A 143,781-nucleotide genomic window follows, 5' to 3' on the forward strand; every position below is an offset into this window, starting at 1 on the left:
GGAGTCAGTAGTACCTTTAGCCTAATTAAGAAACGTTTTTTATCAACATTCCTATGACTAGACATTTTTGGTACTCTGTACTAAAAGATGGCTGTAATAAAACAATCTCGTTTTATAATGATTTTCCAGAGACAAATGGCCGTCATAAATACCGATTTTTGCCGTTTTACACATATTATAGCTCCTCTCAGACTTATCCAACATCCCCTGTTTCACAAAGGAGGTTTTTGAAGAGCATTTAAGGCGGGATTTTGAAAGAAACCTCCTCTCCTCTTAAACTTCTAAAAGCTTTATAATAAATTATGTTGTTCAGATATCTTTGTTAGTTGATTTTCCTTAACCTCTTCTTATGTTTTTTTAAACCAAGATTTAATTTTTTAATTACAGCTTGAGAAATCGTAAAAGTTTCACTCTGTTTGTTTCGCCTATTGGCTTTATTGCATTATTTCTTAACCTTTTAAGTGCCAGACCCTTTTTAAAAGTTGTTTTAGAAAATTGGCCAGTTTAAACTGTTATATCTCCTGATCTAGAAGGAGTTTATAGCGTTGGATAGCTTTTGGGTGCCTTCGGCACCGCCTGCTTTTGAAAAGGGCAGGTGTGGGCGTTCGCATCTGGACATAGTATTGTAAATGTTCAATATTCATAAAAAGAGGAAACTTTTATACAGTAGCTCGAAGAGGAGCAGTTTTGAGTTAAACATGTCTTAGCCTTCTCAACACCTGGCCATAAAGTGAATTCTGTAAAAACAAGAAACTCACAATTTTTGCCTTCACTTTGGTGTTTTTCGGAGAAAATTAATGAAAATTTTAGCTTCAAAAAGAAAGAGACCTGTTATAAACCATTCGAAAGCTCCGAAAAATAAGATAAGAGATGTATTGCGAGTATAGTTGAGAGCAAAAACCAGAGAAGACAGCTGTTCCTGGCTAAAAATCATTCAGAAATCATCTATACATTACCTGTAATATATATCTAATCTCACTGCGTTCCTTCCATTCTGCTCCAACGTCAGTCCATTTTTTCTCGAATGGACCTCCTAAACAGTTACTTAGTAGTATGCATATTATAACATGTCTGTTTTCTAAAGCCAAAATGTTCATTAAATTTTGACGCTATGATTTTTGCCCGAGACCGTCATTTTTCTACGGAAAACACACCAAAGTGTGAACATTGCACAACACAAATCGAACAGATCCCTCCACTAAGATTTTTCTACGTTTCAGATGATACTGGAAATACTCGAAGATCCTCCAGAAAACAAAACAAAACGATTAGCTACAAAGGAAGGGAATCAGAACATGATGGCCTAGAAACGTTTGGCGATCCTGACTTTATCCGTAAGCTACTTTTATTGTGTTTAACATTGATTGAGGAAGTATTATTAAATCATAATCATGGAGATTTATGCCGTCGTAAAAATGCATGCAAGATATAGAACACATAAAAATGAAACAGGAAATAAAATTTAAGAAAAATTAATCGCTTGTTTTAAACGTTTTGGCTATATCTGAAAAGTGATTTTAATTCTCAGGTACCAAATAACCGGGGCTGGGCGGACGGGCTGGTGTTTGCTTTGTACCATGGTACTAGCTTGTAATTTAAAATCAAAATTGGTGGACAACCCTTTAGCATAGGGTACTTTTTTAGAAATTGTGCATAATATTGATTTGGTATTGATAAAGTAAAATTAAAGGAATTTTCTTATAGCATATATTCTTTGTTATCTCTTAAAACAAGATCCTTAACACTCAGGGGATATTTCGTACAAGTATAGAGAATATGTGTATGACATCAAAATGATCCTTTTTGAGGGAAAAGAATTAGTACAGCATATTACAGTTGTTTCTTTTATTGATAGAAAATTGTGCGGTAGTTATATATTTCTATTAGAAATTATGAACGACTAAAGCTGAAAAATCCATTAACCGATATTGGGGGGGGGGTTAAAAGGGAGAAAATGCGCCCCTGAAAACGCAAAATAAGGTTGATAAGGTTTGGATTAGCACCTCCCTTCAGGTTTGACCCTCCTTCTGAAGTTTACTTTTCTCATCAAATTCTATACATTTTTTCTCAGCTTTTGAAGACGAATTACAGGTAGATGCGGCTGTTAACCCAGATGATGCTTTGGAAAGGGCTATTGCTAAAATGAATGTAAGTTCGAACTAAATTTCTGCGTTCTGCTTTAATGTTCCTTAACTTGCTTTAGTTGTTTTGGATTGCTTTGGGATTATGTTTCTACTTTTTGTTTTGTAGCTATTTGTAAAAACCAATTAAGCACAAAATAAAAAATGAAAACATGATAATCCCTGCCTTTTAAGAGAAGGTGGACAAAGTGTTTTTTTATCTCGAATTTTGTGATTAAATTTTCAAAATTTGAAATTATAAGGGGATACTCTATAGGGGAGAACACTTAAAAAAAACTCTTCATGAAGCGCATTTTCAGAGTGACATTATGCCTTTTTTTTCTCAATGTTAATTAGAAAAGTTTCCGGATGGACCATCCAGTTGTTCCTTCAACATGAGGTTACTTATTTACGAGTTAAAGTTGTAACTTAGGAGACATATCAGACATTGCGTTACTCCAAGGGGGATAAATCTGATTATGCTTATTTTAAAATGGACAAGTCTGATATTCAATATTTCAAAGTTTTGAATTTTTAGATTTGTAAATTTTGGAAGAATTAAAATGAACATGTCCATAACCTTAAGGGAGACTTTATTCCTGTGTGTTAATTGTTAGACTAAATTCTTGTGGTGTTATAAATTAAAAAAGACTTCAGCATAATGAAAACGTTGAAAAGGAGAACACGACTAGGGCAATCCGACAAACTAAAAGTCAAATCCCGTAACATTAAAACGGCAAATGTTGTAGCCCTCCTAGCTTAAACTCACAAGCCTTTTACTCGTAGTGTGGCAGAGTGTCTTAGACGTTTTTTCTTTCTTGGGAATTGATGTATTCTTAAACTTTGACGTTTGGTATTTTTAACACGACTATACACAGGAAAAAATGTTAAAAACCCAGGCCTGGGAACAGGGCATTTTAGGGGTGGGTTTTCATCAAAAAAAATTTTGCCTTGGGATTTTCATTTTGCTATAAGTTGAATAAAAATGTGGGTGTCTTTTTAGCTATTTTACAGACCTGAAAAAATTTTCGGATGAAAAACCCACCTGGGATTTGACCATTTCCCAGGCCTGGGTTTTTTAAAATGAGGACCGGATTGGGATTTGGCAATTTCCCAGGCCTGTGTTTTTATGGCTCAAAAAATGAAAATTGTCTAAAAAGCAAACCCAAAACCCACCCTTGTATACAGGTCATTTCAAAGGCATGGGTTTTTTGAAGTCGGGTCCGAAAATGGCCAAATCCCAGGCCTGGGTTTTTCAAAGTGAGGACTCCATTGAGATTTGGCAATTTCCCAGGCCTGCGTTTTTATAGCTCAAAAAATGAAAATTGTTTAAAAAGCAAACCCAAAACCCACCCTTGTATACGGGTCATTTCCAAGGCTTGGGTTTTTTGAAGTCGGGTCCGAAAATGGCCAAATCCCAGGCCTGGGTTTTTCAAAGTGAGGACTCCATTGAGATTTGGCAATTTCCCAGGCCTGCGTTTTTATAGCTCAAAAAATGAAAATTGTCTAAAAAGCAAACCCAAAACCCACCCTTGTATACGGGTCATTTCCAAGGCTTGGGTTTTTTGAAGTCGGGTCCGAAAATGGCCAAATCCCAGGCCTGGGTTTTGGGGCTGTAAAACAGTCGTTTTCGGGTGGTTTTTCCATTGGAAAATTGAGTTAAAAGGAAAACAATCTTAGACTAGTTAACTGGCCAAATCCAAAGCCTGTATTCTTGTAGATGCGTTGAGAAGCTTATACTTAAAAGTGAAAGTAGATAGATTATTTGAAATGTCGGGGTATCTTGGCAGAGACTTTGTTTTTATCCTGAACCAAGATGAACAAAAAATAGAACATTGACGTAGAATATTTGTTTCAAACTAATATCCTATTTTTCTGTCTATTTTTTGAGGAACTTATTTAAATAAGTTTATATATATATAGCTATTAAAATCTTTACAATCCTCTGATAAATATTTATACAAACAAAACTTGATATTGTGACCAAATACGTCCTTTAATATACCTATGCTCAAAAAACCGTTCTGATATCTCAGAAAATCTCTAATTACCAAAAATACAATCCAATAAGAATTTGAACTTGAGGAAAATCGAAAAAATAAAAAAAGGACGCATGCCCATCTCCTTCCACCACCTATTGAGGGTTTTCCACACCGATATTCATACTTTAACCGGATTATATTTCGCGAGCCAAAAAATTCGATTTGGATTTAATTACGCGAGTCAGCGTTTTGAAAATTTTTTGCGTGGATTTGATTTCGCGAATGAGCCTGAAAACAGCTGAAACAGCTGAAGCAGTTTTTTGGCATAAATAGCATGTTAAAAATTTCGCGTGATCGCGAAATTTAATCTCGCAAAAGTTAATCCGATTAAAGTAGTACACTCAAAAGGGCAAAAATAATTAGATTCGTTCGGAAATTGTTAAAGTACCGAGGAAAACAAGCCGAAGGATAATAATATAATAATACACACAATGTTATAATAAGTTATTTTCCCCTTAAATTAGTTGTATTAAATTACGAAAGTACTTGATAATCAAAACTGAAATTAGGTCTCTTCAGATCTACACATAAATATGTTTCTTCGTCTGTTTGATAGAGAATAACAACACGTTTGATAAGACTTGCTTTTTTAACAACCACCTTTCCCGCATCTTTGTAAATAGAAAATTCTTTGAGGAGTGAGTTTGTTTTCTCGAAGGATTCTGCCCTCACGTATTTATGAGGCTCTCCGTTGAGTAATTTTATTAAAATGAATTGAGTCAATTGTCCTATCGAATTGTCTGAAAACAAGACGAATGATCCCTTTTTAAGATGGGTATTTGTTGAGGGTAAATAACAGGAGCGATACTCGGTGTAGAGTTCTGCATTAAGTCCATCTGAACTTGTTACGTCAGCAATGGATTTGTCTAGTTCGTGCGTGTTTCTATCACCACCAGCACCGATAAAAATGATCAAAGTCGATGGATCATCATCAAAGCCGACCATGCATACCCAAGCGTAGATCTTTGCACCTTCCAGACTTGAAACAACCTGGAGAATTAACACAAAAAGAGTTCTTTCAAACATCGGGCTCTTCCAGAAAAAAAAACGTTCATGGAGGGGGGGGGGAACGGAAGATAAGATATCTTGAAAGAAAACCCTGAAAAACTGCCATGTCCATGGGATGAATTTGCGATGTCCAGGGGGTGAAAAAAAGATCACTGAAAAAATAATAAATCCCTATGAACGGATTTTTTCTGGAAGAACCCATTAATAAATGGTTACAATAAGGTACGAGGGTGAAAAAATAAAACCAAAGTCTAATACAATAGACATTCCATGATTCCGTTAAGCTTGCTTAAAATTTTGAAAATGAACCAATCAGCACTCGAAAAAAAAACCACGAAAGGATTGGAAATTTTAGCGTAAGTATGACATTATGTAGGCAAAGGCAGATCAAATTTTGCTTTGGCTGGGAGAGGGGGTTGTATGCAAAATCCGCTGGGGTAAGTACTTTAAGCTTCTACTTTAGTACTTTAAGCGAACAAACTTTCACGAGGTCGAAAATTCGCGAAAATTCGTCGGTGAAATATTTCTATCCTCTACCCCCAACAAAATTGTTTTCTAGAAAGACCCAATGTTACTTACAGCGTTTTTATCGTCTTCCTTATGAGTCCAAGGAGGGGTTTCTTTCCCATGAACCATTCTTGTTTCTCGCGCTATCTCAGCCTTGGCGTATGTATACTCAATATTTTTGAAATTGGTTTGAACAGCTTTGTGTCTAAAAAGAAAGAAAATTCAAAAAGAAAGTTTCGTAGAAAGCATTTCCATATTAGGGGGCAACGCGAAGGTAGACCATGGTTTGAAAATTGGGTGAAATGTAGTGGCTAAAAACGCATTCAAAACCTAAAATCATTCGAATAAAGGCAAATTTTACCATTAGAAAGTCTGTCCATTTCAAAGCATTTTAATATTTTGCTTTATATCATTAATTTGTAATTTGTAGTTAATTGAAAGGCATGTTCACAGGCTCTGCTCCAATCCGAGCCATATCTCGGCGAGGGTATTTATGAAGTTACAGTGAATACTGTCTTGTGCTTGATTGTAGGGGGTGCGGGTGGAAAGAGTAGGGGGGGTACTTCAAGGAAAACAACTTAAAATGGAAGGCGTCATCATAGCGTGATATTGGTGTGATTTTCTCTAGGAAAATGAAAATTTTAGCACTTTCTTAGACTTTTTTTGAGAAAAATCATAAAATGGGGAGTGATTTTTTCCAATAACTGTAAAGCACAAAAGAGTTAAGGCTATAGTGGTTCAAGTGAAATTGGTGTTTGAAATAACACACATACACATACACTCACCGTTTGATTGATCTCTCATTCTTCCAAACCCAATGATTGTCACTGTGAGAAAATCGCAAAATATCTTGTGCAATATGTATGCTGTTGTGACATGTTATCACGCACTGTTTCGGTCCAATCTGCTCTTCTAGGAGAATGAGACGACGCCAGCATATGGAATCCAAATCCTTCACCTCTTGCTCTGTTAAGCCAGACCTGTGATGGAAGAGGAGCTCGACGATTCGAGCAGTCAACCATATCAGATGGTACTCATGGTCCGGTAAATCAATGAGTAACACTTCGGCCATCGGGAATGTAAATTTATGCCACTCTTCAGCCGTCCAAGAGTTACATTTCTCAATGTGTTTTGGGCAGTGACCATCTTGTAAATCTAAATTAAAACAGGCAAGAAAATAATGAATGAAAGTGAATGAGAAACTCTGAAATATGGCATGAGCTTTGTTGACTTTATTGTCTTGATTTTGTCTCGAAATCTAAATAAACAGTTCGAAAAGGGTCACTCACTACCCTCATATCTTATCCTAGAGCAACCCCCTATCATACCTTATACCATGTTTCAAAATTCAATAACCCCTTTTCAAATAAGGGTGTCAGTGAAACTTTTTCCCAACTTTCAACTTTCATCTGGCACTCTAAATAACCTAATAAATTTAAAAGATTTTAAATTCGTTCTTTTTGTAATATTTTTGTTTCCATCAGACCTTTCCTATGTAGAGAAATGAGGCACATGAATTTTCTGACCTTAGATACCCTTTAAACTAGACATCGTCTCAATCCGATTAGTGAAAATCCTAGCGTGAATATAGAATAAGAAAAGATGGTTTAAAAAGGTTCAGCTCACCAGGAGTAAGCGGGAAATTTTGCATTTTTTCATTAAACTCATCTTGAGAAGCTCCCGTGATGTACGTCTCAAATATACGTTTGAGTAGTTTTTTGCAGAGGTTCAAAGCCACCAGATGCATTATATCTCGAGTCGTATCCGTTATGTAGTTGAACTCGTATAATTTATATGGAATATACAGGAGGGACAAACCAGTGTACCCTGTATCCGTTGCAGCTGAAAGCTTTGCTTGAATTGAAGGTTTCATTTCGATCTCGTACATCTTACGATATTCATCTGTCAATTTTCTCTCCTTCCAGCGATTTGCAATCACGTAGTTTTCGCGGTTACGCTTAAAATATTTTGTACTTGAATTGTCAACAGATTCACCTGTAGGATAGAATACAGGAAGGAGACTAGTTTTCTTATTTTCGAAATAACGGTTCTGAGAAATTTGTCCCAAGAAATCACCCCGGGAAAATGGCCCTTATTTTAATAGATTTATCTTTTGTGTTTAATTGTAGGGGTGGGTGGAATAAGCAGGGGGTTGGTACTCTTGGAGAAAATCAACAAAATAAGGGAGGGTCATTATTAAAGTGATTTTGGGGGTTGACACCTTCTGAAAAACCGAAAAAGGGGGATTGGAAATTTTCCTCAAAAGGGGGGTAGCACGAAAGGGGGATCCCTTTGGAAGGGATTGACATGAAGTCTTCCTTTTCTGGTCAGAATTGTGTATTTTTCTGTATTTTTGTACTTTCAATGGGGAAATTTGCTCAATTTACAATGCATTTCCTATTTTTATAAGGCAATTTTAGTGTGGCATTTGAGTGTTACACAGTCAATACCATGCAGTATTTTCCAAACTCGAAAAGCCCGAAAACCTCGGGGGATCGGCATTTTTCAAGGTTGGGGGATGCCAAGAAGGGGGGATCAGACCCCCTTCCGCACTATGGACAATATTATAAGCCACTGCTTGGTGTGCTTACCTTTACATTTATCCAAACGACAACCATGTGTTCCTCCTCTTGAAAACTTGCCGATTTGACAGTGTCCAGGATAGTCTCCAGTCCAGCAAAGTAGCATACATCGGACTGTAAACTTACCCCCATTCAAACCTTCCATGATATCGGATGGGTAATCGACTTCCATTCCTGAGGAAAAATATGAACAATTGATTTCCCGCATTAAGCAGACGTTTGTTAGTGTTGGATTAATCCATTCACTGTAAAGTGGTTTGTTTACAAGGTACTATCGAATCTAAAACTGAGCTGAAAATCAGAGATTCAGACAATCCTGCCTTTGAAACATTAACTCAAATACTTTTAACCATAAAACTGTCAGTACAGAACAAAAAATAGGCGCAGTAGTGTAGTGGCTATCAGCTTTGACAAACCACAACTCCTGCACGAAAGCAGGAGTTCGGGGTTCCCACTCAGTGCTGTGATTCACTTGGCAAGAAAATGTACCTTCGCCCGGGTCAACCCATGCCATGTGAGGGGAATGGGGTACCATCACTCTGATACAAGAGTATGGGGAGATATGCCTGGCACTATGGTGTGGTAGCGGTAACTTGTCAAGTTCGACCATGCGAGTGATGCACTGTCCTCCCGAGTCGTCCGAGTGCCGCTACTATACGCCATTAGCGCTGTGTGTCGCAAGCACAGAGTTAGTAGAGTCAGGCAAGCGCAGTGATTTCCCTATCCTAGGATAGTGATTGGGATAGGGCCTCTTCCGTTCATCGGAAGGACTATCTCTCTCACACAGAAGAAAAATTTCAACTTGCCATGTAAAAATAAATCAATTACCATTGATGAATAATTCTACAAGCTCATCAATTAAAGGATTCAGATAAGGATCCAGAGCTGTTGGTTGCTTGTTTGGTAGGTGATGTTCCGGTACAAATGATGTGACAAAAACATTTTCACTTTTAGAACGTTCTCTCTTTTCCATATTGGCAATGGTTACTTCAATTGAGCCTAAAAATCAGTTTAAAGTATTAACTTTCTTGGTGAAATGACAGATCTGAGGGAGTTGAGTTGGAGCGAATTGCTATTATCCATATCTCAAAGAACATATCAACAATCTCTGTCATACAATTTGATCCACTTTCAAAATGGGTATAGTTACTATCTTTAAAGTATTTATTTGGGAGATTCTAATTTAGAGAAGATGAATGATGAGATTGTTTCTATAGGGCCGAAAATTTTATGACCATTATTAATAAGAATAACAGCAAAAAGTGTAGCTTGAATAAATTACCTGATCCTTTAGAATATCCACGACCAAAACCAGGCTGCCAACCGTCCCAATGACCAATAAGGGCAATATTTCGTGGGTCCCCATTTGCATATTTAAGTCGTACTGACTGTTCACGCTGACATTCATCACATGTGACAGTGAAAACTTTATTCTGACCACTGTTCAATTTTTGCATATTGATAATATTTTCACAAAAATTACATTGATGAGGAAGTGCCCATGATGCAGCTGGGTCCCAAAACCATTGGACCTCTTTAAATCTTGAGCCATCCCAAATCTCATTCAATGGGAACGTAGAACCTGTCTTGTGCAGCCAGCTATCTTTATTTTTCCAATGACCTAACATTGAACAGCACATGGTTTCGGATGAAAACCAACGGATGATCTTCCCTTTAAGAGGTAAGTAATAGCGGTATAAACTTGGAATGGACAAACAATGAGGACATGGTTCGCCCACATCTAACTCATACCAATGAAGAGGATGCTCTTTCTTGTCAAAACATATAGCTTTGGCTTCTGGTGTGGAATATAACTGTCCTGCTTCTGAAATCGATTTTGCCCTTGCGTAGCTGCTAGGCCAATGATCACATATTTCAGTGTTTAAAAGCTGTAGTATTTCTCCTGTGTGTTTCAGTAATTTCTCTGTCATGTGGTGAGAGGCATTCATTTCGGCTGCCAAATCCATGGTCTTCACAACATGAAATGTGACAAATTTCTCGCTAAATAAAAGAAAAAGAATTTAAAATCTTACTCATTCTCACTTCAAATGCCTTAATACTTTTGAAATTCAAAGCTTTCATTATTCAAATAATTGATAAAATGTATGTTAAGTTGGTCCAAACTTTTCATTTGGTTGAGAGTTTTACATTGTTTAGATTGTACCCCCATTTAGACATATTCATAATTAATGTTTTGATAAACTCACAAACCAGGCATTTCATGAAAAATCACTGGAAGCTCTCTTTTTCCCCATCTCCTCTGCCCTACCTGGTCGGCCTTGTGAAAATATTCACAAAAATCCCTGATAACATAAATCAACTCCTGATAATTTCATTGGCGCTCTCAGCTTGTTATGTCAAAATTACGAAATATAAATTTAAATCATGTGAAAAGATTATCGACTTGCATAAATTAAAAAAAAACAAATTTTGGGGTTTTTATATAACCCATCTGAACCGTTTGCCAGTGCCTTTGGAAGCGCTGTCAGAATCATAATAAAGGGAACAAAGGGACTGGGTTCGACTTTGAATTTCAGATACAAGTTGGGAAGTTGTGATATTTAATCAGTTTTTCCTGGTCTTCCAAATTGTGAATGAAAATTTTTTTATCAACAAAAGAAATTTTGACGTCAGCAATTTTAACCAATTTCAGATTTTCTTCAAAAAACTTGAATTATTATGTTTATAAAGCTACTCACCTGTGCTTAATTGTAGGGGTCATTTATCAGGCATATTTCCAGGGATTTACTGCTACCGGATAACGGTAGCAGAAGCTGAATCTTTAATTGAGTTTTGAAACTCAATATTCAAGAAAAATAAATTAGCTATGAAAAAGGTAAATACCTTGGGGGAACTAATTTTGCTAAGGTTCGCAGTTTTGAGATTTTTTTTTGCGGGAACTTAATTTTGCGGATTTCACTTGAAAGAAAATTAGAGCTGTTCTGTGAATTATTAGACCTTTGTTTTTCGCATTTGAAAAATGTTGTGGGAATTTAATTTTGTGGTTTGGACCCAAATCTGCAAAATTTAGTTCCCGCAAAAATTAGTTACCTTAAAGAAGGTAGGTGAAAAATGTCTTCAGGAATTTGATATTATAGCACTTAAAATTGTTTAATTCTGCAAAAGAAGCAAATTTTCTTGCGCTGTCCTGGACCAGCTGGAGGGGTTTACACCCCCCTTAGACCTCCCTGCTACTTTTCTCGAACCTACGGTACATTCTGAAACTCAATCTTTAGAATCGAAATGGTGGCAGCTCAAAATCTTCCAAAGCATTTTCCATTTTTTCAATTTTTTCAACCCCAAAATCACTTTATAATGACCCCCCATTTTATGACTTTTGTCCAAAAAGTGTCAAAAACCTGCATTTTCCTAGGGAAAATCACTAAAATCACTCCAATATCCCTTTATTATGACCCCCTATTTTATAATTTTTCTACCGCAGTGTCGACCCATCCCCCTCCTTATTCGACCCCCCCCCTACAATTAAGCACAGAAGAGTATGGGAACATGGAACAATGTTTTCTTAAGAAAAAGGTCAAAATCATGGTCTGAAAATTTAACTATTTCAAGCTATGAAGTACTTTCGTTTTCAAAATTTAGAAAACGAAAGTGCTTCGCATCTCTTGGTGACGAAATTAATAATTTTGACATTTTTCTTATTAATCAGCATAAAATTTCTGACCGATCGGTATATAATATGCCGGGTTTTTAGTTATCTGATATTCCGATGGCGTATTGGCGGCCGCCCACGCTAAAGCTCTAAAGGAGCGGGCCAATATACCATCGGAGAGAAATAGTAGTCATCCATTGATGTGCCGACATAAGTTTAGCCCTCATTTTCGGGGCCGTGCTGAACGCTCAAAAATTATTTTTTTGAGATCTGGCGCCTCAAAAAGACCGTCAAATCACTGTCGTTAGTTACCACGTCATGAGTATGTCGGCAAAAATTACAAACAACATGGCTGATGTAATTTTCAAAAAATGTGTGCTGTTATGGTTGTTTTTGGTTTCTTTTGATGGATTTTTTGTAGTTTAACTGTACTTATCACTCCCTGAATATTAGTGTTAGTATCCAGTGTAATTTTTGTATGTGCACCAACCCAAAAAATGTGTTTCTACCACAGAAAAGTTGATAATCATAACTTTTGTTTTTGTTTGTTTTGATGGCTGATTTTTTCTGCACTTTCTCAAATTTTATACCATTCAAAGACCAAAGAAACTAAAGCAGGTATGTTTCCTATGGGCTTAGGCTTTTATCAGTAACTTTCATGTTGTTATCTTAGACCGTCCTCCAAATATAACTGTTGTCCACCGGCCGACAACGACAAACGACGACTTCAGTATTCCAGAACTGAAGTTTTTTGGATAAAATCTTTATTAAACTTCACAAAAGTGTTCATTTAGGGTTGGTATTCATTTTCTATAGCTTTAGTTTTTCTTTTAGTGTTATTTATAGATGCTGATTATGACTTTTCTCTTCTTTCAAGCTTTTTTGTGTACAATGTTATTTCTATTTTGTTTTTGCTTCTGTGATCAGTTTAAAGAAGGAAAAATACTTATTTGAGTATTTCTACATGCCCTCCTTGTGAAAAGAATGATAATATTTTGCATGATTCCTTCTCCAAAAAGTTTTGTATTTGAATTTATTTCGTGAAACCTTTTGAAGTTTTTTCTGACCCAAATTTTGTCGGCCATGACACCTTCCCTGTCCAAATTGCACTCGGGCCCATTTTTCTAAAAAATTACGCGGTCAGGCGAAATTCCGTAATGTATTTCTTCCAGATGTTGAAAATTTTCCCGACCTTCAGAGCTTTAGCGTGTCGGAAGAAAATTTCTACATCGGGTGCCAGATAAGGTTTTTAGCTCAAAAAACATTTTTCTTAGCCTAGCAGAGCCTAGGAGCCCATGTGACGAAAGAAAATTTTGAATCCGTCATTATGGATTTCAAGATTAATTTTGAAAAAAAAGTTTTCTTGGATTTTATGATTTAGACAGATTTGACAGTAGGCAAGGCCTTCCGAAAATTTCAAGTAAATCAAGTAAGTCAATCAAATGTTACAGCCACGCGAATTTGGAACCAAAATTAATAATTTCAAAAAAGTCGAAATCGAAAGTGCTTCGTATCTCCAGATAGCGAAATTTTCAGACCATGGTTCTGACCTTTTTCTCAATCAGCATAAAATTTGTGATGGATTGGTATATAATATGTGTAGGTTTGAAGTCAAAAGTTTTTTTTTCTCAAGCAAGAGAGCTAAAAAGGGTTAAAAATCTAAAATCCGCCATTATGGAAAATTGGGCCTGATCCAAATCACGGCACAGACGTTTTCTGACTCTCTAAGGTCTATACTTTCATGATCAAAAGAAAAAATGGCTATACGCGGATATGCATATGACACCTAACTCAGCCCCTAGAGTAAAAGAGAAAAGACACTGTGAAGGACCATCAGACATTTTAGGAATAGTACTTACATTTCAACAGCATCATTCGGATCTTCTTCACCATCAGTGTTTTCCATTCCAGCAAGATTATCACCATTGGTACTACGAGCACTCTGTTGGATGCTTGATCTAATAGAGGTATTGTTCATATTTCCAACAAATTGATAGAGTTCAATTGGTTCAACAGATTCACTGGCATTGTTTTCACTTTCAAATGTTTCGTTGACACTGCTATTCTCATGACTTTCATCAGTATCATCAGGTTCAGAAGATTGAATGGAATCACTTTCACTTTCAAAAGTTTCGTTAAAAGTACTATTCTGATTAATTTCACTATCAATATCATCTGGATTGTAATAATCACTTTCAATGATCATAATATTGTCAAAACTCTTCTGGGTATCATTATCACTGTCATTATCACTAGTGACATTACCATAAATTGATTGTGATAATTTCCAATGATTGTATTCTGTAGATCTTGATACTGCAGAGTTCTCGCAAATCGTGCAAGGACAGTGAATATGTTCACCTGGTAAAGAGTCACAGTAACAAATTTCTATCGAGGTTCTACTCCATTTTAATTTTGGTTTTTCCATTGTGAAATAATCCTTTCTTACATAGGCTTTATTGATTATTTTATTTCCCTTTAAATTAAAGATAATTCTGAGAGTAAAAATTTGCTAAGACTTTGTTTATGGTGCACAAATTTTAGTTAAGTACTATATAAATCTAGATAATTCTTCTAATGGAATAAGATAGGGCAAAGTGAAATATTCTATTAACACTGTCAAACATGCTAACTTAATTGGCTCAACTTCAGTATCTTTCATAGTTTCTAGCACCCGGGGGTGTACTAGGGCAAAAAGGGGTACAGGGATGCTCCGCTGGTCAGGGTACCTTTTTTCACCTCCACCAGTCCCACGCAGGGTTGCAAAAACATCAAAATCGAAAAATCCCTCATAAAAATTTGGAAAATTTAGGAATTTTAGCCATTCAGGGTCACTTTTTGGATTTTTTCTCAGCTTCTATCTTATAGAATTTTAAAATCTACTATGTTCTTCTTACTTTCCATGATACAGTATTACACATAGAAAATTTCATTTCAAATCAAATCACAAATCAAAAACGAACTTTTCATAAGCAAACTCAAGCAAAAACAGGATTCTTATCTCCAAAACTTTTATACACAACGTGGAATTTCCAGGCAAAATTTGAATACAACTTTCCCGTATTTCGAAAAACATATGCGTGTGCATATTTTTTTCTCTGCATCGTTTCTTGGATGGGAGGTAAACAAACCCATTTTTGCTGCCGATTACTTAGGAAAAGGTGGTTTTTTGGACTTTTCTTAACTTCCATTGTATGGAATTTCTTCAAAATTTTGGACTATGTTTCTACTATCCATGATACAATACTACCCTCCAATTTTTTTTTCAAACAAATTTGGGCATCGAAAGATAGAAGATAAAAACTGCTTTCCCCTAAGCAAATGCAGGCAAAATCGAGTTTGTTTACCTCCCGTGAATTTTTATCACAACGGTGGAGAACAAGTTTTTTTCCGGGAAATCTGAATTACGGGAAAGGTGTATTACACAGGAATGGTATTAGATGAAAACTGATGACGAATCACAAACTAAGACAGTCTTATTAACTTCTATAAAATAGCTCCCTCACTCCATGAAGGCAAAAGCCTAACTGAATACTCAGTGATCTAAGGCTCTATTTATACTAAAACCATTAAAAATCAATTATGTCATTAATTATTACCTTGTGGGGGAAAACAATTTTTACATTGTTTAATGTCTTTTGTGTATATAAATTATATCATGAAAAATAAAATTCCCCCACAAGGTAGTTAATGAGATAATTGATTTTTAATGGTTTTAGTATAAATAGAGCCTTAGATCACTGAGTATTCAGTTAGGCTTTTGCCTTCATGGAGTGAGGAGCTATTTTATAGAAGTGTGTCTGACTGTAAGAATAGATTGATGTATAAAAAAAACACACTTTTTGTGTGTACTGTTCGTTAAGAATAGGATTTAGTCAACTTAACCATCGAAAATAATGTCATCAAATTTGTCCTTGTTGTCAAAAAAATTTGTTCCCAGCAGTTCCCCAGAATAAATTTTCCCTGACTTTTGGTTAAAAATCCACCCTTTTTCCCTGACAAAAGTGTTGAAAAAGGGTAGTTTTTCCCTGACTCAAGATGAAAATAGATCTTTTTTCCCTGACTAACAACGGCAAATTTTTCATGTTGTAGTAAAAAAAATTATCGCGCTCTTCAAACAAAAACACCCCTGTCAGTTTTACAATAGTCAAGTGTGCTGATTTTAGTGGTTATCATGATTATTTGGAGGACCCACCATGGTTGGGTCCGACAAGAAAAACTTTGAAAAATGGAGATTCCAAGATTGGCTAAAAACCATTAAATTCAAGGCATTCTGGAAAAAAATTCCCTGGCTTTTGAGAAACAGCCCCTTTTCCAGGTTTTCCCTGACCGCTGGGAACTCTGCATAGAGAATCCCATCCCCGAAGATGAAAATGGGCATTTCATTACCCAGAAAATGCCCTGTTCCCCAGTGTGTGTTCCCCCACAGCCAGATAATCCCTTCTTTCCACCATAGTCAAAAGATACCCTTGTTTCCACACGAGTGTGAATTTCTCTTCTGTTTACATCGTATTCCCCCATTATGGAAAATCAAAAACATTTAGCACTGGCCTCACGTACCTACTTACTGTAACCTTAATCTGATTGATGATTTGCTACCGTCAAAATGACCAAGGACATAAAAATTAATTCAGCGCGCACGCGCATGGCAGACCTCGTGGATGGAAGAAATCCGCCAAATTTTTGAAAAAGTTCTTTCTTTTCTGCGGCTGCGAGCAAGGAACTTGCGGCTAGCTAGTTGACCATCAAATCACTTCTCGAGAAAACAAGAAAATCATGCCTTCTTCTACTGCTCGGTGCATGAGTAAAATGGATGCAGATGAACTATTCGAATTTTTATCACGAAAATATGGTTTGTCGTTGTCAAACAAAGTGAAAGGTTAGTGGAATTCATGTATTTTTAGTTACATTTCTTACTAGCCACACACCTGTGTTTTTTGTTTAGGATTGGGAACTGGTCATTTTCGGCCCCGAAAAAAAACCAGGCCTGGGAAAAGACCTGTGGTTGTTTCCATTTCCAAACCCAAGCCTGGGTTTTCAACATTTTTTCCTGTGAGGGTTCCCAGTGGTCAGTGAAACCTGGAAAAATGCCTATCTTAAAAACTTTCTTTTCATATCAATTCTAGAATTTGAATTAGCTTTTCCTGCACCCAGTATATCCATGAATTTGGGGTTCATCGGGGATGGGATAACAGATGGATTTTGATATTTAGCCTAGAGATACATTCTACAGTTCTGAGAAAAACCTCAGTTGAGATATTTGATTTTGAATTTTCTAAGAATGAGACTAAAAAACCATCTGATTATCCCTTTAAGTGGGAGTCGAGGGCATTGTAACTTTTATGTTTTTTAATTAAGTTTCAAAGTTCAATCTTAAACTTTAATAAAATTAAAAATATTCTGAACTGTCATGAAAAATTGTGTGGGTTTTCAATCAAGGTATAGCATGTCTATTAAAACACTCAACTTTAGAAGTCTTTGAATTCATTTGTAGATCTTGGTTTGGATGGTGAGTTGTTTGATGTTCTCCTTGGTTGTGCCCAGAGGGTGTTTTACTTTGAGAAAATGGAGATTACAATCAAACAAATGCTGATTCTGGAACGTGATTTCAACGCACCTTGTAATAATCAGTTAATGACTGGAGGGCAAATGACTCCTTCGGGGAGAGCACTTGCCTCTCAAAGACACAAATTGAGGTAAGAATTCGGAATCTAATAAATATTACTTAAGTTCTTTGTGCTTGATAAACCCTGTGCAGCCTTCAACAGGTTATCATTAATCTAGCAGGCCTAGTTTGTGGTTTTGAGAGGGGTAAATCACACCAAGAAATAGTGTGAGGGCTCTTCAGTTTTTGAGAGGTTTGAGATTGAGGGTCTACAAGTCTTATTTTATATTTTCAATTTGTTTAAACAGATTGAGAACGATAAGGAAATCGACTGATGCTGTCTGGCCACCCAAGTTGGTAGATCTTCCGACATTTGAAAGCGACAAGTTATCAAACATCATGAAATTGGAAGACATTGTGACGGACCTAAAATCAAAAAGCCTCTTCGGGCAAATGGACTTGGATGACATTAGAACTATGGTCAAGAATAGGATGACCCAGCGACGACGAGAATCAAGGAAAAGAAGCATTGACTTTACTTTACCAAGGTTAGATACTGTTTTCATTTTACAGAATTCACACAGTGTCGTTTTTATTTCCCCTGTGTAACATCTGGTGGCTGTCGGCGGAGCCGGAAGTGAGGGAGTCTATCCCCTTTTCTATTTGCGCTAGACCTGGGTGATCGAATGCTGAGGTGGAGTGCCACACCTACTCTCTTCTCCCAGTTACTTACCGCTTAGATCAGATTACCCAATCTAAGCTACTCATTCGCTGAGTTGCCGGTGACCTGGGATCGAACCCACAACCCTAGGATTGTAAGGCGAATGCCCTAACGACCAAGCTACCCGGCCTCAAATGTATATTGATGTATATTCTAGTGAAATCACTTTACAAAGAGCCTCAATACAGTCATCTATTCTCATTTTTCTTAGGAAAGCTTATCAACATCCAAAATTCATAAAATTACAACACCAAAGAAACCAAAAATGCCAATAAGAAAGGGATCTCCGAAAAATGGACCAATATCTCCTATAAGAACGAAATCTCCAAAAACCAGACCAACATCAGCAAAGAAATCAGAAAAGGTAAATAAATTCATTTATTTGGTAACAGCTTGATCTAAGGGCTGCACTTCTTAAATTAAATAGTTTTTTCTCAAGTTTTAGGGGTATTTTATGCTTTTTCAGGAGATTCAACAATTAACTTTTCTCCTATTGTCAACAGATTTCCTTAAAATCCTTGAAATCTAGCAAAGAACGAATTCAAAACCCTAAAAACCCTTTAAAATTGTGGGTGGGAATCCCTTGTAACCCTTGAAAATTGGTAAAAACTGACCCTTGAAACCCTTGAATTTGTTAAAAAAAGGAAGTGCTGGCCACCATGAATAGGGAAATTTTATATCACCATAATCAATCTGATCAAAATATTTTATTGTATATATTTCAGAGGAAGCATCTCCGTTCCACCCCCCAAATAACTGAAGATTCGCAAGAGGATACTGAGGAGACCCCGTTTCATTTTGGCAGTCCCATCAAAAAGGTAAAGATATGTGACAGCCTTATCTTATTTTTTGGCTTGAAAATTGGTAAAAACTGACCCTTGAAACCCTTGAATTTGTTAAAAAAAGGAAGTGCTGGCCACCATATCACCAAAATCAATCTGATCAAAATATTTTATTGTATATATTTCAGAAGAAGCATCTCCGTTCCATCCCCCAAATAACTGAAGATTCGCAAGAGGATACTGAGGAGACTCCGTTTCATTTTGGCAGTCCCATCAAAAAGTAAAGATATGTGACAGCCTTATCTTATTTTTTGNTGGACCCCTGATTTTCTGATACTCATTGGAGACATAGATGAGGTTATCCAATATGTCAAGTCCTTTGCAGATGACTCACAACCAAGCAATAAGAATGCTGAAGATGTAAAAATATTGCAACAAGACCTTCAGATTTAATCAATGGACAATCGCAACAATATGAAATTGAATGATGCAAAATTTGAATTGCTACGTTATGGCTCAAATACAGAAATCAAAATGAATCTCACTATACCTCACCATCAGGAGATAAAATGAAAGGAAGGAATATGTTAAAGACCTGGGAGTTCTTGTCCATGATTGTTATTAAAAACATCAAATGAATCATAATGAAAAAGCCAAAACATCATTTCTTGGTATTAGTACCTTCACACTTCCCGCTCTACACATACCATGATCACTCTATAAATCACTTGTGATCCTATACTGGAATATTGCTCGCGTTATGGGCCCCAGTACTATTAGTCTTATTCAAAGACTTGAAGAGATCCAGAATCATTCTTGAAACAAATAAAAGAACACAAAACCAAATTAGTGGAGTCTAAAGAAGCTTAGAATTACTACTTCAAAGAAGGAAGAAACGCTACAGGACATACACCTGGAAAATATTGGAAAATCTTGTGCCAAATATCAATGATTGCTTCAAATCTAAAGACCATCCAAGATTAGGACGAATGTGTTTTAGCAAATACGCCGGTCCAAACAATTCAAAATTACGCGACAGTACCCTGACTATACAAGGAGCAAAACTTTTCAATGCAATGCCAAAGAGCATTAGAAACTTGAAAAATTTAACTGTTGACAAATTCAAAAATGCACTTGACAGTGTGGCTTGAATCCTTCAGATCCTTGGTTAGAAAAAGCTATACCTGTTTACTTTTTTCTTCCCAGATTCAACAAGCCATCAACCAACAAAATTACCACTGACATCTGAAAATTCACACGACCTTTCCACTAGACACTTCTAAATTATCTGCCATTATGAAGATGTCCGAAATTAACCAATCGGGTTACAATCGGATTCCTCTGGGAGTTAGCGAGTTGGGAAAATTAAGTTATGTAATAGGTAATACATAATTTTTCGGGGGGTTAAAGTTATAAATAAAATTGAAATGGTTTGTTTTTTCTTCATTTATATTTAAGTTTCATTATCAAAAATTCTAGAAATGCTAGTTTGTAGACCATAATTAGAAATGGTTATAGATTTCGCAAATAAACACTTACAAAGCTATTACTACTATTTTACCCCCGCTTTTTAAACAGCGTCTCTGTGGGCGTGATATCAGCGGAGACAAAACGCCCTCATCGTAAGATTCTCGGGTCGTCTTATTGTTGGTTCCTTTTGTCGAGTCTTCGGTCCTATTGTTCATGCTAAATCCATACACGATGACGTCAATGTTTGGCGGGATACCTGAAAATAAAAACAAAAAGATTATCATAGGATTTTGCATAAATTACGCACCTTATACGTCATTATAAAATTATACAAAACGAAGCAAGGACTAGGCCGCCGCCTAGAGCGGGCCCTAATATTTTTCTCTCACGGTCTTCAGGGGAAAACGAAAGTGATCGATATTCTTCAAAGGAAGAATTTGCCAAACAAACCCCTAGCCAACAAGATGTATTTTGAGGTTGGGAATGGATCCTGCGAAGATGAAAAAAATTTGACTAGGTGTTTTTTTGGCAAAGCCAAAAACTCTAATTTTTTTCTTCCCTCAAGCTAAAAAGGTTACGGGTTTTGAGCAATCGAGGCAAAAATCAGCAAAAAGCTGGTGTTTTCTGTAAATCTGAGAATCGCGATAAGATCCTCACTGCTTGACAAACACTTGCAAAAAATTCCCGATGAACCCCAAACAGTGTAGCTGGAACCTCAATATTCCAGGATTAGAAAAAGCTATACCTGTTATCTTTTTTCTTTAAAGAATCAACAAGCCATCAACATCAATAAATTACACACATTTACTCAGAGAAACTTTTAAAATTATCTGCCATTATGACTTTCTTGAAGCCGTTCTGAAATGAACCAATCGGTTATGAATCGGAATTCCTATGGAGTTCTTTTCCTAAATTTGTAAAATAGCTAGTCGGCAAAAAAAACTTTTTCCCGGGGGTTTGAGGAAAACAGAACTGCTGTCATTGTTTTTATTTAACCAGATATTTAAATTTGGGCTCAAAAATTTAAATGAATAAGTTATAGTATTCATACTATTTGTATCTATCAGAAAATAAAACACTTACAGAACGACATCATTTATCATTTGGAATACCCCCGTATTTGGACCATTCCATGGTGGGCGCAAAATAGGGCGAAACTAAGTAGCACCCTCAGGCAAGATTGCCGCCTTATATTTTATTCGCCCGCGCGAGAATGCGAGCTAATCATTTTTTTCTCGCGCGCTCAAGGGGAAAAAGAAAGTGATCGATATTCTTTGAAGGAAAAACGTCAGAAACAAACCCAAAGACCAAAAGATGTATTTTGTTGTTGACAATCGATCCTGTGAAGATGAAAAAATTTCTGCTTTGCGTTTTTTTCGGAACGCTGAAAAACTCTAATTTCGATCATCCTTTAAGATAAAGAGGTTGCGAGATTTGGGCTAGCGAGGCAAAAATCGCTAAAAAGCTGGTAAAATCGTAATCCTCAAAAATCGATGTTCCAGCCTCACTGCCAAATCCGTGGTTATACAGGGTGCAGGAGAGTTGACTCAAACTCAATTTTAGACATGAAATCTCTCTGCTGATCCATTTCTTCCTTCAGGAATTATGGATTGAATGAAGATTGTGGTGTGGATCAAAAGATTCTTGCCAGAGCGGTACGCTCAAACACATCCAAAAGTATCCAAAAGTAAGTATACTCTCATCCTTGTTGTTGCAAATACATCCTGTAGATGACTGATGTTGTTTTTTCTGAAAGCTTGATTTCCTAGTGTGACGATCTATCTTGATGAAGTGAAGTTATAAAGATCTTTCAGGATCTTTAATGACCCAAACTTTCAGACCCAAACTCCCTGTTTTGAATAACAATGTAACAAATTAAAGCAGATCAATGGTGTAAGCCAAGTATAAGAAAGACATCAAACACATCGAGATATGACAAAACATAAAAATAACATAAAGATATCAAAGTTTTATACCCTTTTTCCTTCCAGTTCCAGTTCTCAGTCGGGTGTTTAAGATAAAAACTGCAACTATTGCTCTTTTCGGAAATTATTGCCGAAAACGGCAATTTTTTTAACGATGAAATGCTGAATCAGCAAAATGTGTTGTCCTTTTAAGGGCAAAGATGTCAGAGGTGTTTGAAAATAGTAAAATTGCATCGAGAAAAAGGTTTTTCGGATTTTTAAAAGTGATTTTTTCAATTTTTCGTTGCTCAATAACATGAAAAGTTCTAAAATAATAAGTTAAAAGATCCTGCAACGATGCCGAAACACAGCCAGAAAGGGATAACAAAACCCCCGTTGTAAATTTGTTTACATATGACTCGATTTTGCTATCTGCATTTCCAACAAAAACCTGTTGAAAACAAAACTAAACGAGGCACAGTGGGCCTACTTATCGCAAGGGTGTCAAATACCACGTGTTCAATAATAAAATCAACTTTTATTTCCAAAAACGGCAATAATTGCCGAAAACGGCAATTTTCATTTATTTACTTTTTTATTTTTCTGCTGATTCAGCATTTCATCGTTAAAAAAATTGCCGTTTTCGGCAATAATTTCCGAAAAGAGCAATAATTGCAGTTTTTATCTTAAACACCCGACTGGTTCTGCAGTCTTGAATTTTTGGTGTGTACATTTAGTCTCGACTGTTTTTAAAAGTTGGGGAAAAACTTGGACACAACTGGTTGGCTAATCGAAGCAAGACTATTTGGCCGTGGCAGAGATTTTTGTCCCAAGTGTCAGGAAACGCGGTCATTGCTCAGAAAAAACTCACCAAAGTTTTTCACACGCGATCACCTGAAGCAATCAAACCTAAATGCAGGCTAGCTACTCTTTATATCCAGCCACTGATCTCTAAATATTTGACTGGATCGGAAATTGATATCTGTGCCGCCGGCCTCTTTCATGGTTGGGTAATAAAGCTGAATAAAGGGGAACCCTTTTTTATGGCGCGCGGAAGCGCCATTAAATACGATCTTTTTAAAACAACACCATCTCGTTTAAAACGATACTATCTTTAGTTTAAAACGATACTATCACATTTAAAACGATACTATCTCGTTTAAAACGATAGCATCTCGTTTAAAACAATAGCATCTCGTTTAAAACAATACTATCTTGTTTAAAACGATACTATCTTTTTAAAACAATACTATCTTCGTTTAAAAACATACTATCTTTTTAAAACAATACTATCTTTTTTTTAAAACATACTATTTTCGTTTAAAAACATACTATCTTTTTAAAACAATACTATCTTTTTTTAAAAACATACTATCTCATTTAAAAAGAAACTATCATATTTGAACCGATACTTACATCCAAAATCGAAATAGAAACTTTTTCTCTTTCTTCAATAGGGCCGAGTTACGGTTGTCGAGTTATAGATCAACTAATTTGACTGATTATAAAAAATTCCGAGTTATAATAATATAAATCTTTCTTGTCTCGTTTATCGAATTTTCAACTGTGCGCATGTGCATTACGATAACATGTGGCCGATCACCACGCTCTCTCAGCCGCCCTTAAGGGTAGCTTTTTTGGATTTCCAAAGTCCCGCTAAGGGTCGGAAAAATCAGAAAATTAAATTTCAGTCCCACTAAGGGTCGGAAAAATTTCAACTTTCTACCCCCTGGAAGATCGAAATTTGGTCAAATTTGTCCTGCTAAGGGTCGTTGAATCCAATCCTTTTTTAAACCAGCAACTTGTTCCTCGTTAATGATTTTGGTTGGCCTTCCCCTCCTCCTTAACGCCATAATGTGTGTGTCACTCTACCCCAAGTTACCCACTCTCCACCGTAGCCCCTATGATTTGGGTAAAAGAGACAAAACCTTACTCGACATTTAAAAAATATATATTTTCACTCGTTAAACTGTTAACTCGGCTTTTCAAACCGTAAGTTTCTTTTTTTTTAAATGAAATTTATAATTTATTTTCGAGTTAGTTAACTCTAAAACAAAATTTAAAAAAAATATTTCGAGTTACAAAACAACAGTAAAAAACTTTTTCGAGTTAAGAAGTTATGACGTCATAATTTGAGACTTATGACGTCACATTCGTCGTAACTCGGGTTTTTGTAACTCGGGTTTTTGTAACTCGAGTTTTTGTAACTCGGGTTTTCCGGGCCTCGTATGTTTTTAAACGAAGATGGTATGTTTTTAAAAAACAAAGTATTCTTTTAAAAGATAGTATGTTTTTAAACGAAGATAGTATTGTTTTAAAAAAATAGTATGTTTTTAAACGAAGATAGTATGTTTTAAAAAGATAGTATTGTTTTAAACAAGATAGTATTTATTGGCGCTTCCGCGCGCCATACTTTTTCCCCTCTCGTTTCTGGCTTCTTTCCTTGTTCCTACAGGTCCCAAGATGTTATTGGCAAGGTTTGTGTTGAAATTGCTATGAATTTATATTTTGAGAAAATCATGTTATCTTTTTCTCTAGCTAATAGTGTGTAAACCATCAATCTAATCATGAGAAGTTGCGTTTTTGATTGGTTTGGTTGATATTCGTTTGATGATATATTCGTTTGATTTTCTCAAATTTCCTTTTTGAAGTTCTGTGGTTACTTTTGGAAATGAATATTCCTTTTTGATTTGTTACAACATTTTAAATAGGACAATTTTATAAGCATGTCTCGCTACATTGTATTACCTCTAGGATACGACCCTCAACATGGCCCGAGAATTCTCGGGCCAAAACTTTTATTGGAATTCGCGTAAAGCAGCTCCAGCTGGCCCGAGAATAGACCTTTTTTTAAAGAGGCAGCCATGTTGAATAATTATGTACTCCAGCATAAAAACAATGATACATTACTGTATCTTGCATATTTTAAAAATTATACATGGCTGTATCATTGTTTTTATGCTGGAGTACATAATTATTCAACATGGCTGCCTCTTTAAAAAAAGGTCTATTCGGGCCGTGTTCGGGCCACACGCGGGGCACGCACGGGCCACACTCAGGCCAATTTTGAAAACTTGATTTAAACAGGACTGAATTTTGTTAACATTTTCTTTGAGAAAAACTTGGTTTCTCTTAATTATATTAAATATATGAATGTTGTAAATTCATATAAATATTAAATGTCTTATTTGGTATGAAAACATAGTTATAAATATACTTAGCAGTTGAGCACACTGTCATATTTCAAACGACAAAAAAATGAGTAATCACATCATTTAGCGCCACGCTAAACAAAAGAAAAAAAAGAAAGATCAAAGGCTTAAAACAAAAAGTACTTAAAACGTTCAATAACACGTCGTGGTGAAAACAAAAATACGATATTCGTTTAGCGGCTCTTATAAGGAGCACATTGATATATATTTCTGCTACCCCACAACTTGCAGTCGAAAAATTGAGCAAAATATTGAAAATATTTCTGCGGTGAAGTTTTTCAAATTTCCTTATAGAAATCTCATGTTTGGCACTCCTACACGGTAGAAAAGTGAAGAGATGAGAAATATGACGTAAACACGATGCAAGTAGTAATTATATTCCCAAGTGATTACGAAAAGTTATTCTTTCAACAATGGTAAGTTTTTTATTACGTCTATTAGGATGACGTCTTTGCAGATTCCTGTGAGAGTTACTTTAAGAAGGTCATTGACATGCGAATGAGTTCAAGGATATTATCTAAGGCCCTCTTTATATCACGATCAATAGGGGATAAAAGCTTGCTTTTTTATGCTTTCTCACAAGCATTAATGTATATTAAGGCAACGTAAAAAGCTCGGTAAAATAGTGGGAAGAAATATCATTTTATCAGATACGTATTATCCATGTATCACGCGAGTGGTATTTTAGCTCTCCCGCCTCTCGCACCTCCCTGTGTCACAACAAAGGAAGTATACCATATTACATCCCTGTCTCATGCAAGTGTGCAAGTGATGTTTTGCTTTCCTATCTCCCTGTCTCACAACGAAGGAAATACACATCATGTCCTTGTCGGAATACACATTACATCTCTGTCTTGTGCGAGTGGGATTTTTTACTTTCTCGTCACTTTTGTCTTAATGACGCGACTTAGAATACCGCTATTATTACCCTAAGTCGATTAATTTTCGCATGTACTTTTTTTTAGAGAATTGAGAATTCTAAAAAATTCGCTGCGAAGCAGCCTCTTTTTCACTAGATTTCACCAAATTTCTTTAGTTTTAACGGATTTTCAATTTATAGCAAGAACTAAGTTTTGCGAAAAGGGCCAAAACTCATGAAAATTACGAATTTACCATTTTCATCGACCTCTAACGTTAGAGGTCGATGCCATTTTCAATTACTCCACGCGAAGTTTAATCCACCTAAAGCGGCAGATACGTAAGGTATTTGAGTACAGAATTTCACCGGTTTGGGGACTGTAAAGATCTTCTAACGCCACATGATGGACATTTAAAAATGTTAGAAAGGTTTTGAAACGCTGTTGTGTGTCAACTGTTTCATATTTGATCGGTATTAAGATGTGGTTTTGCCAGTTGAAGATTAAAATTTGAATATATTGGTGCTTTTCTTTCTAGATATTCCAAATGGACTTGCCGAATAATGGTACAGCTATCAAGTATCCCGGATCGAGAAGTCAACGCATCGCCATATTGCACATACAACATTAATTAGGAAAAGGTATTTCGTTCTCGAATGTTTCACCTGGTTTTATCGTCATCCTTTATACCATTTTAATATGTATCTTTTCTTCTAGTAAAATAATTTTGTCATACACCCCTATTTAAGGTCGTTGACGTCTATCTAAAGATAAGCTCAATAATCTAATGAAGCCCTGAATATACCGCAAAATTAGTTTCATGACAATATTTTTTTAATTCATTCGTTGCCTTTTAAATAGGGACCACTGGGTGAACCGATAATCGAGATCGTTCTCAGGTAGACATGACTCTTAATTGTCAACTTGACTAAAACACGACAGAAAAATCGTTTGTTCACCATCGAAGCGCGAAGAACTATGCACCCGATTGTATCCACGGAGATTATATATACAAATTCTTTTATTACACCCCTATATCAGTGACCCGGTCAGCTCCACTCAATGATGAATTACCCGGTGAAAGAAATTGCATAGAACCCAAATCAAAGATCTTATTTATGGTCTTACCGTCTTACCCCGGTCAATCTCAGTTTTTTTAAGAATTCTTGAATATTAGTTGGAAGTCAATTTTTCCCTACCAGAGGAAGTTAAAGGTTATCACTTAGTGAGCTTTGGAGATCCTATATTAAGACCCGGTGGGTTTCAAAACTTCACTGGGTCACTGAGAAAGGGGTGTTCTATTATATATGAAATATAGAAAATGTACTTCTATGCGTGTTAGTAAATGTCCCGGGACAATGTATATCATCCGTTTATGAATTGGGGAGAGAAAAACTCCATATTGAGTAATTAAGTCATTCTGAGGGGCTCAGATAGCCGATAGAACTTTCCAAAGGGGATAAACTTGAAAAATTTGGGGGGAAATGATGAAAATTTCGAAGAGTTAACAAAAGTACACGCCGTCGCAATTTTTCCCCGACCATTTAAAACCCCAAATTTTCTTCCCCGTTAAGATATTTTGCAATAGAAATTTCCCGCTGTAGGTCCCCACCGGGTTCTGTGATACAAGAGTGTTGTGCAGATTATTATGTTCTTCTATTGCTCGTTTATCCTTCTGACATGTGATCTTCACAGCTTTGGTAAAAAAAAAAACGCAAAGCAAATGCTTGGTGAGTTTTTTTGTTCTTATAAAAAGTCTTTGTTTCTTGCTCCATCTTGATTCCAAAGAAGACAGGCCCTAAAAATGAAATCGGAAAAATGATCAAATTATATCTAATCTCACTAATTATGCCAATTAACTAAGTGTTAATAACATTTTCAAGTTTCAATTTATACCGTTGCAAAATCAATTTGCTTGCGTGTTCTCGAGTTTTTGGATATCGTGGGATTTGAAGATTTCTAGTGTTTTAATTGCTTTGATAGATTCAAAACACAAGTTACTCTGCGGTGGAACATTATGATGTTCTCATTCGATAGGTCTTTTTGCTTTTCTTTTTTGTATAGAGATGACTTGAAAAGATCGCTCAGTACTCGACTGCTTAGGGTGGAAATATTTGCTAGTAAACTGGTCCTGGTTTTAAACTGAAGCGCGTCCACGGGAAGCTCGTAAAGTTTTTTTGAGCGATATAAACAAAACAGACAAATCTTATTATGTACTATTTTGTTTGACTGGACATGCTAAATCAATTTAAATATGGAATCTTCTGACGCAGACACAAAGGTTAGACTCAATGGACCCAGCCAGACAGGCTTAAAAGCGTTATGAAAAAGGAGGCCCGAACATGGCCCGAATGACTCGGGTCATGTTCGGCCCAAAATAATTGATAGGGTCTCTCGGCCCGAACATGGCCCGAAGAGGCCAGAGAATTCCCCGGCCATGTCGAGGGTCGTTCTAGGATAAAGCCTTAGGGAAAGAACATCTGAAATTGAAAAAGAATCGTATAGGGGGACTTTTGCTTTCTTTAGAGGGTGTTGGCATAAAGGGGGGTTTTTGCTTTTCATAAGTTTTTCATTGGTCTCTCTGGCAAAATTTAGAATTTTAAACATCTACTTCTAATTTATTTTTTCAGGTAATAAAAGATGATAATAATAAAAAAGACAATAAATCTTACATAAATTTTGGTTACACATTTTATTAACATGGAGAATGGATTTTCATCAATCAGAAATAATCCCAGTGGTGGTGCTATTCCCAAAACTGGGAAAAGTAAATTCTACACAACGGAACTAAGTTTTGAGGATAACTTTGATCCATCTAATTATATTCAAAAGAACACTCAACATCCAACAATAAAAGAAGATGATTCTTTTACCAAGCCGGCGAACCCAGAACCTGAAAAACAAAAAGAAACTATCAATGACATTTCAAGTCATAAAGTTAAACAGTCAGGAAGTCCTCTCATGTGCTATGTTGTAAGACTTAAACATGGTGATGAGCTAAGAAAGTCTTTGTTATCCTTTGTCAAAAAGAATGGACTAAAAGCAGCTTTTATTATGTCTTGTGTGGGTAGTTGCACATCAGCACGTGTACGCTTGGCGAGTGCTACCCCAGAAAATGAAGCCAATTATGTAAGTTTTTTTGCTTTTGACTCTGATAACATTCTTGCACTTATTGTGTTATTTTTCCATCCCCAGCCAGACCATATTTTAGAAAGGTTGTCAAAAAGGCACTTTTTTAGTGTTTTTCCACTAAAAAGGCTGTTTTTACCAAAATTTTAGCGATTTCAGGAGGGGCAGCTAAAAGGGCATAAAAATGGCCTGCCCACTGAATTCTCTGACTAGGAAACAATGGAATTCGAATCCCCAGCCATAAGAAAACATGGGAGTATCAATCCCCACCGAGTTTTGGTCTGCTATTTGAAGGGGGTGCCTTTAAGAAACCATTTATCTCAATGTAATCTCATTTCTTTTCAGATGCTAGATTTGATCAATCCGATGGAAATTGTTTCATTAGATGGGACATTATCAGGGGGTGGTCACCTTCATGTTGGACTAGCAGATTATAGCGGTAAAATGATGGGTGGCCACCTGCTGGAGTTGGTTGTTGACACCACAGCTGAGGTAGTGATAGGAGATTGTAGTTCATTGTCATTTACCAGAACTTATGATCAATCCACCGGTTTCCATGAGTTACAGGTTTCTGATAGATAAATGCTGGCTTGTTTCATTGCCATTTACCTAACCAATGATCAAACCGCTGAGTTCAATGAGTTAACAAGTTTCTGATAGATTATTACTTGTTTGTTTCATTGTCATTTACCATAACATATGATCAAACCACTGGTTTCCATGAGTTACAAGTTTCTGATCAATTATTGTTGATTTTTTGTATGGTGTGTGGTGTAGTGAAAACATTTTCTGAGAATTCATTCATAACCGGCACTTGATTACTTTTGTTTGCAATCGTCAAGATGTTGATTTCACCATATTGATCGATACTACATTTTCATTTTGAACTACTGATGTTGTGCGTATTCAAAATGCAATTTTGGCTTTAGACAGAATGTGAACATACAGCATGTCTGCAAAGAGTCTGCTAAATTGCGTGGGTTGCGTGGGTGCGTGGGTCAATATTTTTGCGTGGGTCAATATTCTTGCGTGGGTCATTTTTTTGCGTGGGTGCGTGGGTCAAAATATTTTTTGCGTGGGTCAAAAATTTTGCGTGGGTCAAATTTTTTGCGTGGGTCATATTTTTTGCGGGGGTCATTATTTTTTGCGTGGGTCAAAAATTTTGCGTGGGTCAAATTTTTTGCGTGGGTCAAAGTTTTTGCGTGGGTCACTATTTTTTTGGTCATTTTTTAGCTAACTCGATTTTTTTACCAAATTAAAACTTTCAAGTTATCTTATACAAAAATGTATTGTGTATCTATGAAAACTAAACAAAAGCACACTGTTTTTATGTAACGCGTTGTGGTTTATTTTGCATAGCTGCACTTATTTACTATAATATTATACAGAATCAACACACACCCGTCTAATTTTTGTAGACACACTTCAGGATCACACTTTTGAATTTTAGCATGCTATATTTCAGGATTCCAGTGTCATGGAAATAAACCCTATAACTCTAAGCAAAAAAAACGAGATATAATAAAATAATAAAAAGTACAGCATCTTTATTTCGTCCAATTTTTTAAATTGGCCTTTAATGTACTTAAATCAAAGAAATTACAAGTGGGGTGGACGAAATAATTGACAACAATTAAATTGTTTAGTAATCGGTCGCCTAATGAATATAACTTTTGTAGAAAAATTTTCAGATTTTGTCGCAATTTGCTTTGTTCTTTAACACTCAAAGAAAACCCAAAAGATTAAAGCGTGCTATAAGAAGCTATAAAAGCTGACATGTTCAGTCAGCGGAATTAAAAAATATAAAGCCGCTTGACTGTGTACATTTTTTTGGCCATATTCTTAGGTATATACAAAACGTAACTACAGTATTAATTTTGGACGAAATCTCCCAAAAGGGAAAATTCCACTTATAAAATGACACTCCCCTGTTGGAAACATTCTTTCCGACCTCGTTTATTGGAACAAATTCACCATATTCAGAAAGTACGGAACTGTACAGCTATGCAAAATAAACAAAATAAACCAAAACGTGTTATGTAAAACACATCCAACATTTTGGATGTGACCAGCTCGAATTTTCTTTTTTTCGAATTACAGATAGAATTTTGACCCACGCAAAAATTTTGACCCATGCAAAAAATAATGACCCACGCAAAAAATAATGACCCACGCAAAAAATAATGACCCACGCAAAAAATAAAAAAATGAACCCACGCAAAAAAATACCCACGCAAAAATTGACCCACGCAAAAAATATGACCCACGCAAAAAATTTGACCCACGCAAAAAATATGACCCACGCAAAAAATTTGACCCACGCAAAAAATATTTTGACCCACGCACCCACGCAAAAAAATGACCCACGCAAAAATATTGACCCACGCACCCACGCACCCACGCAACCCACGCAATTTAGCAGACTCGTCTGCAAAAAGCAGGATATTTGAATGCAAAGAAATTCTCATAATTCGTGTGCAAATCTTTTGACCTAATTATACTTTATTTCTTCTTTCAAAAACATTTTTTGTCTTACTGATTGCTAGTGATTTAACAATGAATCACCATCCTGCACCATCCTTATTTTGAAATCTAGTATGGTGAATGATTTCAAGGATATTCCTTTCATTGCAGTGATTTTGTCGTATATTTTTTCTTTGGATTGTTTTAGCTAGTTTTTGGATCTGTATAGCTTTTCAATGTTCTGGCTGAATTAATCCTAACTAAACATCCTAACGGCCTTCATTGCTAAATACTTAATCATCTGAAACATTTTACAGGTTTTGTTGATGGTTTATCTATTGTATGATGTCTTTGTATTTTTGTATATTTACAGTATTATTCATAATGCAATCACACAAATTATTGATAAACGCTGTGACATTGACATCTCATAAATTTCTGAAACTAAAAATGAAGATTCTTTAGAAATTCTTTTTCATTTTAAAGACATGAGCCATGTTAGTTTGTTCAGCAATATAAATCTTGCCAGCTATTGGGGGAAAACCGTAACTTGGTCTAATGTCAACATTCGCAATCGAATCGAGATAGAAATAACAAAAAAAGACGGAGAATCAATCAATAGTGATAAGGGTGACGAAATTAGATGTGGGATGTCGGCATTAGACGTTACAGTGTTTTCGATAAAGTGGGGTTAAAGTAGTGCCATTAGTTTCATAGTCAGCAGGACTAGGCAACTCTAATTTTCAACTTTTGAGATATTAGAATGACAATAATTTCCATTCTCAACCTTTTCAAATTTAAATAGTGTATATTTTTGTGACTTCATTCATATTATATAGAAATTTTGTATTATTTTTTGTAAAATCTTCGTGACAGAGTTTGAAATCATTTATTTTAAAACAGATTGTATCAAAGTTTATTTAGATTGTTAGCTTTTAAAAAAGGGGTTTTTTGAGGTGATATAACTTGTATAAAGTTTTTTTTCTCCGGACTTTTTTGTTTGTTTGATTTTATTGGTACATTACCACAATGTAATCTTTATCGAGTTTCGTCTGGTCCTATTTTTAAAATAGTCAATCGTACCTAATGCCATGCTTTATTTTTTGGAATTAAGTATTGGTAATCGTCTAAAATCGGTCTAGATTTATTAAAATTCATGAATTGGTAGCATGAGACTGGCACCATGTTGAAAAACATGAAATTTTACGATTTTTAGTTAAATTTTTCTTTTATTTTAAACGATATTTCTATTCATAGTATCACTTACTACTATTTATGCAGAGCATTTTTGTTTACATTTTAATTCTTTTGAGATTCATTTTATAAACACAGTTTTTATGCCTTGGAAATCTTATTTGTTAAATACCTTGCTTTCTTCCATAGCTCGTTAATTTCTAATTATCGTGGCTAAATTTATCGATGCCATTGGGCTTTTCCGGAAATAGTCCGTCCCCCCCCCCTGTAGAGGATATCGGATATCCAAGGGGTTAAATAAGAGTGGATATCTTTACTAATAAAGAGGATATCCAGGGGGTTCGATACTTCGAAAAATCAATATCCTCAATAGTGGGGGTTTTTTCTGGAATAGCCCATTTCAAAGTTTATGTCTTGATCTTTAGCGCCATAACAGTTAGTCTCATCGAATTCGTCCCTCTACGAATCATTATAACCCTTTCTTCGTTTTACTCTCTAATTGGACTGTATTTTCAACCATGACAGTTCGATTATCAACAACGGTGGAAAATGAATTTATTATCCATTTTCAAGAACAATGAAAAATAAATACACGTTTTTTATATAAGAACAAACTATAAGAAAATAAGGCTCGACAGGTTTCGAGGCAAAAATATCATGAATAAGTTAAGAACGATTTAAATAGGCTCTGTGATTCTAAATCCCAAAAAGAACTGCAAAAAGTATATTTTAAGGACATTTTAGGCTTAAAACTCAAAAATAAAAGAACATCTGAAGGCTTCAAAAAGTTCTTTTGAAAAAATATGTGTAAAGTGCTTGTAAAAAACTATTATCCAGAACTAGAAGTGACCAGCTATTAAATGTAACATTCATTCAATTACTTATTTTATTCATTTTATTTAGATTTCAAATTCAAAATAAAAGCATTCATTGAAGAAAGATCATTAAAGATGCGAAGTGAAAGATGCATTGTTTAAAGAATGGCATGTATGTTTCTTTAATTCGTGTTAAATCTTCTTCAGGGAACAAAGGTCAAAGTCTAAAGTTCAAAGGTCATATTTTTTGTTGATGGATATCCCAAAATGTCCCATGAAAGTTTTCAATAAAGCTATTGACGCTTTGGAAATACCCTAATGACAAGCTCCGGAGTATGACTGGTACACGTTTTTTTATAAGAACAAACTAATTAAGAACATAAGGCTTCGATGGCCAAAAATGTTAAGAACCATTTAAGAACATTCTAAGGCTTTGGGGATTCCAAAACACCCGATTACTTAGGAAAACAGACAAGATAGCCACAAAATGGTGAAAATAATAACATGTTAAGAACATTTTTAGGCTTAAATCTCAAAAAGTTAAGAACATCCGAAAGTTTCAAAAAAAAATTTTGATGTTCTTATAAGAAAAACACGTGTAGTTTTTAAAGGACTTTTTCCGTTCCTTATTTTTATTGTATTTTAGCCTACGATCAGAAGCAGATGTATGTACGCCTTTTTTGCTTCAGTCACTTTTTATTATATTTTTTTTTTTTCTACCTCTACAGGCTCAAGGCCGCTCAAGGTCATTTGATCATCTTGTATTTGAAAAATGTGAACTTGATACAAAAACGGGAGAATACAATGATGGCCTGCTATTAAGTTGTAGTAAGTACCCTCGTTAATTACCCTTCCTTGTAATTATCTTACATTTCCGCTCGTTGACTGAGTATTATAAAAGTGTACATTGACAGAAACATTCTTTCATCATTTCTGATATTGAAACATTGTTTGTTTGCATGAGGATGTTATATAAGATGAAATTTAGTTTTATTGATTGGAAATTTCTCCGTTATGTTTTAGGTTTTGGTTTTGACATTTCTATCGTACGGTCGATTCTAATTATTGTAGTTTTTTTTTTGTCCTGGTTTCAAGGTTTCAATGGCGAAACTCCACTTTAAAAGCTGTTTTCTACGTTGAGTAGTTTTTCATGATGTGTGTAGTTTAAGGTTTTTTTAAAATGTTGTTTCACCGTACTGACGACTAACTATCCAAAAGTCCGCTCAACAACTCAATCACTTCTAAGCATTGATTGGTTCATTTGGTTCGATTACATCAAGTAGTAAGTTTGCGACCGCAGTTGAGGGCGACCCGAACGCTCCCTTTTTCTAGCTGTCTACCCGAAGGTAGGGGAGGGCGCCACTCATTTCCCTGGATTTCTCCACTTACCCTTGATCCGTCTCTTTAGTTGCTAAGCATCAAGCAGAGAGGCGTCAAGTACTACTTTGAGGACCTTTGGTATGACCCGGCTGGGGATCGAACCTACAACCTTGCGCACCGTAGCTGAATGCTCTACCTTCATGCTACGGTCGCTAAAATTATTACATCGTAATTTTGACATTTTTTAAACCAGTCGGACTTATCAGGATTGTCGAGCGGACTTATCAGGATTGTATTAGCCGTAAGTACAAGGTATTGTTCAAGATATTCTTTAGAACCTTGTATTGTTTAAGTTGTGCCAAATTACTGCGTTCTGATCTCGTTTTTAACACTTTTGGTTTGCAGTAAAACGAAAATTGAGTTGATTCAAACCATTCGATTAGTAGTACGAATCGAGGTATTTGTTAGGAAATGACAGGGTAATAAAAATTTGTGCTCGCTTAATAACGTGAGAAATTTTTAGCTAAGTTGATCGAGTTGACTACCAAAGCTACTAAGCTCAATGTTGAAACATTTTTCAAAAAGAACGACTAATTCAAAAAAGAAATTAAAAACTTTTGAATGAATCGTTTTTAGCAGAGGCGTTGTAATGCACATTCTGAGCGGAAATAAGAGTGGTGGACGCTATGGCAACGGACTTTATTCTCTTTTTACGCCCCCTTGAAAAGAGTGGTTACTCTAGAAACGAACATCCTAAATTGAATGGAGCATTATAGAAGGCTGATTTGTAAAGAATTTCATCAACAATATCAATAGACTAGTAAACTAGTCGGTTATTACTTATAACCTTATAATAAAACTGTCAATCAAATAATGTAAACACTAATTAAATATTCAGCGCACGTGAGAGAAAAGGAAAATTCAGAAAAGACACTCAAACTCACTCCTTAGATTCTTTTTATTTGGAGCTTAAATTTTTTGTATATGGGTCTGTTTTCAACGACTAGTTTACTAGTCTACAATATCAATAAATATTAAGCATATGACGTAAATTATCTAGGGGTACTTGGTTATTGAGGTGGTGCATGTATCTGAGCCAAAATTCGAAAATTGATCAAAAGGGAGAAAAGAAAATTGATCCAAACATTGATCCAAATCTTTCGGAAATTGTGACCCTTGAACCTTTTTAGAGGACGAACTTTCGATTTTCTTGATTTTTCGCTTTAGAAAGAGAACTAGTTTATGTAACTCTCAAAGATTGAATACACAATTAATACAAGAGTGCTGGATTTTTTTTGGTTAAAAGTCTTTAATTGTGTTATCTATCATTTAAATAGTTTTTCTTGTTTAGAAATGTAAACAGAGTATCGAATACTTTCACTAAGGATGGCAGATAATACAGAACTGAGAATTTTGACGTTAATCTTCTTCCCGACAGTCGTGCTGTGTGGACGTAAGTGTGTCATAGATTTATAAAGCCCGAAGTGCTAGATGTCGTGCTTTAAAAAAATATTGCTGCTATTGTTTTCGAAAATCTGTGAAGCTTCTGATTGGTCAAGCGCTGAAATTCTATTGTAATGTCACGTGACTTAGGTAAGATTTCCTACCTAACCTCGGCACACTTTTCAGCAAAAGTCCAGTACGCCTAAAAAAGCGTTTACAATACATAATTTTTAACAAATTCCAATTTTCAGTTGTTTAGCATTCTAGCTCATTTTGTGAAAAATTAACTTTGACCAACCCGCTTTTATTTTACGAGATAGTGAATAAAAATTGGCTAATTTGAGAGCCCTTGAGCCTTAGCATATTTAGCAACCTGGTAAAAAATGTTTGTTTCTTCCACCAGACCGCTAGACTGTACGCATCCCCTCTTATCCGATATGTTTTGATATAGGGGCTATGTATCGTGTTAAATCCCCCCGTCCGAGAGTTACCAACGTCTTTGTGATTTTGAGTTTTAGGAGCTTGATTAGTAAGTTTTATGTAATAGAGCTTTAAATTTCATTAAACTATAATTAAAAATTTGAATGGCTAGAGGTTAAAAAATATTTGGATTTCTGAAGCTTTTTAAGAAAATTGAAACAGGTTACCCTAAAATTGGGGTAACTCTCGGACGGGAATTTTATACACGATGCGCATCCCCTATATCAAAATCAATTCTGGGGATGCGCGCAGCTTACCAGGCCATTTCCCTCGGAACAGAAGAAAAATTAGTTATACCCAAAAGATGATGTCTCCAAAAAAGCGTCGCTACCATGGTATATACACTTTTAGAAATTATAAATTATCTGAAATTTTAGAAAGGAAGATCATACGGTTATTCATATACGGTATTCCCCGTTGAAACAAAAGTTTTTATTTTTCCATCCCATGGATATTTCTCTTTTTTCTTTTTCAGAATGTTTTATTCCAGACTTCAAATCTGAAGGCGATATTAATTTGATGCAAGCTCTTGAACCATGCTGTAAGTGATTCACAGACCTCTATAGATATACTTCCTATATATGGTTGACGCCCTCTTCGATTTTCAAGGGGAATTGGATTTTCATTGAATAAGGGAGCATATCGAAGGGTAGAGCATCTTTTTGAGAGTTTCTTGTTGACGGTTGATCTCAATATAATCGAATTATGGAGCATATCGGAAGAACATCGAATTAGAGAGCCTCAACTGTATATAAAAACTTTATTGTCCGAGGATGAGCAGAAGTCTATACTATAGAGTAAACTACCTCGAATCCTGTTGTTATTCGCTTAAAGGGACATTAAAGTAGTAAAATGTAAACATTGCGCGAACCACGTGTCATTAAAGAGAACAATTAAAATCACGTGTCAAAAACAAACTTGTAAAACAATTGAACAATCAAAATTGGCCATATTTGGTTTGATTTTTTATTTTGACATGTGACATTTGTTTTGATTTTGTATCCTCTGCATACAGTTTGTTTACAAATTTCGCAAGTACTGTTATGTCCCTTTAAGCCACATTTCTGATCAATTGTTCTTATGGTCTCTTTTGCTAATTCGACCTCGAACGGGATATTTAAAGAATTTTCAAAGCATATCCAATTCAGGGTTCGAGAAAGGAAAGAAATTCGTATAAGCATTGTATTGAATTTCAGGTAAATAATCTAATTTCACAATAAAAAAGAAACTCAAATACTCTGAATAATGAGCTTTTCCAGAAAATGTCCGTTCATGGGGGTGGAGGATATAGTGTCCGGGGGAGTGAAAAATCTACCAAATTGTCTTGTCCGGGGGGTAAATTTGCTCTGTTTGAGGCTAATTTTGAATATCCAGTGGGTCAACTGATGCTTGTCCGGGGGTTATACCTGCTGTCTGGGGGGGTCAAAAGTCACAATGTTCGGGGGTAAATTTCCAAGAAATATTATATCCTTATATCCTCCACTCCCCCCTCCCCTATATTCAATTTTTTTCTGGAAAAGCCCATTGAGATAATGATATGTACTTTGCTTTTAATTATTTATCAATTATTTCATCCTCATGAAATCAAAGCAACAAATATATTTATTTTCCAACCCAACCAGGTTTTGGTAGTTCGAAATGCAACACAAGCGAGAATCAATTTCATTTTGGAAAGAACTTACGTTTATCGGAAATCAAACCGGACGTCATGCTTTCCTGCGTCACACCCGGTGTTTTCCATTGCACGCGATGTCCTGGTGGTCTGTTCTTCTCAGAGAAGTGCAATGCTTGTATGGAGTATTTGAAAGGTGAGAAATCTGAACACCTAGCAGCTATTGACTAGAAAAAGCACCAGTTAACCTAGAAACAGTTTACTTACAGAATTTGGACCTATTTTTTGAAGGGACTCCATATGTGCTTGCTTGAAAATTTCGAAAATTGATTAAAAAATTGTCAGTATACTACAAGAAGCATGGGGTTATGTATTCAACAGTCGAAAACTTATTGACAGCTTTCAAATGGCCCACACCTCAGTATGAGTTTGTGCTCAGTAATAAACTAATAGATCCTCGGCCGGGTCCTACCAAAGATTTCTTACTTAGTACAAAATTGTTGGTACTTGATGTATCTCAGCTTGATGCTCAACAATTAAGAGAAGGATCAAGGGTATGTGGAGCAATCTAGGGAGAAAGGGTGGCGTTCTCCCCTTTTTTCGGGTAGATAGCATCTCAAGAGGATCGCCTCCGACTACGCTCGCATATTAACTTACTTAAAGACTTATTGATAATAAGCGCAAGAGGTTAATCCTACTCAAATTATCTTTCTTTTTTATTTAGATGAGCAGAATATATGTCCAGATGTCAAACCACCCGCAACACCCACTGATACGCCCGACCCTAGCTGTAAGTAAATTCTCTTCATTATTCCATCTTGTAGTCCTCTTACGCCTATAAGCATACGCGAATTAAGAAGAAATTCAAGAATTGTGAGATTCCTTGATAGAGCCACTCTTATTGGATATGTTATGTGTTCAAAGTTCATGTCATGTCATGTAATAGAAGCTATAGATATTATATATTATTTAACAAATAAGTGAAACATAAAAAGCTATGCGATGTGTAACCAAATGAAAATAATTTTCTTTTAACGATATTTCGACCTCTTACGTGTCTTCTTCAAGTATTTCTAGCTCATGTCGTGATCGGACATACATTTTATTATTTTACAAAGATATCCTAAATGTGCTTAAAAAAAAGAAATCATTAAATACTCAAATAAAGCAAATTATTTTATTCGATATCAAATTTGATTGTTATGGTGTCCCCCTCAATACTCTTTGGTAAATCATCATTGTCGAAGAATATAAGATCACCAGCTCCACCGGTTTCTTTTCTTTCATCTGTGGGCCGTGTGTAAAGTTTTATAATTCTCTCGTCATTTTTCATTGTCAATGTTTTCATTTCTTGACCGTTTATAATCAGTTTAAAAGTGAATCTTTTAAAAGGCATTGGCCATTCCAATACCTTATCAAAAGGTCCTTGAACAAGATTAAAACATACTGACAAATAATTGATGTCCATGATGAATCCGTTCAGGGATATTTTTATTCTACCTCTGTAACCGTTGAAACAGAAGAAACGTGGTGCCCACCAACCCTTACGGCTCCCTTTCCTCCCTTTCTCTACTTGCTCTATTCGAAGCTTTTGGGAATAATTATCAATTTTCCAAGTAAAAGGACACGAATTCTCAGAAATTATACCCTTTTTAATCATGTTCATTTCAACATTGTGTTTCGTTAAAGCAAGTTCAAGCTTCTTTTCTTTCTCGATATTTTCAATCTTCAACTTTTCTAAAACAGTCTCAGTTTTTCTCAATCGTTCACCCAATATAATCAACTGCTTATCTTTCTCTACCAATTTCTCTTGGAATTCTTTTTTTCACTTGGCTTATTTCCAACCTCATTTCAAATTTCATTTGCAAGATGAAATGTGCGTTTGTCGACCTCGTCATGTGATCTTTTAACATTGAATTCGTGCCCTGAAAAAATAGTTTTAACTTCTGAAGAAAATGATGTGATGGGTGGTATGGGTATTTAAGGTTCAAAATTTCGTTTTAAATTCTGCACAATTTACCGGTAACACCGACAGCAAACATTGCTAAAATGGGCTTTTCCAGAAATAGTCCGTGCCCCCCCCCCATGTTGAGGATATCGGATATCCAGGTGGTTAACGATTTTTGTTCAAAAGTGGATATCCAGGGGGTTAAATATCTACAAGGGAGCGGATATCCAGGGGGTAAAGTGTCTTTTCAAGTAAAAAATACGATATCCAGGCTAAGCATCTTTATAAGAGAGGATATCCAGGGAGTTGAGCATATATTTAAGAATGGATATCCGGGAGGTCTTTACTAATAAAGTAGGATATCCAGGGGGTTCGATACTTCGAAAAATCAATATCCTCAACAGTGGGGGTAAATTCTTTTTCTGGAAACGCCCAATTCCTATTTTTTTACCACATGGCACTGCGACGAAAATACCGTTGTTTTTCCCTCAAATAGTTCAAACCTCCCACTTGGAGGGTCTTTATAGATATTATGAAACATTGCTTACTTTGAATTGACATCCGATCACGTGATGTTGGCAAAACAATTCTATTGGACAATCTTTCTCCAAATGATCTGTCAACTGAAATGAAAGATTTTTCGATAAGCTTAAATTTTATTACAAATTTTTGATGAGGACTGAATTCGATCGACGTGGACTTGTTATATAGGGTTGTCAACTTTTTTCGCACACCCGGTACGAAACGAAGATACTGACTGACATAGTAGAGAAATTACATACTTAACTAGCAGCTTTCTTAGAATTTAGACGCATGGAACATTTGTACTAGTAATAACATGGTTTAGAAGGTGATTTGGGATTAATAACCCCGAGGTTCATTGAAAACATTTCAAAATAGCCTGAACGTAGCGAGGGCTATTTTGAAATGTTTTCAATGAAACGAGGGGTTATTAATCCAAAATCACCTTCTAAACCATGTTATTCCGCGTTAATTATATGGTCAAAAAAAGAATTGAAGAACAATCAATTGTTTTTTTTGGGAGTTTTTTTCGAAACTTATAAAAACATTCGAAACTATAAAAAACATTTGATTGACACTCTTATCTAGATTTGCTTAAAAATTTTGTGCGATATTTTGTTAACCAATCAAAATGCTCTGAAGATATCGTACGATACTTTTCAACCAATAGAAATTCTTGTTTACATCAGGGCGATTACAAAAAAGCGGGGTTATTACGGATTTATCGCCCCGCTCATCCCTTACAAATCTAAGCTAAATGTAATCAACCATATAATTATGTTCGAGATTATCTCTTTAGAATAACTTACATGTGCACGTATGAAAGACTTTCCACAATTTTGTTCGCATGGTATGATTTGATACAAACACTTATTGAGGTGACTCTATAATTTACAGAAGAGAACATGAATAAAAAGCCTAATAAAATGTTTCCCTTTTAAGTGTACTCCGTACCTTAATCTCTACCACCCTGGGTTAACATCGGCCTTCTATTATAATCCAATGAATTCCAAATATTTCTGTAGATATCGGGTTTGATTACTGACAACTTCCAGTTTTTCACTTAAAACGAAAATCTGTCTGGAGGCTGAAAAATCTGGACGAGGACGGTTCATTTAAAATGGAATGTGTAGAAAAAGCAAAGAAAAAAGAAAACAATTTCATCTTATGGTAAAATTTAGAGGTTAGACAATAAGGCTCCTTTAGAATGGTGGAATCTTACCTCAAAATGTCTTAGTTCCATTTTCAAAGTGCATTGTGATCGATTACGACACCAAACAAAAAGATCCAAGATTTCTCTCTCTTTTCCTCGGTCTCTGAATACCTAACATTTCATAAATAAGTTTCACCGTTAAAATAGTTTTCCAATGCCCATTAATAACCTCCTAAACGCTTTGTTAATTACCTTGTTATTTTGAATCATTAAAAGTCTTAAATATATACCTTAATTTGTTGTCGATCGAGGGGGCAATCACCAGGACTGAAATTAAAAAGGAATAGCTACTTAAATACTCTCCCTGTAATAGTTTCTTCTCCATCCATTCCGCCCCCTCCCTCACTGGCTACATTATTTCATTACATTCACTCTTTCCCGGGGGGGGGGGTACTTAGGCAAAAATAGGTGCTGGGTATGTGCGGACGGTAAGGGTCGTGTTTTTCACCTTTCAAAGTCTCTCTAAGGGTTACAAAAATCAGGAAATTTCAAAGTAGTCTCTCTAAGGGTGGGAAAAATCACGCTTTTCAGAAGAAAATTTTGATTTTTAGAGAAAAAATTACAAAAAAGTCTCTCTAAGGGTCACTTTTTCACTAAAATTTGGTCTCTCTAAGGGTCGGAGGTCCCGTCCGCACATACCCCTCATTCATCAACCCTAGTACCCCCCCCCCCGGGCTCTTTCCCTTTGAGTTTAAAGCCTGAAGTGCTCAAATTAACGCATGCGTTCTGGATTTGAAATCAGTGGCTTCGGTTGCCACCAAAGGGATTTTCCTTTAGCCTCTTTTAGGTCTTAAAGGGCTCTGACCATAGTGAATTTTACATAATTGTCGTGTTTAAAATGTGTTTTCTGACTGATGTAACCAACAAAACTATGGCATGTTATACATTTTCTGTTTGACAAACTATTCCTGAATCTCAAAATTCAAAAATTGCATTGAAAAATTTGATGAAGAAGAAAAGGCTTTAAAATTGGTTGGTACTGACTTTTGTTGGTGATGTTTTTCGATGCACTTTTGACAAAAACGGTGACCACAGTCATCTGCTTGAACAGGTGCTCTGAGGATGAGATGGCAAATGGTACACGTCAAATCTTCTTCTTTCACGTGCTTCTCCACAAATTCAACATCAAAAGCGACGTCTTTTGGATCGTTGCTGCAGCCATCCCGGTTTCTTTGTCAAACCATTTCAGCAGCTACCATACTTACCTATAACAATCCAAAATCTCCCTCAAAATTCAAACGCTTTTTCTGGGCACTGATTGGTTAGGTCAATTACGTCATAATTTTCAACCAGTCAGATCGATTTGATTGTTAAGGGAAGTTTTAGATTATCATGGGTAAGTAGGGTACTTGTCAGAAATCCCTATTTGTTCTCCTTACAACTTGCTAACGGCCGTTGTATTGATAATAAGTCATTTCCAGTTTCCACGATGCTTTTGCTACTACAGACAACAACAACTGTGAAATTCGTCTCACTTCTCCTGTAAAATATGCGTTGCGATAGAACTTGCAGAGTCGCGTTATACCTAGTAAAGTTTGTTTACCGTCATTAGAATCAAATTACTTTTAAATACAAGACTATCACTTTCTTTGGTTGTATGTACAGTTTTTTTTTAATTCCGAATATAGCTCACTGGATATTGAATATTACTGACGAATATGCAATCTCTAATTTATAAGGATCACGCTCGTCCAATAGGACTGGGAATGACAACAAAGTTGCGTGATTGTGTTAAAAAATAAGGCGCCGTATCAGGAAAATTTCGTTTTAGGCTTTCCGGCGCACAACAAGATTCTCGTTGTAGAATTTTCCACGAGAGGACTATTTTCCTCAGATGATCAATTTTCAAGCGCCTTCAGAGTTTGCCGTGCTCGTCATCAGTTTAGAGAAGAGTATATGAAATATATTTTCATTTTTGACATAATAGGGGTTTAATAGGGGTTTAATACTAGGACAATTGTACAATAGCCCCCCCCCCCAGGAAATATTCCCCGGCCAATTGTGTAAACATAATCTACTTTTTTTAATTTTACAGTTGACAAGGATTTCTGCAAGAAACCTCCATTAAATGGACAACACATGGGCAACAAAGCGGACCCGAAGAACAGACACTATTACTACGCATGCGTCAATAGATACACATACCACATGCCATGTCCAAAAGGGTTGACATACAATGAACATGTAGATGCCTGTAGACGATAAGCTATCTCCATGGAAATGGGGCTTCAACGTTTAATTTATATTTTAATCGACGGGAAAATTTGAACTGGTACATAACAGATTGCATTCCCAATTACTGTTATAAATGAGCTTTTTCAGAAATAATTTGAATATGGGGACGTGGAGGATGTAACATTTTTTTGGAAATTTACCCCCGGACAGAAGGTCTAACCCCCCGGACAAGCATCAATTGACCCCTTAGACATTCAAAAATTACCGTCTAGCAGAGGAAAATTACCAGAGCAAGTTTAGCCCCCGGACAAGGCAAATTTTGTAGATATTTCACTCCCGGACACTCTATCCTCCACCTCCCCATGTACGAACATTTTCTTAAAAAGAGCTCAATACCAACTTTCACAAAATCCAACACTCTTTTACTTTGATTATTTTCTAATTTTCGCTTTGCTTTGCTTTTCTCGGTTCTTCATATGATGTTCACTGGTGTGTCTGTGTGCCAGAAGCGAAATAAAAAATTGAACTTTTGAATTAAAATTTGGTCTATGTATGCAATATGTTTACATGTGATTAGTACGATATTTGATAGTTATTCTTATTTGAAGGTAACGAAACTTTTAGTTCTTTTTTAAGTTTTTAAACTTGTAATGACGCATTTATTTTGTAATTTTTTATACGGAAAAATGAAAGTTAAAAATGATATTCAAAAGACAATTCCTTGTTTGCTTACAGTACACCAGGCAGGATCTTGAGTCGAAACAATACACCTTTTCGACCGTAGTCGCGGGGTCAAGCGCGTGCCACTTTATTATTTAATTTACCACCCTAAACTCGATCCAATCTTTTTTTTACTTTTCTCTATTTTCTTTTGGTGCGAAAAAAAAAAGACTGGGATGGGTGGCAATTGGAGGCTACGGTCGAAAGGGTGTATTGAGGACATCTAAATGAACTTACCTAAAATATCTATCCAGGAGGTGTTAAAAGCTTCTTATTTGATGGCATTAAGCCACATCTTGAAAACATATTAAGCCCACATGGGTTTTTCAAATTTATCAAAATTAGTTACCACCATATAAATTAGGTATCAGTAAATTTGCAAATGAGAATAACTTCTTTTGTGCTCCGTGTTGAAAGGACGGAAATAGTGAGTTGGATAGTGTCGTGGTCGTGTAAGGAAAAATTTTGAAAGAAACTTCCAAATTGAAGAAAATAATCGATAAAATAATACCTTATCAGGGAAAAAAATGTCGGAGTTTTTCTCGTCGGGGAAAAATTTCGTCACCTAGAGGCATTCTTGTCACTTTTCCCCGACCAAAATTTCAAATTCGTCTCTTTTCCCCGACGAAAATTTTAAATTCGTTACTTTCACCCGAGTAAATTGTCCAAAAGAAATGCTTTCCTTCACTAGCTCGAAAATAGATCTTGTAATTCGACGTTTAAAGTACTAATTTTGGTAAATAAAGGTGTAAAAAAATTAGATTTGAATTTTGGATTCGGTATAAAATTTCGGGTAAATGTTTTGGTCGGGGATAAAAAAATCGGGTACAAGTTTTGGTCGGGTGATAAAATGTCGGGGAAATATCTCGTCACCCCCTCAAAATTTTCGTCACTTTCCCCCGACATTTTTTTCGCCGTACGTCAGTTTATTTCATTAGACGTGAAAAGCAACGACATTTTCAGACACACATATATCGCGACCTAGCCAACGCATATTTCATTTTTAGACCCCATCGGTCGGCACGCGGGTCAGCAACCACCGAGGACATCAACTCCGTCACGTTGTCATTTGCGAAATTAAGTCCCAATAGAAATTTGGAAAAGTCTTATCCGCGAAATATGTTTGCTGACATCAAAGAAGCGCTAATAATGCGTATTTCAACGCGACCAACATGCAGGATTTAACAGTAAAAGGCACAACAACGTGAAAATATTATTTTGCAATAGTGTCAACCGCGAAATTCAATCTCCGCAGAAATTTATCCAATTAAAGTATGAGAATAAATTTTCATAGGAGCCAGCCGTCACTTCACGGTAATTTATGAAAAATTAGTCTAAGAATACTCCAAGGTTTTAAGAAGCTGACTATTGATTCAAAAAAGCCTGGAATATTCAAAATGTTTCATTATCTAAATTACCAAAATCTATTCATGATATGCACCATTGCAATGTCTTCTGACATTACATTACGAACCCAACAGCTGATTGGTTGTAAGTGACGTAAAATCAGTCAATACGTCACTTGCAACCAATAAGCTGTGTGTATATCATGAATTATCAATTAGAATTTACATACTTGAATATTAAAACGGGAACATTTATTCTTCAAGAAAAAAATCATAATTTAGGAACTACACATATTGGAAAAATAAAAACTTGAAAAAAAATAGATTTTATTTTATAATCAATCTATTATGTTTTACAATTTAAAAAAATTATAATTATAAATGCTATCTAGTATATAGTAGCAGGGCTTTGACATCTCATACCTTTTAGACCCATTGAAAGGCAAAATGCGACCAAATGGTTAAGAAAATATCAGCTTGTTATTTTTTATTGCTTAACAAAAATGCCCAGTAGAAAAGCTCATATTAAGAACGATCACAATTAGGCTCTAGAATTTCTTCTCTACTAGACATGACCATGAGAACTGGAGCTTTTTTTATAAGAATATACTCTATGAGAATATTCATGATTAAATTAGCCAATCCTAAGTAAGGCTAAATACTTTCACAAAAATGCCTTTAAAATGATTCAGGTGTATATAACATGTTAAATTTAGATTGTAATTCGATTGGTAGAATACTGAAAGAATATTTGAGAATAGGACAACCAAGGACAACTAAAAACAATTCCAGAATATTTCATTCCTTTTTATCTTAAAATATAAAATTCCCTAATTTACCCTTTAATAAAATTTGTACATATCTACACCTTATTATCACGCTCCAGATAATAGTCGTGATGAAACAATATGTTCCTTCTTTTGAGAATCTCCTTTCACCGTTCTTTCTTCAACCCACCGACAACTCAAATGTTTGATAAATTCACTTGAGGGTTCTTTTCGAATAAAAATTCAGCCTGTTAGAAAAAAAACAAAATTAAAACTTTATAAATGTTCAATCTCCGGGGTATTCAAAAAACTTACATTATAACCAGAGCTATACTATAGACGAAATTTCACCTTGAACTTTTTTCCGCGCAAAGCATTGTGGGCAATTCTCGGAGGTCAAATCTGAGTTTTCACGTTAAGCCGATATCGTCTATTAGTAGAGGTCAATGGTGAAAAAATTGTGCAACTTTGGCTTCTACTATATGTCATTACTTGTAAATATGAACGGAAACAGGACAATAGACCACTTCATTGTATCAAACGATGGCGTACAAGGCAAATGATGACATGACAATGAAAAAATAATCCCTCTTTACACTAAAACGGTAACAAGCATTGGAGTTAGGTAAAAGTGATGGTCTCACAAGTACCTTTGTCTTATAATAAGCGAGTTTATGTAACTGTGTTTTTCTGCGATAGGGACGGTAAGCTTCTAGTTTGTCTACACCCTGACTTAAGGAAGACGGTAAATCAGCACTTTTACCGTCCTCGATTTTGCAGGCCAGAACTACGGGTTATTCCGAATCGCTTCAGGCACTCAGCCGTCTTCAAAAGGACAAATATATAAACTCACCATTCAATCAGTAAAAATGGTAGCAACAAAAAGGCGATGTTTTTGGGAAGCTTGAAAGTTATTAGAAAACACTGAAATAAACCTTTCTTACAAGAAAATCGACGGGATCCTCAGGACGAACTTTGCAACATTCGATGAGTCCTTCCGTTAAGGTCGGCATTACATTCTTCATCAAGTAATTACGGAAAGGAATGGATTGAGCTTCCAACATTTCTTTCTCTTGTTGTTTTACACTGTTCAATTGTGTACGCTAAATGATCAAAAGTGAGATATTAAGTCAGTGAAGGTAGAGAGTCTACAACTTTCGAACACAATTCATTGATGCTGCAACCATTGATTTCAAAGCCCCGAAGGGGCTAGATCCGAAACTTCTGGATGGAAATTGAAGCCGCTTATAGTGGAACTTATTAGTGAAGTATTTAGATAATAAGGTAGAGAGTCTACGAAGACTGCGAAGCGATAAACGTTAGATACACTCTGGTACAGAGTACAATCGATCCAAAATTAAACACATGAAAAATTTCTATAAAGACAAAATTTAGTTTAGAGGTATAAATATGAATGATCCCCTGAATTGTTGGAGTGTTCTAATAATGGTAGACTAGGAAAAAATTCTATATCAAAGTCATCATTGAATCTCCTTAACAGCCTTTAACAAGTCCCTAAGTTTTAAGCCTTCCTTTTAGGTATATCCTTGAAAACAGCACCGTTAGGAAGGCGCATTACCCAGCCCACTTCTGCCCAACCAGGCTAACTCTAAACATTCTAGTGAAGCGACTGAAAAAAGTATTAGTACCCATTCTTCCAGCTTTCTGGCTCGATCACGTGCTTCTTCTGCTTCTTGTTTTTCAAGTTCGTCTTGAACACGTCTTCTTTCGTCAAACTAAAAAATTATGAGAAAAAATGTGCGATGGTATGAGAAGAAGTTGGGAAAGCTGTTGTCTAGTAACATGTGAGAAGTCGTTGAATCGATCCCAATCCGATTTGTTTCCTATGCGAGAATTCCGAGAAGTTGGAAGAACATCAGTCTTGAATCGGGCGATTCATTCAAAAAATAGAAAGTTTTCGGATGAAAATTCACACGATTTGTTCAAGTTTTAACATTTTCTAACTCAAATTTGACCTTTTAACTTTTACCGCTATAATTCATTTGAATAAACCAAAATTTTGAAGAAGATACCAAAAAAAACGTTATATGCCAGTGAAAGTTACTACTTAAAAGCTGGAACTTCATTTACTCACTATCTAATCAGGCACAAAACACTTAAGGAAAACAAGCATTAATGATACTTGGTGAGCATTTCAGAAGGACTTACAGCTCTTTGAATACCAAGGCGTTCAAGTTCTGCTAGTTCATCTGGTGTTGGACCTGTATTGATCAAAGAAATTCATTAAATAAATAAATAGAACCATCTTTAATTATGAGCATGTCATATGCTGAGCTAAGAGTGACACAACATATCCACCACACTTGTATAAATAGCACTTCAAAGATATGATAGGTACTATAGAATATATTCCATCGGGTCAAATGACTCAACTTCGTGTTCTTTTCTTGTCTCCCGATCACTAATGTGTGCTCGACGTCGTTTCTATTGATACTTTTTGAACAGGTAGAAAATATTTTGTTTTTGTAGTTACCATAATTTCGCTCTTTGCCCATAATCTTAATGATCCTTTCTACAGTCTGTCTCATCAATGGTGTGTGGTCTTGAGTGATGTCTTAAAGTAAAAAGAAAACGTGTTATTTTGCGAAATTGATCTGAAATTGATCAGTTTTTTCGAAAGTTTTCTTGACTTTTTAGGATTCTGTATTATAAATCATTATAAGAAATAGCACAGTCCTGACTTGAACATCATGATTGAAGTTAAACAGTAGTGGTAGGCAGGAGCTATGACTGATATAAAACAACTCCACAACTCCATTATAATGGATGGCTTCCGAGAAACCGGTATTTAGAAGTATCCCGGTATTGAAACGTCGAATTTCCAGCATTCTGGTACTCGTTAGAACATTTTTGACTGACCAGTCTTGAGATCATTTTATGAAAAAAATTACTGGTATTCTGATATTTTGTACCCTCGGAAGCCCACAGAATCATAAACTAATAAACGTTTAACTATACATAATAATCGAGTACAGCGGAGTCTCACAACTCGAACACGCACGGGGAACACAAATTTGTTTGAGTTAAGGATGTTTCGAGTTATGGAGTAAGGCTTCTAAGGCATTGTTGATTATAGGGACCAGAAAACTTGCTCGGTAAGGAGACATTCGAGTTATAGAGTTTCGAGTTAAAGAGACTCCACTATAGTATAAATTCCAGTAATCGATAACGATAATCAAGTGATATGGATAGACCTTATCGGAATTTTTGATTTTTCTAAAAAACGATGCATTGTGGGATTATTTCGAGTGTATTACAATAGAATTCCCTCGAGGAATTTCTAAGAGATTTCTATAGTAATACACTCGAAATAATCCCACAATGCATCGCTTTTTTAGAAAAATCAAAAACTCCAATAAGGTCTATTGCAACCATTTACCTAAATTTTCAGGGTGAATTTCAAGTTCGTCGAAATAATTCAAAACAGTTTCATCCTCCGTGTTGGTGTTACGGAAATCCGTCAAACGGCGGTGTAAACCTTCTTCCGTATTATGTGTTCCGGTGACAGCCGTTTCCGGTAGGTTCATGACCCGGTTACGTAAGAAATCATCAGAAGTGTTTAACGAGATAAGATATTCTATAAAAGAAGAATAAGTATTATTTGCCATGTCGTAACAAGGAACTCAAGATAATATTCGCAAATAAACTTCGATGTTGTAGTATACAAAAATCGGAAAGAATGTCACATGCACCAAAACAAAATTCGTTTAATGACATTATGTCTTGCGCAATTCTTTCAATACACACTTTTTTTAATAAGAATATCTTCTATAAGAATATCAGGGTGAAAGTTGGCCAAATCGTAAGAATACCCTAAGAATACCCTTAGGGTGAGTTTCACAGAATTTGATAAGAGTACAGTCATTTTGTATTTGTTTAACAGAAAAAAACTGCTTCCTTTGTTAGACTTGAATTTAAACTTTGAGGCAGAAATGTAATTTTAGTTCCAAATGTTCATTCAAAAGTCCAAAACTCTCAAAAAAGTAAAAAAGTCAAATCCAAAAAAGTAAGAATACGCTAAGAATATTTCACGCTCAATTTTGGCAATTTCATAAGAATACTTGACCATCATCCAAAGTACACTATTGTTATAAAAAAGCGTGTATTATCCCTTTGATGTACGACCTTAATCAATCATGGTCTAATGACACAATCATTTTCAACGATCTAAATTTTAAAATGGGAGTTCCAGTAGAATTTTATTTACCTGGCATCAAAGTTTCATCATAATCGAATTCTTTTTCTCGCTCTTCCAACTCATCTTCGTCTTCCCCAACTGAAAAATAATCGAGGCAAATATATCAAAGGTCCAACAAATCCTTAATACAGATCGTGTTTATACAAAATAGTTAAACTTATGATTTCTCATGGTATTCTAATATAATTTTTTTAATTCTGTCCATTTTTGGGGACTCAGCTCAATCCCCCGAATAATTTTATCTCTGTTCATTCCCCGGGTCCGGGGTTCATTCGCAAATGAAATGTATCCTTACGCGAAAATAATAACTTTGCTTGCTCCATTGTCTTCGGAAAACCATCCAAAATAAAACCCTGTATGTAAAAGAAATCAAAGCTGGTAAATTACTTTAATTACTTCGACATGATGTACATCCATGCCCAGAATGTATGGATAACGGTTGTGGATAACAATATTTTATTTATCGATACTTAGATGTGTGATATTGGTAAATACGGGAAAAAGTGGAAAATTTTAAAAACATCAGTCCGTCATTCAGGGACAAACCGATGGAAAGAATTTCAAAATTTTCGTCTGTTATATACTTAGTTATAGTTGATTACTACTGTTTAAACTTAAGTAGCAGTTTGAGTTAAACCAGTCAAAGTTTCAAATGGAAAAAATATATAAAGCGGAGTCTCCAAAATTCGAAAAATAAAAGGGGAAAGCAAGTTTGTTCGAGTTATAGAGACAAGTTTATAAGGCAAGCCCTTGGTAATTAAAATGACTAGAAATTTGTTCGAATCGACGAGGAGACATTTGAGTCTTAATTATATGGAGACTCTATTGTATATTAATTAAGTTAACCTGGTTTTGACAGGGCATGGATTTCAATTTCTCCGTAAAGAACTTGATGATAAAAGAGTCTTCTAATCGACCTGAAAAAAAAAAGTTGTAAAAAGCTACATACTCAACAGTTTAATTTTCAAACTTTTGAGCAAACTTTTGATTTTCACTATTATCATCAACTTCACAACATGTGCTTGAAGTCATATTATTCTCTTTCACTTGAGTCAGAAGCTTTTCACAGCTAAAAAAAATAGTTTTAATTTTCAGCCTACCATGTAATTTATAAGAAATACCAACCATTGTTTTTTTCTTTGCATTCATTGATATCATCCAGGACTTTCTGATTTTCCTGAGCACGCATGTCATCATCTTCATCTTCTATTTCCTCGTCAGCACGCGCCGCGTTCGTTTTCTGTCAGAATGAGAAAAGGAAGCGAAAGTCAAAAAACAGGATTTCAATTGACTGATACATATACATACATTCTTCTTTCACTACAATCGGAGCCATAATATTTGGCACAAAATGGGAATTCCCTCAAAACTTTAAAGTACGGTTAGAAAGTAAGAGTTCTAACTCTGAGTTTTAACATTAGACTTATGAATTAAGACGACCTTAGGGTCTCAGGATCTAAAAGCTCAAAAATGTTCCAATATGGCTGAGAATACAGCCTGGAATTACCACTTAACCCCTCCTAAATCGAAAAATCCCCTGAAATAAAGTGGAACTACTGAAACTGCAATTATCGCCCAAGCTTTATATTCTGAAAAACGTTAAAATACCAAAAATTGCCAAGATATTCCTGCACTGATTTTAGAAGATTATCAAAATAATCATCATCTTAATGATTAAAATACAAGTTACAAAAAACTGAAATCAAAAAAGAATGAAATATACTACTTCGGGGAAAATTAAAACCGTTATTTATTTTTCTAACGATTTCTAAAAATAAAGGAGACAAAAAAGTCTTTGCTGATTATGCTAGAAGTCAAATTTGGTTAACGAGCACATTATAAATAAGACCTTTGATTCGTTTAAATTTGACCGAAAAAACTAGTGCCAAGGTGCCCAGGCTCCAAAAATCAAATTTGTGAAAAATGAAAAAACACCCACAGATTTTCACCCATGGAACAAGTGTGCCAAATTTCAGCCAAATCCGACCATTTTATGAGGTCTCACAAACATGCTCAGATCCTAGCTCAACTGAAGTTGAGAATATTTGATATACAAAGTAAAAGGTCTCAGAAACTTGTTTTATTTGTACACTACTGCATAGTATACCTACCAAAGTAGCAATGGCTTCATCGATGACATCTTGTATCTTAATATGATGAAGTTTATAATGTTCACAAAGTTGTTTGGCCACTGTTGTTTTACCGCTGGCAGGTGGTCCAAGAATGCACGCGCGAATCGGCTGAAATGAAAAATAATATGAAATACATACTCATATGAAAGTCATTTTAAGGAAGACTTCGCGCATTTTCGCCCATACCTGGATTAATTTACGCGAAGATTATATTTCCCGAGTTTCGAGAGTTTTTCTAAAAATTCGCAAAAATTTAGATCCCACAAAAATTTTAAAAATCTTTCAATTAGCAAAGTTCGAAAAAATTTTAAAATCATAATTTCTGTTGAAACCCATAGAAAAATGCAAGACATTAGGTTCAATGGAGGCTGATTCGTAGAACATTATCACCGCGAAGATTTTCATTTTCTGTGCTCGCGAAAAAAGTTCCGCAATTTTAATGCCTTTTATCTAAAACTATACAGATATCTAAAATTTCGAAACTTTCTAGTATAGAATTCGTCAGCAAAAAGGTGACAAAAAAATTCATAACATATTCTACTGATGAATTTTTGTTCCCGATATGATATTTTTACCAGAGTTGTTATTATGTGGTAGGTAGGTAATAACGAGGCTAAGTATCGATAGATATCTTAAAACTCTCCGCGTAGTATATCAAGAAAAAATTCGTTATAGAAGCAGAGTTGATTTCTTTGCAGGGTAAGTCTACCTTGCTTTCTGCTTAGCCTGTAGAAAAGTTTTACGGCACGAACGAAGATTAGAGGGAATGCGTCCATCATAGCAAACATTTATCCATACTTAACCTTGCTAATAACTTTATAATAAACCATACCAAGAGATTTCTGTTCTCCTTGAATTCTTTGATGATTTTCGGCATATTTTCGACAAAACCAACCTAAAAAAGAAGAAGTATAACACCGTGACAAGACCAATAAATAAAAAGTCTAACAGTATTTCGAACTGTGGCGTTTTTAAGCAATAATGTGAAGATGAAACACCATTGAAATTGTTAAAATACTCTTATCATATCTTCTCTGTAAAATCTAACACCAAGATAGACTGGGAATATTCAAATTCAAAGGGCTTCTCTTTTCAATATCCATGCATGAGGTGGGCCCCCTGGGAAATTTTCTCGGACTACCCCCCTGTGTATGGATATAAGTGGGGTGGTCAAATATGTGTGAGCTTTAGTTTAAACGGCGAGCTTTTCGCCCTGCCAATTCTAATCGTGAATTAAAGTTGGTAAAAAGCTTGCTGTCTAAAATCAATGTAATGCCCTCTTTTGAAGTCGATGCAATGTTTTCTTTCAATCTTATACAAGCAAAGATTTTAACTGCCATTTTCAAACTAGAGCTTAGTAGGTCACTTACATCCGACACCCAGTTGATAGTCATACTTTCTTTGATGAACGTTGGATCCATTCGAAGGTTTACCAATAACATGTCAAAATCTGCTTGCTAAAGTAAAAACAAAAGAAAAAACCTCAGAAATCATTAGGCTTAGGGTTGTGAGTAAACGAGGTGTGAATTCATTGCAGGTGTTTTCTAAGATTTTAGCTGAATATCAGATAAAAAAGAAAATAATTTTTCTTTTATTCAATTCAAGTTGCAGTAATACTGACTGGGATACATGATTTGATTCATCTTACCGAGGAAACATTGCAGAGTTTTTTTTTGGTCAAATTGAACTCCTGTAGAATTGTTATTTTTTTTAATATTTCTAATGCTTTCAATGTTGTCACTTCTTTCAGATACCAAAGATTATGAAATCGTGCGAATCGTATTAAACGAAAGATAGCATACCTCTATTTCTTTTTCGATAAGTGCATCTTCTCTGGAGACGAATTTTGTTTTACCATTCCCTAAGTTCTTGCTGATCGCCTGAATAGATAGAACCAAGATGAAATTGTCCCAAAAACGATAAAGTAGTAATGAACCTCATAAATTACTAACATGACAATTGTAAGGGACGTAATAGTATATTGATATAAACATTGCTTTCGAAGTGAGTTATACAGTTATACTAAGTAGGTTAGAAAATCTTATAAACAAAGCAGACAAAATGAATGATAGTAAACAATAGTGATGAGTCTCACAATTATTTGAATCATTTGGACCTCGTATTTCTTTAGCAATAAAGCTAAACTAACTGTTGTATTTGTTTGATGAAACACAAAAGATTTTTGAAAAAATTTGACGTGTCATTGACTTATGGGTCAGCTAAAATATTCACCTAAATCTTAGGCGTCACCTGAATTCTTAGGGGAACCTAAAAGCTGCTGCTCAGCCATGACCATACTCCTCGATAAGCTATTCTTCAAGGATTATTTATATTATAGGTTTTCCGGCCTAAATTTTCATCGTTGTTCTTTATTAATTTCAAACTTGAGGCATAAACGACTCACCCTGACCATATCTTCCAATGTTGATTTCGAATCATCTACAGCCAAAACATATCTCACTTTTGGCTTTGCATCACAAATATTTAACACAACACTTGCTAAATCTTTCACGTGAATTGCAGGAAGGATGTTTTGACCATTACCAAATATTTTGAGATGTTGTTCAGCACCTAACCAAGCTCCTTTAAACAAAAAGTGGAAAATCTTCTCGCCTTCACCATAAGCGACACCAGATGCTATTACATACGTCATTAACTTTGTTTTGTTGGTTTTACCCAATTTAATGACCAGCTTTTCACAACTTAAATGATCTTTAAAATTTGGATGGGCTTTACGTTTACGATAATCCTCTTCGGTGAATGGCATTTCTGGGTCATCCTATTAAATGATAATAGCGAGGTTAAGCACGGCTTTTGACCGTAAAGTGCGATACCGTAGGCCTGTACATAACTTGTCAAAGCAAACCATGCAAGTGAAATCTTATATATAGGCCTACGGTGTAAATAAACACTTGCTTAACCTTGCTAATTAGGTTTAAAACAGCAACACAATATCAATTAGAGCTTTCAAAAATTGAGTGGAATCTCCATAACTCGAACCTTTATTTTATTGCACAAAAATGTCTCCTTAACTCGAAAAGTTTTCTCTTCCCTTCATTTAACAAAGCCTTATAAAAAAGTCTCTTATAATTCGAAATTTCTTTAACTCAAACAAATTTGTGTCCTTCGAAAGTATTTGAGTTAAGTTATGGAGACTCCATTGTAGCCTAAAAAACTTACAGCTAATGAAAGACTAAATTAGCCTGGTCAAACCTTGAGTGATAGGCAATGATGTAATTTTTTCTTACTAATGAAACCGTTGTAAAAAACTTTGAACAGGTTCAACTCATATCATACTTGCCTCCTTGCTTTAATTTCAGGTATAATTTATATTGATTTAGAAACCATGTCTGGCTTACTCATAGAAAGCTTTTGTCTGAGTTGGCTGACATTGGGAAGAACCTTTTGGTTTTATTCTCGTTATTTAGTTCGACAATAAGAAACTTCCACTTGACCAATAGTTTATGTGTCACTTTCATTTTATTAATTATGAATGAAATTATATCATAATATAGAATTAAACTTACTGGGTCTAAGGGTTTACTTTTTGCCCATGTGAGAACAGTTGACACACAAATGAAAATTTTTTGTGTTTCAAAACTTTCCATTTCTGCATTGAGAGCTACAAGAAAGAAAAATGACGAGATTAAAAATTACACACTCTTTTAACCAGTAAATTTTGGCTCAGGCTGGGCGTTTCATTTTTTTTTAATTTTCAGACTTAAATGTGCTTGCAGTGTTCTTAATACGCTTAGTTTCTTCACATAAAACTGAAGATGGGTTTAAAATCTGTTAAAATCATTATTTTCTTAGAAATTTCTGAAATCTGAGGCTCGGAATTGTTCTTAGAATAAATAATCTTAGGTTTTGGCCAATTTAAAGCCTCGTGTTCTTATAAAATTGTTCTTATAAAAAAAGCATGCACATATAAATATTCGAGGGGTTTATCTAAATAATCCTGCATTACTAAAAATAGACAAAAAGAACGACATATTTCGCCGTCCACAACCCCGACCGAAACTAACTGTACCACCCCTAGCGATTCATTCCCTTTCGTTTGTCACGGGAACTAATTACATGTGGTCTAAAAGAACGACAAATTACGTGTTACAATGCAGGAACAGACTGTTCACTATGTTCATAAGTGTTCGGCTTTTTTTGATTTACACAATTAACAAAGGAAAATAAAGATTTGATTCAATCATAGATGAGGAAGAACCTCTATTATACGATTCGAAAGAGCTAGAAATATATAAAACAAATAATGATTATAAAGGCATACCTGAGACAGCCCATATAGCTTCCTCGACTTGTGCAGGATCAGAAACAATGTCATAGATGATGAAATCACATTGCATCAAGGCTGGTAATAAGTCTTCATTATTGTTATACTATAAAGACAGATAAAAAACCAATTCAATGTTTATTTTAAGCCTACAAACATCTCACTAATCGAGCTTTGGAATTGCACTGTTGAAAAGATGAAGCTTTTCGGTCTATGACCAAGAATTATGTTTAATCTGATGTGTATTTCAGTGAGAAAAGTGTAGTATTAATGTTTAGATAAACCAATAAAAATGTCTAAATTATGATATCATACGTCGATAGAGCATTCGCCTTACAATCTAAGGGTTGTGGGTTCGATCCCCGGTCACCGCCAACTGAGCAGATGAGTAGCTTAGATTGAGGAATCTGATGTAGGTGCTCCACCTCAGCATTCGATCTCCCAGGTCTAGCGCGAATAGTAAAGGGGATAGACTTCATCACTCCCGGCTCCACCGACAACCAACAGATGAATATACTTACTTACGCCACAAACAAATTAAAATGTTTTTTTATCTATCATGAGATCATTAAAATTTAGCATAAATTAACTTTTATTAGGAGTAAAGGGACCTATGACGTAACTGGATTACCAAATAACTTAAAAATGCTATATCTCAAGTTTGAAAAGGAGTTAAGAGGACGTTGATCCCTCATTGAATCAGAAATTTCGTGCAGAATACAATCAGGGGAGCTATGAGGCTTTTTGTTGACTTTGAAACCTGGGAAATTTTTTCACCATTTTGGGCCTGACGACGTCACAAAAATAGAGAAAATGTAATATCTCGAGTCTGGGGTTGAGGATTTACTGTTGTTCTTTTTTTACTCAATTGTTAACTTTTCTCACTCTCTCTCTTTGCAATGCAAACATAGTGGAAGAATGTGAGAGTTCTGGAGTGCGCGTGATCCCTTTTATATTAATTATAATCATCCTGTGATCAAAGTCAAAAGATTAAAAATAACGATCACAAAGATTTATAAAATCAACTTTTAAATAATTTCTTTTAAAAAACTTGACCAAAAAAAACCTTACTTACCTGTATTATTGAATTGACCCAATCTGGTTTTTCAGAAGTGTTGTATTTTAAAGTACCAATAACTTGATAACATTGATCTTTAGTAAGAGCTTGATCCTGGTTGCTTCCTTGAGACAGGTTATCATCTTCGTCTACTGAGGTAGCGCCAACTTTTGCTTGGGCAAGAACCTAGAAAGTTATATTTTAAATAATAAAAGCCCTGTATCCTGTATTTCAAAAAAAGGATGTATATCATCTCACCAGTCTAACTAATCTTTTAGCACTTTTCATCTACCAGATCTAAGATGTATTTCTTATAATTAAGCTTATTAAAGAAGATACAGTGCGTGACATTGTCGATCTGGGCTTCAGCCTATTTCTTTACGTTTGCGGTTAGATTCCAGGACTGTGTAATTGATCGAGGAATGGAGGATTGCAAAAATTTAGGTATTTTGTTTAGAAAATGCAAATAAGGTCCCAATTTTAGCTACTGATCGACCTACCAACCCATTTTTAAAGCTTCTAGGACACAAACCAAACAATCGATTGGGCCTTGCCGTACTTAAAACATTTTTTATGAACCAGACAGTCGTAAAAGATTTGGGAATCCTTGCAACAATTGATTATTTTAATAACAAAAAATTTAACAAACTTTTTCATCGCCATTTCTTTAATGTATGACTACACTCTACAAATTGTTGGTGATACCAATTTTAGAATATCGCTGTTTTATGGAGTCCAGTACTGTTGGTCTCATTCAGAGACTTGAAGACATTCAAAAATCCTTTCCAAAAAGGATAAAAAGAACCTCATTAGTTATTCAATAGGCCGTTGCGTTCTCCAAAACAACTGTCATTGGGAGTGTCTCAGTCCAAAATATTTAACTATTCCCTATCTCATCATCTCTGCCATTTCTGACAAAAGGAAGTAACAGACATGAAGTCGAAATTGAGAAAATTGACCAAGCGCGTTTTATTCTAGCATCGGATGCAGATAGTACATATAAAAAAACTAATGACTGATTATTGTTCTACTCATCGAAGATTAGTTTTTAGCATCACTGCTTTTCTCACAATGTTCATTGTTGCAGAGAAAAACAAGACCCTTGAAGAAAGAAGTAACTGACTAGTTTTCTGAAGAATATTTCTTACAATAGGAAGTAAGTGATACCTTTTTCTGACAAAAAGAAGCAAAACAGTCATTTACTTCTTTTTGTCAGAAAAAATTCTCCAGAAACCTGTCAGTTGCTTCTTTATTCAAAAAAAATTTTTCCAGATTGATAACACAAAAAAATTTTTTTCCAAGCTAAAAAAATTAAGTTTTGACAAAAAGAATCCATTTTTGCAAACAAATGAAAATTCATAAAAATGTCAGTTACTTCCATTTGTCAGAAATGGACAGCTATGTTTGGAAGGTGTTAGAAGGGATAGTACCTAACGTGAATAGCAGTATAAAAGCTTAAGAAAATCCCCGGCTTGACCGGCTGTGCCAACTGTCCATCTCCATAAATCAAACATCCAAGCTTAGAGATTGCACTCTTTCTATAAAAGGTGCAAAACTATTCAATGCATATGAGCATAAGAAACTTAAATAACATTTCAACTGAAAGATTTAAAAAATGTCCTTGACACTCCGAAAGTCCATCTATCCCTGGATGCAGTGTGAACCCGAAATCTGCCCATTTCTGACAAAAGGAAGTAACTGACATTTTTATGAATTCTCATTTTTTTCCAAAAATGGATTCTTTGGGTCAAAACTTAATTCTTTAGCTTGGAAAAATTTTATTTTGTGTTATCAATCTGGAAAATTTTTTTTTGAATAAAGAAGCAACTGACAGAATTTTTTCTGACAAAAAGAAGTAAATGACTGTTTTGCTTCTTTTTGTCAGAAAAAGGTATCACTTACTTCATTTTGTCAGAAATATTCTTCAGAAAACTGGTCAGTTACTTCTTTCTTCAATTTCTTTTGGTCGAGGTTTACTGACAAAACAAGGTCTTGTCTTTCTCTGCAACAATGAACATAGTCGAACGTGCAAACGCACTGGGCTCAACTTCAGTGGCTTCAAATTATTCATAGGCCCAATTGTAGACCAGATATTCACCCAAGGAACAAGTGTGCAAAAGTTCAGCCAAATCAAACAATTTTTGAAGTCTCCAGGCTGCCCCTAAGTTTTGGCCTCGTTTTGGCGAAAAACTCGTCCTCAGGCCCCAAAAATCAAAATTTTTGAAAAAATGAAAAAAAAAAAAACCCAGATATTCACCCAAGGAACAAGTGTGCAAAATTTCAGCCAAATCCGACCATTTTTGAATTCTCCAGGCTGCCCCAAAGTTTTAGCCTCGTTTTGACGAAAAACTTGTCCCCAGGCCCAAAAAATCAAAATTTTCAAAAAATGAAAAAACACCCCCAGATATTCACCTAGGGAACAAGTGTGCCAAATTTTAGCCAAATCTGACCATTTTTAAGTCTCCAGGCTGCCCCAAAGTTTTAGCCTCGTTTTGACGAAAAACTCTTCCTTAGGCCCCAAAAATCAAAATTCTCAAAAAATGAAAAAAAAAAAACCCAGATATTCACCCAAGGAACAAGTGTGCCAAATTTCAGCCAAATCCGACCATTTTTGAAGTCTCCAGGCTGCCCTAAAGTTTTTGTGACAGACAGACAGACACACACACAGACATTGTCAGATTGTAGCTCAACTGAAGTTGAGAATTGTGAGAAAAGCAGTGATGCTCAAAAATAATCTTCAATGAGTATAACAATAATCAGTTATTTATTTTTTGATATATACTATCTGCCTAAAAGGATGGGTGAAAACATACAATCTGACGAATATGCAATCTCGAAATCGTAAGGACCGCGTTCGCCTAAAAAGACTGGGGATTGTGTTTATGAATAGGACGCCGTATCAGTTTTTGACTTTCTGGCGCACAACAAGATTCTTGTTGTAAAATTTTCCGCGGGAGGACTATTTTCCTCAGATGTATAATTTTCAAGTGCCTTCAGAGGTTTACCGTACACGTAAGAAAATTATGAACAGCTGTTATCAGGTTATCAAATGACTGACCAATCAAAGCAGCAAGATTTCAAAACAAATGAACTACGCAGCTCCACTCTCAGCTCTAACTCTATCATTTTTGTTTTGATTTAATTTTGTATTTTAGTGACCAGCCAGGTCATTGTTGTTTTGTTTTGGCGAATGTGACGGTCTTTTGAATAACTAATTACTCCACAGCAGTTACCTAGAGACAAGATAATTTACCATGTTTTTATTGGCTGAGGGAAAGTAATGTATGTGGAGTAATTAGTTATTCAAAAGACTGTCGCGTTTGCTAAAACATCTATTCATTTGAGGGCTATGCATGTTAGCCTCCACTGATGCAAGTTGCCCGATCTCATTGTAGTGGGTTCAGGAAAGCTAATTCAAAATCAATAATTGACATGAAAAATATCTGCTGAGATTCTTTTCCTCTTGACAGATTGATCAACCAGAGACACGGTGGTGTTGTACAGTGTTTTCAATCTAACCTGAAATACCACCGTACACCCACTGGACTCCACCATGCAATGTACGGCCCCAGGGTCGTCCAGAGACGTGGTTCACCAAGAATCTTACCTGAGCACTTTGCTCAAACACCTACACATGTAACACAATGACCCTGCCAACGCACCGGACAGTCCAGTGCAGTGATTTGTCCGGCAGTTAGTCACACTAGGAAATCAAGCTTTCAGAAAAAACAACATCAGTCATCTACAGGATGTATTTGCAACAACAATGATGAGAGTTACCTGAATCAAGTTCGAAAGACAATTAATTAAAACTTGAAAGTTTGAAATAAAATAAAATGTGCAGCAGCCAAATTCACCCAACCAAAATTTGTCATTCAACTCCTGAGACAGCGCTTCCATTTTTAAGGTCTTGTTTATATGCTAAAGTAAAAACAATTCTGCACATTCATCATTCATCTATTATGGCTCAAACTTTAGGCAATTTCTCATAGTTTTTGAGAATGTTAATTTCATTAAAAAGTGCAGGGTTATTTTTTCATGAATCCCTATAGAAGTTTTGCAGCGCATTTTTTGCTTGAGAGTCAGGTAAACGATATAGCGCATTCGCAGCATTAATCTTTGATAAGCATTTCGGCGGGACGCTAGTGTGACTAACTGTCCGGTGCCAAAAAGTATCCCTTAGCCATACCGGAAACCTTTTCTCTGGTGTGTGTGTGTTGGTGTTAATTTTTTTTAACTTCTGAACATAGGGACATGTGTGTTTGAAAAATAATGCCCACCAAATGCACAGGACTCAAGTCCAGTGTTGAGATTATCCGGTGCTAAAAAATATACTCATCCGACACGGGACTTTGCGTATATCTGGTGTTTGTAAAGTATGTATGGTGCGTCGGCAGGGTCGTGTAACACAAGCACACGTAAGTTAGCTCATCTCATTGATATTATTGACAGGACCCTGCCAAAGCACCAGACTTAACCAAAAGTCTGGTGTAAATGAGAATTTTTTTCACCACCGGACAATCTCTACACCGGACTTAAGGAAGTCGGATGTCCGGTGTGGGGAAGGATATTTTTTCCACTGGATAATCAAAACACCGGACATGACCAGTCCGGTGCGTCCGGTGTTTCTTAATTTTTTGTTTCATAAATGTCCGGCATCCAAACACCGGACTGACATCTAACTGTTATTGTGTCCGGTGTAGCGAAAGGATACTTTTTGCCACCGGCCAAATCCAAAATTTCCTGTATGCAACACCAGACTGACATCGTACTTATTATTGCGTCCGTTGCATGCAGCGAAAGGATACTTTTGGCCATCGGACAAATACACCAGACAGTCTGGTGCATCGGCAGGGTCCTTTATTAACCAATGAATTCGAAAGTAGTACCGTGAGATTGGGTAACTTGAATCAGTGGAGGCTAACATGCATAGCCTGACAATGTCAATCGAACAAATCGAAGGCCGAATCAATTGAACGCAATCGAATGATTGAAATTCTATTGCCGAACGCAATCGAATGCCAATCGAATATTACCGCGATTTTCTCGATTGATTCGATAGCGTTCGATTAGTGCCTGGATTCGATTGATTCGATTAATTCGGCCAAAGCACGTTCGTTGCCTTGATTTATCTATCGTATCGATACTTAACAGTTACATCAAAATGTTCGAAAATGTCAATATAAAAATTGCGTAATCAGAGAGCGTATGTCTCGCTCATTTTAAAAAGGCCGAGACAAACTTTCAATAATTGGATTGTAACATCGAGTTAAGTCTATTTTGTTAAGTCACCAGGGGGTAAATAAAACAGACCTTGATACATTTATTGTTCGTTTCAACTTGACGATTCGTTTAAAACTCAGCCTCCTAAATATTTGGGGTAGGTAAAATATGTACAAAGAAATTCATACTTTTCCAACCCGGCGAATCTTTAAAAAAGAAGCGAACAATAAAATATAATTACCCTTTCCAAATAAACCTCTTCGACGGCGAGCGTAGTCTACTCTGACATAATTGTAAAATTTATGGGATGGGAGTTTGACATAGTAATGTAATGTTGTTTGGGGAATTATGAAGTTCTCTGGAATTTCGATTGCATTTATTCAGGTTGATTTTTTATGACTTCTAATGGTACTTTTTCTAACGAGTTTGATTACTCTGTTCTCACACTTATGTCTTTTTTTTTCGCTTCCTTTTCCGTGATTACTTTTATTTATATTTTAAAGACAGGTAAGAAGGCATATTGATGTAACTGCTTAACCTACTTAATAAGAGGCGCTCAAAATTGAAAGGAATTGAGGTAAATCGGAATCTAATTTAATCGACCACCCGTCGAACGCAGTCGAACGCAGTCGAATGTAATCGAATATCAATCAAACGTAATCGAATATCAATCGAACGTAATCGAATATCAAACGAATTAATCGAATTTTGCCCAGAATTTTACGTTCGATTGATATTTGATTGCATTCGGCAATCCAATGAAAGACACCTCTGGCTGGTCATTAAAAAATACAAAGTTAAATCAAAACAAAAATGGTAGAGTAAAGATGCAAGCGGAGCTGCGTAGTTGTATTTTAATCTCACGGTATATACTGCAAGTTAACCTATATTAATCCATATCTCATTGAAAATAATCAATTGCTCATCAATAAATATCAATTGTTGCCTAAAATCGATCCCTTCAACTTCATCCTTTATATCGATATTTATAAAAACAAGATCAGCATACCTTGCCAATTATGCCACTTGAATAACAGTCAACATGGTTAACAAATACTGTAACAGTTTCATTGGAAAGTCTATCAGTCATTTTCTTCTGTCTTCTTTTGAAAGAGTATTGAAAATCGACAAAGCAAAAGCTGAGCTGATTGCTCACCAAAAGTTTTGCTGTGTGGAGACCATGTATAAACAAAGATCATGGAAACTGTTCGGTAAAATATTTGCTTTTCGTTCTGCAAATTACCGCTCTGGATCTAGCCTCAGTTATCTAATTTTTTATTTGATACTGTAGGAAATATTGCTGGATATTTTGCTTTTGATAACAAATTAAAATTTTAAAATGCTTTGCTTTTAAGAAAACTTTCGAAATTCTTCAAATCTTTTATATTTTCCACCCATTTTCCACTACCACGAATTTCAAATTCTTTTATATGGACAGATGGAGAATAGGCTAAATCCATGATCATGCACTGTGACGTCATAGTTCACGTGTTCCATGACAAAGTGCATGCGTGCATGTGCATGTTCAAAACAACACGTCCGAAGCTTCGAAACCCAGGTCGATACATTTGCTGTCTTCCTCTACACACCCCCAGTTGAAATTCAGTTTGTAATTGAAAACGAAACAGAAAAGTCACATTTGAAAATGGTAAGATTCTTTTTATTTTCGTTTGATTTTTCTTGATAAAAAACTGGACAGTTTGCGTTTACAACCCACGATATGGCCAGAAAATAACTCAAACAATTTTGGTTTTTGTTTGGGCCAACAGCAAAACATTCTTTTGGTCCAAATATTGATGTTTTATGTCCAAGTTTGGGTCACAAAAAGTTTTATTTTTAACTCCAAAAGCCCAGCCCAAACACGTCTCAACACGAATATACACAGACCAGTTCAGACCATAAAATATGACCCATATAAACACGCACACAAAACTTTTGAAATTTTCGCCTCTGAATGAAAAACTACTAACTTAACCAGGCTGGGTTCAGGACTTTTTCAAGTTCAAAATCCCCAAGGGGTTGTGGTTGTGGGAATCATATGACGTTTTGCTTTTCTGCTTCTTTTGCACCTTCATCTTCCCATTGGGCTATTCCATTTTTAAACCATACAGGGGTATTGACGAACTTTTCCAGGGGGGTCTGAGCCTTGATTTTCCAGGGGGTTCTCTCCTCCTAAACTGGCATCAATAGACCTTTTCGCCTTTCCGTCCGCCATCTTGAATTGTATGCAAAAATACAGGAACAAAAATGTCGTGGTTGGATTTAGTTGAAATGTATGCAAAACATATGCAAGTTTACACAAAGATTAAAAAGACAACAAAGCATCTTATAAATAAATATTATAATCATTAGAACAGTAAAAGATGAAATTTCTTAATCCAAAAGGAAATATTTACAGAACAACAAAAGCCTTTTAGGAATTTGTTCTTAAAGACATTGCATATTCTGTTTTCATGCCATTAAAAAATTTCACGAAGACGGAGTACACACATCAAACTTTCAAAACACGCAAACTGAAAGCAGTAATTATGATGTCACACTTTATCAATGTTTTGATTTGATCATTTGGCGGCTCTATTCCCAGGAGAATAATTTGCCGTCAGCCGAATAAGGATTGTTTTTTACCTTCGCGGGTGATTTTTCAGTTTGAGTTTCTGTCTAATGTAATGGTCTTTTGAAGTGCTTGTTCTAAGAGATGAGTGAATATAATTGTTTTTAGTTTTCAAGAGAAGCAAATTTAATCTTTTTTCTACAAGATTAACTTTAATATAACGCAAATTATGCATGCAAGTTTTTATTTAATACTTTCTTTTTGCATATGTTTTGCATACTTTCTAAGGGAATTTCACCACAGCAATTCGGCCACCATAATTTTTGCATACAATTCAATATGGCCGATGGCTTTTTCCTTTTTCACAAAATTTCACTTTCCATCCAGGCGTGTCGACCTAATTTTCCAGGGGATAGTTTGTTATCCAAAATTTCCAGGGGGGTTAGTGAAAAAAGTTTGTCAATACCCCCTGTATAATTTTTTTTTGGAATAGCCCAATATTGTATTTGAATTTTCTGGATTTTTCAATTTTTGGTTTAAATTTTTTTAAACAATCAGCACTCAGGAAGGTCAAAGTTTGCCAGAGGACATGGTCCATCAGATGACATAGGTGTGTCGCCCTATTTGGTCAGAAAAATAAAAAATAAATATAAAAACTCTTTAAAAAAGTTATTTTTAACTTCCTACGAATTTCCATTTTATTTATTACAAATTTGGCTTCGAAAACACTATTTGATATTCCCTGGAGCAGCACAAACTTGTTGAACTGAATTGGGTTATAAAACTGATCAAACACTCACGATTTTTTACAAAATTTCAATTATTGATTTATTACTGTGAGATCGGGTAACTTGCATCAGTGGAGGCTAACATGCATTGCCATCAAATGAGTGACCAATCAAAGCAGCAAAATTTCAAAACAAATGAACTACACAGCTCCGCTCGCAATCTACTCTACCATTTTTGTTTTGATTTAACTTTGTATTTTATTAAGTCATTCATTTGAGGGCTATGCATGTTTGCCTCCAATGATGCAAGTTACCCGATCTCACGGTAAATGTCAAGAGTTGGGTCAAGCTTGATTTAAAGATTAGTTCAATAAGTTTGATTGATCGTGACTTCACTTTTTTTATAGGCAAAAGCTTGTTAATCCTCGTTAATCCTGGGTCAGAGCAGGATTAATATTTGGCCAATTTAATCAGAATTTAATCCAGATTTAAGCCTATTTTTTTTCGAACAACTGACGATTCTGCATTAATCGGCGCTAACAGGCGCTAATCGAGATTTAATCGAAAATTAAGCTAATCGGCCGCTAATCCACTTTTGAACAACCGTGCCCTTGACAATAAAAATTGAGTTTTGAATTCTTTTATATTTCAGGCATCTACTGAACCACTTAGAGTTTGTGTCACAGGAGCAGCTGGTCAAATTGCTTACTCCCTCTTATATAGCATCGGTAATGGAGATGTCTTTGGTAAATCTCAGGTTGGTCTTATTGATTATTTTGTTATAATAGAAAGTTTTAACATTTTAAATTGATGTTGATACTCCATACCCTCAAGAGATTCAAAAAATATTGTGTCTGATATTTCCCTGTTCTCTTTTTATTCTAGCCAATTACCTTACTTTTATTGGATATCCCACCAATGATGGCAGTCTTGGAAGGAGTTGTAATGGAATTACAAGATTGCTCTCTTCCCTTACTTCATGGTGAGTTCAGCCATCGTTATCATCCAAAATTAAGAATTGTTTTTATTTCTTTACTAAACAGTTGGTTGACAAGTTTTTGGCATTCGATTTTTTTTGTGAAATGGTTTGGTTTTTAATTTCTCTTCTCCTAGTTAAAATTATTCAATTTTACTAAAATAACAAGAGAATTTTGAAGGAGAGTTTTTGGTATTTATCGTAATCTGTTTAATGTTTATTATTTGTAGAGGTCGTTGGAACTGCTGATCCAAATGTCTCATTCAATAATGTTGATGCTGCCATCTTGGTTGGTGCTATGCCAAGAAGAGAAGGAATGGAAAGGAAAGATCTTTTGAAAGCTAATGCTAAAATCTTTGAAGACCAAGGAAAGGCTCTTGATCAATACGCAAAGAAGACGGTCAAGGTACATTTTTCTTTACTTCCTCTTCCCATGATAAATGTAAACAACATTGTGACAAATTGCACTTCTTGTTTGTTGGCCACAATATCCTTCCTCTATTCTTGAACAACAAGTTTCGAACTCCTCCCTAGTAATGCCCCTCTTCAGCCCCTCTCAATCCCCGATCAAATTTCAATATTTTCTTAACTTTTTTTAATGGATATGTTGTAAAAGATTTTTTAGAATGTAACCGTCAATTCTTTTCATTTCATTTAAAAAATATTTTACCTGTAAGTTAATTAATTTAATGTTTCTTACTTTTTCTTTAGATTTTGGTTGTAGGAAACCCAGCAAACACTAACTGTCTGATCGCTTCCAAATGTGCACCAAGTATTCCAAAAGAAAATTTCTCATGTCTCACAAAATTAGATCAAAACAGAGCTATTTCACAGGTAATTTCGTTATCTGGGTTCAAGATTTAGAAGATTATGAAATTTTATTAAAAGCATAATACGTTAGACAGTTTTTGGGCCGTTCAAAACTTGCTTTATTAAATTTGTTTTGTTACAAAAAAGAAAAAGTATTCTTGCTCTAGAGAATCTATCATCTTAAATGTCTAGAACTACAGGTCTACTGTTTCACCAGAAATAGACTTTATAGAACAATGTTTGATTTCAGGTTGCAATGAGACTCGGTATCAAAACATGTGACGTCAGCAAGGTTATCATTTGGGGAAACCACTCATCCACGCAATACCCTGATGTTCAACACGGGTTCGTCAATCTGAACGGTCAAGCAGTCCCAATTACTGAGGCTGTTAAAGATGATAATTGGATTCAAGGAGAATTCTTAAGGGTACATAAGCTGTTCGTTCATATTTTATCTGTCCTCCTAAGACTGCCTAAGACACAATAGCGAGTTTATGTATTCGAGATAAATCGAGGGTGCGGTACAAAGCAAAGTTGACATGGGGCCGAAATCACCGTCCACTTTGCTCGACGACGTTAAAAACACCAAGATACCGTCGTCTGTTAAGGTGAGCAAAAGCGATATAGAGCCGAACATCAACAATCGACTTTGTTTTGTATCGATTTCACCTACCGTCGCCCTCGATATCCTCCGATACACGCTTTTTTTTTTATAAGAATACACTTTATAAGAATGTCCATGATGAAAATGGCCAAAAAATTAAGAATATGGTAAGAATATCACCATCATGGAATTTAGCAACTGAACCTAAGAATGCCATTTTTAATGCATTTTAACCTGTAGATTGCCAATTTCCATCTTAATCTAAGAATACTGTAAGAATATTTATGGATGATTTTTGCCAAAAAGTTAAGAATATCCATGATGAAATGAAAAAACACCATTCTTATAAAAAAAAAAGCGTGTACATAAACTCGGTAATAAAAGAAACAGAAACTTAATTCTCCACAATGTCATGATAGCGAAAGTTTATGCATGAAGAGAATACACGGGTTTCGAATTAAATTTTTGCTTAGCTTTAGCTTTGATCCCATGTAAATTTGCACGAAAAATATCAAGTAAACAGAACGAAAATTGGCCGTGTATCAAGCAATTTTAGCTCATTTTTCCATTTTGACAGACTTTATGGGTCATTATGAAAACAAAAAACATTAAAATAAAAAGTCAATCGTTTAATCATATTTCTTTTATTGAATTTAAAATAGAAAAACATCTTTTGAATGAACACCTGGCTTTCAAAAGAGAAGAAAGGAAATCTATCAACCTGTTATAAGGCATTTCTCCTTATCGCTCCTTTTATTTACTTGATTTTTTTCTCTCGCGCCAGATTTAATTCGAGACCCGTGTATTAAAGTGTGATATGAAATCCGATCCTCAAATCACATCTTTAAAAAGACATATTTCATATGACACATTTAATAATCCTGCATAACTTCCTGTTTTTATAGACTGTTCAAACGCGTGGTGCGGCCATCATAAAAGCGAGAAAATTATCAAGTGCCATGTCCGCTGCGAAAGCCATTTGTGACCACATGCGCGTTTGGTGGTTCGGAACCGCCGAAGGTGAATACATGAGCATGGGTGTTATCACTGACGGCACACATTACGGAATCCCTGAAGATATCGTTTATTCTTTCCCACTGACGATCGGTGCGGGCCACAAATACACAATCGTCGATGGTTTAGAAATCAATGCCTTCTCTCGGCAAAAGATGGATCTCTCAGCTAAGGAATTAGTGGAGGAAAGAGATGTCGCGTTAGCGTTCTTGAAAAAGGAATGAGTTAAACATGGTATTATGTATAGTGCGATGGACTTTGTAGGAAACTTCTTTTTAGAAAAACGAAATCTTTGTCTGCGTAATTTTTTTTGTATTTAGAATTCTTAATGTTGCTTGTTTTTTAATACAAATTGACGGTTGTAAAATGCATGCTAAGTTTATGAGATGTACAATGAATATTAAAATACTAATAACATCATAATTATATCTTCTAATCAAGTATTGATGGTTAGGTATTACTAACACTGTTTAAATTTCGTTTACTATAAAATTTGAATTTTATTTATCTAACGTTATGCATTTTACACCATTGGAATCTTTTTAGTTTTGTAAAGTCTTTATTTTTAAAATACCTCTGATTAAAAAAAATGTGCATAAATAAAATGCTGATACAGATTAAATTTAATGATTGATTGTTTCTTCTGAAAACTGAGTGCATTGACCATTTAGTTTTCAAAACCATTATTTACCCAAGTGATCAAATCCCTCGAGTCTTTAAGTGTTGCTCTTATAAATACAGTAGATCCCTTTGAGAATCAATTACCATAGCAAAATTTTGAAAATGGTGGGCATTGCATGTGAATTTAAGCAAATGGAGGGTACGGTATGTCCCGCTAAGGGTCGGAAAAATCAGAAAATCAAATTTCAGTCGTGCGGCACCCCCCCCCCCCCTCTTACTTGGCCACATTTCTTAATAGACATATTAATTTATTTTGCCTTAAATTTTCAATTTTGTATATCATGAAATGACACCTGTTGACAAAATTCTGTCAAATTTCATCTAACGATTGAACCACCACCTAACGGTTGAACCACTACCTCACGATTAAACCATCACGTAATGATCGAAGCACCAGCTAGGTCAACCACAACGAAATGATTGAACCACTGAACATTGAATATAATAGTCCAAACACCATAGTAGGGGGAATTTTGTTCGATTTTTTGGTCATAGGTCAATAGGGCAGTTTAGCCATTTTTTTATTTTTGATCCGATGCAGTGACCTCCACAATGACTTTTATTTTGATTTGTATTTTATCTTTTAAAGTTTTTTTTTTGTAAAATATTTGCAATTGAATCAAAATTTGTCCGATAATAGCTGGAGATTCCAACTCGTTGATTATTATCGTTTTTAACCCTTTAAGTCGAACGGTATACTAGTATACCATACTTAAGGTTACCTTTCCAATAATTCCATCGATATTCAAATCAATCTGCTCTTTAATATCATTGTAATTAGTTTCTTTTCAATTTTTGTGCCCAATTTTAAGTTATTCTTATATCTTACAAAATAAAATAAAAATAAAATTGTTACATCATATCAAAAGGCCTTTTCATAAATTATTTCGAATGTAACAACTGCCTCGTTTTGAAACCACTACCATGGTGATTGCCACGGTGTTGAGATTTCAAGTGTTACTTTTATAAATAGAGTAAACGTCTTATGAACCTCAAGAAATCAATTACCATAGCAATATTTTGAAAACAAGGCAAGCGTTGATCGTGATGTAATTTATGAAAAGGTCTATCGCTTTTGTTATAATGGAATCGTCTCCACTGTGCTGCCTGAAGGTGCGCACGCAAGTTCAATCATTTTTGCTGAGTCAGCACATTTTCGATATTTTAAGTGACTCAGCAAAACTTTAATAAACCCAACTATCTTGTGATCTGGCCATCCAAAACCCATACACCATACCACTTTCAGTAATACGCTTCAAGGCTTAACTTTTGTATCTGGCAGGGTCGACTTTGGTTATTTCGGACAATTTTCAGAGTGGAGATTAGAAAAATGTTTAACTTTTCGTCTACTTTCAGTCATTTTTGCCTCTTTTCACTCTTTATATTATATCTGACAGGGTCCACTTTTCAAACTCAAGCGGCATGCCCCCGTTGACCGTCCGTCGTTGACTATTTTAAGGATTTAACTTTTAAAATGATTCCATCTTCGTTATCTACTTTTCATTATTTTTCGAGTAGGACAGTTGACATTTATTTATTATTATTATTTGAGATATATTTTGATAATGTTTCGATAATGCACTATTTATAAAAGTTTTCCTTCTATCGAAGATAGATTAGGTACACTTTTTCTATTATAATATTAGAACAAGAACTAAAAAATAAGAAAAATTTAATATTAAGTCTCGATGGAATATCTTAGTAAACAATTTTGTAAATATTTTAACTAGCTATAGCTTTCACTAACTGCCACCCGCTAATTAATACAAATGCTTGTAAAACTAATTAATGCTAATTAAGGCTTTTTAATGCTTTATAGCAAAAGTTTGGAAATGATTTGGAATAGTTAGAATGATTCTTCTCAGCATTTTCTTTGAGATATCAATGAATAAGCTAACATAAATGAGACATTTTTTTTCTAAAAATATGAATTACTTTTTACAAAGAATAAAATACGAATCTTAAAACATTCATTAGGAAAAGTGTCCAGGTAGAATCAATTACAGACAGTTACAGATTTGTTTTTTGTTTTTGTGTTTTTGTGTATACTAAGCCAGACAAAAGACATGCAACTATATTTATTTCAACCAATTTGAAATAGGTATAAATGAAACATAGTAGAACCAAACAGCATAAGAAATGCTATGAGCCAGAAACATAACGAGCAGGAACCAAAAATTGACAGGTAACAACGTACCGTGAAATTGAGTAACTTGCATCAGTGGAGGCTAACATGCATAGCCCTCGAATGAATGACCTGGCTGGTCATTAAAATACAACTACGCAGCTCTGCTCGCAGCTCTACTCTACCATTTTTGTTTTGATTTAACTTTGTATTTTAATGACCAGCCAGGTCATTCATTTGAGGGCTATGCAAGTTAGCCTCCACTGATGCAAGTTACCCAATCTCACAGTACTTAGGAGTTTTTCCAACTGTTTAACAAAGGATATCGTGATCCAAAATTGTTTACAATAAATGGATTTACCAGTAATCTAGAAGCTGTAACAGTGTTGTGTAAAGGATGGAAGATGATAGGACGTAACGTGGTAATAGTATCAGTAACGAGGCAATATTGATGAGCAGGAAGCAGGTATTAACAGGAAATAGCGTACATTCAGGACTTTTTCCAACGGTATGATAAGGGATCTCACGGACAAAATTGTTTACATTAAAAAGATATGCCAGTTATCTTGCTGTTGTAACAGCAACATCGTGTAGAAGGATGGAAAATCATGACGTAACGTGGTAATAGTAGCAGTAGTAGTACAGTAACGAGGTAATATTGCGTTGTCAAGGTAAACGAATCCTCATTCATAAAAAGCTTAAAGGGAAAATAAGAAACATGAAATTAGATGATATGGTGAGTGTACTGAAATTTCCTCAAAAAATAGTTCACCAAAAGTTTCTTTCAATCTTTGATATAATTTCCCAAATAGTGCCTGGTAAGTATCAACAAGAACACAGACCTGTGTTAAACATAAAAGATTAATAAAACCAAGTCTTATAAAAGTACAGAAAGAAAAAAATATTTATACTTACTGTCGAGAAGTATACCATAACACAGGATTTTTAAGCATTCTTGTTGAGAGTAGAGTATGTTGAATGACGATTGTCGAATAAATTTAGTTACAGTGGAATTTCGTTGCCAATTCAACCACCAACAATAATCACTTTTGTCCATATTCAATCATTGTTCTACTATTATCATTTTAATCATTGTTCATTATTATTGCTATTGGGGACAAACTGTTTGGATCGAAAAATGAATCAATCTCCTGAATGTCTAAGACAGGAGACAGATTGTAATTTGACTGTCAGCAAATTCACTGATTGGTATATGTATACATCTTGTTTAATCCGAAAGTCAAAAGTAAATACATACAAGTATTTTGACTGCAGGAAGAGAGAGCTTGAATTAAAAAAAACTTCCAGAAACTTCTCCATTCCATTTCCTGCATGTTGACCAATCGGGCAAAATTCTACAAGCGGAATAGAATCTACTGTCGAAAGCTGAGTAAAATGCCCGCGGCGCCTGCTATTATAAAGAAAAAAGTTTTTAGGCTAGCAACTGCCGTCCCTGAAAAAAAAACCGAACATTTACGGAAGAGACTAACTACGGGTAGGCTTGCGCGACAAAACAAAACAAAACAAAACAAAACAAAACAAAAAACGCAAAAATTCGAGATTCCAGTCCAATATCTATGCGTGAAACTATAAGTGCCTCCTCGTCGCTGCGCTCCTGCGGGGGCAATGAAACTATAAGTGCCTCCTCGTCGCTGCGCTCCTGCGGGGGCAATAAGAGAGATACACCTTTACTTACCGAGAAATTTTTCAAAGTCTTGCAAAACTTTCATTTTGCATTTCTGAAAAATTTGTCGCTTTCCAAGGCGTCTCATGGAAAACCAAAGTAATTTAGGTGAGACTTAGCAAATAGAATCCGGTTTGATTCGATAAAACTTAGGTATAACAAGAGAAATTTTTAATGTTTTCCTGGACTATGTATTATCATCGTTCAGGCTAGATTTAGGATGTGAGAATCTGAGTGGATCTGAAATTATCAATCCATGAATATCAAAATAAAGTCGTCGAAAATCGTAATTAAATAAAATGTTAAAAATATTTTATAAACATGGTATTGAGACCGCTTAAGCCCTAGAGGTAGTGATATAGGTTTATCTTACATAAGTGTTAAGAGATATTCCTTTACTCACCGATAAATTTTTCAAATTTGTGCAAAGAAAATGTTTGTTCATCTGCGTGTTTGAAAAATTTTTCCGCTTTTCAAAGATGTCTCGTCAAGGATTTCTGGTATAGAGGACTTAAAGATATACGTAGTTGAAAAAACTTAGAATTAGATTGTGTCTATATAAAGTAGTTTAATTTTAAGTAAAGAAGCTAAAGTTTAGGGCTTGTAAAAAGCTAATAGTCGTGTAACTAAAAGTCGGCTGAGAAAAAATATATAGAAATATGTGATGTTCCCAAGAGAACTATCTTTTGCATTTCATTGACATTGACTTTCAAGTCCATTTTATCATTAATCAGTTTTTCAAATTTTTCATGGATTGATCCCATTGCCCCAATAACGATGGGTATCGTTTTTTACTTTTGTCATGCCCCACAGTTGTTTTATTTCAATAGACAAATCAACATATTTTGTCACTTTCTCGTTTCGTTTCCGTGCGATGTTACAATCGAGTGGCACGGCAATGTCTATGATCTGTACCTCTCGTGTTCGTTTGTTGATGACGATGATATCGGGTTTGTTGTGCGCGACTCTTCTGTCCGTTTGGACAGGAAAGTTCCATAGGATCTTTACATCGTCATTTTCGAGTAGCGGTTCAGGGTCATATTGGTACCATTTGGAAGAGTTAGGTTGGATCATGGCGTGTTTTTCTGCAAGGAGGAGGTGTATGTATCGGCACACATTGTCATGGCGTTGGGTATATTTGGTTGGTGCAAGGACTGGGCATCCTGAGATGATATGGTGGATGGTTTCGGGTTTGGTCTTACAGGCTCTACAGGTGTCGTCATTGGTGGTTTTGAAGATATGTTTTTGGGTGTATTTGGTGGTTATTGCATTTTCTTGGATTGCGCAGATGGTTGATTCGGTAGTTCTTTTCAATGTGGAGGATCTTAGCCATGACAATGAAGCGTCTTTGTCGATGTGGGGTTGGTCTAGCGTGATGAAGAATTGGCCGTGCATGGGTTTTTCTTTGAGGATTTCGAGTTTTTGTTTGGAGCGTTTGGTTTTGACTCGCAATTTCAATTGTGGTTTTGTAAGTTCGTTTGCTTGGTTTTCGTCAATGTTGAGTTCTGCTAGGTACTTCTCAGCTTTTTGGTGGAGGGATTTTGCTCCTCTGTCGGTTTGTGACGTTGATACTAATATCATGAGATGTTCGGTGGAGTTTTTAAGGTATTTACTGTATTGAATGATTTGGTTTTTGTAGAGGTCTGTGATGTTGAGTAAACCTCTTCCTCCATTTCTACGTGGAATGTACACTCGGGCGACGTCGCTTTTTAGGTGGAGCATGTGATGTTGTCGAAGGACGTTTCTTGTTTGACGGTCAATATCTTCAAGCTCGGTCACGGACCAATCTAGAACTTGGAATCCATATGAGATTGATGGTACTGCGAAGGTGTTGATCGCTTGGATGGTGTTTTTGCTGTTTAACGAGGATTTTAAAATTTTCTTTACTCGGGTAAAGTATTCAGCTCGGAACTTGCGGCGCATTTGCTTCTTGTCGATCTCATTAGATTGTAGCATTCCGAGGTATTTGTATTGGTCGCGTAGATCAAGTGCTTTGATGGTTTCTTCACTTTGGAGAATAATATCGTTTCCCCGGGTCAACTTTCCTTTTCGAACTGACATGATGTTGCATTTGTCAAGTCCAAATTGCATGTGGATGTCGTTGCTGAACATTGACACGATTTCGAGGAGGTCTTGGAGATGTTCGTCATTGTTGGCGTACAATTTCAGGTCATCCATGAAAAGCAGGTGGCTGATAGTTGTGCGATTGTTTCTCGGGCCAATTGAGTAGCCGATGGATGTTCTTTTGATAAGCCAAGAGAGCGGTAGAAGGCTTATGACGAAATTCAGCCCAGATGGACAATCTCCTTGAAAGATGCCGTTGTGGATATTAATAGGCTCTGAAGATATAGTGCTGTTTTGCGTTGTGATATAGAGTTGTTTTCCATTTTGTCATTGTAGTTGAAAAGAAGTTTATAAGTTTGTGTGGAAATTTGTGTATTTCTAGTGATCTCCTCAGCCAATCGTGGGGTACAGAATCGAAAGCTTTTCGGTAATCGATCCATGCTGTTGACAGATTACGTTTTGATTTCTTTGCGTTTCCAAGTATCATGTCGTCAATCAGGAGTTGGTCTACGGTTCCTTGGTTTCCTGAGATACCACCTTTTTGCTCTTCAGGGAGTAGATTGAAGGTGTCGAGATGAGACTTCATCCGTTTTGTAATTATACTTGTCATTATTTTGTATGTGATTGGCAAGCAAGTGATGGGTCTGTAGTTCGATGGGATCTCGGTTTGTGGTTTCTTAGGTACGAGTGTTGTTCTGCCCGTGGTGAACCATTCAGGAATTGATTGTGGATTATCGACCATTGCGTTGTACACGATCGTTTTCTGATCGTAGATGGAGTTAAACTTGTTCCACCAGAAGTTTTGCAAGCTGTCAACACCGGGGCTTTTCCAGTTGGCAAAGTTTTTAATAGCCTCCGATATTTCATCTTTGGATATGGGTTGGAACTCGTAAGGTTGGATGTTGATGGTTTCTTCGTATTCAGCGATCCACGGTGCTTGGTCGTTGTAATTTGCTTCGGTACCTAGGATTGGTCGCCAGAAGTTTTCGATTTCTTGCTTTGACGGTGATTTGTCGATTGGAATGCTGGTACCTCTCAAGCTCTTGTAGAATTTATCAGGGCTGTTGACGAAGTCTCTGTTTTCTGTGTACTGTTTTGCTCGTGACTTGTAGCGCTTAAGTCGGTTGTTTTTTGCAAGAAGCTTTTGTTTCAGACGTTCGCAGGTGGTTACGCGATCTCGTTCGTTGTTGATGTTGTGTTTTCGTCTGAGACGGTCGTTGTTTTTTTTCATTTTTGTCGATGGGTTGTCTGCGTTCATCTGTTCGACTTGGCTGATTTCCTTGCGGATTTCGAGGATTTTTGAATCAAGACGTTTGACCCATGCTTGTTTCCTTTTTGATGCTTCTTTGTTGGTTATGATACATTGTTTTCGCAGATTGGCGTGTTCTATCGCAGTAAGTGCAAACGCATACGTCATTTCGTTGATTTGTGAGATGTCGTTGCATTGATGGCGATTGACGTCAATTATTTCGTTAACAATGTCACAGCTTCGTGAAAGTTTTTTCAAATCATATTTCGATGGTTTCCGAAATTTTTCCCTTTTTTCAAAAGGAGTCAATTTTGAAATGATAAAATGTTCTTCAAATCTTGTTTGAACGTTTTCCCCATCGTCTCCTTGAACTCTGATGACATTTCCTTCTTCCGGGACGTTGTTTGCGGCCTGTATGATCTCGTTTTGGGCGTTTTGTTCGTCTTGATCTTGTCTGATATGTTGGTCGTGTGCAGCATTGTTTTCCGGAAGATTTTCTTGTTGCAGGGGTTCTTCTTGATGTTGAGGTTCTTCTTGGTCAACTTGCTGATCTTGGTTTAGTTCAGTATCGATCTCCTCTCTGACTGTGTTGATTTCTATTTGTGTCAGCCAGTTGCCTCGAAGTCTTTGGTTTTGTGCGTTTGTCGCTTTGGGTCCATTTGTTTCATCACCTTTTATGCCACTTATGCCACTTATGCCACCTTATTCCCATTTGTTTCATCAAAATGTGTTCAAAAGTGTTAAAAAATACTTACATTTTTACCACCTCAATTTACATTGGTCATTTGTGTTCTTTGTGTTAAAAGTGGAAGTTTGCCAAGCTTTTCCAAGCAAAAAGAAATTCGCATTTGTTTCTACATTCTGGGTCAAAAGTGGAAGAATGTTATTGTAAATGGCGGCAATAATCGAATGCATAATTACGATGCGTTTCACTTTCGTTTTCTTGTTAGTTTGTTTATATTTCCGACATAATTTATGCGACCATTATTGACGTAACTAAGAGTTCGCAAGATGGTAGATTTTCACATTTTTAACACGGTTTCCATTTGTTTCACACGATGGTGGCATTTGGGGGAAAGATGGCAAAAGTGGAAGTTTTGAGGTAAGAAACAAATGGCCCCTTTGACGAAGATAATTCTTTTTTGGTCGCAAATGCGTTGCTCGGTGAAATTATCTCCATACCTTTCCTTCCATAAATTATGGAGGGTCTTTCTGAATGTGTTTGGAGTTGTCTTGATCGCGATGAAATAGCTTCGAACGATATGTAAGTTCATTTCTTTCGTCCATTTTGTTCGTCGCTGAATGTTGTTGTTTTGCACTGGTGTTCCTGCTGTGGTGTTGGAAGACCGCTGCATGTCGCGTTCTAAGACTTCTCCTGGTTGTTCTTCAATGTTTCGTGATTGTTCTTGTGCAATTCTAGGTTGATCCAGCTGGATTTGATCATTTCCAGGTGGAATCATTTTTGTCTGATCGAGAGCAAAGAAAATGCGTCTTCACTCTTTTTTGACGTCAATTATCATCATACATGGCTATTATTATTATTATTAATATTATTATTATTATCATTTATTAGGTTCAATTTCATACAAAATTGTTCTAAGCACTAAAGAATAAATAGTATTAATAAATATAAATATTTTTACAAATTTTCTGGATAAAATTTTATTAAAACTAGACCACTAGATAGACATGAAATGGAATTGGAATAACTAAGACAAAGGCTAAATGTAGATTGTATCAGAAAGGGACTGAAAATTGACATCATAAAATGCAGCAAAAAGGGTCCAAAACTATTTGAAGGTGCTCTTCCCCATAAGGAACCTTTAAGTCAAAATTTTTAACCATGTTTTAGAACACCATGATTGACGAACATGGTTCACCGCAAATTGTTCGGTAGTCCGGCTGTTTTACTCGGTGATTTGATTGTTTTTTTCGGTGTCTTGATCATTTTGTTTTGTGTTTTGATCGCTTCGTCCGGTATTTTGACCGTTTTTCTTGGTAGTAGAGGGCATTTTGTAAAATCGATCGACTGTTTTGTTAGAAGCACTTGTTATACATTTTTGGAAAGCTAAGGGGTAGCGGAATCGAAATTACTATGTTTCCAATTTTTTTTCGGACACTTTGGTGTAATTTTCGGACAAATAATATGACGGTCTCAGGCAAAAATCATAGGGTTAAAAATTAATGAAAATTTTAGCTCGAGAAAACAGAGACCTGTTGTATATTTTTGGAAAGCTCTCAAAAAAATAAGATTAGAGATATATTGCAAGTATAGGTGATTTCTGTACCTAACTCGATATTAACCCTTGAAAACCGTGTTTTTCAGCCAGAAACAGCTATTTTGTCCAGTTTTTGCGCTTTTTGAAGCTCAATATTTCGACCTATGCCCCCCCCCAATATATAATGTATACGTTTTGTCTCTATATATCTTCTAGTAATAATAAATCCCTAGGTAAAATAATATGCTAATATAATGATGCGCTCCATCGTAGAGTCTACTATATTATATCTTCCCTGTCTTTTAATAATGACTTGGGTATTAAATGTCAAGTTCAGAAAGTTTTCAATATTTACAGTCGACCATGTTACAGTTCATGGGTATTGTCCGTCGTATCGCTTGACGGGTTTTCTATCTCGGATTGGATATCTCCGTGCCGGTTGTGCTGGTGTTTTGTCCGGTGTTTGTTCTTCAGTGATCTCCTCTGGATCCTGCTCTTCTTGTTTGAAATGTAGTGGCGGTGTTGGTCGGAAATGGGAAACGTTTCTTGTGCGGGTGTATTGCCCGGACGAATCTGTAGCCGTTATCATATTGTGGTTAGTTGCTGTAACTTTGTACTGTCTGGGTTCGTAAGCTGTTGAAAGTTTATTTTGCTTTCGTTGTTTTAGAATGACAGTATCTCCAACTTTGATGTTGTGATCCTTGGCGTTTGCTCGGTTATCGAAGTATGTCTTGCGTTGCTGTTTGGCTTGTTCTTGCGTATCTCGTACCTGTTGGTTGATTGCTCTCTCTTCGAGTCGTTTTTTCATTGAAGGTATGGTAAAACTGGTTTCTCTTTGGAACATGACTTGTGCTGGTGAGAGCTTTGTAGTACAGTGAGGTGTATTTCGGTAGGTGAATAAAAAGTTTTGAAGTTGCTTTCTCCAGTTGGTTCTTTCAAAGTAGGCTGATCGGACGGCCTTCATGAGCGGCTTCATGAAGTTTTCTGCTTGGGCGTTGGCTTGTGGCCATAAAGGTGTGATACGTTGATGCTTGATTCGGAGTCTTTTAAAGAATTGCCTAATCTTATAAGACTTGAATGGTGGGCCGTTGTCGGAAATGACGGTTTTGGGAATTCCAAATGTCGAAATAGTTCGTTGTAGGAAGTCGATTAGTTGGTCTGCTGAAGTTGAGCGTATTGGTTCGACAACTGGGAACTTTGATAATTGATCGATAAGAACTATAAGGTAATTTCCGTTTGGTAGTGGCCCGAGGTAATCCAGATTGGTGGTTTCCCAAACTTCTGTTGGCGTAGGCGTTACTGATAACTTTGCCGGCTGGGTTGGTTTGGCTTGGACTTGGCAGGCTGCACAGTATTTGATAAGTCGTTCGATTTTTTCGTCAATGTTTGGGAAGTAGACTTTGGTTCGTAAGAGTGCTTTGGTTTTCGTGATGCCTAAATGACCGATATGGGCTAGCTGCATGACCACGTTTTCTAGAGTTTCCGGTATGACGATTCTGTTCAAATTTAGTAGCAAATCAGATTCAGTGTTAACGGTGAGTTGATTCTTGATGTTTTTGTAAGGTAGTACTTTATGCAAGTGTTCCTTGATTTCTGGATAGTTGTGTAACTGTTCTAGTTTGTACCAGGAGTTGTTTCGAACGAGGTCAGCGACAATCTGTAACGCGGGGTCCTTTTTTGTTTCTTCGCGAACGTCTTCGAGCGAGATGGCGTTTGGACATGCGTTTTCTGCCACGTAGTTGACGTACCGTTCGATTTCGTTGTTGTTTTCGATGGGACTTCCGATAGGGTGTCTGCTCGGATAGTCTGCAATGTTGTCTTTGCCTGCGATGTGCTGTAAGTCGAATGTGTATCCTTGTAGACTCAAAGTCATTTTCTCAATACGTAGCGGTACTATTGAGTTGGGGTTGTTTAATAAAGTAACGATCGGTTTGTGGTCACAGTACATTTTATATTGTGTACCGTACAAATACAGTTTATTATGTTCACATGCGTATACGATTCCGAGGCATTCTCTTTCGATTTGGGAGTAGCGCTGTTCTGCAGGGTTCAGGGCACGTGACGAATACGATATCAGCTTATGATCTTCTCTTCCCGGTGTGTTTTGTATTATGACAGCAGAAATTCCAAATGGGCTGGCATCTGTGTAGACGGATGTTTCTTTTTTCGGATCGTAGTACCCGACGCACGATTCAGATGAAAGACTGTCTCTGAGTGTTTCGAAAGCTTCCTGGCACTCATCAGTCCAGGTCCACGACGCATATTTACGTAATAGTTGTCGGAGCGGGTGAGTTAACGTACTGTACTGTGGTATAAAGCGTTTAAAGTAGTTCATAAGTCCCAAAAAGCTTTGGAGTGCTTTGACATCCTCTGGTATTGGCATGTTTTTGATCTCGTCAAGTTTAGCTGGGTCTGGATGCATTCCTTGGTCAGAGAATACGAAACCAAAGAACGTTAAAGTTTTTTGGCTGAAGAGGCATTTCGATAGGTTGAGCGTAAGCCCCTTATCTTCGCAACGTTGTAACAGATTCTGTAATGCGGTATCGTGCTCTTCCTGGGTTGTCCCGAAAACGATAATGTCATCAATTAAGTTCATTGTCCCTTTAATGTCCTTTATTGTTTCTCGTAGGGCGTGTTGTAGTTCCTCTTGTGCCGAGTTTACACCAAAATTGAGCCTTTTGAAGCGTTTTATCCCGTCTTCGGTTTGGAACGTGGTAATGTATCTTGAGTCCTTGTCTAGCTCTAGCTGATGGAATGCACTTGTTAGGTCGAGCTTCGAAAATACGGTGGAGTCTTTCAGTTTGAATGTTAGGTCCTCCAGTGTCGGTATAGGGTATCGGGTTCTCTGTATGGCTTGGTTTGGTCCTCTCATGTCGACGCACAGTCTGATGTTTCCATTTGGTTTTAAGGCGATGACCATCTGGCTTATCCAGGGAGTAGCTTCGTCGGTGACGGTTTCGATTATTCCGGCATTCTCTAGTTTTTCAAGCTCCTCTTTAACTTGTTGGCGGATGGCGAATGGAAGACGTCTTTCTCTTTGTGCGATAGGCGGTACTTTTTCGTCGATTTTTAGCTTTACTTTATAGTCTTTCAGTTTGCCGATTTGGCCATTGAATACTGTGTCTTTGTAACGATAGAGTTTCTCTTTCAAATGTTCTGGAATTGGCTTTTGTGTGTTCTCCGGCGTAGTAGCTTTTTCGATGTTGTTTACTGTAATCAATTGAAGCGTAGTAGCAGTTGTGCCTGATAAAAGGTTTTTGTGATCAGTCTTTATCACGTAGAATTTGGTGTTTACAAATTTCTTTTTACTTTCGATTAAAAGGTTTACTTCACCTATTATTTTAAGATCTGGCGAATCATTTCCGTATGTTCTTAGTTTAGTTTTTGTGTCTTTAAGTTTCAGCGTATTGTTCATTCTATTGTTTATTTTTCGAAATGTGCTTTCATTCAAGACGTTGATAGATGCACCGGTGTCGATTAAAATTTCGATAGGGGTGTTTTCGATCAGTACTTTTCTTTTGAAGTCTTGCTGTTGAATTTTCCCCTCCGTTTTAGCATTTGAAGTTGTAAATATATGTTCGAAATGTTCCGAATTTTCCTCTACTTTGGGTTCTCCCTTGGTTTTCTCGACTACACTGATTGGCTCGATATGTGCATCGTCTGTTTCATCGACTACGTTTAGTGGTTTCGTGTAGGTTCCGTCTCGCTGATTTCGGCCCATTCTCTGACGCGATCGACAAACTCTTGCAAAATGATCCGGTTTTCCGCAAGCACTACATGTCTTTCCGAGTGCGGCGCATTTGGTGGAATGTGGAAATTCTCCTCCACAACGATAGCATGACTTCTTTTCGCTTGCTTGCTCACGGTAGTTAGATGAGTTCGAGGCAAGTTTCCTCTTTGAGATTTTGTTGATATCCTCAGCTTGTTTTTCGATTTCCTCGGTGTGAATTTTCATAGTTTCGAATGTTTTTGCGATTGTTAAAAGTTCATTTAAAGTTTTCTGTGGATTTTGAAAGCTGTACTTTCTAAGCTTTGAACTGTTTGTTGAAAGTTCTATCTGTTGTTTTATTTCTTTTTCTTTGTCGGTGAACTCACATTTCAGGGCTTGCTCGTGTAGACGTACGTAGTACTGTTGTGTTGTTTCGTCCTCTCTCTGACTCATCTTTCGAAAGACGAATGTTTCGTAGCTTAGATTAACCTGAGGTTTGAAGTGGTTTTCAAATGCTTGGATAACTTCAGCAAAAGTTTTGTCTTCATCCTGTGGGACGATATTTTCGTAGATTTCATAAGCCTCGTCTCCACATAACGTAAGAAGCATGGAAAGTTTTTGTTTATCATCGGTGACAACAAGCGAGTTGCACAGTAAATTAAACCTCTTTATGTATCTCTTCCAACTGCTGAATAAAATACTCGTATCCTCTCCAGTACAACAAAATGGAGGAAATGAAGGTAGATTTAAATTTTTCACAGCCATATTTTCGTCGCCAATATAATGTATACGTTTTGTCTCTATATATCTTCTAGTAATAATAAATCCCTAGGTAAAATAATATGCTAATATAATGATGCGCTCCATCGTAGAGTCTACTATATTATACAATATATTTTTTAAAAATGGTTATTTTACAAAATACAAAGTTTTTGTTTTTCAATTTGTCATAATTGTCTTTTATGTGCATGTTTTGAGTATATTTTTAAGCAATCTAGAGCTCAAATTTTCAAAATTCCACCCTCGGGCCAAACCATGGTTGGCCCTCGCGGTGTCACTAAACTTCAGACCCCCAATATGAAAATGCTTCCTACGGCACTGAAAAGGCATTAAAGGATGCCGAAAATTTGATATTAATTACTATTTCGAGGTTTTATAGATTTCCAATTTTTTTGAAAATTTTTCGCTAGCATAAAATTTCGTTCATTGCCATGTGAAGAGTTTTCAAAGTGATTTACTTTCGCGAAAAAGGCCAAAATTCGCCAAGAAGCGAACGTGAACTATTTACTTTCTTAATTTCATGACATAAGTTATACATAAAATCATAATCTATCCATCCAAGATTCTATTCCTATCCATGATAATGAGGAGTGGATTTTTCGTTCGCATGCAACCCCAACATATTCCCAAAAGACATGAAAACACGAAATAAATCGTCTTCTCTCACTATAGCCATATGAATATGTCCAATAGCTGGATAACTTGTTATATCGACATAATTTGTGATTTTGAAATCAAAAGGAAAACAGAAATCACAAGGTTCTTCAAAATTCTCCATCGGTTGGCGATCCATGCGCCATGACTCACAACCGTTTCGCCTTCGAGGATGGGGGACATCCTCAATCCGTTTTACCCCTGGCAGTGTTATAAAGAAATGTTCGATCTCCAAATCATCATCATTCTTATTAGGATAATAAGACCGTAACCTTTCCATCATTAACATTCGATTAAGACATTGATCACCGTAATATTGACAATGACTAAACCCATCAAATGAAGAATTCTTTTTTATTGGATTATTATCTTCTTCATTTTCACTATCATCGTCGCTTCTTTCGCTGTCGCTCGATTCAGAATCAGGATCAGGCCATGAATCATCTTCCTCAATTTCGTACTTTTCAAGGAGACCATTTCTTAAAATGAAACGATTGAATACATACGTGGAACAATTGTTACTCAATTTCCAGGAAATCTCCTCATCCCCAGGAAAGCAAACACAATAATCACGGCGTTCGATTTGGACAGATTTTTCTAATTTTCGGACAACCAACGCGCTTGGACAATTCTTTGCCATTCCTCGTTGGCGTTCAACAAATTCGAAAGGAAACGCAAGAAAGTCCGCGTCTTCCTCATGATGCGATTTACTTAGAACTTGTTGGCGCTGGATGGCCAAAAGCGTCTCTTTGGGAGCCAGTCCCATACTAAACTCGTAATGCTTTCTTTCTACAGATTCACCATTACGATCTTTCTCGTTTTTAAACAATAGAAAGCAATTATCCCATCTTGTGAACATGCGTTGTACACCTTTCACTTGTAAGTCCCTCTCACAGTCTTTATATAATAATTGTTGCCGTGTCCTTGACTGGTCTTCATATTGACTCAGATCAACATCATCATATTCTTTTGTAATTTCAAAACAACATTTTCGCTCTGAGTGTACGTCAATACCAAAATACTCCATTGCATAATTTGCAGACATAAATCTCCGGTCGACGCTGTGAAATAAATCGCGAAGCGGTTTACGTTCGTCCGCGTCTTGTTGCCGCACGAGAAACACATCACCATCAGGTAAGGGCGAATAGGTGAACACACAATGCAGGATTTCTTCCAATGCAATTTCCTCAGCTGTTTTCAGTTCTGGATGAAACAAAATCAAATAGTGCAAATCTCGATCAACATTACCAAGCAATATCAGGCTGTAGATCGTACTCAACAACGCAGCTTTTGATAAATCTTTTTCAATTTTTGTTGAATTCTTAAACGTAAATTCAGTTGATACACCGTTATGGTGACATAACTCTGGAACAAAAACAGCTCGTTTTAACATCATCTTATAAATGGTTACAAGCTCTGGAAACGCTTTCGTTAAATGACGACAATCACTGGCGGGAAGATGTTCGAAGATTCGCAGCCAAACATGATCAGGTAAGAAAACTTTGCATTTCTCAATCAAAGGTTGATCAACCTGATTTTCCGAATCACTTATCATGGTCTCAGAGTTTGTTTTGGCTTCAGGTTGTGATATCACAGGATAAGTATATTTAGTGTTTAGAATCGATTCCATACGATCGTACAAATATCTTTCATCAGGAATATCACTCGCATATTCATCAGAAACTTCCTTACCGGCAGCCAGACACGATCGAATCTGGTCTGTAAATTCTTCATATTGATTTCCACGGAAACTCGACACACAGGAATCGTGCGACATCTTTTCCTCTGCTGGAATTGACCATTGGAATTTTTCATCTCCAGTTCGGTCAAACATTAAATCGCATTTCAAGAACCACTTTTGATCTTCAGTTCCTCTTGAGAGGTTCAAGTGATGATAAATTGTATCTTGTCGGATCAAAAGCACATCTCCGGCTTTCGGTTTATAAGTAAATGTTTGAAGACAATTTGCACTCTCATACGCTGCAATTAGCTGTTTATTAGTCTTATTACGTCGTTCAATCGAATTAAAATAATCATTAGGAATGAAAAACTCTATTTCACCTTCTTCAAAATCGCTGTTCAAAAAAATCAAACACGTGTACAAAGAGCGATGATCGGTATCAGGACAGAATTGCCCGTCTATTTGGGGTCGATTCGCGTGAAGATTGAAACGCCAATAATCATTATGTCTATGTAATGTCAATCCATGATGTAATCCGCATGGCATCCAGTTGCCTCTCAGTGTATCAAAACCAAGCATTTTGGTTTCCTTACGATGTGCGTTAAAGTTGGCTTCTAAGCTACACCATAGCATATCTACAAAGGGTTTATCGTGAATGATTGCTGTTTTACGATACGTTTTATTGCAAACTAGCCCGAGCTCGTTATCAAGATTTTCCAGTCTAGTTAGCATTTCAGAGCATTGGCTTGTGGAGTAGATAGGCTCTGTTGATTGTAAAACACCGTCTCCAAGTTGGGTTAGTGTTGTAGAGTTCGGTAACGGAGTAACAGTTTCATCTAAAAGATGGAAAATTCGTTGGTCATCACCAGTATATTTTAATGGTGTATCTGTCATGAGATATGGCTTACCAATCATATCAACAGCTTGAGTGTGTGCATGGTAGAATCGAATGTTGTGAAACATAGATTCGTTTCGTACCCATAGCTTCTTCATGATCAAATTGTTTTCAGCCATGTTTTGGATTTAATTTATATTTTTCTATTTTGTACTAGGTAGCTGAAAAAGATAAAAAAAATTAAGAGATTTAATTCTACTTTCCATAGAATTACACCATATACTAAACTCGTGAGACTAATTTTATTGAGAATGTATAAGGAAACGAAAAAGTCTATAAAAACCTACAATTTCAAAAGTTCTTATAAAGTTAAGGCTTGTATTCACTGGCGGATTTTATCGTCTAGTCGGAAACATGCGAAGGGGTGCAACCAGTGTACAACGCTCGTTAATTGGCAATGAAATTACAATTACAATTACAAATCTCTACCCCTTTCCCCTGACCACCTATGGTATTAAATGCCTGTTAAGATTTGTCATAACTTCAAAAAGGGTTTAAAGTTTTTTCCCGCACTTTTTAGAAACCTATACTATAGATCTCCAATACAATGATGAGCCAAGAAAAATGATTTTCAAAACAAAATGAATCTAACGTGCACAAAAAATAACATTAAGGTTTTATAGGGGGGGGGTTTTCACTTTTACGGTACGACGGTATTGGGCCTTTTTACCCCCGGTAAATCGGTATTACGAGAAAAAAACGACGGGATTACGGTATTTCATTTTCTACCGGTATCGGTAAATTGCCTGTTTTTTTGTCGGTATTTCGATATTTTTATCAATAAAAAACGTTATTTCGGTATAAAACTATTCATCTTTTAGTTTTTTCATGAGTTTCATGCAAAAAAAATTTCAAAAAAGATAAGTCTATTCCGCTATTGTAACCAGTAAAATTTTCTTGCTCGCTTCGCTTGCACAATCTTGCATGTCCTATTCAATTATTGTCATGGTGAGGTTATTCAAAATAAGCAAAACTTTACGATATCTAAACAAAGATAACTTTTGTGATGCAAATACTGCATCCAACGAATGAGTCTAGATAAAACTTTCTCTGTCAACACTAAATGATATGGTCGTCTCTCCGTATTCACTTATATTGCTACTACAATACAATACACTGATACTGCAGTAACTTAGAGACAGTAAAGGCGGTATTTACTCCTTCAATCATTAGTAAAAATAGGCAGTTTTAAAAACATCTTATGCAGCATCGAACGATTAAAAAATAATTCACATCATGATGCATATGATGCATTTTCAGGCAATCTAGGCATTCTAAATTTTAAATTTTTTCTTGGGCGAAACTCTTGGAACGCCACACCGGGTACGGCAGGTACGTCGCTCGCCGTACCATATTTTTACCAACAAATTGTCAGTGTTAAATAAAATCAAAAATTGTGTGAACAAACAAGGCATACTTGGCTAACAATAGCGTATTAAGGCCGTTTTTCAATAACAAAGGAGAGCGAAAATTGTCGAAAAATTTTCGCGCTCGCTTCGCTCGCGTTCTTATTTTCCACTTATTTTCTTTCCTCCCATAGGGGAGGTTAAACTTCGCCTCCTCTAGTTGCACCACAGCAACACCTCTATGAAACCTGTGTTGAAGTCTACGGCTTCTCAGACCATGATTGGCCCAAACCTCGATTTTAAATTAATTCTCAATATAAAAGACATCTTACGGGTCTGCGAGGAAGAAATTATTGGTGGAAAGGCTTAATTTTGCACTTGCCCTCCGTAACAAGTAAGTAACTTTGGCACGGCAGACCTAAAATATTGCTTTGTGAAAGCTCAAATAGCTGTAAAAGAATCGACGATACCGAGAATAAGGTCACAAAACTAGCAAAAAACTTTATATATTGGCGAAAATGTTTAGTATAAGAATAGGTCAATCTGTTTAAAAGAGACCATAAGATACTGTGAAAAGCACAGGTCGAATCATATATTCGACGCTGTGCCGACGAATCGAGATTCTATTCAGCGCGCAATCAACGAAGACAAAAGTAACCATGACGACCATCCAAGATCTTGGATGAAGTTCAAAGTTGATATTTTTAATCCCGTTGTTGAAAACACAACTAAAAAGTACCATCATTGCTTTTTAAAAAGAGTCAGTGATAGAGAATCATAACATAAAGTCTGTCTATTATTTCGATTCAATTAAAGTGACATTTCCATAATTAAAAGTTTAGTAATTACTGTTATACATTTGGGGATCATGTAAAAGATTTCTTTCGAAAGAAACTCACTTTAATTACACTTGGAGGTTTCTGGGGAATTCGTAAATAGTAAACTGCATACTGATACAGTCTGTAATTAATAAGGTAAATTTGTCTTTCATCTTTGATTCTTTCCACAGTGATTAGATTGACATGCGCGATAAAAATTTCTATTATTGATCTTCAGAGGTTAATATTTTCTTTGAAAACTTAACCTCTGATACTCAGGGTAACCATAAGAAGGTTAAATTTAGCCCAATAAGGTGACAATCGTTTAACCAAGATGTAAAAGCAAAATTGGTGCTGAACGTGAAAATGGTTTTTTTCGCGCGTGAATACGTGAATTAGAATTGGCAAAAATTTGTGCGTGAATACCTGAAATGAGGGTTGACTGGGGGCCTCATAAAGTAAAAGACTTGTTTGTACAGTTTCTATACCCTGAGTATCAGACGTTAAGTTTTCAAAGAATATATTAACCTCTGAAGACCAATAATATGTTATGATTCTCTATCACTGACTCTTTTTAAAAAGCATTGCTGATATTTTTTGTTGTGTTTTCAACGACAGGAATAAAAATATCAACTTTGAACTTCATCCAAGATCTTGGATGGTCGTCATGGTTACTTTTGTCTTCGTTGATTGCGCGATGATTAGAATCTCTATTCGTCGGCACAGCGTCAATATATGATTTTGACCTGTGCTTTTCACGGTACAGTTTCTAATTTATTACTACACAATAGATTTGATAACTGAAAACCGTACATCCTGTGCCCAAGTTCAGGAGTTGCCATAAAGCCATTATGGTAATAACCGGGAGGGCACATTGCTATACATTGTATAACTGAAAATTCATTATTTTCGAAAAAAACATACATATAATGTCGGTATCGGTATTAGGCTTCCTTTACCGACGGTATTACGGTATTTGACCCAAAATTTTGTCGGTATGACGGTATTTAAGACCCCTGAAAACCCCCCCCTTTATACTTCACATGGTGTCTATTATGTCAAATATGAATATCAAAATGAACTCATCTGTCTTTATCAAAACAAACCACAATTTCATTGACGGTTAATTAGTTTAATCAAGTTTTATTCATAAAAAAACGAAAAGTCAGCAAAATATAAAAGGGTTTATCCCTTTGTGTTGAAAGATAGTGCAATACAAACCCTATATAAAACTTTAATCATTGATAGGGATTAGATGACAAAAAATGATGAGTTCTCAGTTTTGGTAAAAACATGCCCTGCGTATAATATAGCAAAAGTAGGAGAGTCTCCCTCCCTGGTTGAGTGTAAAGACTACCTTAAGGGAAGAATTTTTCGCGAGAAGAAATTTTCGCGGAATTTAATTTCGCGAATCAGAGTTTCAAAATGGCAAATTTCGCGGAATTTAATTTCGCGAATGAGCCGATTTTAAAAGTTTCACGGAATTTAATTTCGCGATTGAGAAGCATTTATCAACTTAGATTAACTTTGAAGCATCATGGAGTTGTTTATATTTGTTTATATTTGATAAAAAATACACGTTATAATGCTTAAAAATCAATCGTGTCCATCTTTTTTGGTAATACCTGGTCAAAAACAACAAAATAAAAGAAGAAGAAAAGAAACCAAATTTCGCGGAATTTAATTTCGCGATTTAACAATTTTGGTGTGTTTCGCGGAATTTAATTTCGCGAATTACACCCAAATTCGCGAAATTAAATTCCGCGAAAATTTCTTCCTCGAAAATTTCTTCTCGCGAAAATTTCTTCCCTTAAGGTAAATTAAAATGGGTCAAAATTATTCCTGAAACCGATGAAATTGACAACATTTCCTTTTCACAAAAAATTATCAATATCTTGTAAGGCTTAAAGTGAAGTCTGCGACCGCCGTCGGAGGCGACCGGAGAGCTCCTCTTTCGATAGCTATCTACCCGAAAGTAGGGGAGGACGCCACTCTCTCTTCCTGGATTGCTCAACTTATCCTTGATCCGTCTCTTAATTCGGGACATCAAGCAGAGAGGCATCAAGTACCATTTTGGGAATATTTGGTATGACCCGGATGGGGGAACCCACGACCTTGCGCACCGTAGCCGCATACTCTACCAAGTGCACTACAGTCGCTTGTAAGGCTTACTAAGACTACTAATACATGCTTAATTTTTCTGTTAGAAACTAATTACACATTTTTTTATAAGCAACTCAAATTATCCGGTCAGGGCTGGGGTTGCTTGGCATTCTAGCTCAATTTCTGAAAAATTTGCTTTGGCCACCGCTGATATCATACCATAATTATGCTTATTGGGTCAAAGGGTTATCGTTTGCCATGGTTTTTACTTTATGAAATTTGAGCCCTCGAGCCTTACCAACCTGATTGCTTATAAAAAATGTTTATAGCAAGAGGAGTAGAAGCCCCCTCCCTAGTTAAAGGTGAAGACTAAATTAAAATGAGGGGGAGGGGAGTTGAGAAAAAGTGAAAAACAAGATCACAAAATCGAATTTTAAACTGGAAATCCCTTGATTATATACATACACACAGTTGAGTAGCAGGAGCAAAGTTACGCGGTTTGTACCTTTTTAGTTTTTAGTGGATTAATTTTCGTGTGGATATTTTCTTGGCGAATTGAGAAACTGAAATTATCGCATCCCACGTAATTTTCCTAGGGGTTTTGGGCAAAATGCGATGACTTAATTTCGTGAAAACGGCAAAAATCCGCGAAAATTAAATCCACTGAAAATTAGATCCAATTAAGCTGGGTGTCCACTGAAGAAAAAATTGGCTGTCGCGAATGATCATCGCAAAAAAATTTGTCCGTCGTCAAAAAAATTCCAGTGGACACAGTCTAGCAATAAGGCATGAAAGAAGTAACTTTAACCCCGACTGGGTCTTTATGGGTTACAGTCTAAAACAGAACAGAAAATTTAGTGTGGCCATGATGTTGTCGAATGTTGTGACACCTTCAAATCAATGTTTGTATCCAAACTCACAGTACAGAAAAAATACAAAAACAATAATCTGCAAACTAAACGGCTAGATTGGAAATAAATACATGAAGGACCATTCTAAAGAAACTTACGGAAGCCCATTAGTGCCATTTAGATTTTCCTTTAAACGACGAAACTAAAAAAAATGACGACGAAACTAAAAAATTGACGACGAAACTAAAAATAAATTGTGACTTCGTTTCGTCGTCGAAAAAATTGATAACGAAATTAAAAAAATGAAGACGAATATGGTTGGTTTTTGGTGTCAATATTCATCAACAAAATTTTATTCATCAAATTAAATTTTTCATTGATCAATTCTAAAAGTTTATTTATCAAATGAAAAATTATATTCGTCAAGTAAAAAATATTGTTCATCAGAAAAAAAACTTATTCATCAGAAATTTTTTTCATTTATCATAGAGGCTCCCCAAGCGGTAACTCTGATCACGATATCAAGCAATTTTTGGTCTTCAATTTGGACTTGGATGATCAGGCATCCCTTTGAAACAAGTCCAAATCACGTCACGTATCACGATTTAAAGATCTTTCAAATCACGATAACGTTTTGACCTCTGATCACGTAATCAAGAAAAAAAAGGGTCCAAATCACGTAAATCACGCTATTAAAAAGTACCAAGAAACCATTAAAAAGCAAAGAAATTGAGTCCAGGGTCACAAATTCTTGGAATCTTTTTGGCTAAAATTTTGAGGGAAAAGTCTCTCTACTAAGGGTAGAAAAAACGTTTAAAAAATGGACAACAATTTTGAAATTCAAATTCTCTAAGGGTCGATTTTCGAACTTTCGTCCGGATATACCCTTCATCTCGCAAACCTAGTACCCCCGGGGAGGGGGGGCACTGACCTTGACGGCCAACTGGGACGTGCCGTTGGAGTTTGAAAAGTGGACCCTGTCAGATATGATTGTTTGGTAAATTTGGGACCCTGTCGTTAGGAAAATCGAAAAAAATTTCCCATTTTCACCCTGAAAAGTGGCAAAAATGACGAAATGTAGACAAAAGATTGAAAGTTTTTCTGATGTCACCCAGCTTTACTTCGTTTCGTCGTCGAAAAAATTGACACCGATACTAAAAAATTGACGACGAAACTGAAAATAAATTGTTACTTCTTTTCATCGTCGAAAAAATCGACAACGAAACTAAAAAATGGTGGCCCTGATGGTGATGATTGAAAAATGGAAATATCATTGGTTCTGGTGGATTCTGAAGATGGATTTGATAGTTCTGGTGAATGCAATGCTGGTGAAGATGGTTCTTGTGAATAAGATGGAACCAACCATTGATTCTATCATTTGCACTATTCATTTCATCATTGATTAAAGTCTGTCCAGATATAATTGGCAGTGGAAACAAGAATGCCTGTAACTTTTGATAGTCAAATATAATTATGGAAATTATTTTTGCTTGTTTTAAAGAATCAAAAGCGCTATATTTGAATGCATTTTTGGTTGAAGAATTCGCGATTTCTAGCGGTTAAATTTACGATTGCAAAAATTGAGCTTTTTTTCTACTTATACTATAACTTTCATTTTTACACCAGTGGTAGTTCAACCTTAGATTAAGAAGTTTGTTAAATTTCAAGGCAAACAAAAAAGTCCTTCGGAAGATATGGGACCCGAAATACCCCTTGGTAGCACTTTTCTGTGAAATATCAAATCTCCAACTTATTACTAAAAACGGGGGTTATGTTATCTTTTTTGAACAGTGCAATTAAAAGTTGGAAAATGTCGGTGCATTGGTATTATTGGTATCATTGATTATTTCGAAACGAAGTGAAATCAAAGTATAATTGTTTTTATTGAAAAGATAAGCATGAACTTTTATTGCCTTTGTTATTTTTAAGTCATTAAAGAACTTTGCTAATTCCCAAAACACTAAACACAGTTTGGCTATGAGGGCTATGAGGTCATTAAAAGACCGTAAAATGTGTTATGATCGAAAAACTGTTATATCAATCATATCATCACCCCCGTTTTTTAGTAATAAGTTGGAGATTTGATATTTCACAGAAAAGTGCTACCAAGGGGTATTTCGGGTCCCATATCTTCCGAAGGACTTTTTTGTTTGCCTTGAAATTTAACAAACTTCTTAATCTAAGGTTGAACTACCACTGGTGTAAAAATGAAAGTTATAGCATAAGTAGAAAAAAAGCTCAATTTTTGTAATCGCAAATTTAACCGCTAAAAATCGCGAATTTTTCAACCAAAAATACAATCAAATATAGCGCTTTTGATTCTCTAAAACAAGCAAAAAAAAATTCCATAATTATAATTGACTATCAAAAGTTACAGGCATTCTTGTTTCCACTGCCAATTATATCTGGACAGACTTTAGTTCCAATGATTCCATTGACACCGTTGATTCCAACAATCTCCACCATCTCCGGGCCACCATCACATTCTAATTCATCATTGCCAGCATATCATTCACAAGAACCATCTTCACCAGCATTGCATTCACCAGAACTATCAAATCCATCTTCATAATCCACCAGAATTAGTGATATTTCCTTTTTTCAACTATCAGGGCCACTATTCTCAAATATTTTTTAGTTTTGTTGTCGATTTTTTTTTGACGACGAAACGAAGTAACAATTTATTTTCAGTTTCGTTGTCAATTCTTTAGTTTCGTCGTCAATCTTTTTGTTTCGTTGTCAATTTTTTCGACAACGAAACAAAGTAACAATGTATTTTCAGTTTCGTCGTCAATTTTTCATTTTCGTCGTCAATTTTTTATTTTCGTTGTCAATTTGTTAGTTTAAAAATTAAAAATTAAAGGAGAATCTAAATGGCACTAATGGGACAAAGAGTTTGCGACAATAAATTTATCCATCGCAAATTATTTACGACAGCTCTTTAGTAGACACCCAGCTTTAAGGTAGCATAAGACAAATCTTGGTTCAAAATAACTTTCATCTGATCAACAGTAATAACAAACCAAATTATTCAATAATTAAAATTTGACCCAAATCGTTCCTGATGCTTTCGTTGAGATGATTGGTTCTTAGCATGTGAAATTTTATCTAAGCTCCGTGCACTAAACACTTTATTTTTCAATCCTTTCTTCGAGGTAACCTCATTGTCACCAGTTTTCTTGATGTTGGTTAAGCGAGCATATCGTTTCTTTTGAATATCTTTTCGTGTTTGTGCCTTGCTTACTCGTGGTCTCTTTTTCTTGATAAGTGAAACACCAGTAGTTGCCTCGATATCCTTTTGAATTTGAAGACATTCTTTTTCTTTTCGTTGCACATCTAATTGTTTGTCCTACAGAAAAAAAGAGATAGGAAGGAAAGCTCATATTTGTAGCACGCTATCGTTTGTGATTTGGATCTTACGGTCTGTAACAGACGAATATCACCGAAAACCGATCATCTTATAGGAGAAAAAAATTGTCTTCAATGGGCCATTCCATCAAATTTTAATAGCGAGTTTATGTGTTCGAGATAAATCGAGAGGACGGTTAGGTTGCTGGCATCCACTAATGGAATCGTGCTCCTTATAGATATACTACCTGGGGTTTTGTAGAGGTCTGCGATTCAGACTAGAGGACGGTATAAAGCAAAGTTGACCTGTCTCCAAAATCACCGTCCACTTTGCTCGACGACGGTAAAAACACCAAAATACCGTCGTCTGTTTAGGTGAGCAAAGGCAATATAGAGCCGTACATCAACTATCGACTTTGTTTTGTATCATTTCACTTACCGTCGCCCTCGATATCCTCCAATACATAAACTCGGTAATACAGGGCGTGGACGAACCTTTTAAAATCAAAAACATTTCTTGAAAATGTGTTGATACCCCTTGGAAAGTGGCAACATTTGCCAAAAAATCCCGTGGAAAAATTATTTTCATATTTTAAAAGTGAGGGTGGACGAGCTAACATCAGTCTTTTACCACCTGGAAAATTTAAAAATAATTCTTTACGCCTTTACACTCTTTCAGACCCCCCCCTGAAGATGTGCGTCCCACTCCATCGTATGGATATAATATATGGAATGACCCAACCCTTGCACCAAAAGGTTAGTGAAGGAAGCTGGGTTTAAGTAGACTAGAGTTGAATGACGTCAATGGCTGGTTTCGTTGGACTGACACACAGGCAATTTTCATTCCGTTTCGTGGTGTGAGTTACACTTTGAATTACACCCGAAAACCTGGGCTATAAATATTCGAAAAAGTCGCAAAGTGGAATAGACGTTCGCAGGAAAAATTGAACAAATCATTTGAATGGGAAAAAAGTATTTCACATCACGGGACTTTCTTGCAAGTTCCAAGGCGTGAAATGCTCTTTTCCCAACCATGTGATCTGCTTATTTTTTGCTGTGGTTTCTACGTAGAACACAAGAGCCGTGATGTTTAGTATAAACCAGGTGTATTACTGGAATCACATTTCATACCCGTTCAATGTCTTCAGGATGAATAGCTCGCCCTACGGAGTCACGTTCAACAATCTTTCCGTGAAACGGACACTTGTATCGATCCATACGCTGACAAACACCGCCCTGCGGTAATTGAGCGCCGCATTTCCGTTCAACTGGTTCAAATTTGGTTTCCATACGAAAAGCTCTTTCTCTCATACTAGCTTCGACTTCTGACGGCACAAAATTTTCTTGATGTTCGTTTGTTTTCCAAAAGCGATGTAACGAATCCGATTTGTATGAACTTATGTCAATGTTCCCCGATTCGGTTTCCCATAACTTCAAATCGGAATCGAACGGAACAACAGGTGCAATAGCCAAGTGTTTTTCACGAATACTTGAGTGGTGCGAGGCTTCACTTTTGTATTCACGTTTCATATTTTCTCCTGCGTCTGGCTCTAGATCTGAAAACAGATAGTATAGCATTCATTTATCCTAAGGCGAAAATTAAAAAAAATGTTGTGTTTCCGGAATGCGGGTGAAGGAAAAAAGCTCTCATGCGGCGAGCCGGAAATTTTTGTTTTGTTTCTATTTTTGATAATTTAAGATCATTTAAATAGAACTTTTAAAGATTTTAAACTTTTATGTACAAACAGTATGAACTAAGCGATCGTGGTCAAAAATAGTGTGACATTTGAAAATTGACAATTTTTCAATTTTTATACACTTCAGGTGATAAATGTGGCTGACATTTGTTTTGACAGCTGAAAATTTACACACTTCAAGTTCAAAGCTTAACCTAGGCTTGTAGTAGTTTGAAAAGTTCTGTTAGGTGATGGTTTGTAGCTTACAACCATTCACAGTTGACTACTTGGAAATGTCAACCACATGTTTTCACGTCGAGTTTTAACCACGATCCATCACCCATTAATAAAAATTTTAATTCTCTATCGTTTCATTGAAATTTTCGCTGTTTTTTTTACACATACCTGGTAAGCGACAATTGTTCTCTAAAAATTGTGACTGACGTAAGCCACATGATAATGTAAGCCACAAAAAATCACCTGATTTAGAGTGAAATTTAGGGATATCTAGAAGAGATATTGTAACCGTTTTTTCTGCACTTTGAAATTCGATCTTTTCCCCTTTTGAGGAATATATAAACTTAGTGTCAGCCACATTATATCACCTAAAAACCTTTGGTTAAAGATATCATATACAAAATGTCACAAAAACAGGGGGTATTTTTGACCATGTTCAAGCCCTGAATACTAATGTATCAACTACTAACGAACGAAACTTGATTTACAAGCGGGAATATCTAACCAAGCGACGTTTGATAGATTGAACGCCATAGTCAGCGGCCGGGTCAGAAAAATCTTTATTTTCACTCGGCCGGTTTCCGGAAACACTACATTTTTTTTATTTCGCCTAAAAATAAAATTTTTTATTTGATGACATTGATTAATTACCGTATTACTTCTTTTAAACGCCCCAATCGAATAAAGGCCCCTCCGAAAAGAAATATTATTTAATAAACGCCCCCTCAAATAAACGCACCCTTCGAATAAGCGCCCCCGTCAGGAGAGGGTCGTTTATTAGAAACTTGTGACTTTAATACTTCAATACCAGTGTTGATTGGGTTTTTCTTGTAACCAGAGCAGTTTTCGATGCAATTTTAGTCGTTGAACCAAAGAAATTTTGCACTAAAATTCTGATAAAGAGCTAAAACAAAAGGTATATTTGCTCTAAATATTCTACTTAAGACTAAAGTAATTTAATAAACGGCCCCTTCTTTTAAACGCCCCCCCTCGAATAAACGCCCCTCCTAAAATCGAAAAAATTTAATATTCGAAGTAATACGGTATAAGAAATTCAATGAGAACCTTCTGATTATAGAATAACCTAGATCTTTTAAAGTACTATCGATTGTCGCTGCTAAGGAACTTTGGAGAATCTAGAAACGTAAACCATACCATACACACTTTCAGGTTAATACTTTCTAGCTATACAACAAAATTTATTGAAGGTACTCACATCGACTGCAAGTTGGTCTTTCCTCACCATCAACATCTGAATGAACATCAGTCTTCATCATTTTTTCCGGTACTTCCACAAACATTTCTCCTCCATCATCATCAGAACTGAAATAACCATCTTCTCGAATCTCCAGATCCAAAAATTGACTACACAACCCACTTAAAGTGTTCTTCAATCTCAGAATCTCTTCAATCTTCCATTTATCTGTTGACCCGCATTTCAATAATACGTTTAACCAGCGCTTAGCCTCATTTTCATGACCCCGATTCTCCTTATAAAGTTCGCGTAACCTTCGTATAGCATCCTCGTTATCCGGTGTTTCGTAAATAACATGCTTTTGAGAAATCGACAAGGACAACGTAAAATTATATGACGTAATGCCAGATTCATTGCCCTCAAGGAATCCCGGATCATGGATCGTTCCGCTGTCTCCCGTATCTGTGTGCTGGTTCGATAATTTTTGCACCAGCATTTCAAAGCAGCTTTTCATTTGTTTGATATCTGAGAGAAAACTCTCTTTACGATCTTCATATTGTATATCTACTTGTTCTAGCTTTGAAGCTGTTAACCTCACTTCTTTCAATTTAGCCTGTTGAGTGTTTCTTTCCTCAGCCGCTGTCCGTATATGCATTTCATCAAATTTTACTTTCTTCACATCTCTTAGAAACTCAAAAGCGAGTTCCAGTAACCGATAACCTTTACCAAATCGTTCATACCATGTGTTTAACTTCTCTAAAGCCATCTTTTGTAGTTGCTTAGCAACCTTCAAAGGTGGTGGTAACGGTCGATCATGCTGATCTGTTCCCATAGCAACAACCAAAATATCAGGTGCGTCCTGTAGTAAGAGTTCACGGAACCGATGCGATCTTAAAAACAATTTATCCATGATTTGAAATGCAGAAAAACGGATCTCAGAATGTTCTTCCTGCAATTGCTCATATAGCTTAGTGTAAGAAAATTCCAGGTTGGGATGAGATTTCCGACATAAGTTCAACAATTTCTTCAAATGGTCTCGGTCTAGTTCTTCTTTACCGGTTGTTGTTAATTCTTCTATCAAATCCTCAATTTCCGGAAAATCTGCCATGATTTCCGACCTCTAATTCATAGGTTTTATATCTTTGTTTCTAGAATGAAAAGATAGATATTTGTTAGCTTGAAATGACTCTTCGTCATTTTTTTATAAGAGCAAACTATATAAGAACATAAGGCTTCGATTGCCAAAATTTTAAGAGCAAGTTAAGAACAATTTAAGACTTTGCGGACCCTAAAACACCCAATTTCTTAGGAAAACGGACTAAAATATTCACAAAATGGCCAAATTTAGAACATGTTCAGAAAATTTTTAGGGTTAAAACTAAAAAATTTAAGAACATACGAAGGCTTCAACAATTTTGGATGTTCTTATAAAAGAAAACGTTTACATCAATAACCGGTGGGAAAGTTTGAAGTAAAAAAGCTGAGGTTGGAAAAAGAGCCAGAAATGGTAAGAACATAAATCGAAAAATAGGACCTCGCCAAGCAAACTGATTATGAAAGTTAAAATTAATACTAAAATCAAAGACTCTTTTAAAGTATTCAAAGATTTCAGTTTGAATTTAAGTCAAATTATCTTGACATCTAAATTTGGTTCTAAAGTAATGAAACGTTTCGAATTTCATAAATCTAATATAATATAGCATAATTTTGTAAAAAAACTATTTTTAATTAGGTATATACATTTATAATTGTAATAAATTGTAAATAAATTTCTTTTGATTTGTCAAATTATAAAAATATTATAGTAAAAAAACCTTCTCAAAATTAAAATCGCTATAACTGAAATCAACTAATATTATGAATTTGAATAATTATTCAAAATTAGGCTTTATATGAAATCGACTAGGTAAAATAAAACAAATGATATTGAAAACAGTAGGAGAAAATATCTAAAACAAAATAATTCGGCATTATACAATGAATTATAAACCAAATGGCTAGAAGTGAACCTTCAACTTTTTCCTGACAAGAAATGCCTAAAGGTATCGCAACTTTTCAGACGTGCGCCTACGTTTTTCAAAACCCAGCAGAAAGTATCATTTTCATTATAGCATTTGTTTCAAAGCAAAACGTGCCGCGTAGCTTAGGTAGGGGGTAGGTTGCAGCAAATCCTGCGTAGGAGATCCGCTTCTAACCTTCGATTATGCTTCATTGGTATTCATGATATGAACCACTGGAGAGTCTTCTAATAACTTTTAAAATTTCCCACCCAATGCGTACGTCACTTTAAACAATAGAAAAAGTGACGTATTCATGATATGCACCACTTGTGAATCTTCCAAGAATTTTTAAAAAGTTCAACCCAATACGTCACTTTTTCTATTGTTTAAGTGACGTATTGGGTTGAACTTTTTGAAAATTCTCAGAAGACTCTCCAGTGTTGCATATCATGAATTGGGTGAAACAAAAACAGAAAAGTTGCATAATTTCGTGAGGTCATTGCAGTGGTGCATATCATGAATTAGACGATTGCATATAGCTTCGAAAAAATCAAAAAGTTTCTCAGCAGAATAAAAAATATAATCTACAGAATCGGTAGATTGTTTTTGTTGGCCATATGCAGCTGGCACACAACGTTATTTCAACGTTTATCTAATGTTCACAACGTCCATATAACGTTAGATGAACGTTGAAACAACGTTGTGTACCAGCTGGGGGCAGAATTTCGTTGCGAGCCACCGAAGCCATTTCAGTTAGAAAACAAACATTTACTCAACCTAATATTATATAAAATATAAAAGTCTTCTTGACCATAGTACAAAAATATATAGCATCTACGGATAACACAAACAAACACATTAGTGCCTTTGTATATAAATAAATAATAATTATAATTCTCTGATTCAAAGATAAAAAACTTCTTGGAATCAATATTAGATTTTATTTTGTTTCAGATTTAAGATCCAAAGAATGTAAGTAACACTTCTCAAACAATGTTTCCAATAAGTTACAATCCTTTATTAAATACCTTCCAGTTTTTTCAACTGCCATTTTTGATTTTTCTTTTCACTGTCACAAACCTCAACTCTGACTTTTTTAGTTTTCAAGCTCGATTCCAAACATAATTCACCACCAGATAATTTCAAGTTCTCACTCTCATACACCCAAGCCTGAAAAAAAAAAGATAAATTATTCTTATAAAAGGGACTGTCAAAGATTCTAATTTGAGTCAATGCCCATTGACCGTAGATAGATTTCAAGTGTATAAATAATTCACTAATTTTATTAGACTGGAATCGTTTTTAATCCGTGCAATACTCAGTAATATGGGTGTTATAATATGATTACACGATAATTTTTAAAAGATAATATCAGTTTGTTTGAACGACTGGAAACACCCGATGTTTCGGCGTTATAGATGCTTAAACAAGAACCTGCACACCCACGACTTTTTTGGATCCACGAACTACCCAAGAGATTTTTTTTCGGACCCACAAAAGGCACGGAAAACAAGAAGCACTTAATTCTTTTGTAACTTTTTTGTTACACATCTGATGGCTCTCATGTTTCTCTTCAAAATAGAATAAAGATAATTTATGAAGTTGTAACATCAAAAGGGGCAAGAGAAAAATAAATACTTGGCTTTTCTAACGAATATGGATAGTTCTTTAAACTGACGATTGTGTAAATGAAACTTTAAGTTATGTATTTTTAGATGTTTCTTTGAGATGAAGATATTCTAAATTAAAAATAAATACTTGATTTTCTACTCCAGCATCACAATTCTTCAGTTTCACTTCTCCTGGCTTTCGCAAATCTTTCGGTCCTTCTACACACAAGCGTTTGTTCCGCAACCCATTTGAATCTTTCATGATAAACCAAAACTAAGAATAGTCAACAAATAGACATAAATTATTCCTTCAAGAACTAAGTTAGGGCTTTAGTCAACTTTAGGACAAGTTTAGGTAACTGCAGAAGAGCAAAAAAAAACTACTCAAAAAAAACTGTACTCATTCTTGCTTCCATGTAGAAACCACTCCCAAGGGAGTTAGTACAATCACCTTGACACGGTTTTCATATGTAACAAAATAGTGCACTCTTTCTTGTTATCATTTAGAAACCATGTCAGTAAATTGATTTTTATTTAATTCATTTTGTTAACAAAAACAAAAGGTATAACGTAAAAAATAGATATTGATGTAATGAATTAATCTCTAAAGAATGTAAACAATTCAGCTCTATCCATGATATGTATGCACCATTGCAATGTTTTCCACGGACCCAACAACTGATTGGTTGAAAGTGACGTATTGACTGATTTTACGTCACTTACAAACAATCAGCTGTTGGGTCCGTAATGTAATGTCAGAAGACATTGCAATGGTGCATACCATGAATATCTTAGTTGTTTCAAGGCCTGAAAAATTATTTTTTTAAATAAAGAAATCATATACAGTAACTTGAGAAAAAACACCAACGTAGACTGGAAGAATACCTGTTTATCTCCAGTATCATGACATTTGAAGATGCCTGGCTTCCCATCTTCCTTACTGTTGATTGCATCTAAACACATTTCCCCTTGGTGAAACCAACTATAGAAACGATAGGGGAAATGGATTGCAATTAAAAAAATCAAGTGGCTCAGAAGGACTTTCTTTTTAATTTGTATCTAAGATTGGATACAATGTGATATTATACTGTATAATGATTCTAAAAGATACAACCTTAAATCCTAAAAATACAGCAATTAAAAAGGGCATGATAATTCGATAGTTTTTTAGAATAGAATTCCAACAAACCCTGCTTGTAGATGATTGACTGGTATTTCTTCCTTCCTCAATTCAACAACAGGCTTTTTATTTAACGTTCTTCCTTGTCTGTGCAAGTCCACTCTAAAGTCATATCATAATATAGTACCGATGTCTAGTTCATCCTAGATCCTTTCATTAAGTGTTTACTATCATAAAATTCAAACCTACAAATTGGGCTATTCCAGAACAAGCTAGATGCTGAATGGACCTACCTGATGATGAAAGTTAGATAGCAATGTGAGGAGAAAAATGAAAAAAATCAGTCAGAAATATAGCGTTTAGCGAAAATGCATAACGCAAAAAAATTCATCATTGATTGTTGATAGGGGGAGAGGAAAGGGTTGTAGGGAAAAAATAAATAGTTTTATTGACAATTGAATCATGCTTGATGGTGAGCATTGTTATCAATAATGTTTTTGTGTGAAAAAAATTGGAAATATAAGGAAAAAAGCCAATGAAAATCTGCAAAAACAGCGATTTCCGGCATTTTCCACCAGAAGAAATTTTTCTCAAAAATCGAACTCGGCCATGTTTTGAGCATTGCGAATACACATCTCTCTGCAAAAAACTAGAAAAAAACAAAAGATAAAAATTCGAGGAAATGTCAAAAAACCGGTTTTTCCGGCATATTTCCGGCATTTTCGGCCGGAAAAAAATGTTTTTCGAAAATCAAGCTCCGTCACATTTTAGGTATTGTCATTTTGCATCAGTGTGAAAAATTTCATAAAAAAATATAAAGTACAGCTGGAGAAATACTGTCTTTCCAGCGAAAATAGGTTGTTCCGGACATTTTTAAATACCTAAATAGTTCCGGCTTCAAAATTCAATTTTATTGAAAATTGAAGCATGCTTGATGGTGGGCATTGCTATTAGTGTGTTTGAATGAAAAAACAACCATTTAAAAGGAAAAAGCCCAATGAAAACCCAGAAAACGGCGATTTTCGAAATATTTCAGGCATTTTCCACCGGAAAAAATTTTTTCTCAAAAATCGGAGTCGGCCATGTTTTGGGCATTGTTAATACGGATCTTTGTGCAAAAAATCAGAAAAAACTAATGATAAAATCTCGAGAAAATGCCAAAAAAACAGTATTTCCGGTCGGCCGGAAAAAAATGTTTTTCGAAATTCGGGCTTGGTCACATTTTAGGTATTATCATTTTGCATTAGTGTGCAAAATTTCATAAAAAAATATAAAGTACAGCTCGAGAAAATTAAAAAATACCGTTTTTCCGGCGAAAATGGACTGCTCCGGCGATTTTTAGAAAGTTCCGGCTTCAAAACTCAGTTCTATTGACGATTGAACCATGCTAATGTTTAATAATGTATAATAATGTTTTTGTGCGAAAAAACAACGAAATATAAGGAAAAAGTCCGATGAAAATCTGCAAAAATGGCGATTTCCGGCATATTTCCGGCATTTTCGACCGGAAAAGATTTTTTCTCAAAAATCGGACTCAGCCAAGTTTTGGGCATTGCTAATACGCATCTTATTGCAAAAAATCAGAAAAAACTAATGATGAAATCTTGAGAAAATGCCAAAAAACCGGTTTTTCCGGCATATTTCCGGCATTTTCGGCCGGAAATGAATTTTTTTCGAAAATTGGGCTCCGTCACATTTTGGGTATTACCATTTTGCATCATTGTGCCAAAAATCAAAAAAAACTAATGAGCCAATCCTGAGAAAAAGTGGTAACAGACGAACGAACGAACGAACGAACGAACGAACGAACGAACGAACGAACGAACGAACGAACGAACGACGAACGAACGAACGAACGAACGAACGAACGAACGAACGAACGAACGAACGAACGAACGAACGAACGAACGAACGAACGAACGACGAACGAACGAACGAACGAACGAACGAACGAACGAACGAACGAACGAACGGACATGGGTTAATTTATAGGACATCCACCGGGGCACCCGGAGGTAGGTCCAAAAAATCTGTACTCCCTATGTTGAGGAGATCTTTTTTTTAAAGGTGAGTCCCCTAGATTATTTTCCAATTTTTCAGGACCTTGGATTTTTTTCTTCCATTTCTTTGGGACCACACTGGATTTTCGACCTCGTTATACTGACCACCCTGGATTTTTAACCCAATTTTAGTGACCACCCTGGATTTTTTTATTTTCCAGGCCACCCTGGACGTCACACCTCCTCAAAATAGAGGGTACAGACTATTTCTGGAATAACCCATTAAAATTGAAATCGTAATATTTCATCTTATGAACAAAATAACAATGTACTATGTAGAAATCTATCACAAATCCATAAATGTGATAGTAATTAAATTACGTATAAAAAGAACAAGAGTTACAAGCTTTAATAAAACATTCTTGAATGATAACCAACCTCTCTTCTTTGTATCCTTGCATCAACGTTGGCATCATGTAAATCAAAACCCATAGTAAAACCAGAAGTGCTACAAAAAAAATTCGATTTCGCAAAATTGCTTGCAACACCATTATAATATAGGATAGTTACTTTTTTCAAATATCTATAAAACAATAGCAAACAGGTTATTTTAAAAAGCATGGTACCCCAATCGGTGCACCAATTTGCTTTTAAGACACGTTTTTGAGAGAATCAAAGACTTCTTCCTAATGTCAATTCAATGAGCATCACCTTCAGTATAATAAATCTTTTTGGAGGAATTTTACTTACGATTATTATATTTCGATATTTTGTAAATATTTTTGCAAGAAAGTGCCTTTTTTGTCAGCATTCTGACATGTGAAAAGAAGAGATATTAATAAGATGTTACTAGCCAGCACCTTACAATTCTACAGATTTTAAGCTATAATATGATGTTGGTTACTTGATTGGAATACTGTCTAGTTCGGTTACTGAATTTATTCTGGTGCACCAATTGGGTTACCCTGCTTTTTAAAATAACCCATAGCAAACCTATTGTTGCGAGACTTCTAAAATAAAATATCTTCAACCCAAAACATAAGGAGGGGTCCCAAGGCAAAGGGGGATACATTTATGTGCCCCCTAAAGGGTGCCACTCGTAGATTTATTTTTTCAATTAACTATTCCAAGATCATTCCTAATATCAATCATTCCTTTAATAGATTGAGAATTTTAAAAGCCTATCCAACAATGTTCCAAAGTACACCTAATACAGTAGGACCAAATACTAATATCAAATATCTTAGTATATTTAGATGTATTTTAGAGTATACTTTGTGGTTTTAGTATGCCAAGGTAACCCAACTTATTTGCAATGTTAGCTTTTTAAGGCTCATGCAAATAAATGGAGAGAAATGAGTGATCCCTCATTTTTTTCTGATGATAACCAGATGGTGTCAATCGAACGAATCCAACGCCGAATCAATCGAACGCAATTGAACGCAATCGAATAATTGGGTAAAGGCCACATTTTTGGTACACCTGTCCCTTCTGTTACACTAAAAAATATTTATCCTCAAAAAGCTGCTAAACTTATTTATTTGTATTAAGTAATGGTTCTACCATGATAATCAATTGCGTGCCCCTCAATAACATTGTTTTATATAAGGTTTGTAGCTCTAATTGCAACCCGGTCAAGTTTTTAATATCAATAAACCAATGGAGACTACAGTAGGTGTTTCTCCCTATATATTGCAATTTCAAGAAAGACATTTATTGAAATATGCTTCTTCAGAGTTGTTGAATCAATCCCACTGATAAAATTTGAATAAATATTTTTCAAGTTGACGGTAGAGTGTATTTTGTGTAACGGAAGGGACAAATTATCAGTTGATGTGTAAATCATTTTGTAGTATGTCTTTTTTTTCAATATTTAAATAACTTATTTTTAACAATGGAACATCTTTTTTGGGTATAATAGAAGGAAGTTAATCAAAGGGTCTAACAAATCTACCAAAACTATGATTACTATGATAAATACTATCATAAAATACCAACTAAATGATAAAAGCGTAACGGAAGGGACACTTTTCTGCTTATTTTTCATCAAATGTCATTGAAGTGTTTCAAACCTTTTCAGCTTGAAACATGTTATGTCTATTTGTTATGTACGCGAACGGTATTATATTTAGTAGCGTACGCGTATAGGATTGTATATAGTATATCGAAGGAGCTAGAAGATTCCAAGATGGCGTCATGAAAGCACATGCTTTTACTCTTATTTCTGAACATAACATTTGGCGCTGCTAGAGCAGGATTTTCGCTGCTATTCTTCTTCTACTGCCATACGATCCAGATTGGATGTTTATATTTCTTCGAGATGGCAAAAGCAATTGATATTTCGGCACCAAAAGGCTTCAATATCCATGGTGACCCTACGAATCTGGGTGCCAACTGGAAAAAATGGAAACAAAGTTTTGAGGTTTACCTTATTGCTGCTGGTATTAATGATGACAATCAAAAGAAAGCTTTGTTATTACATTGCGCTGGTGAAGCCATGATAGAACTGCATAACACTTTACCAGAAATTGAGATACCAAATAACCCTACAGAATACACAAAAACTGTTAAAAAGTTGGACAACCATTTTATACCAAAACAAAACAAGCGATATGAACGTCATGTATTTCGGTCTTGTTCACAGAATAACACTGAATCAACTGGACAATATGTGTCAAGGCTCCGACAGCTTGCTTCAACATGTGAGTTTCATGATACGCAGGATGAAATCGTCGACCAAGTAATCGGTGGATGCAACTCAAAGAAATTGAGAAAACGATTATTGAAAGAACATAACCTATCTTTAGACAAATTGTTAGAAATTGCTCTTGTCTTAGAAACCGCTGATCACCAATCCGTCAAATATGACACTGACAAACCGCATCAACATAATAAACCTGTTGAGGAGGAATCCGATGATGGCGATGGAGACAACGTCAACAGAATTTCTGACCGTCGACCACCACGTTATCCTAAAAGTAGAATATCGAAAACACCACATACTACCAGAAAACTAACATGTTATCGTTGTGGAAGTGATCACTTAGCATCTGAATGTAGAATCGCCAAAGACAAGACATGTTTCAATTGTGGAAAAAAGGGACACTTAAAAACAGTATGTCAGTCAAAACAAAACCCTAACCAGCAAGATAACCCAACGATACGTTACATCGCAGTTGAAGATTCATCCTCTGATGATGAATTCGTATTAGCAATTGACAACCCATCGCATTCCGCAAATAAACGTCATCGTATCTTTCCAATCAAAATGAATAACATTACAGTTGAAATGTTGATTGATAGTGGAAGCGATTTAAACATTATCAGTCAAGAAACTCTAACCAAAATGAACTTTGAACCCAAACGTTTTCCATACAAGGGGCAAGCTAAATCGTTTAATGCTCCAATTCCATTTGAAGAATGTTGTTATGTAAAAATCAGGGCAGGGAACTCTGAAATAAATGCCCGATTTATCATCAATCCTCACCCATCTGTTACTATCCTTGGATATGACTCGTCAATTGAATTGAACCTACTTCGTGTCGGACCTGATCCAGTTGCAACAACTACCACTACAGAAAGAGTTAATAACATTACTGCTAATTCTTCAAAGATGAATGACATTATTACCGAATATAGTGATCGATTTCAAGGCTTGGGTAAATTAAAAGGTGTTTCATTGAACATTAAGACTGACCCATCTATTCAACCAGTTGCACAGAAACCTCGACGGCTTCCAATATTAATGCGAAAGGAAGTGGACACAGAACTAGATCGTCTTCTCGAGTTAGGTGTAATTGAACCAGTATCAGATCCACCATCATGGGTCAATCCAATCGTACCTGTCCCAAAGCCGAACTCTAGTAATATACGTTTGTGTGTGGACATGAGAGCTGCTAACACTGCTATCATACGGGAACCATATCAAATCCCAACTCTTGATGAATTATTGCACGAATTCAACGGCTGTAAACTGTTCACCAAACTTGATCTAAACAAAGGTTATCATCAAATCGAACTAGATAAAGCGAGCAGAGAACTTACAGCATTTGCTACTCATCGTGGTATATTTCGGTACACTCGCCTTCTTTTCGGAATGTCATCTGCAGCAGAGATCTACCAACGTGAAATTGAATTAGCACTCACTGGTCTCCCAGGAGTTAAAAACATTTCAGATGACATTATTATTGGCGGCAGAACTGAAGAAGAGCTAATTTCAAGAACAGAGGCAGTATTCGAGAGACTGCGCACCAAAAATCTTACAGTTAACCCAAAAAAGTGTAACTTTCTAAAAACAGAACTGCTTTACATGGGACACAAATTATCCCAATTTGGTGTATCACCAGATGAAGAAAAAGTTCGATCCATCGTTAACCTCCTACCTCCAACAAACATAAAAGAACTTCGAAGCTTCTTGGGGATGATTACGTACTGTTCCAAATTTCTCCCAAATTTTGCTACCGTCACCGAGCCACTGAGAAATCTACTAAAAAAGAACGTTCCATGGGAATGGACCTCCGTTCATCAAAGTACATTCGACAGTTTGAAGGAACTTTTACTTGACAGTGAAACACTTGCTTACTTTGATGTGAATGCAGAGACAGAAATATCAACTGATGCTTCTTGTGTTGGTCTTGGTGCAGTCCTCATGCAGAAACAGAAGAATGGGACATGGAGACCAGTCAGCTATGCAAGTAGATCATTATCACCAGTGGAGAGAAGATATAGCCCACTAGAACGTGAGTGTCTTGCAGTTACTTATGCCCTCGAACGTTTTCGATTATACCTCTACGGACTTTATTTTACTATTAAAACTGATCACAAACCACTGGTACCCATTTTCTCATCCCCAATGAAATCAATCACACCCCGCATTGAGAATCTTGTTATCAAAGCCATGCCATACAATTTCAAAATGGTATATCAGCCGGGAAAATTCAATGGAGCTGATTATTTATCCCGGTCTAATCATGATAAACATATAACTGTTAAACGTAATGTGACAGAGGATTTTGTTAATTATGTGTATGAACATACCTTACCACAATCTGTTTCAGCTGAAACCATTGCTCACGAGCAACACAAGGACCCAGACATCAAGAGTATCATAGATTTCATCACTAACGATAAAATGTCACCAAAATGCCAGTACTTCACCATGCGTCACAGTTTCTCCATTGTCAACAACGTTGTCATGTTCAATGACAGAATCTTCATTCCAAAATCGTTAAGGCAACACATCATTCAAATCGCTCACGAGGGCCACCAGGGTATCGTTCGTACCAAGCAAAGATTGCGTGTTAAGACATGGTGGCCAGGAATGGGTCCTGATGTTGAAGAATTTATCAAATCATGCCATGGATGCCAAGTAGTTGGACCGCTACCCAAACCAACTCCGCTGGCAACAACAAAAATTCCAGATGAATCGTGGTTATTGCTCGGATGTGATCTTGTTGGACCGTTCCCAACAGGTGAAAACCTTCTCGTTTGTGTAGATTATTATTCAAAATACCCAGAAGTGGAATTACTTCACAACGTTTCGTCAAAGTCCATTGCTACGAAATTAAGAAAATTGTTTTGTAGATATGGTGCACCGGATTGTATTGTTACCGACAACGGTCCTCAATTTCGGAAACACACTGAATTTCGGAAACTATTGAAGGAATTCAATGTTAAGCATCGCAAAGTCACACCCTATCATCCGATGGCCAACGGGGAAGTTGAACGATTCAACCGAAACCTTAAGAAAACGATTCAAGCATCAATCGCAGAAGGACAGAACTGGAGAAAAGCACTTGATAACTTCCTCCTGTCCTACCGCACCACGCCACATGCCACAACCGGCAAAACTCCAGCAGAGCTTATGTTTGGACGAGTAATTCGCGACAAAATCCCAAACAACAAGAAATCAAAACCGTCCGCATCCAGCAAATTGGTCTGTCAACGGGATCAAAACAAAAAGATTCTTGTCAGACATCACTATGACCTCAAACACAAAGCAAAGCCGCACGATTTTAAAGTTGGGAATGAAGTTCTCACAACGAATGTTACTAGCAAGAGAAATAAAACCACACCTAAATGGAACACTAATCCAGGAACCGTTGTTAAAGTTAAAGGCAACAGTTTAATAATTCAGCAAGGCGCAAAGCAAATCATGCGCTCAGCCAACCAATCGAAGCAATACAAACGTCCAGTATTGCAAACTCATCTTAAATCCAAAACAACTACTAGTAACAGTTGTAGTTCCTCTGATGATGACTACTTTTCCGGTACAGTTGATGTTCAACCGACAGCAGAAAGTCCCAACGAAAACGAGAATGTTGCAGTTAACGACTCAACATCATCTGATGCAACAATCCCATACAATGAAGAGGACAATGACCCAGAACCTCTTTTTATTCCAAGACCACAACGTGTAAAACAAGCTCCAAAGTGGTTATCTAATTACGAACTTACATGAACATTAAAAAAAAAAAAAACTTGAAGTGTTTTGATATTTTACAGAACAATTTACGAACTTCCAAGTGTTGACATTTGTTGAAGCTATTATGATTTATGATTTATGAACTTTTTCCAATTAGGGGAGATATTGAAATGTTTAGCTTAAGCTTTAACTTTATTTTTGACCTCTATCTACTTGCTATTTGTAGTGGGGGAGAGATGTTATGTCTATTTGTTATGTACGCGAACGGTATTATATTTAGTAGCGTACGCGTATAGGATTGTATATAGTATATCGAAGGAGCTAGAAGATTCCAAGATGGCGTCATGAAAGCACATGCTTTTACTCTTATTTCTGAACATAACAAAACACATTGCAATGTCTTACCTTATTTTGAACAGAAAAAACGAAAAAGTCTCAGAATTTTTATTATATTTTAGCATTTATAAAAAAATGACATAACGGAAGGGACATTCGTTACGGAAGGGACAACAAGATTCACTTCACAGTATCTCCATGAGACAAATTCTAATTCAGAAATGCTTTTGTGAAAATAAGTAGTCCTATGGGTATAGAAACTACACCAAAGGAAAATGATTCTTGCGAATCAGTTGACTAAATATTCCAAATCATACATGCGTAACGGAAGGGACAAATTTGGTGACCATCTCCCATGTCAGGCACAATTTTTGAAAAAACTGAGCTTAGAAACTAGATGAGAGCATGAAAATGGAATCTAGGAACATCCCAATGATAAACTGACAAGAAGAGGCCCAAAAAGTAACCTTGCAGGCCATTTTTTATGCCCTTTGAGCGTCAAATTTTGATAAAAACAGCCTTTTTAGTGGAATTAAAACATAAGAAAAAGTGCCCTTTTTGGCCACCAACGGAAGCTGCCTTGCCTTTCTAAAATATGGCCTGACTTGACTAGGTAATTTTGACTAAAAGTAACTAGCGTAACGGAAGGGACAAAATCAGGGTACCAAACAGTACATTTTAGAAAAATTTGCTTGCTGGGCAATAGATTTTTTTAAAGAAAAATTGAGATATTTGGATTCAAAGGGACCTCAAAGGTGCAGAAATCATTTATAGTTAGTCACATTATACTTCATTGGTGTGTGGCATAGCATATGGAGATAATCTTTTTATTTCTTTAATAAAGTTAACTTCAATTTGGCTTTATCCCCTAGTACATCCCCCCATGAAGAACAGAATAACCCCGCCAAATCTGGACATGTGTGCGAGTGCTGGTGAAAATCAAAGTGTTCAATCAAAGTGTAATTCTCAAAAACTCAACTGTAACTCAAAAATCCTTTTTTGAATGAAACGTTGAGTGAGGTCATAATTTAGCTAACTCGAAAATTCCTAAAACTCGAAACTCGCTAACTCAAAGATTCCAGGCCTCGGAAAAATTGAGTAAAATATATATCCCTAATGAAAAATTATATTTTTGAATTAAATTTTTGTCCCCGCTAGAAATGATCTCAGACAGAAAGAAGCAAATCCTCTCACTGCAAAAATAGTGTGTTATTTTCCACATCCTCACTGAATTCTATTTCTGGTTAGGAAACATTGGAACTCAAATTCCCAGTCATGAAAAAACAGGGGAATATCAATACCACCCAGTTTTGGTCCGTTGTTTTTACCGCGCCCCACTGGGCTGAAAAGACAAAAAGGGAACTTCAAAATATCTGTTCTGAAGGCATTTTCCAGCTGGATATGGTGGTTTGTTCTTAGCAAACAAAAGTAAAAAGTCTACTGGAAAAAAGTGCTGTTCTGAAAATCGGGACCAGCTGGAAAAATTTCTATGAAAAAACAACTTTGAATTTTGACATGAATCCATGTATGAAACATCAAATTTGGTCTAGTGGTTCCGTTATTACAGGATTTTTAGGTTTTGCCTGGAAAGGTTTATGATGAAGTCATCATAAAACTTTCAACTTTCATAACAACTTTTGTTTTGATAGGAAGGTTTTCAAAGCATGTTTTATACCTCGATTCTTATCAGTATTTCATGCTCTTTCTGCTGGAATCATCAGATTTTTAATATTATCAAAAAAATAATTTTTTGCTCAGCCACCTGATAACGTTATCTGGCAGGTGGCCAGGTGGAAAAATTTGGTTTTACTGTTTAAAATTAAGATTTAGATCCTCTAAGAACCATCTGTCTGTGCCGAATTTCATGCTTTTATTACCATCTAAAGTATAGACCTTTTTTTAAAGAGGACGTCCTGTTGAATAATTATGTACTCCAGCCATAAAAACAATGATAGAACCATGCATAATTACTGTATCAAGCATATTGTAATAATTATGGATGGTTTTATCATTGTTTTTCTGCTGGACTACATAATTATTCAACAGGGTGGCCTCTTTGAAAAAAGGTCTATTGTAAGTTTTCAAGTTTTAATAATAGACCTTTTTTCAAAGAGGACGTCCTGTTGAATAATTATGTAGTCCAGTCATAAAAACAATGATAAAGTCATGCATAATTTACTGTATCATGCATATTGTAATAATTATGCATGGTTTTATCATTCATTGTTTTTCTGCTGGACTACATAATTATTCAACAGGGTGGCCTCTTTGAAAAAAGGTCTATTTTTGTGCTAACAGACCTCACTATCAACAATCCGCCAGCGGAATATCAGACAATTCTGTCGGGTTAAACTGTAGCCCTTTCGATTGACTTCCAAATTTGCCATACTCAACAACTTTGCCAAATCCACAATTTCAATGTCAAAAGATCACAGCTTCATGGCAAATTTGTAATCGCTACGCCGCCATTATGTTTCTGAAAGTTTATGCGGAATTATGCTGATTCGTCACTTTAGCCTGAATAATTTACACTTCTCACAAATATTTCGCGCATAAATTATGACTTGAATTTAAGTTATGTGTTGCGGCGGGTCCCTTTAAATTTTATTTGTAAACAGATATGGTGGTCACAAGAGGAAAGAATGCTGCAATAGTTTTTTCAGTGACACATACACCTTCTTCAAGATATTGTGGAATTAATCGATGAAGATTATGAATTCTTCGCAGCCTTTTCTAGGTACCCTGAGTATCAAAGGTCAAGTTTTCAAAGAGAGAAAATAACCTCTGAGGACGAATTTATTCGCGCTGTGATACTCACGGTATTTCTAAGGCGTTTTCCAAAAACACGTTAAGAACATTTTAAGGCTTTGTGGGCTCTAAATACCCAGTCTCTCAAAGGAAATGATACAAAATAATCATGAAACAAGTTCTTCTTTATATATTAAATTGAATACATTCTTTTCATTTTAGGTGGTAACCTTTTTGAGTAGCATTATTTAACCGTCAATAACATAGGAATTTTATTTTCAAATTGTCCGTGGCTTTTTAGTTAGTTAACCTTCTCGGATGACTGAGAAGCTGCAATTTTTCAATGATTCTGATCTACAATTTGTGAAGTTAAGATGTAAACAATTCATAACTAGAAAATTCTCCCCTATTGACGGTAACTTTTCTTTTCTCTTCATTTTTGCCTTTTCTAACTTTTTCTCCATGGAAAAATCAATTTTCGAAATGCAAAGTCTTTTAACCTCAAAAGCATACAACTTTTTATGGTTAATGTTCTCCTTTCGGTTTTGGGTTTAGTATTTTGTTTGTTTGGTTCGGTAGGATAACTGTTGTTGTTCTATTGCAGTGCTAGGTGTTGAAAGTGATCTCATTGGTCACCTTCGATTTAAATTTCTCCTCTACACGTTCTTTCACCTGTGAAGGATATGCTTAAAAATATAGCTCTTTGTCAAGTTTCTTAATATTTGCAAGTAGTCTTGCTTCCAAAACTTAACCTAAAGTTTTCATTTGTTTTAAAAATGCTTTATTAATTGTTCTGTGTTCTACTCTTTTGTGTTTTTGATGAGGCAGTACATAACTTGAGGGTTGCGGGGGCGGTTGAGTATTCAAGGAAAGAAATTTCTAGTTCATTAAAAAGGAGAGATTCAATTAGCATTGTATCTTGCTGGTCTAAATTTTTTAGACAGATGTGGTATCAATGGAGAATAAACTTAAATAGTTTTTGCAAAAAAGTTTCAAAATTTACTGCATTATGATATTGTTACAACATGTTTATAAACTTATTTATTCAAGTTCTATTTATATATTTATTTTATGTATATAATAAATGATGTCCACTGTAAATTTCAACTATAATTCAGAATATTTGTAATAATTATATTATTAATGCACATAATATATTGTCAAATATTTAACAAAATTTGGTATCATGAAACTTATTTTTTATTTTAATTTGAAAATATTATTAAAATGTTAAAATATTTAATTGTTATAATGATAGAATTTCAATCAATTTTTTTATCATCGATGATGAAGTTCGAAGTTAATCAAACTAACGCTCACTACTTTATTTTGAATTCCTCCTTTGACAAAAGAGATTTTTAAAGTTTAGTTGGACAGAAATATGCGAAAATCAAGAATATTTGGTGGACCTCTTGAATTGTGCTTGCCTGGTTATTACACCACCACCACGTAACATAATACGTAACAAAGAAAAATCTTTCAATAGGATTAGAAAAAGAGTTTCTCTTCTATTAAAAATTATGTAGCATTTTTCTATCTCTTAATATTCCATTGCTTAACCATTCAAAAACAGACAAAACAACTTTACCTAGAGGACCTCTTTTTTCTGTTTTCCAATTTTTTAACAATTTTGTTCCTCTTTCTTAACAGACTTATTATCTGAACCGTAAGTAACCAAGCATGGGCCCCCACATTCGATGACCTCGATCTTTCTCTTACGATTTCTCCTCCCCTCCAAAGCCTTATTATCATTGACATCGAGTTCCTCGAATGTTTCAATATCATCGTCGCTATCGTCGGCATCAGTGAATAGCCTTTCCTCCTTTAGCAAACAAAAATTGTGCAAAATGCATGCTACCATCGTGAGCTTGCAAATTTCTTCAGGGTCAGTGATCTGAATTTTTTCTGTCATTTGTCGAAATCTTCCTTTCATAACACCAAAGGCCCTCTCAATGACATTACGAGTAGATGCATGAACGAAATTGAAATTAGATTCAGATGAACGAGCACCAAGCTTGAGTCCTTTAAGGGGGGTTATCAAAAATGCTTCCAGGCCATTAGCAGCGTCGCTGATCTCTCGGTAACATCTCAATGGGTTTATTCATGATATCTTTGTAAACAGGACTATTTACAAAAATCCTAGCATCATGGACTGCCCCTGGAAACCTAATAAAGCAGTTTGTGAACTTATCAATTTGTGTTCACAAACAGCCTGGAGGAAAATAGACGGAAAGTCCTTTCTATTGATGTAACTTTTGGTTTCCTCCCCTTGGCCCATTATGGGGATATGGCTCCCATCAATTGCACCAATGACATTTTCCATTCCCCTGAACGCTCGAAAACCCCTCATAACTTCTTCGGCTTCTCTGCCCGTTGGCCATTTTATCATACTGTCCATCAATCGGTCGAGTATGGCCTTCATTACTCGTCTGATCAGGCCATGAGTCATTGACATTTGAATGTCAAACCTGTCAGAAATTGATCGTAGGCATTCAGTGGTAGCTATATACCAAAGAAAAACACATATCTGTTTTAATATCGGAACTGGTTCTCGACCACCAGTGCGATGAAACCTTCATGGCTAACTATCTGTTGGGCCAATATTTCGACTGATTCTTTGCGAAGTCGGAAATGCGATTTAAACAGCTTGTTGTGGAAATGTGGCACCGCCTATAATGAAAAGAATGTATTCAATTTAATACACTAGTCATAGCTTTCACTAAATGCCCCCACATAAAGATCATGTCATGCACTTATAAAGCTTTAATGCTTTAAACATTAAACATTAAAGAATGATCAGGAATAATTGATTGATTTAATTATTGATTGATTGGTTGATTGATTGATTGATTGATTGATTTATTTATTGATTGATTGAGGCGTTTGCTTGAAAAAAAAAATATATTCCATTATAAAAAAATACATACTTGAAAAATTCATGCAGCTTGATAACTTAATAAAATTTAAGGAAAAGCTGGAAAAGCCTCTCAAAAATATATTTAAAAAGTTTATGGTACCATTATCTTACTGATTTTTACATCTCCTGTTTGTTTGTTTTTTCTCCTAGTCACTAGTTTCTTTCTTATAACGATATATGTCATGATTACTATTCACTAAATAGACCTTTTCTAATAATGTCGCAGACATCTTAGATTGTAGGAAAAATATATGGACATACGCAGTGAATAAATCCACAAGGTAACCAATCAGAAATAGCTTGTTTTTTTCATTGGCTGCTATATTTCAACATTTGTCTGTTGCTACTTTGCCTAATAAACAATAGTCAAGAGGATACTGGGTACAAAATTTATCAAAAAGTTCTACACCATCTTAAGTTGGGTGAAATAGAAACTCACTTATCCTAGTTAAGGCCCGGGGTCCACTAGCATAAGCTGTGATTGCACTTCTCAAGCAAAATCTTCTATGTTGTTGGTCAAAAGAAAAGTAAAGGAATGCCATTGTGGTTCATTCAGACGTACAGTCTAGAAAAGTTAAAATGCGCCTAAATTTCTTTTCAAGTGCATAGTCCTTTTTCATGATGCAATCTTTTCTCCAAGCTGATCGCAGCGCAGACAATGAAGAGACGCGCCTTCAGGAAGCTAGACTTTTTGAGTTTATAGCTAGCGATATACTTTCCCTTTATGGTGTTTCTGTATGACTGTCTGTGTACCTAGTCTAACCACCGTTAAATGCATCCGGGAAGGTCTCTCCTAGCTTAGAAAGCCAGAATTTGGAGCTTATTTCACCAAACCACTGGAGTGTAAGTTATTTAGGCTATCACAACTGCATGAAAAAGTTTAACGTGCGCATGTAAAGTTTAACAAGTAAACAAACTTTTTTCAGGTTTTTGAAAAAGATTTACCACACTGAAAAGACGTAAAAACACTCTAAGTGAGGTAAATTATTTTGAAGACCAAAAGAAAAAGTCAACTATGCGTACATTCATCTTTTTTGTACTTTGCCGGTTGTTTTACTAAGTTAAGAAGGACTTTCTCGAGTTACGACCATATGATGGTATTTAAAGCTCAAGAAGCCCTATAAACAATAAAGTTAGTTATCAATAAAAATGACAGACATAAATTAGAGTTTGAACAAAAATATCAAATGTAGGTACATTTGAAAACTTAAGCAAATTTCTTTAAAGATTCTGGAAAAATAATTGAAATCATTGCTGAAGTGAGCTTCTGACTAAATTACAGTAGTTAGTATTCAGTTTCAAAGACAAGAAACTAAATTTGACATACAAAACACTTTTTCTACTCAATGAATCAGCTCATCATCATCATAACCAGTCTGCCATTTTGTTTGTTTTGATTTGCACAAGTAATATTGTAATCCGTGTTATATCATACACTGTTTTGATTTGCATTTATAATACTCGCGTCAGCTTCTCAAAGCTAAATCAAAACTAAAATTGTAATATGTAATAATGATAATACCATATAACGTAATATGAAAACCGAGCATTTACGGAAGAGACTACCTACGGGGATGCTTGGGCGACAAAACAAACAACAAAATTTCGAGATTCCAGTCCAATATCTATGCGTGAAACTATGAGTGCCTCCTCGTCGCTACGCTCCTGCGGGGGCAATAATCATAAACAACTTGTTTCATGATTATTTTGTATCATTTCCTTTGAGAGACTGGGTATTTAGAGCCCACAAAGCCTTAAAATGCTCTTAACGTGTTTTTGATGTAAATAATAATGTTCATCGAAGCCTAATGATCTTGAATAGTTTGTTGTTATGAAAATAGTGTGTCTGGATGATAAAAAGGGAAGAGGAGTTAGCAAAGAAGTTTACCTATTCAAAGTATCCAGAACTCTTTACATGTTTAAGTCTTTCTGGATTTGGAAAACGCCTAGAAAAGGCTGCGAAGAATTCATAACTTCATCGATTAATTCCATAATATCTTGAAGAAGGTGTGTCACTGAAAAAAAATTTGCAGCTTTCTTTCCTCTTGTGACCACCATATTTGTTTACAAATAAAATTTAAAGGGACCCGCCGCAACACATAATTTAAATTCTAGTCATAATTTATGCACGAAATATTTGTGAGAAGTGTAAATTACACGTTTTTTTTTTTATAAGAACAATCTATATAAGAACATAAGGTTTCGAGGCCCAAAAATTTAAGAACATTCTAAGAACATTCTAAGGCTTTGGAGACTTAAAAACATGCATTTTCTTAAGAAATTACATCAAAATGCTCAAAAAATGCTGAAAATAAGAACATTTTAAGAACATTTTTAGGCTTCAAATCCAAAAAACTAAGAACATCCGAAGGCTTCGAAAATTTTTGACGTTCTTATAAAAAAAAAAACGTGTATTCAGGCTAAAGTGACGAATCAGCATAATTCCGCATAAACTTTCAGAAACATAATGGAGGCGTAGCGATGTACAAATTTGCCATGAAGCTGTGATCTTTTGACATTGAAATTGTGGATTTGGCAAAGTTGGTGAGTATGGCAAATTTGGAAGTCAATCGAAAGGGCTACAGTTTAACCCGACAGAATTGTCTGATATTCCGCGGGCGGATTGTTGATAGTGAGGTCTGTTAGCACAAAAATACTTTAGATGGTAATAAAAGCATGAAATTCGGCACAGATGGTTCTTACAGGATCTAAATCTTAATTTTAAACAGTAAAACCAAATTTTTCCACCTGGCCACCTGCCAGATAACGCCATCAGGTGGCTGAGCAAAAAATTATTTTTTTGATAATATTAAAAATCTGATGATTCAAGCAGAAAGAGCATGAAGTACTGATAAGAATCGAGGTATAAAACATGCTTTGAAAACCTTCCTATCAAAACAAAAGTTGTTATGAAAGTTGAAAGTTTTATGATGACTTCATCATAAGCCTTTCCAGGCAAAACCTAAAAATCCTGTAATAACGGAACTAGTTGACCAAATTTGATGTTTTATACATGAATTCATGTCAAAATTCAAAGTTCTTTTTTCATAGAAATTTTTCCAGCTGGTCCCGATCTTCAGAACAGACCACTTTTTTCCAGTAGACTTTTTACTTTAGTTTGATAAGAACAGAACACCATATCCAGCTGGAATATGCCTTCAGAGCAGATATTTTGAAGTTCCCTTTGTCTTTTCAGCCAGTGGGGCGCGGTAAAAATAACGGACCAAAACTGGGTGGTATTGATATTCCCATGTTTTTTCATGACTGGGAATTTGAGTTCCAATGTTTCCTAACCAGAAATAGAATTCAGTGAGGATGTGGAAAATAACACACTATTTTTGCAGTGAGAGGATTTGCTTCTTTCTGTCTTAAATCATATCTAGCGGGGACAAAAATTTAATTTAAAAATATAATTTTTCATTAGGGATATTTTACTCAATTTTTCCGAGGCCTGGAATCTTTGAGTTAGCGAGTTTCGAGTTTCGAGTTTCGAATTTTCGAGTTAGCTAAATTATGACGTCACTCGACTCTAACTCGATTTTTCATTTTCATTCAAAAAAGGATTTTTGAGTTAGAATACACTCTTCTCGAGATGCATAAATTTATTGTTGTCCTCGTTTTCAAACAGATTTCATTGCTATGAAATTATACATTTAAACCAATTTGAATTCCCAAAAGGCAAACATTAACTCTAAAACAAAAGTACTTGAAATTCAAAATGTCTCATGAGGTGTAAACAACACAATTATCATTGTGAATATGTAATTTTATAGCAATGAAATCTGTTTGAAAACGAGGACAACAATAAATTTATGCATCTCGAGAAGAGTGTATTACACTTTGATTGAACACTTTGATTTTCACCAGCACTCACACACAGATTTGGTGGGGTTATTCTGTTCTTCGTGGGGGGGGGGGGGTGTACTAGGGGGTAGGGCCAAATTGAATTTAACTTTTAATTAACTTAATTAACTATTAAAGAAATAAAAAGATTATCTCCATATGCTATGCCACACACCAATGAAATATAAGCCCAAAGGGCTAGAATCGAATCTCCTTGGTAGGATTTGAAGCCAATAAATCCTACCAAAGTTGCGCGGCCTATCACGGTCTGCTTAGTTTTTACACAAATGGCAGATCGTAACTAAAATTTCCTGCTAAATTTCGAAAAAAATATCACATGAAAACAAAAGAATTGCTAGATCCAATCTGCTGTCAAAAATACGGCCCATGTTTTAAGGCTTCATTTTTTCTTGCCTGAGAAAGGTTAGAGATTCGATTCTAGCCTTTCAGGCTTATACTTCATTGTCACACACCCCTCCTCAATGATATATGAAATATGTTTCAAGTACATTTGAGTTAATACATAAAACTCATTTCAAAATTATTCTAATTCTTAAAATATTTTATGCATTTTGCATGCATAAATTAAAAGATATTTCTAAAATATATCATGCATTTTTCATACATAAATTAAGCTAACAAACCCCCCCCCCACCACACACACCCATACCCCAGATTCCGTTTTTTGTCTTGAATAGAACTATGTGGTGGAAAATTTAGAAATAAAATAAAATGGCGGCAAAAAACGCCCCACCCCTCTTGCACATCCCACCCCAGCCACACACACCCCTGTAAACCAGATTCCGTTCTTGTCTTATTGTCTTGAATAGAATTATGTAGTGAAAATCTTTTATAAGAATTTCAGGGTAAAAATTGGCCAAATCGTAAGAATATCCTAAGAATAACCTCTAGGGTGAGTGTCACAGAATTGGATAAGAATAAAGTCATTTTTTTATTTGGTTAATAGAAAAAAGCTGCTTCCTTTTTTAGACTTGAATTTAAAATTTGAGGCAGAAATGTAATTTTAGCTCCAAAGGTTCATTCAAAAGTCCAAAACTCTCAAATTGATCATTTCTCATGTTTGTAAAAAAGTCAAGTCTGAAAAAGTAAGAATACGTTAAGAATATTTCACCCTAACTTTGGCAATTTCTTAAGAATACTTGACCCTCATCCAAAGTACACTATTTTTATAAAAAAATAGTGTACGTTATGAAAAATTCAAGGAATAAACAGTATTGTGCGGTGGCAACGCAAGATGGCGGACGTTTAACTGTCAATCTTGTGAAAACTATTTTTGAACATTGAAAAAATTTGATCACGCAATGAATTGCAGAAAAAGAATCAAGTACAAAAATGTTCAATAGCTGATTTAGAAGAAAACCACGGTTGCATAAGCCGGTGATCCCGCCACAGTAAACAGTGCGCATCAAGATGAACAGTCTGTTCCATGTGTAAAGTGTGGAAAACTATTCCGTACTGCTAGAGGTGCTCTTCAACATCAAAAACAATGCAAAATAGTCGTAGACCGAGTCCAGTTACCACCAGAAGCAAAACCAGAACCGCAACCTCAAAACAACATCGAGCAAAGCCCAGAGAGATTTTACTGGGGAGATATCAAAGGAACTGACTTTGAGAGACTGATAAACAATAGTTATAAAAAGATTGGACCGAGTGGACGTACAGGCAAAGATTTCATCCAAGAAGTGACAAGGCTACTCAATGCATGGATCGAAGATAGTCCTCTCAGAGTTGTATCGATGAAAGCTGTCTATATAATGCTAGCCTTGCTACTTCAGAAACAAAGCAAAACTTCCAAATCCCACGATCACGTCGAAGCATTAGAGAGGAGACTGCTCTAATGGCGAAGAGGAAATATCGAAGCCCTTGTCAGAGAGGCCGAGACACTTCAATCAAGATTGTCAAATCCGGTCGAAAAGAAAACTATTGAAGCTCTATCGAAGCAATTTAAGATAAAAATGGAAAAAGGCGATGTTAACGGGGCAATCAATCTACTCACCAACAACATGAGTGGAGGCGTGCTACCACTGGACGATCAAACGATCAAACGATCAATCTCCTTCGACAAAAACATCCTGAAGGTCGCGATACCAATGAAAACAACCTGCTCAATGGTCCAATTCAGCATATAGATCCTATTGTTTTTGAGTGTATTGATGAAGAGATGGTATCGAAAGTAGCCTTATCGACACAAGGTGGATCAGGACCATCGGGTATGGACGTAGATGGATGGCGTAAACCACTTACATCGAAAGTTTACGGCGACTGTTGAAAATCGATCGCAAAGCTAACGCGAAAAATTTGCACCCAAGAAACTAAAGATGAATCATTACAGGGTTTCTTAGCTGCACGACTAGTCCCGCTCGATAATCAACCAGGAGTACGACCAATCGGCGTAGGAGAGGTTTTGAGGCGCATCAGTGGAAAGCTCATAATTAATAATAGTCGTTAAAGAGGACCTTATCGTCAGTGGCAGTAGAGTACAGATGTGTTCCGGCCAGAAAGGTGGCAGTGAAGCAGCAATCCACGCGATGCGATCTGTATTTGAAAACGAAACAGCCGAAGCAGTAATACTAGTTGATGCTGCTAACGCTTTTAATAACATTAACCGCAAAGCTCTACTTCAGAACGTCCAGGTGCTATGTCCAATATTTGCTCGCTATGTAAATAACTGCTATCGCTCACCAGCTAGACTTTTCGTTATCGGTGGTGTCGAGCTTACGTCAAATGAAGGAACCACTCAAGGAGATCAGATCGGTATGGCAGTGTACGCTATCAACAATTGCAGATATCCCCGATAAAATGGCAGCATTCGGCGACGATATAACTTCTGTTGGAAAGCTTCTGTCGTTAAAATGGTAGTGCTCACTTTGGCTACTTTCCACAGCCGACTAAATCGTGGCTTATCGTTAAAGAGGAATACCTAGACGAGGCTGAAGAAATTTTCCGGGAAACGAACATCCAGGTCTCGAAAGACGGTGAAAGGCATCTCGGTGCAGTTATTGGTAGTATAAATTTCAAAGACCGTTACTTTAAAGAAATTGTTGATAGAATGGTGCAAGGAACTTACTCTTCTTTCAGAAATGGCGGTAACTAAACCACAATCTGCATACACGTGTTACACCAGCGGTTACCAGCATCGTTTTTCGTATTTTTAAGAACAATTCCAGAAATGAAAATCTACTTAACACCCATCGAAACAATCGCCAGGCACTAACTCATTCCAGCCATTACAGGGGGTAAAATTGTAAATAACTTAGAAAGAGACTTGTTATCATTACCACCTAAACTGGGAGGCCTCATTCTCAAAAACGTATGTGAGATCGCACCCATCGAACACGAAAATTCGAGACAATTCACCAAACATCTACAAAACCAAATCTTGAACCTCCAACCACCAAATGACATTGAAACAAAAACTAAAGTAGCGGTCAAAACTGAGAAAATCCAAAGAAACCAAGACAAACAAGATCGTATCAGGGCGGAAATGACTGATGATCAAAAACGTATCCACGAAGCCAATTGCTATACCGGAGCATCGAACTGGTTGACCAACCTTCCAATTAGAGATCAAGGCTATGATCTTAACAAGGAACTGTCTCACCATCCCTCGCCTACCAAGTGAATGTGTCTGTGGTAATAATTTTGATATCAGCCATGCTCTGTCCTGCAAGAAAGGAGGCTAAGTTACTCTTAAACATAACGAGGTACGAGATATCACTGCTAAGCTTTTGAATGAGGTATGCGTAAACGTACGAAACGAGCCGAGACTGATCACCCTTGACGGCGAAGGACTGACGCACAAAATCGCGAATACGTCCGAAGGAACACGACTTGACGTAAGCGCAGCTGGGTTCTGGACACCTGGCCAAAGAGCATGTTTTTATATTAGGGTCTTTGACCTAAGCGCTCGAAGGTACAGGGGTTTGGAGCTCAGCAAGTGCTTCCAAAGAAACGAAAATGAGAAAAAGAGACAATGAACGTGTGAACAGTGTCGAAAATGGTACTTTCACCCCATTAGTATTTTTTACAAACGGAGGTATGGGACGTGAATGCCAAACATTCTACAAAAGATTAGCCGTGATGCTTGCTGAAAAACGTGGTGTACGTCTCCATGAATCGATTTCGTTTATTCGATCAAAGATATCATTCAGCTTGTTGAGATCGTCTTTGTTATGTATTCGTGGATCCCGTTCCATTTGGAGTAGAGAACTGAATACAAATGATACTGAACTGACTAACTCTCGTTCAAGAGTTTAGCAATAATTAATATTTCTTAATTGATTTTTTTTTATAAATTTTACTGAGTTTTTATCAAATTTTCAAGTTTCTGTTTCTTCACTGGAATCGTTTTACAGCCCGGCACTGCTACTAAGTTGTGCTATTTCATTTTTTTTCAATTGGTCATTTTCGTCAGACCTTAGACTTATTGTCACTTGATACAGTCTAGTGCCACTAGCGGTTATTGTTTTCAATTATTTATTTATTTATAAAACCAAAATTATCTATAATTGCCACCGGAGGAAGCCTAAAGCTTCTGAGGATGGCATTCATAGCTTCATGCATAAGGAAGTTGGGCAAACATCTCATAATTTTGCGCGTTTTTCAGTATTTTAGTTCCGCTTAACGGTAGCATTCTTATCTTACGGTCTCTCTATTGTTTTATCATCATCAAAAAGACTTTTCCGGAGTTATTTTGATCTGATTACTCATTTTGAAATGTCAGTTTGTCTTTTTCTTATCCCTGGAGAGTTAAATGAATCTAAGGAAATTCCCTTTTCTGGGAAATTTCCTTTTTATACCACAAGTAGTTATTAAGCGCTCTTCATAGGTTAAAAATATTACTCTACAAAGTACTCGAACAGTTATGTTGCTAAACTTGTACATTAGTAAAATAACATATGAAGAGCAGTATCTTCAGATATATACGCTTTTTATAGGAAAAACCAGTAAGTCATATGATTCTGGCTGGGCTGCTCTTAAATTTATATGAGTTTTTCAGCCTTAAATGTCAATATTAATCAAAGTTTTGGCCAAATTTCAGCCTCGTATTCTTATGAAATTGTTCTTATAAAAAACGTGTAAAACAAGGCACGGATGTCACTCTAAGTAGACTGTAAATCACTCCCTTGACACATTTGTTAGCATTTGAAAGAATTTTGTCTCAGATGAGAGGTTATTCTTAACAAAAATTACTGTAGGGCTAAGATCATTCCTTTTGAACGCAAATTCAACTCTATGTGTTCGTTTTGCTGTGGTGGCACCTTAATGAAAGTTATGGCTAGTTTACTCTAATTTATTGCCCTTATTGTACGTATATATGAAAGATATCAATAAAATTAAAAAAAATTGTGCGGTAAACCAGTAAACTGAGTAAACCAGAGTTTTTTATTGTTACAAGCAAATGAAAGAAGTCCTATAGCAAATATGTATACTTTATTCCTAGCGAATAAAATACGAACCAGAAAAACAGGTATCTTTATTAAATCTTTTCAAAGGTTTAGATTATCCGTTCTTTGAAAGGAAACGATTGCACAATTAACAAGACGAAAATTTCGCATATTGTTCGATTATTCATAGATGAAATAATCATATTAAACGACCGGGAAGCACTGCGGTTGCAGAATGTCAGATCTTACCTGAGAAACCTGAGAAAACTGGCCCTAATAGAGAAGAAAGTTGATTGGAGAGCAAAGTTAACCTTAAAGAGGAAATGGCGAAAAAGTTATTCTTAGATTCTTCGAGAGATTTTTTTGTGATTGCTGTTGTTTGCCTCGGATCCATATCATTGAGACATGGAATTATACTGACGTTATCATTTGAGCAGGTCGATCAACTTTGATTGACTTCCATTTCTCATAAAACAGAGACTCGCCCACTTGATACATTTTTTAATCAATGGCCAATCAATTGGTTTTAATGATTTATATATCTTAATGTTAATGTTAATGTATATATTCTTAAAGTCGAAAAATGTGTACAAATCTGTAATAGCTTTAAAGCTAAATAGAGTTCAACTGCCTATTTTACAAGATGAATCATTCATCATCATCCGTTGATGCCCAATCTTAAGAGAAGAAATTTGTGCGTGAAGAAATATTCCCATCAGACATCTACAAACTTTAGCATTAAAATAATGTCAAGAAAATATTATAAATACACACTTTTCCTAACTAAATATTCATCAGTAAAAATTATAATCTTCAATTGAGCTTGAATCAATTTTGCTTTTTGATCTTTAATTGACCTTTTGCTAGAGGTGCGATGTCATGTTGGATATATAATTAATACTCCAGCACAAATCAAAAAAACTTAACTCCACCTTTAATGGTTGCGGCAAGGGTAACTTTGGTTATTGTTCTGTTTCCCTTGCATTTTGAGTTGACCTGGGCGAACTATCGTTCACTTACCAAGTGAAACCGTAAATCGAAACCTCAGTCACCTGTGTAGCATTGTGAGTATTCGATTAAGTTCAACAAAACATATCGAGTTCAACAAAGTTCGACACCAAGAAATGTTCGACAAATTTGACAAATTTGATTGACAAAAATCTACATTCCAAAAAGTTCGAAAACAAAAAAAGTTTGACAATTTGACAATAAATCTGTTCAACAAATTTGACCAAAATTCAGTTTGAAGAGTTTTTCTCAAATTACTGCTCGATTAAATTCAACAAAGTTTGATTAAGTTTGATTAATGTAATCAAAATAATCCAACTATTAAGGTCTTTTTTTTTTAAGTTCGATTAAGTTCGATTTCTTTAATCAAATCTAATCCAATTTTTAAGTAGTCCGGTAAAGTTCAAGAACCCAATTTAGTTGAATACTAATCGAACAACTAAGTTTGACAAAGTTTGATTAAAAATACGGTTCAATTGGTTGTGTTGGATTAATTATATTATATCTAGTATACCGTGAAGTCGGGTAACTTGCATCAGTAGAAAGAAACTTACATAGCCATCAAATGACTGACCAATCAACAAAGCGGCAAAATTTCAAAACAAATGAACTACGTAGCTCTGCTCGCAGATCTACTCTATCTTTTTGTTTTGATTTAACTTTGTATTTTAATGACCAGACAGGTCATTCATTTGGAGGGCTATGCATGTTTGCCTCCACTGACTGATGCAAGTTTATACCCAATATCCCCGGTAGGACAGCTACAGTATATAACTTTTGTCACTTAGATTGACGCCCTGCCATAAATCCCTCTGTAAAATTCACTAAAATACTTAGTAACTGATAATCTGTCTTACAACTAAATCAACTATCAACACCTATTTCTACCTGTAAAAAAGAAGAACATACCGTACCTTGTCATACATCTGTGTTGTTGTAGTTGGTGGTGATGTTGAAGGACAACTCTTTAATTGCAATTCCCATTACTATATTGGTGCATTTACTAACTACACAAACATAAAATACTATGCTACAAGAAATATTAATATCTTTAAATACTCAAAAAAAAAGCAAAAACATGATAAAATTACAAACAACCAAATGCAGTTCTTTTACAGCATCCTGCAAGCCGCAATTTCTAAAATCGAGTAATGTTTACAAATCCTTGGTCACGCCTACCTAACACTTGCGGAGTGAAAAACGTTAGATTTAATCTTAGCGAGTGAGTCCATGCTTAGAATATTCGAGAATGTTCTAGAAATATGAAAACCACTTTTGTTTTCTAAATTTTATTCTGCAACGCGAAAGCCTATTGTAATACTTTCGCTATGCGAAATTAATAATACCGTAGACTAGTAAACTAGTCGTTGAAAACAGACCCATATACAAAAAATCAAGCTCCAAATAAAAAGAATCGAAGGGGTGAAGTTGCATCTCTTTTCTGAATATCAACGACTAGAAGCAACTTCCCTCAATTTTACAACTCTTTTTAGGTTTTTGATAATCCATCCAACTTTTTTGACTAAATGATATTTCATAGTAACATTGAACATGGGAACATATAAATAAATGAGCATTTCTAAAAACGCAATAAACAGAAAGAAAAATAAATGCAATCCCGCACGGGTCAGACATACAGAAATCTGTACGTCTCTCCTTACGATTTTAGGTGAAGAAAAAAAGGCGTTGGAAGTAGCTTCTAGACGGTTATTTTCCTTTTCTCTCACGCGCGCTGAATATTTAATTAGTGTTTACATTATTTGATTGACAGTTTTATTATAAGGTTATAAATAATAACCGACTAGTTTACTAGTCTAATAATACCGCTGAAAGATTACTATTATACATAAACAAAATTGTAACAGGGCGGATAAGCTCAAACCTAAAATAAATGGATAGTCAGGAAAATATTTACATGTAGTTCAAAAAAGCTGATGGCGGTACAATCTCAAATTATTAAAAACTACCGATAAAATTTTATTGAAAAACAATGTTGAATTCGTTGAAAAACAGTCTTGACCGGGTAGTTTTCAATAAAATTTGAAATTTCGAGAGAAAAAAATCATTCTCCAAGTTTAACAAACTACCTATTACATACTTTGTTAGGGTGTCTAAATTTTAGCTGAGTCTTCGTGTACTTCTCTATAGAAAGATAGATATATAATTCTTATTTCTGTGACGTCATCAAAATGGAGCGAAAATGAGTTTTTTTCGCAATTTTTCGATTTTTTATTAAGTGGGACCATCTGACCATGCCCCACCTTATTTTCTATATCAAAATGCTTCGAAAAAACCTAAAAAATATTTACGTTAAGGTGCAAGCGTCATGCGACCATTCGGGAGTGCCTTAGGTACCCCGAGTTATTTCCTTAAACAAAAATTAAGGGCTCTGACCATAGTCCAAAAATTGATTTTGGTATTTGAACATAAAAGTTATATTTCAGGTTCCTTAACACTTTTAACAAAGAATTGCATTTATAAATTGCTTTCTAATCGAATCCCTTAAGAGTAATTAAGAATTTTTCCACACCAAAATTTAGATAGTAGTCTCAAATTTCCGTCCAAACTGACAAAAAAGCTATCTCAGTCTTACACGCTAAGAGAATAGGATGCTGTTGCACAACGAGGAGGAAAACCAAGAATCACATGGATGAAGAAGAGATATTGAGATCTTATTTCAACCAAGGCTTTGAATATAATGAAATTCTTGGGTTCTTATCTAAAAACCATGGAATCACAATAAGCTATAGCACACTTTTGAGGAAATTACATGGCTTGAGGAGAAGAAATACAATGAAGCATAACAATCTAACTCTTGATCAAATCAAAGATCGGGTCCATCATCTGATAAATACACCAGGATCTGCTGGTGGTTATAGAACGATCTAGCATTCCCTTCAAATTAGTGGAGTTAGAGTACCACGTAAACTTGAAAGTGAAATTTTGAAATTGTTGATCGCAGTATTGTTAGTTGAGAGCTTGTTCGTGGAGAATCTTTTTTACAGATCTAGAATGACAGAGCAGAGGTACTCCAACGTGATTTGGATGAAGTTTGATTTCACTTTATTAAACACTCGTATTCGAAAAAAGTGCATTATAAATGACTGCTTGGCATCCTGATTTGCTTTACTACTTGCCTAAATTGGCCGGGTCAGAAGATCGGAAACAAATAGTTCAAGAAACTTTTAGGATGTTTCCGAAAACATGGTGGTGAGAGACTATTGAAACGAATACATGGAGTATTTTGATAATATTATGGAGATAAACCAGTTAGAAAGCCAGAAGATTGACGTTCAGCAGTATTGTTAGTTGAGAGCTTGTTCGTGGAGAATCTTTTTTACAGATCTAGAATGACAGAGCAGAGGTACTCCAACGTGATTTGGATGAAGTTTGATTTCACTTTATTAAACACTCGTATTCGAAAAAGTGCATTATAAATGACTGCTTGGCATCCTGATTTGCTTTACTACTTGCCTAAATTGGCCGGGTCAGAAGATCGGAAACAAATAGTTCAAGAAACTTTTAGGATGTTTCCGAAAACATGGTGGTGAGAGACTATCGAAACGAATACATGGAATATTTTGATAATATTATGGAGATAAACCAGTTAGAAAGCCAGAAGATTGACGTTCTGCATTAAGTTCATATCGTTTTTGTTAGATGTTATGTAAAACATTTATTTGATAAAATGTCTCATAGGTGAGTTAAGGCAAGTCTCAAACATATTTTGTGTGACGCGCACCGCTTCCCATTGTTCCTTAACTTTCGTATATAGCTCAAAAGAAGCGTATTAATGAGAGGATTTCGGAAAGTGCTGGGCCGAAAATTTAAATTAAGCCAATCTCAAGATATCGGCCAAAAACTGATTTTGACGTTATGAAATACATCGAAAAACCACGTCAAAAGTAAGATTCAAATGACGTCATTATTGAAAACAGCGATAACTTCAAGTCTATTATGCAATCAACACCAAATTTTGACTGATAATTGTAGTAATTTTGAACTCCCAAAATTCTTGAGATGCCTTGGAGTTTTTACAAGATACTTCACTAATTGGTCATTTAAAGTGATAGAGATGACGCGTTCTTTAGAAAAAGTAATAAGATTCCTTTATTACATCTTAACGACCAACCAAATCAAATAAGAGCTTGTAAAAACTCCAGATTGTCCCAAATTCTTTCCCAATGGTTGGTTTCATTACTTTTGATAGACAGGCTAATTGTTTTGGTCCTTGAAGTTGACTCCCATTTTCGTTAATAGCCCCCCAGAATGTAGGTTTGGTTTTATGGCTTTAAATGTAGTAATAGTATTAATTGGATTAATTATAACAGCAAATTTTAGAAATATTTTGTGCCAAAACAATATTCTAAAGAGCACTTTGTTATTCTGAAAATTAGTAATGACTAATGTATCTTACATGGTGATTTTTTAGATATAACTTTATTGAATTTGTTCTAAGAAGAGTATTGAGCACTCTTTTAATGGTTGTTCAACAAACACATTAAAATTTTATCTATTTATTTATTAATTAAAAAATCTATTACGATTTCGGAAGAGAGATCTAATTTGCTTTGACAACCAACATTATTCAAATCAAAAAATGTCAATTTTTCCGCTCGCTTCGCTCGCAGTTGTAGTTTCTTCTAAAGCTTTTCATATAGCGATAGTATCAAACCAAGGAACTTTAACAAACTTATCTTTTCTTTCTTTGAAGATTTTGGACATCATGGCAGTCACAATGATTTTTAAATTTTTCTGCCCGGTCAAAACCACGGTTGGATTGGACATTTTCATACATCAACGATTTTGAACGCCATGGTTCCTTGTAATGTCATACTTAAATTAAGGAGCGCTCCAGGGGAAAGTTAGGAGGTTAAGAGTGGCATTTTAGAAATTTTGGTGTTGGCAATGGTCAATCAGTAACATTATCCCAGTACCAAAGAAAGGCAATCTCAGCAAAGGTGGAAACTACCGTGGTATATCGTTAAATGCTATCGTCGCCAAACTGGTAAACCGTATGATCCTTAATCGTATCCAACCAATTCTTGACCCCCATCTACGCCCAAATCAAAACCAAGTAGATCGACAGCGTCCCAGATCCTTGCATTGAGACGACTTATTGAAGGTGTGAAGTCAAACAATCTACCAGCAGTACTACTTTTCCTAGACTTTCGGAAGGCCTTTGATAGCATACATAGAGTAAGAATGTTCAGTATATTAAAAGCATATGGCATACCAAACGAGCTCGTGCAGGCAATCAAACTTCTTTACAAGAACACAAGAGCAAAATTTCAATCAGGTGACACTCTTGCAACTTACTTCTTCACTATCATACTTGACTATGTCATGCGAGAAGCTACATCCAAAACAAGGCATCTGGGGTTCACCTTAACCAGTCGCAGAAGCAAGAGACACCCTCCAATCAAGATAAGTGACCTGGACTTTGCAGATGACATAGCACTCACACTCGATACTTTGCAAGAAGCACAAAACCTTCTCTCTGGAGTTGAAGCTACAAAAGTTGGTTTACACTTGAACGCTGCCAAAACTGAAATGATCATTTACAATCAGCAAGATATTGTAGGTGTCAGTTCATTAAATGGTGATCCGATAAAACATGTTAATGACTTCAAGTACCTCGGCTCTTGGATTTATTCAACTACATAGGATATCAATGTCAGAAAAGCACAAGCATGGGCTGCATGAAATAAACTTCAGGATATCTGGAAGTCTAATCTCCCCAGGAACCTAAAGATAAGGCTGCTTGTGTCAACCCAACCGTTGAAAGTGTACTCCTCTGCAGATGTGAGTCATGGGCAATGAATAAGACAACAACAAAACTGATTGATGGAACCTACACTCGACTACTAAGATCTGCATTGAACGTCAGCTGGAGGGGCCATGTCACAAATTAAGTTCTATACGGTTCACTCCCAAAGGTCACCACCAAAATTAGAGAAAGAAGAATGAGACTGACATGATGAAGAAATGGCCTCCAATTTAGTGCTTTGGCAACCAGATAGAGGTAGACCCAGCAGAGGTAGAAGACGAACAACTCTCATCGACACATTGCTCAACGACACTGGCTGCAGTACAGCACAAGAACTAAGCACTGCAATGTTGGACCGCAAGCGCCGGAAGTCCCGAATTCATGAAGTCCGGGCTGGCGCCAGGCAGAGGTAGGTAGGTAGGTGTTGGCACCTCCAGAAAAATTTTCTACCCTTAGAGAGATTTTTTGCTATTTTTTTCTCAAATTCAAAATAAAACAAAATTTTTAAATATGGTGAATTTTCCGACCCTCAGAAAGACTCATTTGAAATTTTCAGATTTTGTAATAACTCTTAGAGAGACTTTAGAAGGTGAAAAATCGATTTTTATCATCTACTCATACCCCAGCACCCATTTTTGCCTATGTACCCCCCTGCAGAGGAGAAACCTGAAAAAGGGGGAACTATTGATCGGTATCGGTATTTTAATGAAAAATTTATCGATATATCGGTATTACGAAGTCCCGTACCCCCCTTCCAGAAAGAAGATGAACGTTTCCAGGATTTTAGGACAGGAGTGAGGCAATTGAAGGAATTATTCATTTTGTGTTATCGTTTCTTTTGCATTTAGATTTTCGTTGGCTGATTGTTAAAGAACATTAAAATTAAGCATACTGTAAATAAACTTGAGAAACTTAAATATTTTCCTCTTAAATTCTAAATAACAACACCATACAATAGTATGTTCAAATAAAAAAAAAATTTCCATGTGTCAGATGGATGGAGCACATGTATTTACTAGTATGTTTGTTGAATGTTGTCAATGTGACACGCATACTTTTTTTCTTTTTTTCTTGGAAAATATTGTCGTGGAGTTCATTCATTCGAATAGTGCGCTCACGAGTAAAGATGAAATATTGGCATTAATTTTCATCATTTTGAGTTTAAAATCTCTTAACTTAACTTTTTTTCAATAATATTTCCATTCAAACATCATATAAAATCTTGATCAAATTCATAAAAAAGATCAATAACAAATTTCCGCTCATTGTATTTTCTCTAGGTTTTCGGCCGTTAATTCAGGATTTAGGTCGTTTATTCAGGATTTAAGCCATTAATTCGGGTTTTAGGCCGTTAATTCAGGTCTTCGACCGCTAAATCGGGTCTGCGACTGTCAATTCAGAGGTCTACCTTAGCAGACGGAAAAACCTTTGGCGCCTTGCGAACGGAGCTTTCTTTTTACCGCCAGCTGCAAAACTTTTTTCATCAACTGCTCTCGCGTCTTCTGCGCGTTCCGCCAGCCCTGCAGGAAAAATGAAACATCTGGTGATGGATGGAATTTTTTATTCGCGTCTTCTTTGCATTGGAATTTTTCTAATTTTTTTTTCTATGAAAAAACTCACTTCTGAAATTTGTTTCTCTTGAAAAATCGGATAATAAATGAATGAATGAGTATGAAAGTTTTTTTGGGAAAAAAGTTTTTTTTTCAACAAAAATTTTAAAATTTTCTTTCTTCTATTTCACTCCGATAATATTTCTGAAATTTTTTTTCGATGTTTGTTCAATAATGGTTCATGTTGAATGTAGTCAAGGTGACACGCATGGTCAGAACAAAAATTCTTTTTACATGGGCCGGGTGAAGGAAGTATTTTTAAAACGAGAAAAAGATTAAAGAGAAAATTTTCATTGAAAATTAAAAATATGATGAATTTTCCGACCCTCTAGAGACTACTTTGAAACTTTCAGATTTTGTAACCCTTAGAGAGACTTTGCAAGGTGAATAACCGTCTAAACTTTTATCATCTGCTCATACCCTAACATCCATTTTTGCCTAAGTACCTCCTTTGGAGGATGAGTACCTGAATACACGTTTTTTTTTTTATAAGAACGTCAAGAATTTTCGAAGCCTTCTGATGTTCTTAGTTTTTTGGATTTGAAGCCTAAAAATGTTCTTAAAATGTTCTTATTTTCAGCATTTTTTGAGCATTTTGATGTAATTTCTTAAGAGAAAATGCATGTTTTTAAGTCTCCAAAGCCTTAGTATATTCTTAGAATGTTCTTAAATTTTTGGACCTCGAAGCCTTATGTTCTTATATAGTTTGTTCTTATAAAAAAAACGTGTAACGGGGGAAATATTGATTCGCATCGGTATTCGAATGAAAAATTTATCGGTGTATCGGTAATCAGGTTAAAAAGTAATCGGCGGTATATCAGTATTACGAAATCTCGTACGCCCCCTGGTAAAGCTTGGAATGAAAGATTCCTTACTCGCCTCGCGCAAAATAAATCCCGCATTCCTTCTCCTTAGCCGGCAGCTAGCTTTAAAAGCGAGTTAGAGACTCTATCTTCAGCCATGACAAAAGCGGGAATCGAACTATCAACCTTGAGCACAGTAGTACGTTGCAGATTGTATCTAGTGGTTCCTTTCGCTTTTCTTTTTTAACTCTTTTTGAATACTGATATACCATGAGCTTGTTTTGGCTCAAACTCGGTCCTTGTCTCAAAACCTTTATTCTAATTAAGAGTTTGATAAATTGATCTTGAATTTGGCATAATTTTGAGACTTTTCCACCAGGGCTGATTTGACTGGGACACTGAGACGAGGGTATATATTTCAGTTACACAGAGTAACTACATCATTTGATACACATTTTCTCCAAAATAAAAAAACTCTCAGCATAATAAATGTAAACCTCAAAACATCCGTGGTTACAAAACTTTAAAAAAACTTTAAAAAATTTTAAAATCAATTGTAAAAGGGGTTACGCACGATACAAAAATCTCGTGTTCGCAAGCGAAAGGTTTTTTACACTACATACCGTAGGATTGCTAAACTTCCTTATTCCCAGCGAAACTTTCCGATTGCTAGTGTACAACTAGTCTACATAATAGACAGGCTTTTAGGCCTTACTCTTGGTCTATAGGCACTGCTATAGGCGGCCACTAGTGACCCCCACCGGGAATTGCTTATTAATAGGTTTAAACATAATACTTTAAGGGCAGAAAGTTTCGCGGGCAGAAAGTTCCGCGAAGTCAAAAACTCGCGAAATTTAGCGAATTTAAGTTTCGCGAATTATGGTTTTAGCCGAAATTTCACAGGTAGAACTTTCGCGAATTCATATAAAATTTACCTTTTTTGGTAACAAAAACTCATAAAACACGCAAAAATTTAGCAAACAGTGCAAAACTGAGTAAGAAAGTTTATTTTTCGCGAAAAAAACGTTCGCGTTTTTCAGGTTTAATTTCTTACCTGGCAGAAACTTTCGCGAAAAAGGATCAAAATCGCGAAAAACGTGAAAGTTTCTGCCCTTAAAGTAGACAACATTCACATAAGATGTTTATCAATAGAGATTTTAAATAAAAGAATAATTAAAACACAGCTGATTGGCTTAGGTTTCGAAACTCTCTATTGTTTCATTAAAACCTCAGTGCACATGCGATTTATCTCGAGAATTTCAATATTCAAAACAAGAGCAGTGCTCATATCCCGAAGAGTAGGAGTTTACGCTCGAAACATAAGGAAGATATGACGAAAATTTCTATCAATTCATTTTAAACATGTACTACAAACTCTGGTGAACCAGAAGAAAGTAATTTTTTTAAACTCAAATATCTTAAAATTTCGACCTAAAATAAAAACATAATAAGGATTTCTTGGTATAAAGTGTCTTATGATACTTTGCGCAAAGTAACGGAATTTCGTATCTTGTTCATCAAAAATTGAGAATGTTTTACAATAAGAAAACCAAAGGAAAATTTATATTTTCAAAATAGATGAAATATTTTTCATATACTTTCATTTATAAAATATTGGAAAACAGGTTTAATATATAAAATATTGGAGAAAAGGTAAAACATATAAAATATTGAAAAAAAGGTAAAAAATTATAGCATCCAAAAGTTATATTTTTTGAAATGCATGAAACATTTTCATAATCTGAAAGAACGTCGAAAGGAAAAAATTCCCCTATAGTAGAAGAAATTCTATAATTTTCAAAAGCATGCTGCAAAAGCAAAAAATGTCACATAATTTCCAAAATTTCCAAAAAGAAAAAAGTCTTCATGCCAGGATATTGCTTGAAAATAAAAAAATGTAGCGTTTCTGGAAACCAACCGGGTGAAAAATAATAATTTTCTGATCTGGCCGCAGACTATGGGTTCATCTATATAGTTCATTATAAAAAAAGTTGGTGCATTTAAGCTATCAGGAGGCCCCCCAGTGGCACCCCTAAACACGCCATCACGCAAAAAAATCTTCTCCATCACGCATCACGAAAATCGCTAAAATTTGTCATCACGCAAAAAATAGCGAAAAATAGCCCAAATCACGCATCACGCCTCAAATTTTTGCCCTATCACGCAAGAAAAAAGTCCCAATCACGCCATCACGCAAACCGCTGGGGGGCCTCATCAAAGTAGTTTGGTTAGATATTCCATAGTATAAGAAAGCCGCGGCTGGAATATGTACCGCATTGTCTTTTCAGTTAATTGCTGTTCAATCTCTGTCTCCGAGCTTTATAAGAACATCAAGATGCTCAGTTTATTATTGGTAGATAGTTTTTGAAATTTTTCTCTTATTTTCCTTCACAAAAAGTTTTTTTGTTGCTAGATATCTTTGAATCTGTACCCAATAGAACACCTGAACTAATTTTGGATATATTTTAGGGGTATTTTGTGGAAACAATAGTTTTTCGCCAAAATTGAAATTACAAGAACTATATTCAAGATGACAACTTTCCTGTCAGTTTATATGATAAATTTTGAAGGTGCTGGCTTGAAATTTTCACAGTATTATCTTGATGCGCTCTTTCATTGATTTCTAAAAAGATTTCACTGAAACAATGTGAAGGCATTTCGAGGCACCTCATTAATTTTTGAGTTCTTTCAGCCCAACCATTTTGTGCTTGTTTAAATTTCTTAGTGTTGATTTTTCCTTTACAATGATTTTATAATGCAAGTGTATTATCAAGACATATCATTAATGTCTAAAACGCATTGAGAAGTAAGTATTAACGACAAACCAATAACATTTACCATTAAAGATGCTACATTACTGATTTCTTGATCAACAAATCGCTACCTTAATTCAAAAGGGGCCTAAGTCCTGTGAGCCTTAATTCAAAAGGGGCCTAAGTCCATTTTGGTCATTTTGAGAAAATTGCAATTAAAGTTTTTCCTTGATTCTGAAACCATTTTTGATGGTAAAGCTTTGAAGTAAATGTTTTCTGAAAGCCATAGCTATAAGTTGTTTTTCCAATGAAAAGGCATTCGTTTGGAAGGGAATGTATTTTTATATGTCACAGGTGCAACTTAGTAAATCTTGCAGAGTGGACTTAGGCCTTTTTTGAATTAAACATGAATTTTGAAAAACGTGTTAGGGTTAATTTCTGCCTTTTAGAGTTCAAAACCTGCACATATGACACTCCAAAATAAAACCACTTACACCTAGATTCAAGATAAAGAGAAAAGACAATCTCAGTAAAATAAAGAAAAACTCAATTAAACTTTTTAGGATGCATGGACTTAGGCCCATTTGCAATTCAATTGGACTTAGGCCTCTTCAAAACTTAACAAACTTATTTTGGTGGACTTAGGCCTTTTTATTGTAAAAAGTTGATGGACTTAGGCCCTTAATTGTAAAAAGATGATGGACTTAGGCCTCTTTTGAATTAAACATCACTTTTATCAGAGCTTCAGTATGAAGTTTTGAACCTTTTTAACTTTAAAAACTACTTGTTATGTACATCAAAAGAGAGCAAATGAGCCAGAGATTGCGAAAAACTAAAGATCTCAAATTTCATAAAAATGGACTTAGGCCCCTTTTGAACTGGGAGGTACCTGGACTTAGGCCCCTTTTGAATTAAGGTAGCGAAATAGTCATCAAATACGACAGAGATAGAACAACAGAAATTCAGATGTTATCATTCCAGCCGCGGCTTTCTTATACTATGGATATTCCCACTTGCAAATCAAGATTTGTTTGTTAGTTAGTAGTTGATACATTAGTATATTCAGGGCTTACTTCAAATCTTACTTAATCAAATCTACTCTCGACAATTTGGTTTTCGTAAGGCTCACTCTACTGAGCATACACTCATTAATATTGTCGAACGTATCAGAAACTATCTTGACAATGGTGGGTTTGCCTGTGGTGTATTTGTCGATCTACAAAAGGCTTTTGACACAGTTGATCACGAAATTTTACTTGAAAAACTCGATCACTACGGAGTCAGAGGCATTGTTAACGACACTGGTTCCGATCTTACCTCACTAACCGCTCGCAGTATGTTTCTCTTGCAGGCTCCCTTTTAAAGTCTATTCACGATAAGTGTGCGCTCTTTTTTCTCTTACCTATAACTTTTGAAGGAATTCTTCAATCTTTATAAATTTGGTATCATTGGAAAGATATTAGTGAGTGGAACAATTTGAAATAAAAAAATCTTTAAAAAAATTATAAAAATGAAGATGAAAATGAAGAAGAAAAAAAGGAAGATCTTGTAGAAAAGTGCTATAACTTTCATTTTCACTGGAGAGATTCTTTGATCTTAGGAAGTCATCACTGCAAAGAAATTTTATTAAAATATTTATTCAATATGAAGTTATGATACAAAGTTAATAAGTGGTTGACCCCAAAAAACAGCAAAAAAACTGCAGAAAACAGCGTTTTTAGACGTCAATCAGCTTATAACTTTATTTGATATCTTTTGACTGAATAAATATTTTTGAGAATTTTTTTCACGCAGTGATGACGCTCGAAAACTGCCATATCTAAGGTGTAAAAGAGAAAATGGGCGCCATTTGCTCCCCCTGCCACCACACCACAGGTCGAAATATGAATGTGGATCTTAAAAAACAACATGGAAGGAGTGTTTACTTTTCTATATAAGGAAGTATGAATAATACTTCTATGCACTATAAAAAAGAGGCAAAGCATTGGTGAAATATCTTCAAAAACTGTTCAGCTGCGATAAACCCACTACAACCCTTTTAAAAAGCACGAAAAATATATTCAAAATGAAGTTATCAACTACAGGGATCATCTTTATTGTTCTACTTTTTACCTGTATGGAAGTGACCAATGCCGCGGGTAATACTTTGTATCGGACCTTTGACGGTCACCAACTTGGATACGGATGTTATAAAGGCTATTGTTGGGCTTTTTGTTCTGACTCATGGGTAAGTTCTTTTTTATTTATTTATGTTTTTATTTTTCTTTCATTCATCAATTAACCCACCATACCATACAGTATTTCAAAACCAGCAACATTTCAATCAAAACAAAACAAGATTTGGGCTATCAATTTGATTCTGGAAAGAATCGACGGAAGCTTAATTTTTAAAATTGTTTCATATCTAATTGAAATCAATAATGTTTTTCGGCGTCATCCAATCACAACCATCCAATTACAATTCATGATATTCATAACGTAATGTTTTCTACGGAAATACCCCGGTTTTAGCCAGTAGTGGCAAATTTAAACTAAACAAAAGGTTAAAAAGTATAAAATTTGCCACTATTGGCAAAAACCGGGGTCTTTCTGTTTACGTCATGAATATCACGAATTCCATGTCATTTATTTTTATTATTATTTCAATCTTCATATTTTTCAGGTTGACGGAAAATGGTGTTACACCAGACAACAAGGTTACCATCATGGTAAAATGTCATGCTTTAGTGACTCGTTTTGCTATGACAAAGTTTACGGCTGTGTAGGTGCTTGTGGTTAATGAGTTATCTGGAATCAATGTGTACTGCTACTTTCCATTAATGTGGTTATCGTAATATCTAATCAAAATTTTGTTTTTTTGTGATTTAAAATTGTTTATTATATTTCTTAATATTTTTGCTTATTTCCTTATGATTCAGTATCTTGAACTTTCTATGCTAAGTGAGCTTTT

At 35.6% G+C, this 143,781-nt stretch overlaps 10 protein-coding genes and 3 long non-coding RNA genes across 15 annotated transcripts; 8 read left to right on the forward strand and 5 right to left on the reverse strand.

Moving 5' to 3' along the window:
* Positions 1–4,620: 4,620 nt before the first annotated feature.
* LOC136802604 (uncharacterized) lies at positions 4,621–9,772 on the reverse strand. Its single transcript, XM_067059357.1, has 7 exons — positions 9,542–9,772; positions 9,088–9,258; positions 8,269–8,433; positions 7,304–7,672; positions 6,463–6,832; positions 5,750–5,882; positions 4,621–5,152 (listed from the first exon to the last, which is right to left on the reverse strand). Exons 1-7 carry the CDS (start codon positions 9,714–9,716, stop codon positions 4,637–4,639), a joined length of 1,899 nt encoding a protein of 632 aa, XP_066915458.1. The 5' UTR covers positions 9,717–9,772; the 3' UTR covers positions 4,621–4,636.
* A 6,221-nt stretch (positions 9,773–15,993) lies between these two features.
* Positions 15,994–18,083, forward strand: LOC136802673 (uncharacterized). Its single transcript, XM_067059433.1, has 3 exons — positions 15,994–16,748; positions 17,364–17,565; positions 17,783–18,083. The coding sequence occupies exons 1-3, from the start codon at positions 16,646–16,648 to the stop codon at positions 18,081–18,083; spliced, it is 606 nt and encodes a 201-aa protein (XP_066915534.1). The 5' UTR covers positions 15,994–16,645.
* A 24-nt stretch (positions 18,084–18,107) lies between these two features.
* On the forward strand, positions 18,108–19,252 carry LOC136802696 (uncharacterized). The gene is made up of 3 exons (XR_010846034.1): positions 18,108–18,559; positions 18,921–19,013; positions 19,166–19,252. It is a non-coding gene; the product is annotated as an uncharacterized lncRNA (long non-coding RNA).
* A 5,614-nt stretch (positions 19,253–24,866) lies between these two features.
* LOC136802605 (uncharacterized) lies at positions 24,867–28,103 on the forward strand. Its single transcript, XR_010846023.1, has 3 exons — positions 24,867–25,979; positions 26,959–27,061; positions 27,282–28,103. It is a non-coding gene; the product is annotated as an uncharacterized lncRNA (long non-coding RNA).
* Positions 28,104–29,054: 951 nt separating this feature from the next.
* On the forward strand, positions 29,055–30,225 carry LOC136802606 (bifunctional protein GlmU-like). Its single transcript, XM_067059358.1, has 2 exons — positions 29,055–29,549; positions 29,895–30,225. The coding sequence occupies exons 1-2, from the start codon at positions 29,121–29,123 to the stop codon at positions 30,129–30,131; spliced, it is 666 nt and encodes a 221-aa protein (XP_066915459.1). The 5' UTR covers positions 29,055–29,120; the 3' UTR covers positions 30,132–30,225.
* A 4,524-nt stretch (positions 30,226–34,749) lies between these two features.
* Positions 34,750–45,439, forward strand: LOC136802609 (uncharacterized). Of its 2 annotated transcripts, none has more exons than XM_067059361.1 (6): positions 34,750–34,849; positions 36,679–36,794; positions 37,740–37,805; positions 38,887–39,072; positions 39,601–39,666; positions 44,595–45,439. In XM_067059361.1, the coding sequence occupies exons 2-6, from the start codon at positions 36,728–36,730 to the stop codon at positions 44,762–44,764; spliced, it is 555 nt and encodes a 184-aa protein (XP_066915462.1). In that variant the 5' UTR covers positions 34,750–34,849; positions 36,679–36,727; the 3' UTR covers positions 44,765–45,439. The 2 variants fall into 2 exon arrangements, with proteins under 2 accessions (XP_066915462.1, XP_066915461.1); XM_067059360.1 differs by having other exon boundaries at positions 36,693–36,794.
* Positions 40,201–42,791, reverse strand: LOC136802607 (TNF receptor-associated factor 4-like). Its single transcript, XM_067059359.1, has 4 exons — positions 42,569–42,791; positions 42,156–42,230; positions 41,373–41,447; positions 40,201–40,801 (listed from the first exon to the last, which is right to left on the reverse strand). The coding sequence occupies exons 1-4, from the start codon at positions 42,587–42,589 to the stop codon at positions 40,664–40,666; spliced, it is 309 nt and encodes a 102-aa protein (XP_066915460.1). The 5' UTR covers positions 42,590–42,791; the 3' UTR covers positions 40,201–40,663.
* Positions 45,440–47,030: 1,591 nt separating the features above from the next.
* LOC136802620 (adenylate kinase 7-like) lies at positions 47,031–65,689 on the reverse strand. 2 transcript variants are annotated; one of them, XM_067059371.1, is made up of 19 exons: positions 65,493–65,689; positions 59,279–59,446; positions 58,201–58,309; positions 57,446–57,540; positions 56,323–56,697; positions 55,721–55,798; positions 55,289–55,375; positions 54,751–54,813; positions 53,898–54,026; positions 52,912–53,026; positions 52,633–52,703; positions 52,082–52,139; positions 51,796–51,864; positions 50,968–51,165; positions 50,062–50,142; positions 49,737–49,789; positions 49,217–49,303; positions 48,512–48,670; positions 47,031–47,815 (listed from the first exon to the last, which is right to left on the reverse strand). In XM_067059371.1, the coding sequence occupies exons 1-19, from the start codon at positions 65,571–65,573 to the stop codon at positions 47,765–47,767; spliced, it is 2,127 nt and encodes a 708-aa protein (XP_066915472.1). In that variant the 5' UTR covers positions 65,574–65,689; the 3' UTR covers positions 47,031–47,764. The 2 variants fall into 2 exon arrangements, with proteins under 2 accessions (XP_066915472.1, XP_066915473.1); XM_067059372.1 differs by lacking the exon at positions 53,898–54,026 and having other exon boundaries at positions 47,587–47,815; positions 65,493–65,657.
* A 317-nt stretch (positions 65,690–66,006) lies between these two features.
* On the forward strand, positions 66,007–71,788 carry LOC136802621 (malate dehydrogenase, cytoplasmic-like). Its single transcript, XM_067059373.1, has 7 exons — positions 66,007–66,131; positions 68,415–68,519; positions 68,648–68,744; positions 68,969–69,144; positions 69,450–69,572; positions 69,799–69,975; positions 71,058–71,788. Exons 1-7 carry the CDS (start codon positions 66,129–66,131, stop codon positions 71,388–71,390), a joined length of 1,014 nt encoding a protein of 337 aa, XP_066915474.1. The 5' UTR covers positions 66,007–66,128; the 3' UTR covers positions 71,391–71,788.
* Positions 71,789–96,979: 25,191 nt separating this feature from the next.
* Positions 96,980–101,631, reverse strand: LOC136802610 (UV-stimulated scaffold protein A-like). Its single transcript, XM_067059362.1, has 3 exons — positions 100,503–101,631; positions 98,505–98,929; positions 96,980–97,374 (listed from the first exon to the last, which is right to left on the reverse strand). Exons 1-3 carry the CDS (start codon positions 101,587–101,589, stop codon positions 97,057–97,059), a joined length of 1,830 nt encoding a protein of 609 aa, XP_066915463.1. The 5' UTR covers positions 101,590–101,631; the 3' UTR covers positions 96,980–97,056.
* A 1,318-nt stretch (positions 101,632–102,949) lies between these two features.
* LOC136802611 (polypeptide N-acetylgalactosaminyltransferase-like) lies at positions 102,950–107,824 on the reverse strand. Its single transcript, XM_067059364.1, has 5 exons — positions 107,650–107,824; positions 105,281–105,373; positions 104,977–105,073; positions 104,240–104,365; positions 102,950–103,651 (listed from the first exon to the last, which is right to left on the reverse strand). The coding sequence occupies exons 1-5, from the start codon at positions 107,760–107,762 to the stop codon at positions 103,502–103,504; spliced, it is 579 nt and encodes a 192-aa protein (XP_066915465.1). The 5' UTR covers positions 107,763–107,824; the 3' UTR covers positions 102,950–103,501.
* Positions 107,825–135,100: 27,276 nt separating this feature from the next.
* Positions 135,101–135,562, forward strand: LOC136802675 (uncharacterized). The gene has a single exon (XM_067059434.1). The coding sequence runs from the start codon at positions 135,101–135,103 to the stop codon at positions 135,560–135,562; it is 462 nt and encodes a 153-aa protein (XP_066915535.1).
* Positions 135,563–142,858: 7,296 nt separating this feature from the next.
* On the forward strand, positions 142,859–143,763 carry LOC136802612 (uncharacterized). Its single transcript, XR_010846024.1, has 2 exons — positions 142,859–143,058; positions 143,494–143,763. It is a non-coding gene; the product is annotated as an uncharacterized lncRNA (long non-coding RNA).
* The last annotated feature ends 18 nt before the right edge of the window (positions 143,764–143,781 follow it).

This window comes from Clytia hemisphaerica, unplaced genomic scaffold, assembly GCF_902728285.1.
Source record: "Clytia hemisphaerica strain Z4C2 unplaced genomic scaffold, Clytia hemisphaerica genome assembly, whole genome shotgun sequence".
Classification (NCBI taxonomy): domain Eukaryota; kingdom Metazoa; phylum Cnidaria; class Hydrozoa; order Leptothecata; family Clytiidae; genus Clytia; species Clytia hemisphaerica.

Bases quoted from the DNA above. Each gene is read 5' to 3' on its own strand.
- LOC136802604 (XM_067059357.1), bottom strand. From the start codon at position 9,716: ATGCAAAAATTGAACAGTGGTCAGAATAAAGTTTTCACTGTCACATGT. The intron at 7,673-8,268 runs GTAAGCACACCA...TCTATCCTACAG, and splicing joins TCGTTTGGATAAATGTAAAG to GTGAATCTGTTGACAATTCA. The intron at 5,883-6,462 runs GTGAGTGTATGT...CTTTCTTTTTAG, and splicing joins AATGAGAGATCAATCAAACG to ACACAAAGCTGTTCAAACCA.
- LOC136802673 (XM_067059433.1), top strand. From the start codon at position 16,646: ATGCCTTCTTCTACTGCTCGGTGCATGAGTAAAATGGATGCAGATGAA. The intron at 16,749-17,363 runs GTTAGTGGAATT...ATTCATTTGTAG, and splicing joins GTTGTCAAACAAAGTGAAAG to ATCTTGGTTTGGATGGTGAG. The intron at 17,566-17,782 runs GTAAGAATTCGG...TTGTTTAAACAG, and splicing joins TCTCAAAGACACAAATTGAG to ATTGAGAACGATAAGGAAAT.
- LOC136802606 (XM_067059358.1), top strand. From the start codon at position 29,121: ATGGAGAATGGATTTTCATCAATCAGAAATAATCCCAGTGGTGGTGCT. The intron at 29,550-29,894 runs GTAAGTTTTTTT...ATTTCTTTTCAG, and splicing joins CAGAAAATGAAGCCAATTAT to ATGCTAGATTTGATCAATCC.
- LOC136802609 (XM_067059361.1), top strand. From the start codon at position 36,728: ATGGCAGATAATACAGAACTGAGAATTTTGACGTTAATCTTCTTCCCG. The intron at 36,795-37,739 runs GTAAGTGTGTCA...TTTCTTTTTCAG, and splicing joins GACAGTCGTGCTGTGTGGAC to AATGTTTTATTCCAGACTTC. The intron at 39,073-39,600 runs GTGAGAAATCTG...TTTTTTATTTAG, and splicing joins TTGTATGGAGTATTTGAAAG to ATGAGCAGAATATATGTCCA.
- LOC136802607 (XM_067059359.1), bottom strand. From the start codon at position 42,589: ATGGAACTAAGACATTTTGAG. The intron at 42,231-42,568 runs GTAAGATTCCAC...TGTAAATTATAG, and splicing joins TGGAACTAAGACATTTTGAG to AGTCACCTCAATAAGTGTTT. The intron at 41,448-42,155 runs GTAAGTTATTCT...CTTTCATTTCAG, and splicing joins AGTCTTTCATACGTGCACAT to TTGACAGATCATTTGGAGAA.
- LOC136802620 (XM_067059371.1), bottom strand. From the start codon at position 65,573: ATGACTGATAGACTTTCCAATGAAACTGTTACAGTATTTGTTAACCAT. The intron at 55,799-56,322 runs GTGAGTCGTTTA...CTATCTATTCAG, and splicing joins CATTGGAAGATATGGTCAGG to GCGATCAGCAAGAACTTAGG. The intron at 48,671-49,216 runs GTACTAATACTT...TTGATCATTTAG, and splicing joins CCAGAAAGCTGGAAGAATGG to CGTACACAATTGAACAGTGT.
- LOC136802621 (XM_067059373.1), top strand. The intron at 68,520-68,647 runs GTTGGTCTTATT...TTTTTATTCTAG, and splicing joins ATGTCTTTGGTAAATCTCAG to CCAATTACCTTACTTTTATT. The intron at 69,573-69,798 runs GTAATTTCGTTA...GTTTGATTTCAG, and splicing joins AAAACAGAGCTATTTCACAG to GTTGCAATGAGACTCGGTAT.
- LOC136802610 (XM_067059362.1), bottom strand. From the start codon at position 101,589: ATGGCAGATTTTCCGGAAATTGAGGATTTGATAGAAGAATTAACAACA. The intron at 98,930-100,502 runs GTGAGTACCTTC...ATCTGTTTTCAG, and splicing joins AAGACCAACTTGCAGTCGAT to ATCTAGAGCCAGACGCAGGA. The intron at 97,375-98,504 runs GTATGAAATGTG...TTTTTTCTGTAG, and splicing joins ATCCTGAAGACATTGAACGG to GACAAACAATTAGATGTGCA.
- LOC136802611 (XM_067059364.1), bottom strand. From the start codon at position 107,762: ATGGTGTTGCAAGCAATTTTGCGAAATCGAATTTTTTTTGTAGCACTT. The intron at 104,366-104,976 runs GTATTCTTCCAG...GACTATTCTTAG, and splicing joins ATGATACTGGAGATAAACAG to TTTTGGTTTATCATGAAAGA. The intron at 103,652-104,239 runs GTATTTATTTTT...TTTTTTTTTCAG, and splicing joins ATGCTGGAGTAGAAAATCAA to GCTTGGGTGTATGAGAGTGA.
- LOC136802675 (XM_067059434.1), top strand. From the start codon at position 135,101: ATGTTCAGTATATTAAAAGCATATGGCATACCAAACGAGCTCGTGCAG.